The sequence below is a fragment of the Haplochromis burtoni genome, unplaced genomic scaffold (assembly GCF_018398535.1).
Source record: "Haplochromis burtoni strain Fernald_Lab_line unplaced genomic scaffold, NCSU_Asbu1 Contig_109, whole genome shotgun sequence".
Taxonomy (NCBI): domain Eukaryota; kingdom Metazoa; phylum Chordata; class Actinopteri; order Cichliformes; family Cichlidae; genus Haplochromis; species Haplochromis burtoni.
Window position 1 is genome coordinate 1,369,073 of NW_024582470.1, and position 123,673 is coordinate 1,492,745.

The 123,673-nt window shown below is 40.1% G+C and overlaps 6 protein-coding genes across 10 annotated transcripts in view; 3 read left to right on the plus strand and 3 right to left on the minus strand.

Annotated features, from left to right (window-relative positions):
• Positions 1–1,033, minus strand: part of LOC102299583 (nectin-4) — a 17,219-nt gene extending 16,186 nt beyond the window's left edge. The window contains exon 1 of one of the 2 annotated variants that reach the window (XM_042223364.1): positions 934–1,033. The gene's annotated coding sequence lies outside the window, so the exon portion shown is untranslated. Of the gene's footprint in view, positions 1–780; positions 896–933 lie in introns of those variants that run through there. The other variant, XM_042223365.1, reaches the window with a different exon arrangement.
• Positions 1,034–4,007: 2,974 nt separating this feature from the next.
• On the minus strand, positions 4,008–24,340 carry grm5a (glutamate receptor, metabotropic 5a). Its single transcript, XM_005928031.3, has 18 exons — positions 24,119–24,340; positions 23,519–23,830; positions 23,073–23,206; positions 22,116–22,377; positions 21,584–21,698; positions 19,000–19,249; positions 14,703–14,938; positions 14,488–14,609; positions 14,286–14,410; positions 14,026–14,194; positions 12,213–12,339; positions 11,621–11,738; positions 11,119–11,305; positions 8,913–9,071; positions 8,704–8,829; positions 8,366–8,548; positions 8,087–8,256; positions 4,008–6,550 (listed from the first exon to the last, which is right to left on the minus strand). Exons 2-18 carry the CDS (start codon positions 23,744–23,746, stop codon positions 5,629–5,631), a joined length of 3,633 nt encoding a protein of 1,210 aa, XP_005928093.1. The 5' UTR covers positions 23,747–23,830; positions 24,119–24,340; the 3' UTR covers positions 4,008–5,628.
• Positions 24,341–26,811: 2,471 nt separating this feature from the next.
• LOC102298965 (tyrosinase) lies at positions 26,812–31,407 on the plus strand. The gene is made up of 5 exons (XM_005928030.2): positions 26,812–27,726; positions 27,977–28,193; positions 29,263–29,410; positions 29,509–29,690; positions 29,870–31,407. The coding sequence occupies exons 1-5, from the start codon at positions 26,905–26,907 to the stop codon at positions 30,133–30,135; spliced, it is 1,635 nt and encodes a 544-aa protein (XP_005928092.1). The 5' UTR covers positions 26,812–26,904; the 3' UTR covers positions 30,136–31,407.
• Positions 31,408–33,161: 1,754 nt separating this feature from the next.
• On the minus strand, positions 33,162–40,913 carry chordc1b (cysteine and histidine-rich domain (CHORD) containing 1b). Of its 3 annotated transcripts, none has more exons than XM_005928026.3 (12): positions 40,737–40,913; positions 38,057–38,106; positions 37,917–37,973; positions 37,593–37,753; positions 36,991–37,091; positions 36,721–36,779; positions 35,254–35,324; positions 34,915–35,020; positions 34,647–34,766; positions 34,485–34,547; positions 34,111–34,312; positions 33,162–33,895 (listed from the first exon to the last, which is right to left on the minus strand). In XM_005928026.3, exons 1-11 carry the CDS (start codon positions 40,798–40,800, stop codon positions 34,133–34,135), a joined length of 1,032 nt encoding a protein of 343 aa, XP_005928088.1. In that variant the 5' UTR covers positions 40,801–40,913; the 3' UTR covers positions 33,162–33,895; positions 34,111–34,132. The 3 variants fall into 3 exon arrangements, with proteins under 3 accessions (XP_005928088.1, XP_042079300.1, XP_005928087.1); XM_042223366.1 differs by adding an exon at positions 38,862–38,964 and having other exon boundaries at positions 33,162–34,312; positions 40,737–40,830; XM_005928025.2 differs by having other exon boundaries at positions 33,162–34,312.
• A 14-nt stretch (positions 40,914–40,927) lies between these two features.
• LOC102298422 (protocadherin Fat 3) lies at positions 40,928–109,990 on the plus strand. 2 transcript variants are annotated; one of them, XM_005928028.3, is made up of 53 exons: positions 40,928–41,381; positions 42,235–45,230; positions 45,333–45,467; positions 46,390–46,591; positions 52,522–52,640; positions 54,689–54,887; positions 64,207–64,268; positions 65,278–65,592; positions 66,963–67,173; positions 67,841–67,912; positions 69,510–69,646; positions 70,183–70,458; positions 70,700–70,910; positions 71,045–71,259; positions 71,501–71,659; positions 72,207–72,328; positions 72,430–72,612; positions 72,708–72,822; positions 72,946–73,227; positions 73,563–73,913; positions 74,223–74,396; positions 74,499–75,029; positions 76,636–77,000; positions 77,324–77,477; positions 78,081–78,188; positions 78,275–78,458; positions 79,888–80,108; positions 80,721–81,173; positions 81,432–81,566; positions 81,682–82,075; positions 82,940–83,136; positions 84,881–85,034; positions 85,121–85,354; positions 85,517–85,695; positions 86,615–86,828; positions 86,928–87,142; positions 87,789–87,926; positions 88,131–88,274; positions 88,352–88,549; positions 88,726–89,003; positions 89,108–89,670; positions 89,981–90,112; positions 90,226–90,383; positions 90,971–91,502; positions 91,707–91,860; positions 93,228–93,384; positions 95,032–95,424; positions 96,461–96,716; positions 101,023–101,121; positions 102,181–102,240; positions 102,524–102,562; positions 103,878–103,943; positions 105,388–109,990. In XM_005928028.3, exons 2-53 carry the CDS (start codon positions 42,258–42,260, stop codon positions 106,143–106,145), a joined length of 14,376 nt encoding a protein of 4,791 aa, XP_005928090.1. In that variant the 5' UTR covers positions 40,928–41,381; positions 42,235–42,257; the 3' UTR covers positions 106,146–109,990. The 2 variants fall into 2 exon arrangements, with proteins under 2 accessions (XP_005928090.1, XP_005928091.1); XM_005928029.3 differs by lacking the exon at positions 103,878–103,943 and having other exon boundaries at positions 40,931–41,381.
• Positions 109,991–119,990: 10,000 nt separating this feature from the next.
• Positions 119,991–123,673, plus strand: part of mtnr1bb (melatonin receptor 1Bb) — a 52,759-nt gene continuing 49,076 nt past the window's right edge. The window contains exon 1 of the mRNA XM_005928024.3: positions 119,991–121,172. Within this exon, the coding sequence (XP_005928086.1) occupies positions 120,965–121,172 (208 nt within the window). The 5' untranslated portion in view covers positions 119,991–120,964. The remainder of the gene's footprint in view (positions 121,173–123,673) is intronic.

Sequence of the window (123,673 nt, forward strand, 5' to 3'; positions counted from 1 at the left end):
TTTATTTATTACCAGTAGGCCAGCTCTAATAGTAATTTGGTATGGCTTCGCGGGCCAAATATAATTAGGCTGCGGGCCAGAGTTAGACACCTATGCTCTAGTAATATTACTGACTTTCTCTTTCCACTGTCATGGTTAGTATGGCCATTTGAGGGGTTTGTCACTTGAGTGTAAAAATACAGCTATGATAAACATTATTTGTATACATCAGTGTATGCTTTTCAAAATAAATATATATAAATATGCTAAAAACAGAAAGACAAAGAGTTACCCAAAATCAAGGTTTAAAACAAATAAAATAAATAGTTTTCACAGAATCCACAGATCTCAAGCTCAAGGGAGAGAGTCATCTGGGGACTAATATTGTGAAAGCTCTGTCACCTTTAGCTCTCAGTATTGTATGAAGCACAGCCAGCAGGCCCTGGCCATATCAGCTCAGGGACATGCTGGGGATGTATTGATGAAAATGTTCACTGAGGTACGTTGGAGCTCGTTCATGCAGAGCTCCAAAAGTCAAGCTCTGGGTAGTTACCCAACAATGAGACTGTGGAGACTAGTGGCAGACGGGGCCGGCTATACGGTGGGGGAAAGGGGGCAATGCCCTCTTAAACAAACGTCCTGCCCCCTTAAGTCAACTTTTAGAAGTTGAGAAAGAAAATAATAGATTAATAATAGATTACCCACAAACTGAATATGGACAAGATTTACTACAGTAGCTGAAAAATCCGCTTGAAAAGGCACAAACGAGATGATAGGTTTCACGTGTCGTTCGTTCTTTACCTCCGTGCACTCTTTGTACGCAGGCTACCACAGCACTCCCCAACTAAACATCCTGCTAAACGCAGCTTGCCTCCGCCTTCAAGTTGAACTGAAGTTGATAAAGAGCCCATGTCAAAGTATTGTGGTTAAGTTAAATCCAATTTATTAACCTACCTCTGAGATGAAGTGCAGCTGCGAAGAACGTACTTTCTCCTGTTTGACTACGGCAGGCAATGAGGTGCGTTTATTGTCTGTCTGTCAATTTGAGTTTCCATGAAACCGCGATAAACAGGTTGTTTTTTTTTATTACTATGCCAACCCTTTTTAGTTTTGTAAGTACTGGCTATATTGAGAGGTCTTATTTTATTCTTACTTCATTTTGAAAATTTATTTGAATTAGGCCATCCAATTAAGATATATTTTATGTTGTTGGTTGTAAAGATCTGGATGGATATTTTATTTTAGTCTTCTATTTCTATTCTTTTTATTTTTCAAAACATTGTGAATTCTCTCTCTCTCTTTTAAGAACCTACCCTTTTTAGTTTTGTTAATATCGGCAAAAGTGTGAAGTGTTATTGTTGGTTTTGAATATATTCGATATAGGCTATCCAATTGAGGTAAATGTCTTTTTTTTTTTTAGTTGTTAGAATCTGATGAGCAATATTTTATTTTATTTTATTTTTGGGGTTTTTTTTTTGCTTTTCTGTTTTCCCCCTGACGGTTTGCCACCTTAACGTTGTCAGGGGGTTTGCATGCCATAGTGACCATAAAAGCTAGACTATCAGTAGCTTAGCCTTCAGGTGGGACACCCAAGTTGGTCAGGTCTTAGGGTAGAGGCCTGACAAAGTGCAATCCACTTACATGACAAAAACAGTTACCCAGAGTAGGACTGCCACGATATTCGACTAGTCATGATTACGTTGACTATCAAAATCGTCAACAACTAATTTAATAGTTTAAAGCTTTATAACATCCTGAAAGACGCAGGAATAAGTAGTAGGATTTAAGAGTGTAATAACGGACTGAAACAGAAGATAGCAGCAATGAATGTACAAAGATGCCAGCTGCCATTAAACGCCAAAGAAGAAGAAGAAGAAGAAGCAGTCTCTGGTATCGTAGAAGCTGTGTCCAAATTCAGGGTCTGCATCCTGGAGGCCGGATTTGAAGGCTGATTACGTTACAGCGAAGCGACGAAGGCTGTCCAGATTCAAAGGCTCCTCAATATGTGGCTGACAAATGTGTCCTCTTTTTCCCCAGATTTTAAGCATGGGTCTGGTGTATCCTTCGTGGCCCAACCTATCCCAGAATTCATATTGCGGCCCAGCCATTTCCAGTTTCCAGCAATGGCGACAGCTACTTAGTTTTAATATTACCCTTTCTGGGTCACAAAATAAACTTTTAAGATACTTTTAAGAATGTAGCTGTGTAAACTTCAAATATCTGCTCGATTTATCAAGATATCACATATTTGCAAAAGTGCTCCGACGTTTTCGGAGACGTCTGTTACCCACTAGCTTGATAGCTAGCTGGGGGTTCAAGGCTCACTAGAGCCGGCGAACTCAGGTTAAACATGATAACTTCAAAATGTTATTGTTTGTTTTTTTTTCATTCAGTGTTTTATTTGTTCTTGAATAAAACGGTTTGGCTGAGATTAAAGTTATAGTTTTCAATCAGCTGAATAAACATCAAACAGAAAACCGATTAAACAGAAGTGTGAGATGGTTGAGAATTTACTCCAGTGTCCTGTTATAAAAAGAACACACCAGCACAGCTCAGGTTTGCAAAATTACATCTGAACAATCATCTCTAGGAAAAATAACCTGTGGACAGGTTAGATCAATGTGGAGATGTTTGGCCATAATGGTACCACATATGAAAGAGAAGCAAAACGTGTATATCGACACAAACACCTGATAACAACTGTTAAGCACGGTGGTTAAGGACTGATGATTTATGCTCGTTTTGCAGCCACAGGACTTGGTAAACTCCTCTTTACATTCTACAGTCAAATGTGGGGCCACCTCTCCGACAGCTTTGCTGAAATTGGCTCATGCCAAGACAATGGTTCAAAGCACAGCAGCAAATCCACAACAAAATAACTGGGAAAAAAAAGAATCAAGATGTTGCACATTTCAAGTCTGGACCTCAATCCAATGAAAATGCTGTTAAACCTTAAGAAAGCTGTCCATAAACAAATGCATGCAAACCTTGTAAAGAACAGAAGAAGTGAGTCTTGGATACCTGAAAAATGTCTGGCACTCACATAATCACTGTGATTAGTGAATATGAATTACTGTCACTATTATTCCCAATTCTCTCATCATTTACAGTTAAATGAAAATAAAGAATAATCACTTATTTTTTCTTCCAGAAAGAAATTAACGCACAGTAACCTGCATTCCTACTAAAATTTAGGAATGTAGTGGAGACTGGCTGCAAGCCAGTTAGAGCCCTAAGAAAGCTGTTTATTTACTTACTTTACTTTAAGCTTATTATGCTCCAACTATGAATAAACCTTGCCCGCTATCTTTTGAACTCGTAATCTCACTATAAATTTTTGGACTACAGTGTATGGCATACAAAATTATATCACGTTATTTAATAAAGAACGTCCTAGAAATGCCTTTTCCCTTAGGTTTCTAAAGTATTGCAGCATGATTTGACAGAAAGGGTGCACACGATCCAGTTTTCAGTGTTAAAAAGAGATGCGACTCATTAAAACATTGGTTCTCCAAACTGTGGAGCAGCCACCTAATCCAGTAGGGAACAGAAACCTACCATAGGGATTTGGTCAGCCAGAGGAAAAATACACTGTGGAAAAAACTCAGTTGCCAAACCAAAACGACAATAAAAACATAAATTCCTATAAAATGATTGCCATTTGTTAGTACTAGTTGTGAGTTATACAGAGATATTACATTTTACTTCAACTTTCTAAATATTAAAATTTAATCACTATTGTCATATTCATTATGAAGCATTTCTCCATTCCTTCATTGTAAATAAGAGCTATTAACAATAATTTACAAAGCGCTAGTTTTGAATGGAAACCTTTAATGCAGTAGAAGACCAAGCTGTGAATTAAATCTGCAAATCGGATAAAAAACATAAGACAACCATTCTCTAAATCATGTCAGAAAATAGTGGCATATATTATAATGAACCTGCATGACTGGTACAAGCTGCATGCATGCATATGTGGCGACTATCCATGAACATTTTTTTTATATTAAAAAAACATACTGCACATTTCAAAAAAACATAAACGCATTCCTGTCTGTATGGAAATATCAGACAAAAAAAGAAGCTAGGGACTGAAGCCAGACTGGAAATAGTAAAAAGAAAAAGGTCTGATAACCAGACATATGTTAGCTACCATGTCAGTATCTTCAGTTACATCTTAGAAGCTGAAAAGCTGCAAACCTATGAATCCATATTATTCTTGACCTTAAACCTCAGAGAGGCAAAAGTGCAGACAAAAAAGAAGAACAAAAAAAAAAAAAGCATACCAAATGAATTAAAATATTCAGGCACAAGAAATTTGAATAGGCTTACAGTAAGATTTTCAGTAGCATATTTTACATAACCACAAAGTAATTCAATGCACTGGCACACGTATAAGTAAAAAGCAAGGCTTAAAAAAACTGTTTTTTAGTAGAAAGAAAAATCTGGCGCAATTTAAATTTGCTTCTCTCCTCCTTAAACTAACCTTAAAAGCACATCAATATCACTATTAGTATTGTTACTGTGCTACTGTATATATTCATAATAGTATTTTGACATTACGATATTAAAAAGTAAATCATTACAAACATACCTCAGAGAGTGTAAACAAATCCTGACATCATGCAAACTGGAGACATTTTGATCCGCCACATGACGACAGTCATTCAGCACGTTACAGCTGAACACATCCTGAGGTGGAAGATCAGTTTGGTCCACTACAGATCTTGAAACTTATACATTCAACTGAGTCACAACTAGATCAAAGAATTAAAGAAGACATCCAAGTAGTCCGAACGCTGTTTGTGGGTTAGACACCTGATGAACGCGTCCACTGGGAAAATGTCTGACTTCCTTGAGACATAAAAAGCTTCTGTCCTCTTGGGATAGGAGGTGTTTGATCCTCAGTACATGAAAAAGGTCACTGAGAAAGAGAAAAACCTGATGGCTGATTTGCAGCATTTGACCACTTTTCCCTGTTTAGCATCAGGATACAAAATGCGCTCTCATGTCTTTTGTGATTGGCAGTAAATTGTTTGATTTTCGCATAAATACCTTCTTGCTTCTTCCTACAATCTGGATCCAGCGGGGTCTCACAATATTACATGTTAGGGCAGTTTGTCAGTAGAAAAAGTGCATAAGGTCAACAACAAGCGATAAAAAAACACATTTACTCTCTATGTTAATGATAAAAGATAATGAAAAATATCCAAGTAAAACACAATCATATTTGATGTTGGGGTTTTGTAGTAATTTTTAATTTTTCTAAACACCTGGAGTCCCTAGACCAATAGCCGTATCAAAGTTGTCTTTGGAGTTTAAAACTGAGTTTGAAACATGTCAGAAAAGCAGTAAAAAGTCTTTAAAATGCCCTTATTTTGATTTCAGTCCAATTTTTTAAATCCTTCTATTGGTATTCCTCTCTAAGTCCTTCAGTACTCAATGAGGTCATGTGTGGGTGTGCCCAGTCGCAATCTGAAAATAAGCATCTGTTCATTGAAAAAAACCTTAAACATTCATAATATCCACACGAAGAAAGGCATCAAAGAGATTGGTCCAGTGGGAAGTTTTGTCTCTTGGAGTTTAAAATACTCCCTGGATAGAAGATTAAAAAAGGAAAATAAGTTGTGGGAGGGGGGTGCAGGTTTAAAGAGAGGACGAGCTCTGGCTGTAATGTCTCAGCAGCAGCTGGTCATATTCAGCCTCAGAGGCAGGGGACAGGGAAGGGGGAGAGCTGCCATTGGAGCTCAGAGATGAGTCTCTAAATGGAGAGGGAGGCGTCAGAGCCATGAGCTCCTCCATATCCTTGGCCCGTCTGCTACTCACGCAAGTCCCGGCCAGGTGCTCATAAATCTTACCCGCTGGTCGATTCTCGCAGAAACTGGAGACAGCTGTTACCTCCGCATATGTGGTGACGGTGGAGGGTGTCTGTCTGTTCCTGGGCGCGAGGTACTGAGGTGGACACGCCGTGGTGTCTGCAGTAGCAGCAGGCAGAGCAGTGGTGGAGGGTGGGCTGACGGTGGCTCCCCCTGGCAGCATCATGGTATTCAGCTCACTGATGTTGGCAGTGAAACGGTTAACCACACTACTGATCTGGTCCATGATTGTGGTACCCTGAGTTTGGCCGCCAATCATCCCTATGCCAATGTCACCCACTCCTATGATGCTAATGTCTCCATCATTCAATGCACCAACATCTTGGCTGTTGTCCCCGCCCCTTCTTCTCACCCCAGCGGGGTGCTCGGGTAAATAGGTGAGTAAAACTTCTGCATCCTCAGCATCCTCTCCTCCCTGATGACACACCGCCTTCGCTGCATGCTGACTGATGGTGGGCAAAGGTGACTGAGAGGGTGTGCAGGTGAAAGACTGAGAAAGCTGTGGCTCTTCGTACTGCTCCTTGACACCGTTGTCTGCTGGTGTATCCCCATCTTTAGAGAATGGCTTGATGATGGCTGTCTGATTTGCCTCGACTGGATCCTTTTTCTTCACGTGAAATGACATCCTCTTCCACAGGTTTGGTCTGTATCCACGCTCATTCTGTGTCCATGTAACTGATTTCCCATTGGAACTGAAAATCACATGAATGGCAGTAAGTAATCTCATACTTATGGTGTAATACTGCAAGTTGTCAGTAAATATGTAAGTATTTGGTGTAAATATCTGTAATTTATTTCAACATCACACCAGGGTTTTTTTTAAACTATTATAATCCATGATGAGGGTCATATTCCAATTCCTCTCACGAGTATTTCTACTCTCCTATGTTCTATCTTTTGCCTGCTGTGTAATATTAAGTCTCTTTGCATGTTCTTTTATCCTTCCTCGAAAGAGAAATCCTTAAAGGCAGTGGGGATCCTTTGGGAGTGCGTAACCCAAATGAGGTTACATACTCCCAGCTCTGGGAGCAGTTTTTCTTGGCTTCATATTCAGCCTGTTGCAACAACTTCTGCTCTACGTGTATAAAGCTTAAAGAAGAGATGTGGATGGCTGTGCTCTTAGCTGTACTATATCTAAGCAGATCTTCCATATCGTTTGATGGACTCATGAACAGAAACAACTAAAGAAGGTGACTGTATTTTCTTCTCCAATCAGCAGTTAGTTAAACCTCATATCCACCGTATCACCCCAGCTGTCTGTAGCTGTCCCATTTTAGCTTCAGCTCAATCATATTTTTATCTTGTTGTACACTATGGGGCGATCGTGGCTCAAGAGTTGGCAGTTCGTCTTGTAATCGGAAGGTTGCCGGTTCGAGCCCTGGCTCTGATAGTCTCGGTCGTTGTGTCCTTGGGCAAGACACTTCACCCGTTGCCTACTGGTGGTGGGCCTGGTGGTGCCAATGGCAGCCTCGCCTCTGTCAGTGCGCCCCAAGGCAGCTGTGGCTACAATGTAGCTTACCAGTGTGTGAACGGGTGGATGACTGAATGTAGTGTAAAGTGCTTTGGGGTTCATAGGGACTAAATAAAGTGCTATACAAATACAGGCCATTTACTATGGCATTGCAAATGTGGCGTGCAACTCCTATCAAACGTTATTTTTTTTAATCGAAAATATCATCGGAAACTGTGCCAATATGGTCTCATATTGCTTGTCATTATAAATTAGCAAGCACTAAATATAACTTTCATTTTAAAAACATAAATTGATTCAAAGATTTTATCTCACAATGTGTCATTATACAGTTGCTAATGGAAAAAATAAGCCACTACTTAAGGAGTTCACTCTAGTTTAAATGCTATGGAGAGTAGGAAACACTTTAAAAATTCAAAACAGAGGTAGTCCTACAGTACATGACCTCATTTCATCTCATGGCCAAACCACCCTGAGCATGCTCAGTCAGTACTTGGATGGGATATCACCTGAAAATACCAGATGCTGTAGACTTGGGGCATGTGGCTCAGGTGGTAGAGTGGGTTGTCTACCAGTTAGAAGGTTAAGCCAAGTTTATCATATTACAGTCATCAGAGTGTGTGTGTGAATGTTAGACACAGCCCTTGAACATAGACAAAATGTTAAAGCTATTGATTGATAGGCTCACAGCTATGTTAATAAAATCTTTGTTTGTTTATTTTTATCTCTATATATATACGTTAATGCCAGCTTGTACCTTATGTTGTCCTGCGTAGAGCCACGACGTCGAAACAAGTTGGCCATGCTGCTAGAAGATTTGCCAGATTTGGCAGCTTTCTTAGCATCGCCCACATGCATGCGCACAACTGTGGATGTGGTGAAAGCGCTGCGGACATTTTTCTCGGGCTTGGCGAGCATGATGTAGACCTGATAATGGAAATGAGCAAGAAGGAAGTGTAAAAAAATGTGTGAAAAGGAATAATGCCAAACCAAACAGAAAATCTTTAGATTTTTAGGGTTTTTTTTTCTTTCTTACCTTGGGGACAAACATGCAGCAGAGAGCCACTGTGGCACTGAGGCTGACACTAAAGCACATGGTTATGATCTTGTAGTTGGAGCCAAAGTAAATTGGAACAAAGGCCAACCAGATGATACAGGTGGTGTACATGGTGAAGGCAATGTACTTGGCCTCATTAAAATTAGCTGGTACATTACGAGTCTGTGTGGGAAAAGGGAGCATGTACATTTTAAAGCAGGGCGTGGTAAAGTAAAACGAACAGTACACAGGAAAGAAAAGTGAGTAACAAAAACATATAAAAGTAACTGAAAATCTTAGTAAGCCTTGCATTATTGACTAATGCTATGTTGAAGTACCTTGAAGGCGTAGAAGGTGCAGCTGAGGATAAGCAGGCCATTGTAGCCCAGCGGTGCTACCACCCCCAGAGTGGTCAGATTGCAGATCAAGTGCACCTCACGGATACTGGGGTAATCATAGATCACCTAAAGAAAGGAAGAAGCTTCTCTAGTTGTATAAATAAATGTATATGACCATTCCCCACATTACAAAGGAAACCCGCACATACCTGTGGTGGCTCTATGATGAGAAGTGCCACAATAATCCCCAGCTGCAAGAGTATGAGTAGGAAGGCGATGACCAATTGTGCGCAGGCGGACATAAAACGCGGTTTCTTGGTACAGATCTTCTTTTTGCTGCCTGCCAGGATCCGTGCTATGCGGTTGGTCTGGATCAAAAATAGATCAAATGGTTATGCAGGCTTCAATTACATCGACTGTGGAGAATACATCTTGCACTGATTCATGACAATAATCCCCTTCCCAGTTCTTCAGCAGCAACCTCAGCCCACACTCAGACCCTCAACTTCTACCATGCTTCTCTTACAATTGGCTATCATTCAGTCTCTGGAGGTGGCTCTCCCAAAATTACTCTAGAGTTGCCATTCTATTTATGCTTGAAAACATAAGACTACAACAGTAGATAAGCAGTTTGATAAAAAGTAGTTTATAAAGAGAAATTTAAATGAAATTAGAAAGCCCTTGCTCTGTCAAAATTATAAAGTCCTTTAAAGTCAGTCATTTGGGACTCATAGAAAAAACATCTTCTTTGAGTAATTTCGTCTTCCATCCCCTGAAGCTCTCTACGCACTGCTCTTGAGCTAAGGCCACATGAAGCTTGGAGGTTTGTAGCGACTGACTCTGCAGAAAGTTAGTAAACTTTGCTCACTGTGCCCCTCAGTGTCCACTAACTCCAATTTTACATGGCCTTACACGTCATAGCTGTGTTGTTGTCATTCTCAATTGCTACCACTTTCATATAATACCGCCTACAGTTAACTGTGGAATATTTAGTAGTGAGGAAATTTCGCAACTAGTCTTGTTGCACAGGTGGCATCTTGTCACGGTACAACGCTGGAATTCACTGAGAGCGACCCGTTCTTTCACAGAAGCAGTCTGCATGCCTAGCTACTTGATTTTATGCACTTGTGATGATGTAGAATCGAAAACCGGTTCTTGTTGACAACCGGTTCCCACTGTTTCAATTAATTTGAATTGTTTGTCATTTTTGCAAACAATTCCCCACGTTGCAGAGCGTCATGTACCTGGCAGGAAACATGGTGCCTAAGCGGCACAAATGTTTGGTTATACTTTACGAGAACGGATGACAACAGGACAACTTGCAATACTTGAAAAGTAGATATTTCATTTAAGGGAGGAAACACTACGAATATGCAAAAGCATTTGCTCACAAAACACACGATGACCTTAAATGAATGTCGTGTTTTTAATTCCGCTCTCCGGACTCGTGAATCTCAACCCAGCAGCAGCGGTAATGTTTGCACATCCTTTCCTGTTAATACGGCAGGTAAATAATCATCTAACAGTGCATATTATGTTAGCACGATCTGCCTTATTACAAAACCTGCCATTACTGTGCATTTAGGTGACCATGATGAGAGAGGCAGAGTCTGGTTGGCTCAGATGCTGGCAGTTCTTGCTGCAGTCTACCAGTAGCGTCTCCTTTTAGGCCAGGATTGACGGATGTCACCGAGCAGTGACTAAGTTTGTGGTCAAAGGCTTGCATCTATTTGCCACAGCAGATGGCCCCGATTTTGTGAATGTGAATGTGTTTAATTGTAGGCAGGGACATTACTGGATATTCTTGTGTAATTTCTACAGAATAATTTATGTTATACTTTGTTATTGCTACAGACAAATACTTATTTTATTATTTTACATTCACAATTTTTCTTCTTCTGGGGACTCCGTGACACCCCATCGAAGAGCCGTAGGCTGTGGATCTCTTAACATCTCACTGTTGGGTTACTCCTAAATTTCTTGTTCAAAGAGAAGATATAAAACAAAGTTCTAAGCTAATCGACCTGTGTCTTCTCCTTTTTTAAAAACAAGGATCGATAGGAGAATCGATAAAGAATCGAATTGTTAAACAGAATCGAAAATGGAATTGGAATCGTGAAAATCTTATCAATTCCCATCCCTAGGTATAGTAGTGATAGAGGGATGGTGATATAGGGAAAATGTGATCAGAAGTACACATATAAATTTGATTTTGAAATTTCTGATCTTAAAATTAAATACTGTAGAATACCTATTTTAGTGCTTAAAAGAATAAGCTGATTTCAAATGCAGCTGATACACAATGAGCACCTGTTTTAACCCACTTAGTTTCATAGGAAGTGAAAGAAGACGCTAACGTGCATATACTTTATGTGCTTGTTCCCCTACCTTCTGATAACTAAACAGAAAAAGTACCTTGGTGACGAGAGCAGAGTAGCTCATGGCAGGGGACAGTCCGATTCCCAGCCGCTGGAGGTAGCAATAGACAATGTGCGGCTTTGCGATAAGACTGAAAGTACACAGGTAGCCCAGACATATTCCTGCCAGAATAATGTAGCAGAGCTCCCGACTGGATGACTTGACCACAGGAGTGTCCCAAAACCTACAGATAAATGAAACATCTAGATTCACATAGCTGATAAAAGATACGCAGAGCACCGCAGTGACTGTTTTACTTTGTCTAATTAAATGTTAGTCATACAAAAGCATGAGACATTCAATACTGCAAAGGATGTATTGCATATCACTAACTACCAGTTGCAAACAGGGACATCAGACTTTAAAAACATCTACAGAGTTGCAGTAAAACACCAACAGTAGGTCAAAATAAACTGATGTTAGCCCTTGCTAGTCCTGAATATGTATGTAAACATCCTGAGCATTCATAGTTAAATGTATAGATACTGGCTCCAATTACTTGATGAAAACAGATGTAACAAAAAGTGTAGCCATGAGGCCCAGGCAGGCAAAGACTACAGCAGCAATGGGCTCTGGATCCCCCCAGCGGACATACTGCACTGGAATTGGCTCACAACCTGAGGGGTGCAGAGAGATCATGATTAGTGAGAGAAAAAACATGAAAAGTTTCATTCAAAAATGTGATGCATTTGTAAGCGAAATATTAAAACTAGTGTATTTATGTATTTTCATGAAACAGGCAACAGACTGTAGCTTACTGTAGCTTACTCCAGCAACAGATTTTCACTCATGTTGCAACACTGTGGGCATCAACAATGTAACTGTTGTGTGTAAAATTTAGGAAAAAATATTTTTTTCAAACTAGAGAGGAAATAAAATATGATAGGACAGTTTACAAAGAAATCTGGATCTAGGTCTCTTTATATGTGAATACTATCTCTGTGCAGTAGTGGGTCTTTGTACAGAATGCTAGGGCTGTTAACGGATGTGGTCCACCGTCACTGCGGTGGACCCAGATTTCGTGGCTCCTCTGACCGCTGCGGAAACCGTGTAAGTGTAAGTGAAAGTGCCACAGATGAAGTAGTGCATACCAGTGAGGTCATCTGTGGGCCAGGAGCCAAGCTCACAGGCTCGGCAAGTGTACTCATCAAACACGAACTCGTTCTCTTTGCAGGGAGTGCAGGTCCAACAGCAGCTCACCTCTCCTTTACGGATCACCTGGAGACACAGACGCACCAGTATGAAAGACTGGAAAGGTCTCAATGCTCCAATGACAATTTCCTGTAGGTAATCTTACCCTCTGACTGCTCCACATGCTAAGAAAATGAGAATTTGTTCACCAGGGGAGCAAATGAAGAAGAAAAAAACGTCCAGAAGGTAATTGAGTCTCATTATTAACAAAAAACTTTCCTCACCATAGCAACACGTATATGAAGAAGTGTAGCTGGAAAAGGAAAAGTGGAAGTGCGGAGGGTTAGTGGTTAGTGGTCTGGAGTTTTAATCAGAATTACTAAAATTTTTGTGCGGAGTTTCCCATTTCCTTTGGTTCTGCCGCATCCTCTAATAGTGCGAAGGTAGGTTGCCTTTGTGGGTGAACATGATTGGGAATCTGTCTGTGTAGGTTCCCAGTCATCCAGGTCATGACAGTCTAAGGAAAGAAAACGACTGGACTTTCTCAAATTTCTTGAAGACGTTTCACCTCTCATCCAGAAGAGCTTCTTCAGTTCTGAAACCAAATGGTGGAAAGTCCCAGGTATTTAAATCCTTGTGGCACCACTTTTAATCATGTGCCCCACCACATGAGCCAAGATGTGGAAAAAAAAGCATGGGTCACTACCACAAGATCCGAGCGGGGGTTGAGGCCTCTGGGTAGGAATCTCAAGACTGCACTGTAGGTGGTGACAGTTTCTCTATCCGTTAATGGTCGTTGACAGTGGACATACATGGCCTCATTTACTCCTTTTACTCCCGGTCCAAAATATGAACACTGGCATCCTCAAAAGAGTGACCTTTACCCTTTAGATGTACAGCTGAGTCTTGTCCACTCTAGGTGACTGTTTGTTTTTTCCAATATGGAGGTTATTAACAGTTATTAACGCAAGCATAAACTTAAGAGCAAATCTGAAATGCTTGTGAGAGGTGATCATATTCTCGTTCTATTTCTTTCACTACATGTATTTTTCAGCCACTACAGGAAAACTTACAAGCCTATAAAATGCCATATGTTGTCATAGCTCTACAACGATTTCCCCACAACAGTTGAGATAAATAAAGGTGGTATGGTATTCCAACAGGCTGCTTCTGTAGCGGTGCACTGCTGCACATAAACAACAGGGTGTCAGAAGTAAAGAGGGATTCATATTAGAACTTAGGGGAAAATACTGGAGAGGGACACTTCAGTGTTCTTCGTGATTTGAATTATCTGGAGGAAGCTTAAAAAGGTCCAGATGGGAGATGATAAAAGCTTGAACAAAGAGCTTTGCTGAATCCCTGGCAGAGTACTCGAGGATCTGACTGGACCAGTTTTAGAAATTGTGAACCCGTGGGATCAATTTAAGGCTGCTGTGTGGGTCGTGTTTTTTCGAAAGGTTTCTTCATTATAACTGTCCCGAGTTGTCTGGTCTGTGGTTAAATGTGGTCATATGGCATCATGAATTATGAGCAGCATCAGAAAGAGAAAATGTTCATAATCCACCCTTTAGTTTGATGCACACATTAAAATCAAGTCATTTGCATTGTCTTTTGGTTTGATATATGATCTTGTCACGATTGTGTGTACAACTATTGCTACAAACTGTAAAAAAAAAAAAAAAAAAAAAAGCAAATACATTATAGATTAAAATTTTGAGTATTAAACCTTAGAGGTGTAACTCTGGCCCTTGAGTGCGCTGAACGGGTTCATACCTTAATCTGTGCCTTCTGGCAGGGCTCAGAGCAGACTGACTGGATGATTTCACTGTTGTTGCTCCAGATTTCTTCATCATTCATCTTTAGGCCACCCTGATCCCAGCTTCCCACATGGATGTAAGCGTATTCATCTTCACCTGTCTGCTTGAAGTTCATGATTTCATACCTGAGGCAAGCATGCAATATACACACACATTAAACAGCAATTTATGCTTTTCCTGCCCCCTTTTTTCTGCCTTTGCCATCTCAGGCCTTACCTGCCGGGTGAGTCTCCATTCTGGTCAAAGAGGATGGCCTCCCCAGATACACCAGTAAAGTTGGTTTTCATCAGGAAATCTAGCAGCTTGCGACCATCAATGGGACGCATGCTCTCACACAAACCCTGTGGAAGAGAAAGTGATGTCACTGCTGTCACAACTGATGTGAAAGCACTTAAATGTTTTCTATCAGTCCTCATACCTTATATCCTGGACAAAGTGCTTGTTGCATGGCATGTAGGCCATAAGCCATCGAATAAATGGCATTTATGACAAAGCCCATCTTGGTGTCTTGAGCATATTGATGCCGCAGAGACTCTCTCCCTGTGGACAGAAAGGAGATAGACAATAGAAAACCCTTGTAATGATAGTATTTTACTGATTCGTTAAAAGTGTCTAAGTAGGTGTTTTACTAACAAGTGCAAGTGCGGTTGTAAGCAGTGCTCTCCTGTGGATGTCCCTTCAACCTGCACTGGAAGCGGTGCTGCCAGAACTCGGGGAACCAGGGGTTCCTCAGGTTAGCGTCAGGCTTTAGGTTCAGGTAGTAATCATCAAACCAGGTCACATACGCCGACTTTAACTTTATAGTGATTCCCCCGGCTGCTTCCTTCTGGTAGCCATTAGTCACATCATACCTGTCAGCCCAGCCATCGCTGGACAGGAGGAAGGGAAAATTAGAAAAAAGTGCAACAGCTAGTTTAGGTAAGTACTGTTACTATTAGGATGTTATTCTTCTTATTTTTTTAAATTATTTGCTTCATTATTTATTTTTATTATTTATTCTTTTTATTTCATTGTTTGGCTTATAAATGTGAGTATAAAGTATATAAAAACATAGCTAGTGGGACAGCTAGTTCCCAGAAAGCATTCAACGGGTGTAGTGCACACAGCAAGATTTGCTAAAAACTTGTTATTGCCTGTTATCTGTTAAGCACAGCTGGAAAACTTGACACTTTACACCAGAGAAACAAATTGAAAAGGGCTACACTGCAAACTGTAAAAGAGACATCTCTTTAAAGCACCATTCAGGACTATCAGATAAGAATTATTCCTTAAACACACAAGTACAGCAAACCTGGAAATCGAGTGTGAATGTCAGCGATATAGAACCCTGGTGCTTTTCTGCCAAGTAATGCTTTTCAACCCCTACCTACCTATAAATATATATGGATTTTTATATGGATTTTTCAAAAACTGCCCAAGGGCAAGTGGCATCTTATTTCACAGGTAACAAATATTTTCCAATTTTCAGCAAAACTGACAAATACAATCATCACACCAGGAATCAAGAAACTTATGAAATTGATTTTTAGATTTCTGAGACTGTCACAGCTGAAGGAAATTATCTGCGAAGCCCACAAACAAGAAGCATGATCATATTTTACTTCTGTTATTAATATATTTTCCTAAACTTGTTCTATAGATTCACACTCCTTCCGAGTTTGCCTCAAAAATAAATCTGGGTCAGTGTTGCAATAAGCATTCATATGTTTTCCTATGAGCGCTTGCATCTATGCTTTTAACATGATCAGATCGTGTTGCCATGGCAACTATGCAGTGTTGAACTGCTTCCCCCTCCTCACTGCTTGCAGATATCTTGTAGTGGATTTAGAAAGTAACATAACACTGAATTCACGATGGAAGGGATTTTTTTTTTTTTTTTTTTGCTGAAAAGCTGTTGTGTTGATAATAATTTATTGGCACACAATTGCTCAGACTGGAAGAGACCAGAGGTGTCTTCATAAATGAATGACTGAAATGAGAATAACATTTACAATGATGACTCAGATAAGCCAACACAAGACTTACAAAGTTCTAAAAAATAAAGCATTTGTTTTAAGCATTTTCTATTGTTTTTGTTTTTTTTATTTCCCTATTTTATTCTTTAATTAATTTCTCAGATTTTAACAACTTGCATCTCTGCACCAATCTGTTACTATTCCTTTAAATCTAACTGTCAAGGTTCATAGTATATTGGAACTCAAAATTATGACAGAAAATATTTATTTTTGTTTGGCGAAGGACCTTAAAGGTCCTTTTTCTTAAAAAAAAAAATCCACCGCCGAATAAACTCCAAACAAACATCAGCAGACTGCAGTGTCTGCACATCTGATGTGGTGTCTTTTGAAAAACACAGAGGTCTTGGAGTCAATAAGCTATATCTATCAGTGAACTGCTTGAAAAGATTTCTACTCCCATCTATTATTATCTCTCCCTCTGGATACTTGTCTACAGTCAGAAAAAAGGCAAAAAAAAGAAGGGTGATTACACATCCACGCATGTGCATACATGTAAAAATGCACACTTCACTGACACAAACAATTGCACTCTTCTAACTGAAAAAAAGAAGTCATTTTTGAAAACTTCGCTAACCGAGCTGGAGTTACACAACAGTAGTGTGGGTGGATTTTTTTTTTTTTTTTTTATGAGAGTGAGGTAGGAGATCATTTCATAACTCATCCTTAGAGAAGCAAGTACAGAAATGGTACACTGGCATGAAAAAGGCAGAAATGGATATGAAAAGCATGGAGGGCTTTGACTCTGGATAGTTTGAATCACACTTGAACGAGAGCTCTAAAACCCACACATCGACCTTGGAGGGCAATATGCTGTATGCAGCATGTTGCTACACCACCTACAGCCTGAAGACTCACATAAACGTGCAAGGATGTGCATCCACAGACACACATACACACACACAGATACGTGTGAACACACATCGTTTTCTTATTTCACTTTAAAATACATGTATGAGCAGATTTTTATGAGGAAATACTTTAGAACTCCTCACTTCTATAAAACAAACTTGAGGCCACAAACGTTCCCATATCTAAAATCTGAAAATTTAACAAAACACACATACAAAAAAAATAAATAAATAAAAAAAATCCAAACCAGCTGTCTGACCAAAAGAAGAAAAAAAACACTCGTCCCACAAGCAACCAGTCCAATGCATCACACCAATTTGCAGGTGAGAAGCCAGTCGGGGGTTGGGTTGCTATGCTAACACTAAAAACTCCAAGTGATTAGTTGGAGCGCTTTGTAAAGGAACTGATGGAGCGTGTGTGTCATGAGTGGGCAAAGAGGAATATGCAGACAAAACAAAATAAATGAAAAATAACCTTTTATTTGGTTCAAAGACTAAAAATGGCCCAAACTGGAAAATCCAAACGCAGGCATAAGCATGTGGCACACGAGGGACCAAACACAGAATCACAAACAGAGAGAAAGACTTGACAAAAAGATCCAAGAAATTAGAAGGGAGGGCAAAAGTAAACCAAACACAAAGAATCAAATATTAATAACACAAAATCTTTTTGCCTTTATATACAAATGTGATACATTTTCATTTATCCATAGATATCTATCTACATGAGCTCAGTTTTGGATGCTGATCAGATGCAGCTGTATAAAACAGGCTTAAGTACCTCAGTTTAAAAGCATCCAGTCTAGGCATGTACTGCAAGGTGACAGATCTTTCAAGCTAATGAAAATGATCGTTTGTGGAGGCAGCTAACAAGAAATGCAAGAAAAATGTTGAGTGATGTTAAATACACATCACTGAAGGACAGAACTCATAAAACGCGTGCTCATTAATGCTTGCATGAATGCATCAAAAACAACTGGAGACAAATCTGACACCTCCGCAGTACGTTTCGAATCTAATCACCCTCATAATGAGGGACATCTTAACAAATTAAGCACAAGTTTTAATAATGAGCACATTTCAACAGCACAGCTACCTGAAAGCTCTGTATGGATAACATAGATGGTAGAACACAGTGTTTTGCAATATGTAGTTCAAGGTTATTTTATGTTTCCTGCTGTCAGATTTGAGCGACAGCCTACATATGTGGCTCCTAATGAGGAAAGGCATTTATAGACCACCAGGGACAAGAGCGAGCCAGAGAGCTAAACCTTAAAATAAAACATGTTATTCTCGGAGAGAGTGAAACCTCCTGCTAAATCAACCACCTCTTTCTGCTTGTTTTCTCCCCTTGTGTATCTAATTGAATGCTTTCCTCCCTGCTCGGTTTTCACAATCTTTGACAGTTTCTTCATTTAACGTATCGTTAGAATGATCTATGCATTAAACATAGGCCACATCAAGAGCAGATTTGATGTGGTATGGTGCGAGATCTCTTATAATGATGACTATGTTTTAACATACTGGACATCAGGAAAACAATGCTGTATCTAATGATTAGACTACTCAGATTTTCTTATAAAAGGGAAACAGAGTAACTGGAATACGTTGGTCTGGCACTATTTACTGTTGTGACAGCTATAATAATAATAATAATAATAATAATAATAATAATAATAATAATAATAATAATGTATGGCTCTGTTACCTTTTTCTCTATATGGAGCTGCAGTAGCAGTAGTAATTAAAATTTAATAAATGTTAATATATTCACAACTGAACTAAAAATGTGCAAAAAAGATGTAAAAAAAAAATACCTTTGATTCCATGATGTTGATGGATGCAATGAAAACACTGATGATAACAAGGATAATGATGATGTTGGTGATGATGACAGGAAGACAACAAATCAACAATCTTCTCTTGATGGTGGATATCAGAAGAAAATCTGTATTGGCAAGTAGCACATGATACTAAGAGGATTTAACAGCTTCTGATAACAGCAAAAAGTCCAACAATTAAGAAATGCAGTCTAAAGAATCCTACATACCAGAAGTCGCCACTCACCTTCCGACGAGGACGAACTCTCCCACTAGGCGTTGTCGTCTCATGGCCATCAGTATCCCTCGGACTGTCATGCCCTCACAGAAGCAAGCCACAACCCTGGCTTTGGGTAGATGGCCTCTGAGTTTCTGCAAAAGCTTGTCAAAGCTTTGCTCCCCTGCATTGCTGTATATCTTGTCAGAGTGGGCAATGCAGATCCCTTCTTTTGCTGCCATGTCTTTAAATGCCTCCATACCGCTCTCACCATAATTACCTGTGGAGGTAACCACATGAATGCAATGGTGTTCATAAAAACATAAAAGCTGGGGGTCTGTTAAATAGTTGTTGCTAACTTCTTCTTCTTTTGACTGCTTCTTATCCCAAGCATCCTCCTCTGACACAACAACTCTTTGAACATCCTCCTGCAATACATGCGCAAGTCTTCATCGTCACATTACCCCAGTTCTTGAAAATTGCTACCAGTACACTTCTTCTCCATTCCTGAGGCATTCTACAGGATTGTGTTTAAAAATCTGGCCAAAAAGTCCACTGTCATCTCTCTTAGACATCTCCACACCTCCAAAATGGTGCCAGCATTTTTTCCATTCCTCATCCTCTTCATAACTGCAGTCACTTTTTTCTTACTAATCTTCTGCGCTTCCTGCTTCACTGACTATCTTCCATCTGTCCTCCTCCCTGTGACATTTTATTCATCAGCTTTAAAAGTACTCCCACCATCTTCTCAGCAAACTCTCTTCACATGTTAGTACATTTCCATCTCTGTCCTTAATCATCCGAACCTGCTGCACATCCTTTCCAGCTTGTGTATCATTCTCATCTAAATTTCAAATTTATCTCTGACTTTTCCAACAATTTTGTTCACATTACTGTACAAAAATTGCTTCAGCATCTTCATTGTGATGTTTCTAACACATTTACTGCTTAGCCCAATTGTTTTTAGTGTGCTGACACAGATACAGATGAATGAATGTATGAACACTTGCGTAATGCCAGCGCAGCACTTGGGAATCTGGTACATTTCCCCCCCAATTACAGGAATTGTCAGGGGTTAAACTTCCCTGTTTTTGCTAGAAATCAGGTCACCTACTTTCTCATGCTTCGCGAGGATGCTCTCCTTCTGACACTATTTGAAATATTTTTTTCTATCACTACACGTGAGTAACGTTGCTTGCGTTCTTGAGTGGCAGCAGCAACAGTTTTAAATTGATTTTCTGTGCTTTAGAAATGATTAAATTCTCTGCCATTCATACTAGTGATGCTGTATTTTATATACACTAAAATTGCTTTATACTCTTTAATGTTTCTCTGTGTTTGTTCTAACTTTCCAAGAAACTGGTTAACCTTCCATGGGTCTGAGAGTCTAACTTTTAAAAGACTAATAATCAAAGCTCACTCCATTTCACAGATATTTAAAAGTAAAGACAACCAAGGATGAATATTATTTATATATATATAACTTTCCAGAGTGGCGAATGCCTTCTTTAGCTGATGTAAGTGGTTCACAAAATTGTGGAAAACTGTTCAGGTAATATATATATATATATATATACATACATAGGAAAAAATCGAAGTGTACACATGTAATTACATTCATGAAATAAGAAATAGAAAGTCAGCTGGATAACCCCCATTGTGGACTACATGTTAAAAAATGCTAGAAGAATAGATGTAGTGTAAACATCAGACTACTTTGGAGAAGAAAATTCAGCATGCATAACACACTTACTTTAAATCCTCCCCTACAGTAGATTGGTAATTATACAAAAAGAAGAAGAAGAAGAAGAAGAAAAAAGGAACAATCCTGCCTAAATCTGGCACTTAAGAGCGATTTATTTCAGAATTGTATGTCCTGGAGCCACTGAGACATTATAAAAGAGGCAGTAAATATATGGAAACCCTTTTGAATAAAGATAAGAGTGATGCATTCGGAGTATATTTTCTTGTGATTAGTTAATGTTTGTTACACTGACGTTTGCTTTTTGGGGAGTGTTGTGCATTGCAGCCTGGTGTGTCATTGTCGCCAGAGGACAACAATAAATATGAACGTTTATTACTTTATTGCTGGAACATTAAGTAAAGTTATATACCTGCTGTAAGAATGTTAGGCAGAAACTTAAGCATTAATGAAATAAGGGGACAACGCAGCCTGATACACAAACAGTTCAAAGCTTGTGACAATGATCAATTTATATTTTTTTAATGATCAGTTGTACATTAACAGACAATGAATTTGCCTAAAAAATGCACATTGATACGTTTGTAGGCGTGGATGTAAAGACAAAAGCACATTTTAGAATTATTGCATCACAAGGCTTTTTGAATTTTTCGATATATTCAGCTAAGCTCCTTTTGCTGTGTGTTGTGCTTTTTTTTTTTACACCCCCTCACAGGTAAACTTAAAAATGCTTGAATCAGATGAATGAATGGAGAGTCACGTGCTTCCTGATGACTAAAACGCTTTAAAATAGATTCTTCAGATGCAACTGGAAAAGAGCTGTACCTATATGTATATATGTGGTCTTTGGCAGGAACAGAATAAAGCAGAATAACAGAAAAATCTCTAACACTCTGACATACACAGTCTTACCTTCAGTGTGTATTGCAGACACGTAGCTCCAGTTGTATCTCTTGACAATGTCCACCATTGCTCTGGCCTGTTGCATATCTGATGGTACTACTCTCATGAAATATTTATACAGGCTCTGTTGGAAGGAATTTACATGATCACCAGTCTGGCAGTTTAGCTGGCTTATCTGCATGCAACAGCTCGTCTACTAGTTTGCATATTCATTCCTTATAATCTTTACACCATACCCATCGCTGTGCGCTAGCTTCAAGCAGATTCTCAAAATTGAGATCACGTTTTATCAAACATGATGTAAACCAAGCTGAAGTTTTTAGATTGATTTGTGTTTTTGTATTTTACATGAAATTCCTTTTTATCAAAACAAAAACAAAAAAACTCAAAGCACTAACTGTTGTTTTGTTTTTTTTCCTTCCCTGCCACACTTGCCACACATGTCCTCACACTTTGATGAGGACATGCTTACTGCTTTGTTATTCAGTGTGGATTTAAAGTTTGCAGCTCTGTTGTTAGCGAGTTTGTTGACTAGCCTTACCTTGTCACTGAGATCCATGCTGGTGGCTGAGTAAGCTATCTGTGGGATGTTGAAGAGCTGGAGGAGATTTTGCACCTGGATGGCCACAGAGCTGGAACCTGGTCCAATAAGTCCCACAATAGGCTTCTTCCCCTGAAGAAGCATGCTCCCTCCTTCTGCCGTGCATCTGCCCTGGCTCTCCTCCTCGTCGCTGGACACTAGTGTGTCCCGAATAAACTCAATACTCTGTTCCAGTGCCACGGCAGAGTGCCAGCACGAATCCCTGGTGTAGAAAGACTGAGTTAGCAATCACACTGTTTTGGCAGGAATTATGGGAACATGAGGTGAGGATTGTACAGTCTGTGCTTCAGTGATTTTGAGGAAACCACTACACAAAGACAATTTCAAAATTCCTCAGAAGTCTGGAATTCAATGTTTAGGAAGTCTGCGCTAATCAGAGCAGATCAGTGTCTTTTAAGGTCTTTGTAGTACAAAATCCCCACTTTGTTTTCCATGAGCTGTGTCAGGAAACACAAGCAGGTCATCACAAGCAGGCTTGCTGATGACTTCAAAATGTTGCTTTTAAATACTGCATTTACTTCAAAAGAAACTACAGTCTACCCTTACCTGTCATGCTGCTTTTGTGGCTCAATTCCTCCAGCTACGGTTCACTTGCTTGCACTCAGCCATCTTCAGAGTCTATTTGAAAGTTTGCTTGGTTCTCCTCTGATGCCTATAAACATCTCCCCCCATGTACTTTGATACTGTCTATTCATTTAAAGCAACCAAAGTTTAGAAGCCTTCTTAAAATATCTTTCTGTGTTTAATATAATATTATAATTTATCTCATAATGAACCAGTCTGTAAGCCAAACCATCAGTTGAATAAAAATTCTTCATTGTGTAAATATTGTGTAAGGCTGACAACAATGTCCTGCTAAAACAAAAGGACAACACAGTGAGCTCTGTCAGTGCTGACCTGATCTCGCAGCCCAGGCTGATGTTGGGAAGGATGGTGGGGTCTGCATTAATTCGGTCCAGAGTGTGCATCATGGCTTCCACTCTCTGGATCCCGTACTGCTCACGGACCGCACCACACTTTCGCTCATGGACCTGATCAGCACAGATGGATCATTTACATTTGTGACACTAACCCCCTTAACGCCTAGTGTATGTGATTTCCCCCTTTTTTATCAATAAATTGCAAACAAAAAAATAACAAATGCACGATGGAGCAAATATGATACAAATTAAAATTCATATATGCAAATATTAATATTTTATTTGTTTTAATTGTCAGAAGGTTCAATAACCACTCCTGTTTTGCAAAATTTAAATTTTCTGGCGTTTATTTTATGACTCAGACTTTAAAGGGTTACGCTGAGATGTGTGCAAGCATATGCACATAAACACATCAAAATGTACCTTATCTGCAGGTGGTTGGTGGTGGACAGAGAACAGAGCTCCTATGATGATATCACCAGGGATATGTGCCAATACCCTTCTCTCGTTGTTCTGGGCATTGACCCCAACCTGGTCTTTCAAGCCCAGCCAGCTCACATCAGTTCCCAGCAGCACAGCCACCGCTAACAGCCGCACATTCAACTTCAGGATGTGTCCCATCCCCGTGGTCCTCGTTACACCTCCCGCCATCTTCTGACCACTTATAGCTGAGGTTCAGCTGAGGATTTTGCGTTTGGCTTTGTGCTTGTAGAGCCAAAGGCAAGGGTTGGATTCCTGAGCAAAAAGCATTATAGAATTATTTTAAAACATAAAAGTTCAGACAGCATTTTTAGGTACGATGAAAATGAAAAAATGTTTTCACTTTTTCTATGACATCCAGTTGCTGTCTGTGGTGCTGAAACGCCAATGCATCGTGTAACTTGGGTAAAACTGACATAGAGCCAGGTGTTTCAGTGGAGTACTACAACCTACTTAAAACTCGGAAATCTCCTCTGCTTTAATAATTCATCAACAGCCACAGAGTGCTTCGCATAAGCAAACTAAAAGATAGCTTCAGCCTACCTTATTTCTGCCCGTGCAGATGATATTCCTTCCGAGATCGTTTCCATCACCAAGGAGCAATTTTTAACAAATAAAAAGCGCGGCGCACTGCCTGGTTACAGCACACTGCAAATAGCAGCAGATAATGCCCGTTATTGGAACATGCTTGACTTACTGACGCACACGACAGCCCCCCCTCCTACTCCTTTTCCTCCTCCTCCTCCTCCTCCAAAACAGTGGAAAGCATGGAGCAACAACAGAAGGTATAACGATGGAATTCTTCTACAGGGGAGCTACTTAGACGCACTATTAAAAGACAAAAACAAAGGTGTGGGGGGGGGGGGGGGGGGGGTGAATGAAGGGAAAACAGAGGTGGGAGATCATTCGCGTGCCTTCCTGTTTTAATTGTTACCACCTTTTAATGAAATCTGCATAACTAGACGGCCCCCGCTCATTTGAATTTTTAACAGTTCATTTCCTCTGATTACATAAAAAGAAGTTTTAATAATTGTGTTTTGAGCCCATTCACAAATCACCATCTCAAAAATACTTTACTTATATTTGAAATTTAAATTCGTCATTCCAAAATCAGACCTGGCTGGAGTTTGGACTGCATGGAAAATGACAGTATCCACAAGAGAAGAGGAGATGAATTGATTGTTTCTTGGAATTCAACTGCAGCTTTTTCCCTCTCTTGCTTTAGGGCAGAATTTTAAATCACAGGTCTTATTTCTACAAAACTGACACCTCTCTCTGTTTCGCTGCATTTCTTTTAATGACATTCTGTTTTCGGAATAATAAAAAGGGAAGAAAGAAAGAAAAAATAAACCTGTGGCGTTACCATGCAAACCAGCCTGCAATCTCAATGTTGGAAGTAGAATCCAAGACATCCCACAACTTGTGTGTTGATCATTTTCACCTCAACAAAAAGGGCGTTTAATATGCTGTTTTTGATCATCTTCATCATCTGCATCTGAAAATAGGGGGAAACGTATAAGAACGGTGGGATTCCCTAACTTGCTTAGGGAATATAAATGTGAAAAAATAGTCACAGATTTGTTTGATTTAGTTACTTGAACGCAACACCAAGCTTTAAGAGACCACACTTTAGCTATTCACCTTAAAATAAAACACACACACACACACACAAGCCACGACGTCAGAAGCCAAAGGAATAGATTTTGATGAGAAGATATTTTGCAAAATTCCATCTGAGCTATCAAAATCCAGAAATCAACGCTCTCATGTGTGTACACAGGCAAATATAGAAGCTAACCTGTTCGCTGGTGTCCGATTTTGGTGTTTTCCTGTACATAAAGACAATTACATCATAAACTGTTAACCTAAACGTGCAAATTGGCGCATTAAAAATAACCAGATTGCAGGAAATTAAGTCTTTGATGCTCAAAATTATCCGGGGGAGGATTTCCCCGGATAATTCTGAAAGCCGTGTAAATTTGTCCACCCCCATTTAATGTCGCATCCAATGCACAAATGAAACCTATGCACACATATATCTAAGTAACTTACAAGTCACAATCACCTATTTACATCTTAGTAATTTCACCAAAATATGGGTGCATTTTCTACAATGTGTCAGTGAAGTCGAAAAGAGTATCTGCTCCTGAGCTGAGGCTTATTTATGGCTTATTTGCTGCCTTGGGAGACGGGCAAAAAGAAAAGGTAGGCCCAGTGAACGAGCAAGACGATATTTATGGCTACGTAACGCCCTCTGGTGGGGACTCGCTTGTCGACAAGGGTAATGTCCCAATCCCGTGAACATCACATGAAAATTTTTCCGCAAAGTGAAAAAGTTGAACTTTCCAGTGAAGTTGAGATAGCAGTGGAGATAACACAACAAACATTTACCGCTTCTACTGAAAGAGCACAATAAAGCTTTCTATAATATTACCACAATAAAGCTATTGCTTATGGCAGTTATCTTATCAGCTCGTCATATGAAGTCTCCTGTGTTGTGCACAATGGATCGTGACACCGGGTTCAGAATCATACGAATCAAAATTCCATAAGGGACTTTTTGGAGAATGCTTGGTTACACAACAGTCTACATATAAATAGCCTATACCACATACTAAAGTAGGAGGTCTGTTTGTTTTTTTTAAATCATATATGCAATGAAAATGTTCGTCTTTAGTGCATAATTTGAAGTTATTGGGTTATTTAGCAGTTATTACTCACTGATTTTCATTCATGTCACAAAAAGGAGAGAAAATACAACATGAAAGCAGATAAAAATATGAAAATGTGTTTTATGTTTGCTTGTCTTTGTTCATATTTCTCCTGTGGTTTGGGTACCGTCATGGTGAGTTTCATCCCGTAATGGCAGGAAAAACTGTTCATTTTAGTATGTGAGTGTGTAGATCATGAGTTTGTTTTGTTCTCACTATTAGGGCTGTGCACGCAGATATAATCTGAAACACATAACCTGTGAAAATAAAGAAGAAAGAACACTATTCTGATGTAAAAGTGGGCATACAGGTTTATCTTGCAGTATACTCATCAGATAACCAAACCCAAAAAAGCCCCACAGGCCATAATTATTTCAGTTTTACATCACTAAAGTCTGCAGGCTGTAGGCTAGATACTGTTAATCCCATTCAAAGTCTTATTTTTCATGGTAGAGCGCATAACCTCTCCCACCCCCATCCCCTGAAGTGAGGTGGAGCAGCATGTGACTGCCTCTACAAAAAAAAACTGGTGGGGGTAATGGGCGAGGATTTCAGCCAAGAATTCATAACATTTCTGGTTAATTTCTTGGTCTTGGTCTAACGTGAAAGATTGCTGTAATGTGGTCTCTGGAAATCATTTGTTTTCTTCTGTGTTTTGTACCCAGTTATCAACAGTTCCCCCGCTTGTGCGCAACTCAGGAAGCCCTGCGCACCAAGGAGTGCTGCCCGCCTTGGGAAGGAGACGGCTCGGCCTGCGGTGCCAGCTCGGGCCGGGGCACCTGCGAGGATGTGGTGGTCTCTGCGCACCCCGACGGGCCGCAGTACCCCTTCTCGGGATTGGACGACAGAGAGAAGTGGCCCTTGGTTTTCTACAACCGCACATGCCAGTGTACTGACAACTTTATGGGTTTTAACTGCGGGGACTGCATGTTTGGCTACTTTGGTGAGAACTGTAATGAGAGGAGAGAGTCTCTGAGGAGGAATATATTTCACCTGTCCAGGGCGGAAAGACTCAAACTCGTGTCCTACTTGAACCTGGCCAAGCAGACAATTAGCAGGGACTATGTTGTGGTGACGGGAACCTACAGGGAGATGCAAAACGGAACCAACCCGATGTTTGCCGAAGTGTCTGTGTATGACGTGTTTGTGTGGATGCATTACTACGTGTCCCGGAATGCGCTCTTAGGCGGGCCGGGGAATGTGTGGACCGATGTGGACTTTGCCCACTGGGCGCCCGCATTTCTCCCGTGGCACCGAGCATACTTGTTGCACTGGGAGCACGAGATCAGGAAGCTGACTGGAGACACGAGTTTCACCATCCCGTACTGGGACTGGAGGGATGCCCAGGGCTGTGACGTGTGCACAGACGAGCTGATGGGGGACCGGAGCACACAGGATCCCAGTCTTATCAGCCCCGGCTCGGTCTTCTCATCCTGGACGGTAAACGCGTTCACTTGCTCTCACTTAATTAAGGACGAGACAACCTTTCTTTACGCATACGGCAATTTTTTTAAACATAAAATATACAATAATCAACTATACAACAACTGCAATAATACAATACTGCTTTTGCAGTCAGCTTTTGGTCTCATACAGTTAACTCGGAGCAGGACTATTTTCAAAGTGTTCTAATTTCAAACACATTTTCTTTGCATGCTCTGTACTGTTTACTGTCTGTCTGCATCCACAGGTCCTGTGCTCCCAAGCCCAGGACTACAGTGCCAGAGGTGTGCTGTGCGATGCTACAGAAGAAGGGCCCCTGCGTCGTAACCCTGGGAACCACAATCGCAATTTAGTGGAACGACTACCAACTTCAGATGATGTGGAGTTCACGCTGAGTCTGACCAACTATGACACCGGACCAATGGACCGCAGTGCCAACATGAGCTTCAGAAACACTCTGGAAGGTCAGATAAGCCTGACCACATACACAAACCCAGACTGCAATTTACCTCTCTGCACTCCTATTTTTCACTATCACTCATACAGTCTTTGCTTTTACTGCGTTATTTTGATTCTCTGCCTGTCTCTGGGCACCTGAAATGTGTAGGCTGCCCTCGATTTCTTTGGTTATTTGCAGTTCATTTTGAGGCCTTTGAACTGATTTTTGCACATACAGTGAAAATGAAATTTGATTAAAATTAACCTCAAATTGGGGTCTCCAGTGTTAAAATTCACTCAGTAAAGTGCATCACAAACCCCCCCCAAAAAACTAGCCCTTCTTGGGTTTACTACCATATAATACCTGTGTAGGATTAAAGTACCTTCAGGATTACAGCAGTGTTTTGCACAAATTCAGCTGTCATAGAAAGAAAGGGACTAATCGATAAACATTTACAGAAATGTGACAAAATAAAGGACAAGTTTATCAGGTTGTTCGGACATGATGTTCCACCCAAACTGCATCAGTAACTTTGACTGTAAAAGCATCTTGAACCCTACTAGAAGGGATGGAAAGATATTCCCTTAATGAGCGTTTATGGTGATAACATAAAGCTCTGTCTAGCAGATTGGTCCAAAATCCTCAATAGCTGTGCAGTTGTGTTAAGATCTGTTCCCTGCAAGGGCCACACCATATGATTTACATCATTTTCATACGTGCCAAACTAGTCAGTGAGCCCACATAGATCATGGAGAGTGCATTGTCATCCTCTCTTTTAAAATGTTTCATGGAAAGTGATAACTCAGAACAGTTTATCACTGTTTTGCAGTGATCCTTCCTCTTAAGGAGACAAGTGGATAGACAAACAGATCCACTCTATCCCCTTACTAAAGGGCTTAAGGTTTAAAATTTATCTGTAAATTTCCTTTGACTGGAGCTGTATAGCTATATAGCTATAGCTACATTTTCAGACTTCTGCATTGAAGTGACATGACTTATGTAAATAAAAACAGAGTTTAATTTTGTGTAACATCAAAAACCCAACTACATGCTACTATGTTTGTCAAGCTGATGAGACACTTTTCATTTTATAGGATTTGGAGACCCTCGGACGGGGTTGGGAAACAGTTCTCGTTTGGGCATGCATGCTGCTCTACACGTGTACATGAACGGATCCATGTCTTCAGTGCAGGGCTCCGCGAACGATCCCATATTTCTGCTTCATCATGCGTTTGTTGACTGGTGAGAGACAGAAACACCTTAAAAACACAGAAAACCGTACATTTGCACTCAATGCTTGAACTTAACACTGGTACTGTATTTGTTTTTGTCCCTGTTAGCCTTTATGAGCAGTGGCTCAGGAGGCACAGACCATCTCCATCCCAGTATCCGGAGTCAAATGCTCCTATAGGGCACAACAGCGAATACCACATGGCACCAATCCTACCTCTGCACAGGAACAGAGACTTCTTCATTTCCAGCAAAGACCTGGGATATGAATACACCCACCTGCTAGATGCTAGTGAGTTACCCTATGATCGCCTATGCCAGTCCCTTCTTCTTCTTATTCTTCTCGTCTCCACTCATTGAATTTTGCCCTTAGGGGCTTAGGTCATTTACTTATCTTGGTTTATTGAAACCTAAAAATTAAACTCTACTGTTTTGCCTACTTTGACATAACCAGCTATGTCCTCTTTGCAGGTCAAAAGCTAGCAGAATCATTGCACCCTTCCCTCGACGAGTTGCGGGACGTGTGGCCGTGGCTGCTTCTTGCAGGGCTTTGTGGAGGAATTTTGACAATAGCCATAGCTGCTGCGGTCCTAACTACAAAACGATGGTACAAAGGATCATCCTGGTTGCGTGCTAGAAGCTGGAAACATGCATTTGCTCTCCCTGAAAGACAACCACTTATCCGGAGCAATGAAATAGAGGAAACCAACCAACATAACTACCAAACAACTATGTGAAGGCAAAGCCTGTCTAGCTTAGCCTTATCGATCTATGAATTTTAATATAAAAGCATTGTGAATTTTTACTTTGAACTATATGCTAACTAAAAACAACTTCTATGATATCTGATATTTCCAATATATTTAACTGTATTACAAGTGGGAATAAAAACCTGTGCATGCAGTAACATTCAAAAATGGATTATGGGCCATGTTAAGCTTTAAACATGTTCCTCCTACAACTGGTATCTTGTCAAACTCTACCAAGAAGATCTTTTCTGACATGGTCTTTACAACGTTTATGGATTTTTTTCAAGGGGCTGTTCCACAGTGACTCGTCACATTTATTCTCTAGATTTCATACAGTTTAGTTGATTACCTTGAAAATCAGGTCTGGAGTGTGTTGCGTCAGCCATATATACACAAACATTTATTATGGTTTATTAAAAGCATGTCATGTGCATATATACACAACTGCAATTCAGAGTAAAGAGAAAAGTGTTTCGTCAGAGCCTTTTTTTTTTCCTTGTTATGTTTATGTGGGAGTTGACTGAACCACATTTTGATTAATGTTTGAATTGATTCATGTTTGTAATGTGAAAAATGTTTTTTGGAAGAGAGAGAGAAAAAGTTTTATCTGCTTAAAAGTGAAGAACCGAGACTTCAACAGCAACGGGATTAGGTTCAGATTTCTAACCTATGACGAATGCAATAGATTAAAAAAAACACAGTGACATTTGTAAAAGTCCTTGCAATTCCAAAAGTCGATGCAGTTCAAAAGCTTCTTTTGAAAGGTCGCACCTACTTTTATCTAAAAAAAAAAAAAAAAGCATTCAGCTTCCCATACTCGTTCACTCATGAAAGAGTGTGAGATTAAAACAAAACCCTGTTCTGCATATGTTATACACCCATACGCCAATTTATTAGGTACACCTATTCAGTTTCTTGGCAACGCTAATATCTAATCAGCCAATCACATGGCAGCATATCAATGCATTTGCGGATGTAGAAATTGGTCAAGATGTCCCTTTTGAAGTTCACAGCGTGCATCAGAAATGGGTGGAAGGAAACATGAGTTTAAATCATCTGTGTGAAACAGAAATATGCTTTTGTTCTGTAGCTATGAGACTGAATGTACACTTGCTGACCACTTAAATAAGGTACATCTCTTTATTTATTTATTTTATGCATTTAGGCATTTAGACATAGCAAAGGTGACCTGCTGAAGTTCAAACCGAGCATCTGAATGGTGAAGAAAGGTGAAATAAGGATTAAATGACTTTGAATGTGTCACGGTTGATGGTGCCAGACATGCTGATGTGAGTGTTTCTGAAACTGCTGATCTACTGGGATTTTCCCTGCACAACCATCTCTAGGCTTTCCGATGCTTTCAGAGAATGGTTGGGAAAAAGAAAATGAGTTCCAGTGAGCTTTGCTAAAAAATGCCTTGTTGACATCAGAGGTCAAAGGAAAAGACTAGTTCAAGCTATTAGGAAGGTAACAGCAATTTAAATAACTATATTACAAAACAGGGTATGCAGAAGGGCACTGCTGAATGCACACGTTAAACCTTAAAGCAGATGGGCTACAGCAGAATAGAATAGAATAGAATAGCCTTTATTGTCATTGTACAGAGTACAACGAAATTGGAGTGCCACTCCCTTGATGCAAGTTTCAATAATAAATATAAATGTAAAATATAAAAAGTACAATAAAACAATCGCAAGTACTCAAACAATAATAAGTACGATATATACAGGATAGGAGCATTAATATAATGACAGTATGAATAGCAGCATAATACGGTATAGCTAAGCAGGTTCAATTGTTTTTGTGCTTATTTACTACGGTGATAGCTCTGGGAAAGAAGCTATCCCTGAATCTGTTTGTCCTGGTTTTATGTGACCTGTACCGTCGGCCTGACGGTAATAGTTCAAACAGTTGGTTGCTGGGGTGAGAGTGGTCCTTGATGATATTGCCAGCTCTGCTGAGGTACCGAGAGTTTGCAGTGACCTCCAGGCTGGGCAGAGAGCAGCCAGTGATCTTCTGGGCTGTGTTGATGACCCTCTGCAGTACTTTCCTGTCCGCAGCTGAGCACCCTGCATACCATGTTGTTATGCCGTACGTTAGGATGCTCTCTATGGTGGCTCTGTAAAATGTCACCAGCAGCCTCTCCTCCAGGTTGTTCCTCCTGAGCACTCTCAGAAAGTGGAGACGCTGCTGGGCCTTTTTAACCACCGCCGTAGTATTTGCAGTCCAGGAGAGGTCATCAGAGATCTGCACGCCCAGAAACCTCATGGAGTGTACCCTCTCCACACAGTTCCCGTGAATGTAAAGTGGGGCCGGGTCTGCTCTGCCCTTCCTGAAGTCCAAGATAAGTTCTTTAGTTTTCGTGGTGTTCAGTTGGAGGTTGTTAACTGAACACCACTCAGTCAGTCTGTTGACCTCATCTCTGTAGTCCGACTCATCCCCCCTTGAGATGAGTCCAACCACTGTGGTGTCATCCGCGAACTTTATGATGGTGTTTGAGAGATGGGTAGGGGAGCAGTCGGATGTGTAGAGCGTAAACAGGAGGGGACTCAAAACACATCCTTGTGGAGACCCGGTGCTGAGTGCCCTGTCTGAGCAGCAGACAGGGTCACTGCTGTGAGCCAAGAATGGCTAGTTTTATGTTGGCAAACTTTGAGTCTATTAGTACCAAGTGATAATTGTTCAAATACCACAGCCTACCTGAGCGTATCCACCCTCTGATGGACACTTCCAGCAGGATAACACATCTCATCACAAACCTCAAATTATCTCACACCGGTTTCTTGAAAATAGCAACGCGGCCTCAATTTAATAGAGTACCACTGGGATGTGGTGGAATGGAAAATTCACATTATGCTTGTACTGATGCAATCATGTCAATATGAACCAAAATATCAGGAGGGTTTCCAGGTCCTTGGTGAATTTATGCCATGAAGAATAAAGGCTGTTCTGAAGACAAGGTTTATTTAGCAAGGTGTATATGTTAGAATTCAAACCATAGACAACCACTCCAGTTTTAAAATTTAATCTCAGAAGTTTATTTATTTTTTGGTCAGACAAACTGGTTCCCTTTCCTAGAACTTTACTTTTCCATTGCTTCTCCTTTTGCCAAATAACACTTCATACAATCTAAGCCTAGACACATGCTTTCTAGCATAGCATTTTATGATACAATATTTTGCTTAAAATACTTTGTATTTAATTGGCATTACAGTACATCCTCATTAAAACCAGACTACTTTGTTTTGACAAGAAATAAGATAAATACAGTATCTGAAAGCAAAACTTGTACAAAATTTACATTGAGTGTAGTGAAGTAAAAAACATAATTTGGAGCAAATTTACAATTTTTACTGAGAAAAGTATGGATAGTTAGAGTGCATCTCCAAAGTATATCTCAAGATAATTCAGCTGTGATAGTTCTCGTCTCACAATTGATTCAGAATACATTTCATAAAACAAAAGTTTGGATAACATATTGATGTAAGCGGACAAATCAAGACAATCCGGGGCAGCTTTTTGGTCTGATGTATTAAATTTATGAAAAACAAAAATGATTTTATTCCTGAAAATATGAGATCTGGTCACAGCCACGGTCCATTAGTGTGACATGGGTCTGCATGGGTGTGAAAGTGAGCAGAATTAAAACGGACAACTTATTTTAAGGCATGATGTAATTTTCCAGGGACTTCAGTGCAATTTAGCTGGGACTTGACTGGAAGCCTGCTGAAACTCAGTTTTTAAATCACTGTGGAAAAAAAAATTATAATAACAAAAGATTCTGTTACTACAAGTTGACCCCCCCCCCGGAAAAAAAAACCCCCACAAGGGAGGGAGGGAGAAAAATCAAGTTCTTTAATTTGAAAAACAAAAACACTGATGTTGTCAAAGAAAGGCTAAAGTTAAAGAGGTAACGAATTAACTGTGAGGCATGTGACCTTGGGTTCAGTTAAACATACACACCGTGTCTTTATTTTCAATCTTATCAGTCATCTTCATCTTCATCCTCGTCCTCACTGTCAGATTTTTGCTTCTCGCTCTCCTTGGGTGGAGCAGGAGGAGGAGGAAGGTCCAGACGGGCCCAGGACATCGCCTCGGACTTCTTCATGGCTACCTCGATCTTGGCCGCCATCATGTTCACCAAACTTTTACTCACGTCTATCACCTGCAAGACAAAATACTCCGTTAACAAACAGGGTGCGAAAGAAAAAAAAAAAAAATTAAATTTGCTGTTTTTCCCTGTTGGTTTCAATTACATTACAATTAAAGAAAATAAATGAGTTCAAACTGAATGAAATGTAGTGCAGACTAATAACATAATAATAAATAAGACTTACTCCCCAAAGGCTGATTTTCTGCTCAAATTCCTTCTCTCCATCAAATATAATGTGTATGTCGAGCTGAAGGAGAAAAGCAAAAATCAGCATTAGATAATAAGAAGGAAAAAAATCCAAACCCAAGATGTTTTGATATGAAGAGGAACGATCGGATAGACTCACCGTAGTGCTGTTGGCATCCACATAGCTTAGCTCTGGGACTGCATTCTTGGCATAGATAGAAATGATGACCTGCGTCCCAGTCTGGTGCCAGTCAAACCGACACGGGACCACCTTCTTACCCTGTAAAGAATTTTCATACAAGACAAATGTTCAAATTCAGCTCTTCAGCCTCCGCCAGCAGACACCACTAGATGGAGTCACAGGTGAGTTTCCTTTATGCAGGCCTGCACACATAAATGATTACTTGCTGCCAAGCTGGCACACCTACCGCATCTTTTTTCCTCCATAGATGTGTTCCCTTTGTACAGCCCTCTTGAGAGAGGAAGGTATTAAAGTCTGAGGTTTTCCTTTTACAGCAGCTCCAGTATTTCATCCTGGAGATGCAGGAAAGATATAACACCTGCTGGATTTTTAGCAGTCAATAACTTGTCACTCAAGAGAAAAGGTAAACAAGACTAACAGGAGAATCATAATGGTGCCTTCATGTTTCTTTTACAGAGAGCAGATCTAATATTCCGCATTAATGTAAGAAACACATTTGGAAAGGAATCGGGTGAATTTAACACTCTCTACATAATAATTTGAAAACGCGATCAGTAATACTAACCCTTCGTGAAAGATGGGAAATCCAGCATGGTATAGGCACACATCCGAATCACTTGCAGGTCCTTCAAAACTCTGAGGATAAAAAGAACAGTTGAGCCCTCAACAAACACAAACACTTTTTTTGCTTTTTTGTCAGGCGAAAAAATGCAAATGAGGCAATTAGCTCTTTTTTAACCATTAAATGTCTTGAGTTCAAGTTTAAGAATTCCAACTTTGTTACTTCAACTCTTGTTGAGTCTGAAGGCGCCCAACAACAACTTCCTCAACTGTCCTGCTTATAAAAATCTGAAGCTCAGCGGGGGAAATAATTATTTGATGCCCCGCTGAATTTGGAAGTTTGCTCACTGAAAAGAAATAAACAGCCTCCAATTTTTATAGTAGTTTCAGATTTAATGGAGCGAGACAGAATATCAACCATAAATCCATGGAAACAAACAAACAAAAAAATCCCACATTACATAAAAGTTAGAAGTGATTAGAGTGTAATTCTAATTAGAATTAAGTATTTTATTCTGATACTGTCAAATGTTGGACGAGAACCTCCTTCAATCAGCCAGAACACTGAAGATGAATATTCCAGAATTACAAAGACCCAAAATATACTGCTAACACAACAAAGGAGTGGCTAGCTGGTCTTTATACCCCAGTCCTATAGAAAATCTATGGAGAGAGCTGAAGCTTGGAGTTGCTTATTAGGAGCATAGAAAACAAAAGGACTGAGTTTCTGTAATAAGGCGTGAGAAAAAAAAAAAAAAAAAATCACTTCTGAGATATGTGCAAACCTGGTGACCAAATACAGGAAACATCTTACTGCTGTGCTTGCCAACAAGGGTTTTTCCACAAAGTACTAATTCATGTGTTTTGGGGAGATTAAATACTTTTTTCACCCAATGACATTCAAAAACAATTTAGAACTTTTATGCATTTTTTTTCTGGAAATGACAGTCTCTTAATTACTTTGCAACTCAGCAAACGATCATTTCCACTGTAATAGTCTATGTACCAATGTTTTAGAAAAATAGTTCCTGCTAAAAGTCCAAAAAAGTACCAATCCAGGCTTCTACAAAGACCCAATCTTATGGATAAACTAAAAGCAAGAAACCCTTGAGAAAATGTGTTGTGGCTTTCAAGCAAACAAGTTAAAGTACAATTATGTAAATCACTACAATCCCACTCTAAGCTTCTACTACGCACGTCAATGACAATTTTACTCACAATTTCTGTTCTAATGTTAGAGTTTCTGCTCTGACAGACTCGATTAGCTTGAGCCCCCAAAAACTTAGCTTTATATCTATCTCAGAGAAAATGCAGAGACAGAGGAAAAAGATCCACTTCCCCTTTTTCAGAGAGCAGTTTTGCAATACTATTTATCACGAACAACTCGGAATTACACATATACTTACAAAGAAACAATACAACCTATGAAACAAATGTGACTTCATACATTAAAGCTGCTGTTAGTACTTACTTTAGTACAGCCTCCGTTTTTACAGGACGTTCCAATTTTGATCTCGTCACTTTCTTCCTCTATAAAGAGAAAATAATTGAGCCCATGAAGAAAATTATAAAACAGTACATTGACTCTTATGAAGCTTTAACTCAAATTCTATTATGTGAATGACACAGACGATGGCAGCTTCCCAGCAGAAGTCCTACTGACACCATCACCTTTCTGTCTAAAATGTAAGAGGTAATGAGAGAAACAGAAAAAAAAACAAAAAACAAATTCAGCTCTTACCTTTTGTCTCTTCAGCATTTTCAGTTAGTTTAAGTTTCTCCAGCGCCTGCTTCAGAGATGCAGAGACTTTATGCTGCAATCTCACCGCTGGCTCATCAGGACTATAACAACAAATATATATTAAAATACTATAAGGAAAACAAAACAAAAATGTGCTTCTGTGTGCAGTAATCATTTGGAAGGGTGATTTTTGGTGCAAACCCAATCTAGGATCTATACTCTGCTTGAGAAGGGCTTTAATATTTCAGTGTTAAGTGCTTGAGCCTGTCCACTTTTAACAGTGGGGGAAACCACCCAGGTTATAAAACAAAACCCCAAACCTTGGTAAGAACACTTCAGAGTATCCCGTTGATGCTTAGCTTAGCATTGAAGATTTAAGTCCTAAAAATACCCCGTAAACAGAGCTTATTTTTCATGACAATTTAGTTGCCTTGACTTTAGATTTAACCAAACAGTAATCCGTTCAGCCTTAGGTCCAAGTGCAACACAGAACACACACACACACACACACAAAAATGACAACACAGAAACATGATGCCTCCAGAAATGGCTATCGCTCACATGAAAGCATTAAAAAACATAAAAATATGGCTGATGCCAACCTTGGTCTGCATATCGCCTCCTGAGGTTTCGGTGCAGAGATGATGTACTCATTAAACTTTGGCTTTTGGTCCTCTAACTCCTTCTTTTCTCCTGAAGATGTCACATCTGGTTTCACCGGCTCAGGGGGCTTCTCTTTGTTGTGGGGACCTTTTGTACAGCCCTGTGAGGAGAAAGTCACCGTGTTGGACTCGCACAAAATAAAAGCTCAGGCTGTTTTGGCCATGGCAAAGGTGCCAGTCAATAACTATGAAACAACAGACAACAGAGGCATCACCATGGAGAATAGAGCAGAGAAAACGACTAAGGTTAAACAGAGAACTTACAACAATGCTGAGGAAGTCTGAGAAGTCAGTAGTTCTTCTCTTGCAGCAAGACCATCCCTGAAGGAAATAACAGAAACATTAGCTTTGATCAAATAACAGGAAGAGGACACAAGCTAGCTGTGCATTTTCGGGTGCTTTACCTTCAAGGCATCGTGGAATACTGGGACTCCTGGATGATAGGTGCAGCCATCTGTGAAAACAAAATGCATCTTTGATTAACTTTGGGGAGAAATCGTGTAGTTGTGGGAACAATGACTGTTTACAAGTCTGCTCTAAATAGCCGCTGTGGAAAAGTGTACGTTTGTTTTGAAAAATGCTGACTGTAGTTGTAGAAAAGTAGCCTGAACGCTTTAGGGAGCTTTATGTAATGATGGGTAGTTTGCAGTCAAGTTTGGCCACTCAGAGTATTTATTAAAAGGTACTCAGAATGATTTAAAGACATAATGCAAAAAATTTGAACTGACATTCTAATATGTGCATATGTAAACTGTAGGATTAAAACAACAACAACAACAACAACAACAACATATATACCAATAACTACAAGAAGTGTTTACCTGAAAGACAGAATGGCATGAACATCCTTAGTGTTCAAAAAACAAATTTTTATTACTTGAGAAATCTACAAAGCACAAAGTACAATATATACATACACATTTAACCAATATATTAAAATGAGTATGAATATTTGAAAATAACAGATTTGTGATGCACTTTAGTCACACTACCATCATCATTATTTGAGGTTTTACTGTAACTCGTATTCTATTTTCATCATCTACTCTTTAAAAATAAATCGCTGCAGAACGAATAAAGGAAATTGGCCGGTGGGTACCATAAATCAAGCATTTTCCCTGTAGTACAGCCGGAGCTGTGCCCAATCTGTGCTTCCTGACTTTGACACACCTCTTGCATACCTCTGAAGGTAAAGATAATATACTCTACCGTTATGAGAAAAGAAGCATCCCATTAAAATGGAAATCAGACTGGACTCCTACACAGGGGGTGTACACAATGTTAGATTACTTGAGGATAGAGGTGGACCATTCTAAAGAAAGGAAATAAGTCACGTTGAGGTTTCTGTCGTGGGAGCTGAAGACAAAATTGCGATCTTGAATTTTATTTATTTATTTTTCAATGTGGCTTCATATAAACACGAACAACACATCTGTTACAAGGAGAATGGTGTGGCTTATAATGACAGCGATCGTCTTCCTACTCCACAGTATTTGTGGGGTTTGTAAGGTGACTGAAAATGCACATTTTTTTAAAGAAGACAAAAAAGGGTAGAATTTAATTAGTTATCCTTTACATGCATGAAATATTAATAATCACAAATTCACCATATGTCAAATAAAAACTGGACTTTAACTGTATAACAGGCTGGAAACGCCAAATGATCTTTGGGCCTCCTTTAAATTTTTAAGGTCTATGTCGTAGATCTATATTTTGCTAAAATTTAAAAAAGGTGTTTACATGTACCTCTTCTGGGTACATGCAAACACATCATGTTTGCCTGTGTAAAATGTCCTGATTTCTAACTGGTTGCTCCACCTGCTCTCGCTTTCACATATCGATGTTTAGCTGCTGGCAGTGAACACTCTGGGCTCAAAACACAGTTTGGCTTCCCTCAAGGGTAAGCCTGGCAGTCAGAAAAAAAAAAAGATAATGATAAATACATTGCACTTCTTTTCATTCACTGTGTGTATCGCGGAGGAAGTAGTTTCCCCCTACTAATTTTACATCTTTGACTGTCAAGGGAAGACATGCGGGATATACAACTGCTTATTGAAACATGCTCCAAGTACAGAAAACACTATCAAATATAGAAACCATGTAGGCTAACCAGCAGATGGAGTATCATCCGAGTTATGAGAATGATTATTAGTTCAACTTCCAACATCAGGGTCAGACAGCCAACCTCAGTAACCCCAAAAGTCACAAGGGAGCTCATCGCTTTTAGTTGGTGCATGTCAGAGTGCTATCTGTGTTTGTAACTGATTTAATCACAAATACGTTTCATAATACAGAAGCACTTGTTACCTAAATGTGCATGTATTTACTTGTATTTTAAGGTTAGCCCCCCCCCTCCCTCCCCGTTGTTGTGCTGGTATTTTTTAAGGCTTTTCTTGTATATATTTTCTTGCACACTGTGGTGACTCTTTTAATAAATAGTTAACTGCCTACTGGTCCCACTCGTCTCTTCAGTTTTCTCTTTAAATTGTTTGCATTGATTATGGAAAGCAGTTAAAAGCGAGCTAGCATCTACTTTCTTCTAAAGCCAAGTGGAAAAGTTCAATGACTCACAATAATTAATAATTCAGTCACATAATTACCAGCCGGATGAACTATGATCACTATAAGGGATGCCGATTGTAAGCAAGTGATTAAAACTTCCAACGTTGAAATGAAAATGTGACTGCCGCATTCACACTACTTGTATGGCTACACATGTAACGTTGTATACGTGAATAACGATCTTTAGATACTTTATGTGGAAGGAACCGGCTTTCTGAAACTTTAAACCGCTTACAGCGTCCGCACAACCGTCCCGCAAAGTCTAACGTTGCCTTTTAATCGCAGGAGCTTAACATGCTAACTACAGCATGATAAAACTAACTCACAGAGGGCCCGTGTGTTATTTATCTGATATAAAACGAAGGAAACGAATGAATTAAGTTGAACAGCTAACTGACATAAGGTTAGCAACACGGGCCCATCGGGCCTGCTCACGGTAGAAATTTCCAGATGATGAGAGGTTAGCTTGCTAACACTCAGGGAACATACAATGGACATCGATAGTAAAGTAAGACCACTCACCGGCTGGGTTATTTTCTGGATCAAATCGTTGTCCACATCCCTTATTATAACACAAAACAGACATAGTGACTGATGGGAGAAGAACAACGAATGATCAGATTTCTAACTAACCACTACAGAGCTCGTGTGTCAGAGAGCTCGCCGCCGTTTGCTTTAAGGTGTTGAACATTACACTTCCGGATGTTGTCGGCTGCACTCGGCAAAGATCGGCGCTTGCCCGCCACCACCTCCAGCCTGTGAGCGCACTCCGGTCCCACACAGGCGACAGCTGATGCTGGCCGCTTCCAAACTTGCAATAAGCGACATCTTCTCTGGTTCACATCTCTCTCGGACTTTAACCTTATAGAAAACGAATGTAGAACTTATCTAATCTTAGTTTGGTTGTAACTATTGCAAATGCAAGCCGGGATAGCCCTCTGCACTCAGGCTTACAGTTATCAGGTGCATGGAACGGGGGCAATAGCTATATAGTTTTACGAGGATAGCTGCAGTGTACTAGATAACTGCCTATCGGGATATATCTAAAGGCTTTTTTTCGCGCATCCATAAGCGGCCATTTTGCCTTTCTTTCTTTTCTTTTTTGTAATTATTGAGTGAGAATGGGACAGGATTTAATTTCACTGATTGCATCGGTTTCATCTAAAGGTAGGTCACTTTGCAATGTGTAAGTGAAGTCTGTACAAATGTATGCAGTACCGGTACTTAAGCGACACACTGTAGCAACAAAGTGTAAGTTAATAAACTCGTGGATTTTGCAGAGACGCGTTTCACTGGATTACTGCAGGACACGATTGTGCAGATCTCCCGGCATAGCCTCTCAGCAGGGATGTTGATGTTAAATCGCTGGATTGTGATTGAAGATTTATTTATTTATTTATTGCTGGTACAGTCCTATCTATAGATCCGATATATTTCAGTGTTTCTCGAAGTTGAGTCATGATCATGTAGAGACCTATGGTTTAGGTGAATGGCACGGTATCTAAAGCAATAGTTAAAAAACAGCAATAAAAATTTGTAGGCAACAGAAGAAGAAAAGATTTTTAAACTTCTTTGTTTTTATTATTTTGCCCTTTTTGTTGTCTGACACTTGTTAAATTGGTTTTTTAGTTGGTTGTCTGTGCTTTCACAATGATGTGTTTGTTGTAATTATGTTCTACTTTCTGAAAATATCACAGCCCTGCTTGTCTCTGTTAAAGGAGTCTTTATTATTATGACCCCTGTTATTTTATTTAGATGACATGATGTGTTTCTGTGAGACTGTGCAAATGAGCTGTGGTTTGAAGTTGATTCGTTGCTTCACAGCCTTTCTCATTGTTTCAATGCAAAGTGTGAGCATCATCATATCAATGTAGTGATAATAACTCCCTCTAAAATGTTTTTGTGCCTGATCATCCAAAGTTTTTTTGTTTTGTTTTTTTATCAGCAGAACATACATTCCTACTGAATGACCAACTAAAATCAAGTCCTTTATTTTAATTGTGATTCTTTCCAAATACAGGGTGACTGGATGATGGGATAGTGATGAAGCCCAATCGGTGGGGAAATATGCACCCCCTGCCCAGCTTCTCTCTTCCTTTCCTTTTTATTTTCTTTTTCTTCTTCCTCTTCATATGTTTCCACTCAACCCATGCCCAGCTTCTGACAGATTCTAGAGCAGGGCAACGCTTGCTGCTCTTCACTCAGCCTGCATATAATGTGTCCATTTTTGAGAACTCTGCTGCAAGAACCTATACCAAAAGTGAAGCCAAAATGGGCATCATTCTCGGGCCACCTTGGTCTTTTGAGATAAAATACTCCATTGTGTTGGGAGACATTGAAGGCATCTTTCAGGCTGAAGATTTTGTAATGGGAGATTTTTGTTTTCTCCGCATATGCACTAATGGAGGTAGTGGTGCTATACTGAATCGGGAAGTACAGGATAATTACACTCTGACAGTTAAGGCCTCGGCCCCAGGAGGCCTAGAGGCTTTAACCACTGTTTATATCAAGGTCTTGGATACAAATGACCTTCGACCTCTATTTTCCCCAACTTCCTACGCATTTGTTGTTTCTGAGAGTGCCCCTCTGGGTGCCAGCATAGGACGTGTGACTGCCACAGATGCTGACGTAGGCTCGAATGGAGAGTTTTACTACTTTTTCAAGAATAAAATAGATCTTTTTGCTGTTCATCCGACGAGCGGGGTCATCACCCTGACTGGTCGACCAAGGATGGACAAACAGGACCGATTTGAGCTGGAGGTACAGGTGGTTGACAGAGGGATGAAACTCTATGGGAACAGTGGTATCAGCAGCACAGCAAGGCTTGTACTAACTGTGCAGCGAGTAAATGAATTTGCTCCCGTTCTTAGTGCAGTCGCTGTTGTTCCATCGTGGGAAGAAAAGAATCCCGTGTATGCAGTAATTAATGTGGAGGACAAAGATGAAGGAATATCCGGAGATATAGAGTGGGTGTCCATCATTGAGGGGGATCCCTTCGAGCAGTTTGTGGTTGATCGTTCGCCTGTTGGGAACGAGTACAGAGTTAAAACGTCGGAAGCTGTCAGCTGGGATACATTCCCCTATGGCTGCAACTTAACATTTCAGGCCAAGGACAGAGGTATGCCTCCCAAGTTTTCTAATACCCAAATTGTTCAGTTGTTGGTTACAAAACCGGACCCAGTGATGGCGAGTTTCGAAAAAGATGTTTATATAGTCACGCTGAGTGAAATCGCTCCCCCAGGCTCTGTTATAGCGATGGTGAAAATATCCCCGGCTCCTCTGAGAGTCAATTACAGCTTCAGCAACCCTTCAGATCCAGTGTACTTTGATATAAACCCTTTGACTGGAGTTATTATGACCACCAGGCAGCTTACAAGGATATCACAGGATTTCATGGTGATGGAGGTAGTTGATATGATAAGTGAGCAGCGAACAAGTGTCCAAATTCAAATCGAGGATGCTAATGACAACTCTCCAGTGTTCAACAAGCCATTCTACAATATTGTCGTCAACGAGAGCGTACCTGTAGGTACTGTTGTCCTTGTGGTCTCTGCTGTGGATGATGATAAAGGGGAGAATGGGTATGTAAGTCACACTATTAGTGGTGAACAGTCTCTTCCATTTAGCATAGACCAGAAAACAGGGGAGGTGAGAATTACTAGAGATCTGGACTTTGAATCATCAGATGATATCTACACTTTCGCAGTGCGTGCCTCTGACTGGGGTTCACCCTACAGAAGGGAGAGTGAGGTTAATATCACCATACGTGTAATAAATATCAACGACAATCAGCCTCTTTTTGAGAAGGTTTCTTGCAGAGGGATGATAAGCCGTGATTTCCCTGTCAACCAGACTGTTGTCACCTTGTCAGCAATTGACATGGATGAGCTAGGACTAGTTGAGTACAAGATACTCTCTGGGAATGAGTTAGATTATTTTAACTTAAATCCAGACTCTGGGGCTTTGTCACTGAAAAGATCGTTAGCAGTGGATAGTTTAAAAAGTGGTGTATTCAACTTCAAAGTTGTTGCAACAGATGGAGAGATGTTCTCTGATCCCACATTTGTGAATATATCAGTGGTGAGGGGTAGGATTCCCCCCAGAGGGTTCAACTGCAAGGACACAAGGGTAGCCCAGCTTTTGGCAGAAAAAATGCTCTCAAAGGCATCTGCTATGGCTAGACCGAGACCAGATGAGAGCTACACAGATATTTTCTCTACGAACAAACAGCCTCCACAGTTTGAAGCCTTGCCTACAAGCATTCTCGTGAGAGAAGACCTCATTCCCGGTGCCAGTGTATTTCAGGTGCGAGCGCGAGATGGTGACGCAGGCTTTAATGGCCGCGTTCTCTTTTCCATTTCTGATGGTAACAAAGAAAACTGCTTCAATATAAACATGGAGAGTGGGCTGATAACTATACTGCGGCCACTCGACCGTGAACGAGTGGATCGTTACTTCCTTAATATCACCATCTATGATCAGGGCATTCCTCAGATGTCCAGTTGGAGATTACTGACAGTGATCATTGAGGATACAAACGACAATGACCCTCAGTTTTATCAGGACAGCTACTCTGCCCTTGTTTCAGAAAACTCAGCCATTGGCATGGAGGTTATAACCATCACTGCATTTGACAGAGACATGGGTCAGAATGGACAGCTCTCCTATATAATGCTCACCAGTGTTCCTCAGTTTGGGATTGACAGTGAAACTGGAAGTGTATTTGTTGCTAGCCAGCTGGATAGAGAAACATTTCCAATATTCATATTGAAGATTGAAGTCAGAGACATGGCTGAAAGAGGCACTCGAAGGTCCTCAGTGACTACTCTAAGTGTAATCTTGGAGGATGTCAATGATTGCGCTCCAGCTTTCATCCCTACCAGCTATAGTGCTCGAGTACTAGAGGATCTCCCGCCCGGGACTGTGATTACCTGGGTGCAGGCTCAGGACCCAGACATTGGACCTGGAGGACAAGTTCGATATTCCTTAATCAATGACTTTAATGGCACTTTTGAGGTAGGTGATGACACAGTGTGAACAGAATCTTGCACACGTTAAGATTTTTTTTTTTACATTTATTGAAGTATAGATTGTTTATGATGTAATTATTTTTTATAGATCGGTCCTATAAGTGGAGTATTGAGAATTAGAAAGGAGTTGGACTTTGAGAAACAACAGTTTTTCAACCTGACGTTGCTTGCTGAAGACAGAGGAATCCCCAGCCTTAGGAGCCAGACGTTTGTGGAGGTAGAGGTGCGTAGCACACATGCTCAAATATTCTACATCTCAGGGATCACCATAGCAGATCATCTGCCTCTATCTCACCCTATCCCTAGCACCTGTCACATCAATCCGCTACATGTCCTCCTTTACTTCCTCCATAAATCTTATGTGTGATCCTAACTGGCAACTCCATATCTAACATCCTTTGTAAAATAATTTCATCATCCCTCCTCTCCACACATCTAAACAGTCTCAGTCTTGCCTCTCTGACTTTGCCTCCAAACCGCTTAACCGGACCCGTTCCTTTGACATACTTTTTTCTAATCTTGTCCATTCTGGATACTCCCAGTGATCTTCAGCTCTGCCACCTCCAGCCCTGCCTCCCAAATGCAAATAATCAATTTTGTCAGCTTACATTATTATCAATAATTTGGGGTGTTAAGGTTCCAGTCTTTTTGTTAGTGCCACCGTCTCCAAACCATACATCAAAACAGGTCTCGCTACCATTTTGTGAACCTTCCCTTTAACTCTTATTGTTATTCTTCATTGGCAAATCACCCCTGAGGCTTTTCTCCACCCACTGCACTCTTTTCTTTACCTCTCTTGTGTGCTGTCCAGAAAAAAAATCCAATGATCAATTTTGTCAATTTACATTATCATTGATGATTTGGTTGGTTATTTTCAAGGTTGCAGTTGTTGACAAGATGTCCAATTGTATTTTTTTTAGATCTTTCTTCCTTTAATTCTTCGCTCATTTTTATGACACCGGTTAGATAGATGATTAAATGCGTGACAGCATTTAGCTCACGGTACATTTAACTTCCAAGACAGGGAATAACGTGTACAAAAGTGAAATATACAGATGGTCTACTGATGCTACACAATTGCATACTACAGATAATATCACACAGTTTTTCTGTCATAATTAATGTGCACCATTACATTTCTTCAGGTGGTGGATGTCAATGAGAATTTGTATGCACCTTACTTCTCCGACTTTGCTGTGAGAGGCTCAGTGAAGGAGAACTCTCGTGCAGGAACAAGTGTCATGACTGTCAACGCTAAAGATGACGACAAGGGACGAGATGGCGTGCTGAAGTACTATATCCAAGGTGGCAGCGGCCTGGGCACTTTTACGATTGACGAAGACACAGGTGTGACACAAGATCAATTTCTAAGCCTATTTATGTAAAGTGAAAATCCAATAACCCATAGTGCCATGCTTAGAATATCAACATCTAAGTTTTTGCATAGGAAATATTTTCACATGCCTTTCAAGATGGCTTGCCTAGGTTTTTATTTGATTTGTTTAATTGTAATTTGTAGAGAAAGTATGGCCACTTGTCAGTTCTTGAGTCAATGTGAAAATGTTTGTTACAGAAAGAAATTCAAAGAGCGTGCGAGGTATAGCGACAGTCACTGTGTTAATGGGGCCTCACGTGGGAGCTGTGTACTGGGAGATCATTACTGTAATGAGGGCAGCATGGCAGCCACATTGGCTGGGCCTCAGGCCGCTCTGTACAACTCATCCAGTGCTGAGCGGCTAACATTGATCAAGGCTCTCCTGCACAACAGCCCCGTCCTTCCCAAGTACGAAGAAATCACTATGACTTATTTAAGGAGGCCTGACCCAAAATAAGCATGCACACTCCAACTTTCCTGCAGTGTGAAACTGCTGCTGAAGACATGTTGATCCAAACAAGAAGCCATGACTCACTCACCCAGGGATAAAATGAATCAAATAGCAAATGTGAAAATAGGACGCCTCATTTTAGTGCATATTGGGTCATGTACTATAGCTGTGCAACTTAAATTTTAGTCTTAACTGTGAGTATTGTCTGAATGTTAGGGGCTAACTACTGAAGATAGCACAGATACAAATGCACAAAACATCCACAGTGCCTCCCCCTTCCCCAAAAAGGTGCATGTCATTAAATGTAAAACTTGAAAATTAATAGCATGAGCACATCAATAAGATCTTATAATTTGCTTTTTTTTTTTTTTTTTTTTTTTTTTTGTTAAATCAGATAAACAGCTGTGTTGTGGGCACATGGATGTATGCTTAAACATTTATAGCTACTGTCATCAATACTTTTTCATGAAAACCTGAAAAAGTGTGACTAAGAACTCTTTCTTTTCCACCAGTCATGATTGCATCATTGCAGTCTCTGCTTTTGTCCATCATACCGAAGCTTTTAAACCTAACAGTTCAGTGTCTGTCCATGGTGCTGAAATGCTGAACCTTCATGCTGAAACCAGACCCTCATTTGCTCTTCCCTACATATAGTGAATGAGACTTAATATACTTGCAGGTAGTGAGCCTTCAGGTTCTCTTTCTTCTTCACATGGCAGTTTTTTTCTAATCCCATCTTAAAATAAATATACAGCTTTTGCAGTTATCGCTGTTGTTTATATTTTATTTGACACATCCATATTTTAATTTTGAATAGGAAACCTAGTTTCCCAGAGTTAGTATTGCCTGTCAAACCATTCACTGCATACATGAATAGTTTTAAATAAAAGCCACCAATCACTGTCTAAGCAGATGTGGCAAAAGTAAACAATACAACAAGGACAGGCGATGATCATGTTGTGATCATCATGCTATTAGAAAACTGTGCATTAAATAAAATGGTTAATTTTTGTAATTGCAAGCTTTAAACAGCTACATTTATATATTTGCATACTCTATGTATGCTGTGTACTCATCAGTAAAACAGTTTTACAGTGCATGTACTGATCCATACAAATGCCTGTAATAGTATTTGGGGTTTTTATTCCCTGGAGTATTAATACCTCAGTAAGGAGCATCAGAGCCAGTGAGAACGTTTACTGAGTGTAGATTTTCCAGGGGAAATCAGACTGCTTGTTAGAGCAGAAAGTGAAGGGAGAGGGAAGTGGAAGTGAAGCGAAGAGAGGAAGGAAAAGCATGCAGGGGAGTCAGGAGTACATAAAAAGTGTCAAAAGAAAATACAGCTTTCTTCCTCCCAGACCTATATATATATATTTTAATGTCTTCTGGAAAGTTTTTCTTTTTTTAACTTAGAGTTTTTTTCCCTAAGCATGTGAAATGCTAATGCCTTTTACTATCGAAGGACACGATACAGTAAGAACATGCCAAGTTTTCCCTTATCATCAAGTGCTTCATTTTATCGTGTAGAAGTCAACGTTGTCAGGCACGGACAGAGTAGCACTGCTTTGTACTCCCACCATGCATTTAGCTGCCATGTTGAGTGGCTTTGCTCTTGCTGCTTGTCAATCTGTGGCTCTTAGTGCCAGAACTAAATATGTGATGAGAGAGTGAGATGGACAGTGAGTGAGAGTGAAAGGGACAGAGAGAAAAATAGAAAGAATGAGAACTCTCTTTTGTTTAACCCGTCTCAGCTAATGCACCCCTTACTCCCACCCTCACTTGTAGTTTGTAAATCAGCTCTTTGATGCATCATGCATAGCCCATGACACCCCTATTGTCAGTCATAGCTGCTGTTAATGAGTGCCCTCTTTTCCCGCGTTTGATATTTAGATGTTTAAATGACTCAATCATACGTGGGTGGAAAACACATGGGCTAACAGAAAAGAAGACGGATCTTCTCTGGCTTTAAACCTTAGCTCCCCTGCACTTTGAACAAAAATTTGTATTCCTGTCATTGGTTTGGGTGGAAAGCAAGCCCTGCAATTTCTCATTGGACAGCTGTCAAACGCCACTGCTCCTCTATTAGTGGGTTTGCAAGCTCCAGGATTTGTCACAGTCAGGATAAGGCATTCTTTAAGTTACAAGCAAACACTTTTAAAAAGCACTCAGTCTTCATTTATTAAAATGAATAGGCCATATATTTTTCTGATGTCCTCTTTTATAGCACATTCAGAGCTATTCAGTTGTGTCTCAATAGAGAAATGCACACAATATTTTGTCATCAATCTTAGGATCAATTATTTGATATGGAGACATTAATTTAAAAATGGGATCACAAAACCTGTTTCTCAAGAATGGGGATGGTGAATAGACGCGGCAGATGGATGTAAACCCAACCAAACGCTGAAGTTCCAGATTAGAAAATGTGCTGTGACCCTTCAATTTTTTTTGTTCACTATTTGAAGTGTGTTATTTATGGTGAGAATGGATGCTGTCGAGTCAGATTTATATTGAATTCACTGAATAGTGCCTGTCGGTCTTAAAGTTCAAAGAGCTTTGGAAACAGCCAGCTCTGTTTTCCTTGTCTCTCTGTCAAGCTGTCTGACAGAGATGAGGTTTGAAAAGGACATGGTCAAGGACGACAGGGTAAGGGTGTATCTTAGCAAACACTTTTACTATGCATTGTGCGTGTCCTGGGCAGCGGCTTAGTCATAATCAGACATACTGCCACTTTCTGGCATAGTCTGATTTATTTGTGTGTACCTGGGGATGCAGATCTTGTGGATGAATTGAAGGCAAAGTTATGCAACAGATCTGCCGTATGACAAGCTTTCTTTCCTCCAACACCACAAACAATTATTAAATATGTCTGAAAAGATAAATCGCTGTCTTTTTCAGCATATTGAGAAAGAAGAACTGATGTCAAACTTGTTCTCAGGTTTCTTTGAGTACTTTGTTGTAGCATTGAGCATGATACTCCAGGGGTTGGAGTTCCTAGAGTTCCTCTTAGAGTTTTGACTAGAGGCGTTCATTTTTTCATTTGGTTAAGGGAAATGATACCCAGTTTAGCCTCATTTTTGCCCCAAAAGCCAAAATTTCTGCTATATATATATATATATATATACACATATATATACACACATGTATATATACACATATATATACACATGTGTATATACATATATATATACACACATGTGTATGTATGTATATATAAATAATGAGCTTATATTCAGATTATGTACGGATGATCTGATGCACTTAAAAGGGTTTAAAGAGGTTTTTCTGCTCTTTGGTCTGTGCAAGAAAAGAAAAGAAATTATCGTAAGTATAGCCATCTGAGAGAACCACTACTTGTGTTTCAGACCATATTTTCTAAGGGGCAGCAGGAAGCTGGGAAGCCAAAACACTTTGTCTCAGAAAGTACCGTAGATAAATTGAAGGGCTGCATCAAGGCACAGCATAAGATAAATAAGGAAATGTGAGTTAATGTACTGCTACTTTAGTAAAGTCTGAGATTAAAACATGGAGCTGGAAATGAGCACAGTAGATCACCTTTTCCTAGCACTTCTTTAGTTATTTATAAAGCAGCAGCTTTTCTTTTATGGTACCTACAGTACTGTGCAAAGTCTTTGGCCACCCCTCATGCCTTTATATTTTGCTTCCAAGGAGCCAGACCTATAGTTTTTAAAGTTGTCTTAATCAACAGTTATGCAGACTTTCCGAAGGTCTTTCAAATTTTTTCTTTGGACGTTGGCTGCTTTTTCACTCACTTTCAGCCCAGTCCCTGTGACCATTTTCAGAGCAATGTTTATTCTTGTCTGTTAAACTACTTAACACTGGGCTACGACTTAATAAGCCTTAAAAAGGCACTCAGCTCAAGCGATGAACTAGTGTTGGGTTTAAACATTAGACAACTTACTAAAGAACCAAGTTTAAATTGTATCTTTAGGAACTTTTTAAATAATGATGCAAAAATACATCATTTGTTCCAATTTCTTTAGTTTAATCTACATAAAAATGCCATCGATTACACATTTTCACAGCCATGAAATAGTGTTTTCTGCACCAACAATGTAATTACTAAATAGCTTTTAGCTGAAAACTTGGCATATTTCAGTATGGTGTTCAGTGTTTCCTTAAAAAATGGACAAGTGGAGGACAAAAGAAACATCTACAAGGCATCAACAGTATCTGAATGTTTTGTCCTTTAGAAATAGGAAAAAAATCTGGATTTTTGCAATGTACTGTAAATGGTTGTGGTTATAGAATTTTTTAATGATTAGGAATTTAGCATCACAATAGGCTAGACCATCCAACTGCCAATACTCCTGTGCAGCCATTCTGATATAATGAAGAAGATCTTAACCATGAAATAAAAACATTAAAAAAACCAATTAAATTTGAGCTTGCTCACCTGCCCAAGTTCAGCTTGTGTGACAGCTTGTTGGGTTTAAATGTATGTAAACCTAAGCACAAATGCTGTGCATGCTCATGCTGTGCAGGCTCTCTATGTCTCAAAGGAGCCTTTATTTAACAGGAGCTTGCAGATCTGGTGAGAGTTTGTGTTCCTGAGCTGAAACGTTTTTTCAGCCTGCGTGTTTCTGTCTGACTTGTCTTTATTTTTTACTGATAGAAATGATACTGCGAGTGTTAGTGTTCTTTTTTTTGGATTTCTGCAATGTATACAATGTCACACTAATGTAACACATGCCGTTGTGTTTCTACAATGTCATACTCTTGGGAGCGGATAGAAAAGAAACAAATGAACCCTAAAACTGTAGACCGTGTGTGCATGTGTCTTTTTTTAAATGGTTTTGTGAAAAGTCCTGGATGACGGATTTTCTTTTTTTTAAAGTTGTGTCCATGTGTCAACCATTGTAAATATTCTCTTTGTCCCCGAAGAGGTCACCAAAACTGTCAGCTACTCATTTTCCTTAAGGCCACTAAGCACACGCCAGTCAATATATGTGAATGTCTGGGTGTCTTTGTGTGTGCATATATATGTGTGTGTGTCTTTATTGGTGTAGGGCAGCTCAGGGTGCATTTAGCACTAAGCAAATAGCAGTGGGAGCAGTTTGGTCAGTTGTGATTAGCCGTAGAGAAGCTGAAACATTGAAGGTGACTACAGTGGCACCACTAATGCCTGTGAATGTCACTGAAGCCAGGACACAAAGTTTTAGTCTAAATTTGTGTGCTTGCCTCTGGAAACTTAGTATTCAAAGACATTCCTAAGAGATCTTTTAAGGATTGTAATGTATTTTACAGATAACAGCCAGTTTCTCTCTCTCTCTTTTTCTGGCACTCTCTCTCTCTCTCTCTCTCTCACACACACACACACACACACACACACACACACACACACACACACACACACACACACACACCCTTAATAGATAAGTATTCAAAGCCAGGTAAAAACTGCATTAATCTTTCTCTCTGCTTCAACAGGGGTGATTTACACTTCTGGTATCCTGGACTGTGAGACCAAAGACTCCTACTGGCTGACTGTCTGTGCCATGGACAGGGGGGTTCCACCTCTGTCAGCTTCTGTTGAAGTCTTCATCCAGGTATAGAATCCACTGCCTATTGAATCATTCTGTTAAATACATTTACCCACATAACAAGCAGATAATTTTCCCTTGTAATTTTAAGCCTTAAATGGATGTCCCCAAAGTGTGCTATTACTAAATACACCTGGTACATGCTGCTGGTAGCAGTTTGGATGTCTTTTTGTCGTCAGAACTGCCTTATTTCTTGGAGACAGAATCAACAATGCTCTATTGGACTGAGAGCTGGTGACTGTGCAGGGCATTTGAGTACAGTAAACTCATGTCATGTCCAAGAAACCAGTATGAGATGATTTGAGCTTTGTGACATGGCAGAAGATGTGATCACTGTGATCATAAAGGGATCATCATCAGTCATCATCAATACTCAGAAAGGCAGTGGTGGTTAAACTATGTGGTGATTAAACTATGCTCTGTTTGTGGCCCAAGATATACAAAGGAAATATCTCCAAACCGTGACACCAGCAGTCTAAGCTGTTAACACAAAGCAGGGGCGTATGCTTTCATGTTTTTTAAGCCAAATTCTGACCCTGGTGAGGCCATACGGACTGTAGCCTCAGTTTCTGTTTCTTACATGGCTGGAAGGGCCCCAGTGTGGTCTTCTGCTGCTGTAGTCCATCTGCTTCGGCGTTCAACCTGTTGTGCATTCAGAGATGTTCTTGTATCCTTCTTTGCTGTATGGAGTGGTTATTTGAGTTACTGTTGCCTTCCTGTCAGCATATCATTTTGACCTTGTCTACATGCCTTAATGCATTGAATTGCTGCCATGTTTATGCCATGGCTGATTGGATATTTTCATTAATGAGCAGCTGAATAGATGTACAAAGGGCCAGTGAGTGTAGATACAAAACAAAAAAAACAAAGTTCAAGTGATCTTTGTATGCCAAGTGCCATTAGATGACTGGTACAGTAGTCTTAGCCATCACTGAGCTTCTGTAGACAAGAAGTCTACAGGGTAAGATTGTTTTATATTCAAAATATGGTTTGCCAGTGTGTTACTCCCTTAATTTCACTTCCAGCATATCCAATCGCATTTTAATTGAAAATATACCAGTTTTAGGTCATTTCAAGTTTATCTGTGTATTTATTGTACATGGAAAAATCATATTTAGTTATACAGGGTACAGTTATGCACTTTTTATGCGTAACTTCTCGTTAACTACATTAAAATTATGTCAGGTTATAAACTTTTCAGCTTTTTTAACTGTAAAAGTAGCTTATTTTTCAATGGCAGTCACTGATAAAAGTTTACAGCCAGTCAACGTTACCCTCCAGGGTAATTTTGATGTTTATACTATAAAATTCTTGTAAAGCATTACATCCAAACAGTATGATGCCAAACGAGTGTGTTACTCTCTTGATTTCTGTACTCAGCACTCAGTCTGTAAGCAAGAGATACACTGTATGGGAATTCTCTGCTTCAAGTTTTTTCTAATTTATTTGCCCTTAAGTTTTTCCACCGTCTAAACACTCAAATACACACATAGTTGCTACATCACTGCTCCCCCTTTGGGGAAGAGTTCAGCTGTGTATAAAAGGGAAAAAAAAGACAAGCAGCCTTTTCTGGCTTCAGGATATCCACGTGTGGTTATGTGAGTGGGTGCTTTACTCCCGGCCTATTCATCACATGGAAAAATGGGGAGATTAATCAGGCACAGGTGCTTCTGTTCACCGGCTGAACTGTCTTGGCTCTCTGTGCCTTCCAGCAAATGCTCAATCAACCCACTGCTTGCCATAAATATTCTAGATCTATGCTGTTAGAAGGGAAATTAATTTGGAGTGTGACATCTTTGACATTTTCTGGCAAATATATTTCCATTTTGTGATTGATAACATATCAACCCAGACCCAGACTGATTAACAAAGATACTAAAATCACAACAGAACAATATTACAGTGCGTGCAAATTCAGAGGGCTACTATCCATGTATTTGTTGCCATTCCAAGATCCAACTCAAATGATGAATATTTATTGCCTTTTTCTCCTCTTTTTCTCCTCTTTTTGCTTTGTTGTTTCATGTCTTCTTTTCTTCTTTGTCTCTGCTCAGGTAGAAGATGTCAATGATAATGCTCCCCTCACCTCAGATCCTATCTACCACCCGACTATCATGGAAAACTCTCCAAAGGATGTGTCAGTCATTCGTATTCAGGCGCAAGACCCCGATCTCACTGCTATACCCAGTCGTCTGAGTTATCGTATTACTGCCGGCAACCCGCAGAATTTCTTCTCTATTAATCCAAAAACAGGTGAGGTAGTGTGTGATGTGGTACTAGTGGAGTGGAAAGGAATGATGAAAGAAAGAATGGCCTCTCATAAATGCGCTTCAGGCATTTCATTAACAAGCTGGGATTAAACAGAACAACAGATATTACACAGATACGAGCTGTATGACAGAGAACAAAGAAATGAACTGTATCTCGCGTAACAGCATGCAGCTTCTACCTGATACTCCTCTGAGCTATTCACATGTTCTATTCACAGCAGTTATATTTGATTGCTTTTGATGATATGTATTTAAATGTTAAGCTGAAAAGGTGTAGAGTTAAAAAAAACTGATGCTGGCTAAATGTTTGAGGAGTATTACTTTCAATTTGGAAATAGGATTTATTGAGATAATACCAACCCTGACAGAGGTTCACCATAAGCTCTCTATTAGATATTGGATCAGTGGAGGGTTTTAAACATACTGGGCTTATGAAATTATGCCCAGATAGCCTGTTGTTGTTTATTAACTTTGCTTAGAAATGCATGAGAAATTAAAGTCAGTGAATGTGTATAAAATATTTTGTGAAAGCATATTGTCTGCGATTAATTGAATAATTTTACTTCTATGCCAATATACTGTTATATTATAATATATCTGTTTGTGTGCGGGGATAAATTCTAATTGCATGTTAAAACATGCTGATTTATGTATCAGTCAGTAGATATTTCATTTTTATGCAGTTTAATTGGATTGGGATGAGTGCATTTTTAAGGTGCGCCACTAATTTGGCATTGAACTCTTATAAATAATGTCAGAGTTGTGATGGATGCTTTGAGAGAGAATCAAAATAGAAACAAAAAAAAAATCTTGTTTTGGTAATGGCGCTTATATAGCCTTGAGTCATAGACTGTTTATAGAAGACAGACGTACCCCCACCATGCTGTCAAACATTAGATTGTTGGCTGCTGTCTTGGACCCAAGAAGTATTGTGGCCATCGTTTTTTGTGGTTTTTTTTTTTTTTTGTGAAGGAAAGGTTGAGAATCAGCTAATGATACCCATGAATAGCAAGCTTAGTTAGCAAGATTAATCTACAGTTCTTTATGATGTGAAATTTCAATTTCAATTTCAATTTCAATTTTATTTCTATAGCACATTTAAGAGTCACAGGTACAACAAAGTGCTTCACAGACGAGCCATATTTGCAGATTTACAACAAAAGAAAACAGTCAACAACAAAGAAATACAGTTATAGGATGGTAATATTATAACAAGCACGAACCGGGAGGAAATTATACTAAATAGTTTGAAAGGCGAGCTTAAACAAATGGCTTTTTAACCGTGATTTGAAAGATTGAATAGTTTCCGACACACAGACATCAACTGGCAAGCTGTTCCAAAGTTTTGGTGCAGCAAAAGCAAAGGCACGATCCCCTTTCGTCTTTAGTCGAGACATTGGTTGCATTAGGAGCCCCTGATTAGAGGATCTGAGTGCCCTTGAGGGGATATATAAATTAAGAAGGTCAATCAGATAACTAGGTGCCAGGTTATTTAAAATTTTAAAAGTGTATAAAAGGATTTTAAAAACAATACGGTATTTGACAGGAAGCCAATGGAGGTTAGCTAGAATAGGAGTGATATGATCCTGTCTTCTAGTGCCGCTTAAAAGGCGTGCAGCGGCATTCTGGACTAATTGTAGGCGTTGGATGAGGGACAGTTGCAGGCCTAGGTAAAGAGAATTACAATAGTCCAGCCTAGAGGTTATAAAAGCATGAATGAGCCTTTCAAGGTCCTTGTGTTGTAAGTAAGGCATTGCCTTCGAAATTTGGCGTAGTTGAAAGAAGCTGGTTTTTACTACTGCAGCCACTTGCTTATCTAATTTGAGGGAACTGTCCAGCACTACTCCAAGATTTCTTACAGTAGACGATAGGTGACTGGCATAAGAACCTAAGGTCTCCGATAGCTGTTTCAACGGCATGTGGCTACCAAAGACGATCATTTCTGTTTTATTTTCGTTGAGGGTGAGCGAATTATGCAGTAGCCAATCTTTGACGTCACACAGACAGTTAAGCAATGGCAATAGCGGGGATTGGAGATCCAGGTTATTAGTTTTCGCTAGCAGGAAAAATAAGCATAGAACAAAAAATTTTGACTAGGGATGTGTGCAACTGGTTGACTCAAGGTTTAAATGTTGCTATCCTTGCCAGTCAGTGCCAGAAATACTAGTTAATTAAGTGTACAATTTTAATTCTACAATGGCAGTCAGCAGGGCTGATGGTTGAGCCTCCATCTCTTTAACTTACTTTGTGAAAGAAAGTTGTAAACAGATGACAGTTGTTTTAAATGTGCTGTTCTGCAATACTTTAATACAACAAGAAAAAAAAGTTGCTGTATGTTAGGCTTTGTCAGGATAAACTGGAGTATAATTACATTACAAAAGCTAGGTGTACCATATTCTGCGTCTGGATTTGGGTGCTAGCATTGAAAAAAAAAGCAAGGCTACTGCAGCTATCAATGCTATTAGCCAAACTCTATAAACTAATCAGACTTTGTGAGTGTGCACAATGGTATACACAATGCAAAGTTCATTTAATGCATGATTTGATCAACAAAGAATGTAATTAACATTTTCATATAGCTCCTAAAATGCACATGAAATATTTGTTAGGTCAATGTTTAATTTTGTCCTTCCAAAGAAAAGGACAAAATATTTTAGAGTTTAGACAAGACAGCGCTGCAGTTGTGACTAAAAGTGACCATTCTGGTGATTAAACATTTCTTTGTGCTTAAAGTAGTAATACGAATAAAGACAAAACCTGTTATTTGTAGCAAATCTTGACTTGAGGTTTTTATGAAAAATGGATGCATGACTTTTGGAACCAGCAACTGGCAAACCCCTGGAGACTCAAGTAAAATGAGAAGTGGGCCACAATGGTCTAGTAATCAAAGATTTGGTCATTTTCAGGCTTAGTCTGGAGTCCCAACTGTCACTGCCTTAAATTTATCAGGTGATTTATCAAATTTATCACAGCTCCCCTGAGGCCACAGAAGGCTGTATATATTTCTTCACATATCTGGTAGAAGATCTGTAAATAGACTAAGTTGCAATATGCGGGAACTTTAGTTTTCTGCATTTTTTCAGATTTGTATTGCAACCTTTTAACTTTTTTGTGCACTTCTTTTTACACACGTGTGTCTGTATGTGCAAAAGATCTTATTTAAACATTTACACATTTGAATTTCATATGCATTTTAAAGAATTTCTTAAAAGAAGCCTGACAACTGAATATCAGCTCACAGATCCTTGTCAAACTCTCCCTTTACTTTTCACAGAGCTTCTGTATAAAAATGCTCTATAGTAAATATTCAGACAATCTATTTTTAAATGAATGATCAATTTATACTAATATAATGGACACATTTGAAAATTAGAAGAATCACTCAAATGTCTCTGAAGAATACAAATATAATCAAAGCAAAATAAATACATAAATGGTAAGTTTGATGTATTTCAGTTTTGGCTGTCAAGTTTGTCCCCATGCATTCTTAGTACAAGCATTGCTTGATGCTTATATTAAAGAATTATTGAAGAGGTAAAATGTTTTATTCAAATCTAGTAGGAAAAAATGTGAAGTCTTTGCTATCTCTGCCCTAGATTAAGTAGTGAGTGTTCTAATAAACAACAAAAGGAAAATTTCAGCTGTTACAAGGACAACTTTTCAGATTCAAAGAAATGTCAGTAAAGTGTTCTAAAACCAGGAGCCTATTGGTAATGCAGCAGGATCTCAGTGATCAAGATTATAATAGAAAGATTTCACTAATAATATGCTGCTGCATGTTCACCTTGTTTGTAAATGTTAGGGGAATTTCCATGTGGCGTCCTCTAATCCTCTGAATATTCCTCTATGCATTATGGCTATAATATTGACATTATGTAGGGAAATGGAGGGGGCTGAAACAGGGTGAGGGGACTAATATTGATCCTATTAGCGAGACGCTGATCCTCAAAAACTCATTACTATGTAAACTGTATCCAACACAGGCATTCTCAAACATAGGTATGGTCGAATAGTCAAAAGAATTTCCCTCCTTTTCATAATCAATTTTCCTTTGATGTTGGTGGAAAATGTCACGTACACTAGACACATAAGACATGCCATATTGAATACAATGTTCAGAAGATCGATTACAAAATATGCATCTTACTTAACCTCTTTGCTAACCTCATTTGCATACAAAAGAAAACAAGCAGTGCAATATTATATATATATTATATTAATATATATATATATATATTATATATATATATTATATATATATATATATATATATATATATATATATATATATATATATATATATAATTTTAGTTTTTTAATTGTGTGTGTGTGTAATTATGTATGACTCTCTGTTTAGGATTTTTAGAACCAAAGTAGAATTCCATCATTTAGCTTAACCCCACCCCGAAACAACAGAAAACCTTAGACACACCTTGATCAATTATTATAGGTCACAAAAGCTCATAGAAATCTGTGTTTTTCATGCAAGAAGCATAAGAAGCAGCATTACATGCTACACACTATTACAGCAGTGCAATGTTCATAGTTCAGCTGCTGATGAAAATTCAAAACAGTTAATGGAAATGGAAAATGCATCTATAAATAACATTTAAATGATCTGCATCACTTTGTCAGTTTCATTGATCTTCTTCACGAACAGTCGGACGGGTATGTGATGTAATTATCTTCTTTCCTTTCATAAAGGATAGCCACGTGTATACTACACTAAAGGAGGTAATAAAGGAAGCACTGAGGCACCGTCCCTTAATATTTCAAGAATTCAACTGAGATACTTCTGCGTCAGTTCCCTCACTCGGGAAGCTTAACTGTTTGACTGCAAAATGTTGTGTACCTGTAACAGTGAGTCAGAGTGAGTCATTGTGAATGTTTTAAAGTACCACTGATGTTAATGCTGTCAGTGCAGGTTCAAAATTATACTCAGTTAATTTACTTTTCAGCAGATTACAATACACATGCAAGAGCTGTATCTACAAATAATGTGTGTATGTGTTAGAGAGAAAAGAGACTCTGTGTGGTCATCTAATCAATGGATTAATTGGTTACAGCTTTGTTGGGTCTGTTGCAGTGAGTCAATAGAGATGACGCCACAACCGCAACATACAGCTGTATAAAAATAATTTGCCTTTGTGTGTATGATTGTGCGTTTCTGTGTGTGTGTGTGTAAGCTGTATTTCTTTTGTGCCAGTGTGCATGTCACAGGGGAGAGTTTCTAGCCATCTGAGCCCAGTTTTCTGTCTCTGTCTAAAGACCCACAGTATTCTGTTATCTGTTACTCATTAATTTTATACATAGAAACTCACTGATGACAGTATTGTTTCCAGTGTGATAAATGAACTACAAAAGACACACTGGGTTCCACCAGCTTGCCAAAGCCCATTAAATAACACAAAAATTATGTTTTCTTTTGTGGATAAACTTGACTCTGCAGCTTTAGGAAAACAGTCACAAGGTTTGAATTTGAATGCATCATTACCATAATTTCTATTGTTTTGTGAGTGACAGTGCCACCGTGTTAGTTTGGTAATAAGACATGCATGAATGGGGAGATGCATTCAGTTTAAATCAATCCTCACTGTTTGCACGGTCAGAAACTTTCCATGTACCAGAGTGATTTCATTGGATAAACAAAATCTAGCTGATTGATTTGCTTTCAGGACGCAAGTGGCAGCAAAAACTATGAACCTGAACTGCTGAAAAACTTCTTGAAGTTTTAGATTGTTTTTCAAAACTAGGTTTGGGGTGCTTCAAAGTAATATATTTTTCAGGTTTACTCTGGAAGTGTCATTTTGATGGGTTTGAGGTAGCACAACAATTCCCAAAATGTATTGAAGCCAAACTTTGAATGAGTGCAAAGTGTGTAAATGTGCTGTGACAGCTTACAGTGCTGTCAGTTTGTCTCTGGCTGAGTGAGTGAAGCCTACCTCCTTTGGGGAGGAAAACAGAATAGATAAGTGTTGACACAGGGTGTTAGATGGAGTGCTTCTTGTAAAAACACGCATGTTTGCAGAGTGCCATGGTGGCTGTGTGACCTTTTTTTTTTAAACAACCTTCTGTTTGATTGAATTGGTTTTGTTATGCCAGACACTTGGGTACACACACACACACACACACACACACACACACACACACACACACACACACACACACACACACACACACACACATATATATATATATGTGTGTGTGTGTGTGTGTGTGTGTATATGTATATATATAGCCTGAAAATGACCATATGTATGTCTTGCCCTATGGTGTGAGAACGATCATGAGGAAGTTTGTGGATCAGCCTATATCTTATTAATGTTCTTTAAGTGGGAAATACACCCCTCATAACACTGTATGTAATTTTGGATTGCCCACAAGGTTCCACTGCTCATGAAGGCAGATACAGGCCCAACTCAGTTTGTCAGTGGACATTTAAATGATTCAGAGAAAGCTTGGTAGAAAGTGCTGTGGTCAGAAGAAACCAGAATCAACCTTTTTGACATCATGTGAAATGCTGAGTCTGACCCAAAAAACACAGACCCCCTCAGTCATTTATGGAGGTGGAAACATTATGCATTGGGACTGTTTTTCTGGTATGGAACAACTTCTCTGCATTGAGGGGCCAATTGACAGGGCCATGTAGCATAAAATCACGGATGAGAACCTTCCCTGAGCCAGCACACTGATGAACATGGGTTGTGGATGGGTCTTCCAACATGACACTGACTCAAAACAGGCCACCAAAGTAACAAAGGAGTAGCTAAACGGGAAGTACATTAAGGTCTTGCCTAGCAACTCTCCAGACCTCAATTCTATAGAAAATCTGTGGAGGGAACTGAAATCTTGGAGTTGCCAAGTGTCAGCTATAGGATTGTCTGTAGAAAGTGTCTGTAAAGAGGAATGAGCCAAAATCCCTCTTGAGCAACGCAGTATCATGGACAAATGTGTAATAGACATGCCAGTCCACCGTATCCTGTTCACAAATACATATTTCACTTAATGACATTCAAATCACTTTAGAATTTGAAAGTTTTTCTTCAGTATTTTTAGTTTTTTGTCTTTCTCTATCAAAATGAAACAAACCATAAAAGTTGTTCATTTCTTTGTGAGTGAACCAACTTAAAAAATTATCAGAGGACCAAATAATTATTTCCCCCACTGTAAATATGCTACTTATGAATTCTCCCCATTGAATTCTTCCTGATTAGCAGACACGTGACAAGAAGGTTGGCAACAAAATTTAAACAAATGATAGAAAATTTTAAATAAAAAGGGACGTGTAAAAAGCACGTTTTCCACATTATGTTCCAATATCAAACAATAGAGGGAACCAATGCCACTTAAATAATGTATTGCTGTTGTATCCATCACGTTAACCTTGTTGATTTTTATTTTATAACATAAAGCAAAACCTGTCACTTTTGTGTAATATGTAAAAACAAAAAGTCATAATTTGTCATTGGATCAAACTGTCTTTGGGAAAATTACAATCTTTCTAATGAATCGTTTGATTTTGAGTTCTACATCTTAAAGGGATTAAAAAAAAGGAAGATGTTCCAGTATGAATACTTCAAACTTGAAATTAAAAATTTGTTTTTTTAGTGTAGCTCGAATTAGAAAATAAATGAGGTGTTATGCGGGTAAGAAGAAAGCGGTGAACTGAAGTTTGTATAATGATTTAAGACAGACCACTGGACCATCACTTTTTGTGTGTGCATGTGAAAGTATGGGTGGTGAATTTTCAAATTATTGCTTCTTTGTCCAATTAAAACTGAGTGTAGTATGACTGCAGATGTGCTGCAAGCTGTAGATCATTGATTTTTATCAGAGTTGTTATTCGCGCCGTGTTCTGCTGAACAAGCCCCTCCTCCTCCTTCCAGTCTGTCTCCCAGAGCTCATGACCGCTGCTTTAGATTTACTCCTAATTTGCTTAATTGAAGTTAGCCTGCATAACAAGCTCAAGGTGACACTGTGATATGTGCAAGCTTGGGAATGTGTGAATGTGTGTGTGAGAGTGTGTGGTGTGTATGTGTGCGCACACCAGGATTTTAGTCTACCCATTGAGCGTTTACTGCACAGCATTTTAGGCACCCAGACTAATCCTACCCCTCTGCAACGCTTCATTACACCGAAACAAAAACACTCAAGCACCACCAGTCACCAGTCAAGCACACTTGCTCTAATAACTTCACATAAAAGTGCACGCAGAGGGATTTCTGTAATATATACTTTTTAGTTATTGTGTGTGTGCGCTGTGTGTATATGGATGTCATTAGTTGCACAGACATGCTGTTACTCTTTAATTATAAGCACCTGCTGTGAGTGAAAAAAAGGATACTGCAGTACAACAAAGAGAATTTTTTTTTTTTTTACTGAAACAAGAATCATCAGTGACTTTTTCCCTTTTGCATTTGTTTGTGCATCTTGGGGTAAAATAGCTCCAGGCTAAGACAAATGTTGACTTACGGTATCTTAATGTCCCGAATCTGCTTATAGATCAATGCTTATGTTTCTTCCTTAGTTTCCTTGTTTGTACGAGTAATGTCTGAGGAGCTTTTTGTTTTATTTCCAAAGATTTTACTGACTGAATCTGGCAGTTATTAAGAAAATTCAGTTACTTTGCTGGGGCTTACCTTCCTATTAGGGACAAAAAGCATGTGGCCTCATTGTAAATCATTTAGGCAGGCAGCGTTTTGAATAAGCAGTGGGAAAGGTTTCCAGGAATTGAAAGCTAATCAATATAGCATACTATGAAAAATCCTCAGCTACTATGAACTAATGAAAACATGGCTGTATGTGCATATATGTGTGTGTGTGTGTGTGGGGGGGGGCTTTTTAGTTGTATAATGAAAGAACGTTAATAGTTAAATCAAATATTAGGAAAAAAAAATAGCATCAAGAGAATATGAAGTTGTCATTGTGTCTGATTTCCAGTGAAGCCTGATACAGTTTGTCACACCATCCAACCATCATCTGAATGAAGCTGATCGATCAAAGCTATTATGTCCTGGTGGCTTGAAAGCCAACTAAATGACCCTCAGTTATCCAGTACCGTTTGTGCTGAATGTGAATGGCTCAGTTGGGGTTGTAGTATGTAGTTTTTTTGGTGATGCTTACATGCATGCGGGCTTACGCATGCATAAATAAAGTGACTCTAATGACAGATATTTTTTTTTTCTATAAAGCCAGTGCATATTGTCATGTACAGTAAATGTATAGTGCAAGCAATAAAAGCAGTTTTTATTTGTTATATACAACTTTGCTTTTATTTTTCTTTTTTTAAAAATGATTTTTAGGTCTGATCACAACAACAGCGAGGAAACTGGACAGAGAACAACAAGCTGAACACTTTTTAGAGGTACAGTAAAGCCTGAACCGTATTCATAGGTTCATATTGATATTATTTATCCAGGCCTGCCACTTGCCATAACCTACTATTAACAAAGACAGGGTGGAGGACAACCCTGGCAGACCCTCAAGGCTCCATAAACTGTGATGAATGGCTGTAGTTTTGGGCCCCAGGTTTGGGATTTTCTAAATGTAATCATTCATCATTGGTTATCTTCTCCACTCAGGACGGGAACAGGGAGGAGAGGAGTTGGTCTGCCCAGCATTTGATAAGTGCAGACACTAGGCATACAGATAGCTGGGTGATTACCATTTCTGTTGCTCCTGCAGCTCTGCATACAGATGAACCTGATAATCACAGATTCTTGACTTTGTGGACATGAACAAACTTCTATTCCCCCACACTTCGCTTACAACTTATTAAATGCCATTGAATTCACGAGCACTTTGCCTTTCTACAAAATGGAATGAAATAACCTGCAGTTGACCCACACGATTGCACCTGTGCGCTTTTGTTATGTGTTCTATTGTATGCCCGAATTGCCAATTGAGTTGTCCAGACTCATGCTGCCTTGTTTAGCTCCCATACTTAATAAATGTATGGCAGCACACTACAAAGTGAAAGAAACAGTAGAGAGAAAACTGCCAAGAAAATATATTATTGTGGCCAACTTGGAAAGAAACAAGTAAAGAAGTCTTTGTTAAAACATTGTTCTGAATATCACCCATGCATGCCACCCACTGCTCAGCCTGACTGCTTATGCTGTCTGTAATTAATAGCCTAGTGAAGAGTCAGGCTGGCAGCAATGGTGTTCACCCCTATCTGATCCAATTGATCCGTGATCAGCCCTCTGCCACCGCCTCCAGGGGATCAATAATACAAAGAGATTTCCCGTGAGCTCAGCTCCACGTGGCCCTGCCCTCACACAGCATGAGCAAGATTTACGATATCAATAAAATGTATGTGCTCCCTAGTAAAATCCCATGCATTTGTGTGCTTGTGTTCACGTTTTTCCCAGATTACAGTAATAGATGGCCCGGTGACCACACGCCAATCTACTGTGTGGGTCATAGTTCACGTCCAGGATGAGAACGACAACCCGCCCACCTTCCCAGAGGTCACCTACCGCATCAGCTTGCCCGAGCGAGACAGGAACAAACGCGGGGAACCCGTGTACCGTGTCTTCGCTTACGACCGTGATTATGGCGCCAATAGCAACATCACCTACAGCATCATTAGCGGTAATGAGGACGAAAAGTTCAGTATCGACCCCAGGACTGCTATGGTGTCGTCAAAGAAGATGGTGACAGCAGGCAGCTATGACATCCTCACTGTGAGTCTCGCATATCAAATATAAAAGCTATCCTCGTTTTTAAAAGGAAAGCCTGTATTTGAAATCTGTGGGGAGATATGGCAGACAAAAGCCAGCACTCAGTAACAACAGTCTAAATTGCTGAAACGGCCTTCCTTGAGATAAGACTTTAAGGCACAGCGCTGCTTTTTTTCCATGTCTTGAGTGCTGCGTTTTCAATTCCGTTTCTTACAAACTAATCACAGCCAGTGTGCGCTTGTTAGCTCCTAAGGCTCTGCTTTCAGGGAAAGTTGGCAGAAGCAAACGCAGTAACTTTGCCATGTTTCATCAGGCAAAAGCCCAGGTACTGGAGCACACACATTATTCTATTGCCAATAAATTCAGCAGCAGAGTGGAGGGGTTGTGGGGTGGAGTGGTGTCGATGGATACTAGGTGGCATGATAGATCTTAGTTGATCTAGCATGAAAGGGTACTTGTGGTCAGACTAATATTACAAACAAACACAAATTGCATTTTTTGCATCCATATTTATACACTGGCCAAACTAGTATTGTATTTGTGTTGGGTGTGAAAAAGGCAGACCAAGCTATTGAAAGCCAGGTAGTGAGGCTCATCTCATTAATCTGCATTTGTTGGGATCAAAGTTTTTGTATGGATGGGATGTTATTGCTAGGCTATAGATGTAGTTAATCCACTCTAGGGGCAGTCAGTCAGTGCAGTGGTGATCAGTATAGATTATGATTGTAGGTTTCGTGGTCTATGAAGTGGAGAGGAAAGAATTCTAATGTACTCAAAGTTTTTGGTTGGCCTGAATACATGCATACTAATAGCAAGTAGTGGTAAGTCCTCCATTTGCTTGTGTTGGTATGGTGGCCCTGAAAGGTCAAATGCATTGCAACTCAAAAAACAGAAAATAGAAAAACACTGTAAAATCAGACAAAACACAACAGAAATGGAAAGAAAATTAAGCAAACATCATGAAACGAAATAAAAGTGTTTCTAGAGGGAAACAATAATGTGGCGGAACTACTGCAAAGAGTAAACGGCTAATACCAAACGTGTATCTACAATATTATATGAATCATGTGATTTTAATGCACATATTGATATGCAGCTTTTTCTTCTTTACATTACCGATGAACCCTCTGCTTCGTTTGAGTGTGTCTCAGTGCAATCCTTCGCATGTTTTGGTTTCTGTCACTCTCACAGCTTGTTTTGTTTCATGATTTGTTATTTGTTTGTTTGTTTTTTATATTTCTGTTGTTTTTCATTCAGCACCCTGAGGCAACTGAAATTGTCATTTTTCTATTTGCTGGTGGTTTCATAAGTTGCAGTCCATTTGATCTCTCAGGGCTACCAAACTAATTTATCTATATTGTTCCTTCTCTTAGATAAAAGCGGAGGACGGTGGCGATCCGCCATTATGGTCTACTGTTAAACTTCATGTAGAGTGGATTCGTAAACCTGCCCCCTCACCAGTGCCCCTACTGTTCACCCAGCGGTACTACAATTTCTCCATTTCGGAGATAGCTACTGTTGCCCAGCCAGTGGGAGTCGTGGCTATCAGCCAGTCCAGCACACCTGTCTGGTTCACTATCATTGGTAAGAAAATTAATATAAGATACTGAACTAACAGAGAGCCAAAGGACAGTACATACTCTGAATTTTCTCATAAAAGTGTCCTGGTTACACTAATGAAAAGTTACAAAGTGTTTCTTGATAGTGAGTTAGTAATAAATTGCTCTAGTTTTCATCATTATTGTCTTGACTCTGGTAAAAAAAAACAGATCTCCTCCCTGGTTTTTAATAGAACAACTAAGGAATATTAACTTTTATTTGATAGTTAACATTAAATAAAAATGTAGAGCTGTTAAATCAAGAAAATATGTTTAATATTTAATTGTTCTTTTTTTAATAGACACAGAAAATGCAATGTGCAAATGTTTTTCCCAGTTCATTCTTAGTGTTAATGTTAGATGAGTAATCGTACAGAAACGGTTATCCATATTTCAGATAGTTTTAAACAATAAAAGCATTGGGGATATTTTATTTCAAACTTCCAGAAGTAAGCTCTTATCACCCACCCTTAGCTTAAGTATTCTAATGAAAAGTCAATTTGTATCACTTAGTGACACATATATATGTAAAAACGTCAAGAGGTCAACTTTGCAGTGCTGTATATAAATCATCCAAACCTTTGATCACAGGGATATCCAGACTTCATGAATATTTATATTCTCTTTTTTCTTTCCTCTCTCTCACCTTTAAGGCGGGCGCCCTGCCAGAGAAATGTTCTACATTCCTCAGAATGCATGTGGAAGAAACTGCTCGCTTGACACAGGTCGGGTCAAAGCTAATTTTGCCACACCTTTTCCCCCAAATGCTGCAGGTTTGAAGAAATTAAGGAAATCAAGGAAATGTAGCACGCAGTTCCATGACCTTGTTTAGCCAAAGGCAGAAGTGATCGATCTGAGTTTGGAATAGTAATCTCACACAGCTCCACTAATACTATGCGGTATCATTATCTCTGCCCACACAAGACAGGTTTGTGCTATTAGTTCAGCTACATTGTAGCTACTTTGGAAAGTTACTGCATTTCTGATAGAAGCAGCCTGTAATGATACTGCTCCCCCTTCCATAAGGCCTCCATACAGTATTTTTATAAAACAACAGGCTATTTTAATGTTTCCACTTAAGGCTGAATTCAAATGCACCTCACTGTTTTTTAGCAGTTATGGATAAACCTTACAGTGACTAAAACAAGTACTAAGAAATGTGAGAGGAATTGCTCTTACAGTATAAATGACCCTTCAGAGATTTAGCACCCACATTTTCAGATGCTCCTTAGATTTACAAAACTTCACAGAGCTCTAGCCCAGTGCTTTACTGTCAAGCCCGGCAGCATTAGTATTTCGGATCACTCTCACTGCTTTGTGCATCATTGGTCAGCCACTGCAAACAACTGTGGAGCTGAAACTGCACTGGAGCGTTTAGCAACTAAAGAGGCAGATTGTATTCCTCTGGTGGAGACCAAAGCCAGATCTGAAAATATGGGATACTTTGCTTACATTTGTTAGGGGCGATGTACAGTTTGAGAGTTTTGCATATAATTGCTTTTTTGTACTGCATTTCTTTTGAATCACACTAGAGAAATATTTGTTCTTAATCATTTTTATGGCACTGAATGTGATTTTGTGATATAGATAGAAGAGTTTGATTCTTATACGGCTTTCTTATCGGGCGTGCTCTTCCTGGATTAATAACAGAACTCTGAGGCATCATTCCACCCTGACAGGAAAAGAAACTAGTGATTACATGCTGTAATTTTCTTTTTTCTCAATGCTGTGAGACTGATCCCTCGTAGTGTTGAATTGACCCACTGCTCTGCCATGAAAAGTAGAACAAAAAATAAATAAACAATGTGAGATCCTGTATTTTGCTCCCACTCAACACGCATCAGTGGTTGTGTGAAAAATGCCCAATCAGTATTCATATGCTGAGGGGTGCTCAGGCTCCCAGATATCTCGGGAGAGAAGCTGGAATGAGAGGAAGGATGGTACCGAATACCTAACACATATCACTCTCCTCCCTCACTTTAATCAAACATTAAGCCTTTAAACTGTACACTCGCCGCCCGTGGAAAAGACCCTGCTGCAGGTTTTTGATCTCTGAGATGGGTTGTGTTTTGGAGTGATAAGACAGATGTTTGCGTGGCTGTTAACAGCTCTCAGGCTGCCAAGTGGGTTTGGTGCTACATCACATTGCATTTCAGTTCATTTTATTTCACAGTCCCTCCAGCTCCAGACGAAGGCACCTGGCCAAAACAATTACACAGTAATAACTTAGAGCACCTGAGTCTTATATGCAGTGCGAATACTAAAAGGCTGACACTAAGTGTGTGTACGGGGGATGGGTGTGTGTGTGTTCATTTATTCCAGGGAGCTTTGACATGCAGTTTGACCTCCAACTGGGGGTGGGGACTCTAGTCGTGGCCAAGCCCCTTGATGCGGAGGTGCAGTCTGTGTACAACATGACGGTACAGGTGACAGATGGGACCAACTTTGCCACAGCACAGGTACACAGAGTTTTGATTTGTTATGCACTGGCGCTGCCTCTCATACGCCCCAGACCCACATCAAATTAAATTATTGTTCCCTCTTTTCACGGGGAACTGTTTACGCTCAGCTTCGCTTCCTCTGCTTGCGCTCGGTTTTTCTGAAATTATCTCATACTGACTATGAAATGTGCTTTTGTTGCCCTGCTTTGACATTCCCTGTGCTCCTGCTGTTGGGGCTCCCCTACTGGGTATATCTTGTAAGGGAAATCCTTGATATCAGAGAATTAATGGGATTACTCTGGACAAATAAAGGTCAAGATACAAAAAGAACGTCATGCCTCTTGGAGAACGCTCGCTCTGGCTTACCAGTCTGCCATTAATAGGGCCTTGTCTTAATGCAAATAGTGTTCAGTTGTGTCTGAGCCTTGCATTTACTCTACAATTGGATTGAGGATTGTCAGTTACCGAAGCTAATTCGACTCCAAGTCTCCTATCGCTGTTTGCCACTACGCTGACTATGCAGATTTCCCCTTTCCTATCTCTTCATCATTCAGGTGTTCATTCGAATACAGGACAGCAACGACAACCCTCCAGTTTTTTCTCTACCAGCTTATGATGTCAGCGTATCTGAGGACATACCAGTTGACATGGAGCTGCTGCGGGTCAGAGCATCGGACATTGATGAGCGTGCCCGTTTGAGCTTCTCCATCTATGGCAGCGTAGACCCGGCCAGTATGAGGCTGTTTAGGGTCAATCCTGGCACAGGAGTCGTCTACACCGCAGACAGGCTCGACTATGAAGCCCGGACACAGCACATCCTCACTATTATGGTGGGAAAGAAAGCATGGATGACAATCTGTTCGTGTGTGTGTGTGTGTGTGTGTGTGTGTGTGTGTGTGTGTGTGTGTGTGTGAGCTTAGATGTTACTGTGAGTCTCTATGCGCCACTGTGCTATCCAATAAATTATGTCCGTTTTGGCAACTGTGTCTGCCTCACTTAATTTTTGCTGATTTTGTTCTTTTATCACCTCGTACAGCTCTATCCATATTCATCTCTCGTTTGCTGCTTTAGGTCAAGGATCAGGAGTTTCCATTTAACCGTGACCTAGCTCGTATCCTGGTGGCAGTGGAAGATTCCAATGATAACATTCCCTACTTCACCAGCACCGTATACGATGCTACGGCCTACGAGACTTTTTCTGTCGGCACGTCTGTAGTGCAGGTGACGGCCCTAGACAAAGACAATGGGATTAATGGGCAGCTCACCTATACTATAGAAGCAGGTACGGTCCAATGTGCAAGAAGATTATTCTCATTTTGATTTGTATCTGTGCTTGTGTTTTAAACAGTGTAGTGACCTGTGATTTCTTTTTGTATCCTCCTTTAATAGTGTCTGTAACCTTTCTGCTACTTTCAGGTAACACCGGTGGTGTGTTTGGCATTGATAATACCACAGGCCTTATCTTCATTGCCAAGGAAATGGACCTCACTTCTTTAGGCTTTTACACCCTCAGTGTGCGCGTCACAGACAGTGGATTTCCCCCATTAATGGCCACCGCTTCAGTTCGCATTTCCTTGATCCTCTCAGACTTCTCCAAACCGAAATTCTCTCAGAAGGAGTATCAGGCTGAGGTAAAAAAATAAATAAATAAAAAATAAAGTTAGAGATAAATTACTGTCTGAAGGGAGAAGGCTGGATAGGGTGGGAGAGATAGGAGGAATAAAGACAGCTGGGAGGCGGTATGTGTGTATAGAGGTTAAATGTCTAGACAGATATACAGGAGGTAAGAACGGTATTTTTCAGGAAATGGTCTATACAACTCACTCAAGTTCTGAAAATCTACCTGTATATTTCTGCTCTTTGGCTTTATAGATTATGGAGAACAGCAAAACTGGAACTTACGTGATCACTGTTAGCGCCCTCAGCCGCTCAGCACTCATTTATGACATCACCAGAGGCAACGAGGAGCGCTGCTTCTTTATTAACCACCATACCGGTGTAATCACTACACGCAAACCGCTGGACTTTGAGGTTTGTTAATGTTTTTTCTTTTTTGGTTATATATTCGATGTATAGATGCTTAGCAGTCAAACAGTGGGTACGAGGGGCTTCCATTCTGTCCCAAGTGCATTTTGTAGGTGTGCCTTTGACCCAAATATATAGTCAGTCATAAAGAATTATATTCAGCCAAAAAAAGCAACAGCAAACAAGCAGTCCTGGAACAGATGGTGTGGCCCTCAGAGCCGTAATCAGCATTACATCTAATCACTCACTGTGATTAGATGAGAAAAAAGTAACTGAGAGTGCATAAATATGCAGAGGTTCTCCAAGATGCTTCTAACAAGCTGTCATTTCAGTCACTTGTTTGAATATACCCTGAGGACAAGGTATTGTTGGAAAGGGAAAGGATGGTAACATGAAATATTTATGTGATTTAATTTCTATTTCCAAAGATTTATAGCATTATTTTTAAAGCCACTGTCACGTTCTTCTTTATGCAAAAAAAAGCTGGCTTTACATCGGATCTAAATTGAATTCGTTTTTTAAACAATTTCACTGGATTTCTTTGCTTTGCCAGCAAACAACATCTTACTTTCTGGTGGTGCGTGCCCTGAGCATGGCTGGAGTGGAAGCCAGCACCTCCGTCATCATACAAGTAGTAGATGTGAACGACAGCCCACCTGTATTCCAACAAATCAGGTATTAGTTGTTGTATCAGTTGTTGAGTGTTAAAAAGTGATTTTCTCGACCGACCTAAGAAATATTTGACTGACATCAGCGTTACCTTTTTCTCCTAACAGGTATGTCGGCGTAGTCAGCGAGGCTGCTCCAATCAACAGTGTGGTCCTGGCAGAGGACGGTAACCCTTTGGTCATCCAGGCAACTGATAAGGATCGCAACCACAATGCCCTGTTAGTGTTCGAGATCATAGGTGAGACTGCTCGGATGTTCTTCAGCGTGGACTCTGGGACTGGATCGATCCGGTAGGTGATAATGCTGTGCAGAAGTTGAATCACTATTGATCTGATTAATTTCCTTATAAGTTGATATATAATGGGTTTGTTTAAATGATTTTTAGAACGATTGCCAGTCTGGACTATGAAACCTTCTCTGAGTTCGTCTTTCGGGTTCATGTTAGAGATAGTGGCCAGCCTCCACGGGATGCTGACAGCCCAGCAGAGGTACTTATAAAGGTAAGCAAATAACATATGAATCAGCTTTCATTGTCTCATAAACAACTCTTGACTCACTTTGAGTTCTGCGTTATCGTAGTCATTTCTCAACATTATTTTCACTCCCTGTGTACCACGTCTTAGGTGATCAACATCAATGACTCGCCCCCTAAGTTTTCCCAGGACACTTACGAGACAATCCTCTTGTTGCCTACCTACATGGGTGTAGAGGTTCTTAAGGTTAAGGCTCTTGACCCCGATATGACCTCTGACCCCACACTTAACCCTGACAAGTCTATCACACCACAGCTGCTTTACTCTTTGGTGGATAGCAATGTGGAGTTCTTTTCTGTTGAGCCATACACTGGACTTGTGACCGTCATCAATCAGAGCCTCAATAAAGACCGTTATCGCTTCAATGTGAAGGTAGGTCTTTAGTGGACATGACATACCATTTGAAAGTCTTTTCATCATTCTGCTATCTGGACTAAGCTGGGCAAACATAATGATGATTTCCTCCAGAAGGTCAGATTCCTGGGTCAGTGCAGAGTTGTGCACATAGAGCCCAAAATTATGTGGTGACTTGTTACGGGATACATCATCTGCATGACTCAGGATTTTCTGACCCAGGATTACATCCAGAATTATTTTACTGTTTTTATTAAGAAAATAAGGGCAGTCAAATTGAGCTAAGAAAAAAACCTCCAGCATTACATTCTCTGCTATAGCTAATTCTGACTCATTTATCTTCTTTCTTTAAGGTTTGGGATGGACGTTTTTCCAGCATGACACTGGTCACGGTGCTTGTCCGAGAAGCTATAGACAGCGGAATTCTCTTCACCTTCCCAGTTTACTTTGCCTCCATCCCAGAGAACATACCCAATATCACCTTAGCGACTGTGGTGAGCACAGTTGGTCACCGCCTCAACGAGCCACTCAAGTACACTCTGCTGAACCCCGTTGGGCGCTTCAGCATTTGGCCCACTTGTGGAGCAGTGTTCACTACCGGTGTGCCTTTTGACAGAGAGGAGAAGGACAGTTATGAATTGGTGGTGGAGGTCAGCAGGGAAGATGAAATATTGAGGGTGGCTAGGGTGATCGTGCAAGTACAGGTAGGTATGGAAATCATCTGCCTGCAAGCATGCTTGTAGTTGTTGCTTCTTCTGTCCATCCTTCACACTTACAGTAATGCAGACTTGGGCGTATTGGTGCAGTCATGTGTTTTCAATTCTTTTGGTTTAGAATGCTTTAAATACGTTTTACATTGTTGCTTGAATGTGTTTTTGTTATAGACTAATTTGGTAGGACAGTGGTGCAGTGGTCAAGAGATTGCGGTGCAGATTTTGTGTTGCTGAACAACATTAACCCTCCTGAGCTTTAAAATGACCCCGTTATGTTTTTCTTAAAATCAAATCTTCTAGGTGGAGGATGTAAACGACAACTCTCCACAGTTTGTGAACCTTCCCTACTACGCTGTAGTGCAGGTAGAAGCACAGCCAGGATCAAGTGTTTTCAGGGTCTCAGCTACTGACAAAGACTACGGTCGGAATGGACAAGTGACGTACAGCCTTAAGGAGCAGCACAGAAACTTTCAAGTAAGTAAAACATCTTCCCTTATTTTATATGGGAGGTTGTAAAATGTTATAATTGTGCAAATTCACGAGTTGGACTGATTAATGTCTATAAATCCCATGCAGGTGCACCCTGTGACAGGAGAGCTGACCTTAAAGAGAGCCTTCGAGGCAGATTTATCTAACGCAGAGTACAAACTGATCCTCGTGGCGACTGACGGTGGCTTCCCTCCTCTGTCCAGTGAGGTGGAGCTGCCTGTTAGTGTAGCAAATAAAGCTATGCCAGTATTTGACAAGCCTTTTTATGGTGTCACTGTCAAAGAGGATTTGGATGTCTCCACCTCCGTCTTGTGTATCAATGCCAGTAGTCCCGAGGGCCAGAGCGTCATCTTCACCATCACAGATGGAGACCCATCCCTCCAGTTTGACATTGGCTTCGACACAGGAATCATCCGTGTGATTTACCCGTTAGACTATGAGACCACACAGTATTACCGTTTAACGGTGAAGGCTACCGATACACTGACCGGAGCTAAGTCGGAGGTCGATGTGGACATTGTCATGCTGGACGTGAACGATAACCCACCGCTGTTCCTGAACACCTCATACTCAGCTGTGCTCTCTGAGAACTCCATGATTGGAACGCCCGTCTTACAGGTGTGTGTGTGTGTGTGTGTGTGCGTGTGCGCACGCCTGTGTTTGCTGAGTTAGTCCAGTGTGTACTCTAACTGAATGAGTGTTTACACTTAAGAGTCACTTCAGCAGCATTGCGGATGGCTCATTTATTCATGGGAAGATGGTGTGATATTTGCCTAGAAATTTCCCAGTGGAAGTGCTTGACCTTTAATACAATAGTGCTCTTTTTTCATTCAGGAACATATTTCTGTTTACAAGATGAGAACATCATATGATTGAATTTGGATTTTTCTCACATCTTTTTAAGTCAGTCAGCAAAATACTGTAGGCCCGTGTCCCTTTTTACTAGCATTAAAGTGTAAAAGAAACAGATTTAAGAACAGAGGCTTATAATTACTGAGCCTTAAAATATGCTTTGCTCTTGCTCTGTGGTACTGCAGTGTTGTTTACCATGTGGGTCGTATTTAACCTGATCAAAAGCACATCTCTGCCTCAGCAGTCAAATAACAGATTTCTGGACATCCAAGAAGGGATGCCAAATGGTTTGGTATCAGTACATGAAACAGTCGCTAAGAGATGACCTAAGTTTCTGTTTATTAGCTCTGAATGGCTATAATGGGCAAAATATAAAGATAACTTTGATAAATTAAAAATCTTGGTGGTCCTCCTTGGTATGAAGGTCAGCTTTTTCAACTTTAGTGAAAATTGGGGAGAAATTTTTGGTCTATAAATGTACGGCATCAGTACGGCAACCACATCAGTTAAATTAACGCAAATTAAATTAACATAAGCCTGGTGAACTGAGTTTTCCCCAGGTCGTTGATGAACAAGTAGGAGATCTGACTGGCGCAGCCTGGTGAAACAGTGCGGCCTCTCATTGTTTTACAAGACAAAATAATTATTTGTTTAAGTCTAAGAAACCAAAATGCCAAAATATATTTTTGCTTATTTCAGTGACCTCTAGTGGTTATGTGCTGTGTTTTTTGTAGTTTCTCAATATCAAAATATCCGTTTCTCGATATCTATTTATTATAGGTACAGCTGGCCTTCATATATTTGAAAATCATGCATATGTTTTAAAAGTTAACTGCACAAACTCACTTCCAACTTTGACCCAATTGTGGCATTACATTGCTCAAGTCACAGATATAAAAAACAGGGGACCAAATTTCAAAACCTTTTATATTTGTTTAAAAGAGCTGCACAGACTCCGACAGAAGTAAAAACACTTGGAGCGCTATGGCCGACTAATCAGATTTTCTGTTTGGCTTCCATATGATTGTTCCACCTCCTTCTTTAACATTATATCACAACTTTTAATATTTTTATATTTTATTACTTTATTTCTGTAAATGTAGTTGTATCTCAGCAAAATGTTCACGCTGAATTTAACATTCAGCGTGAACATTTTGCTGAGATACAACTACAACTACAACTGTCAAATGCTTTGACAAGGTTTTACATGTCTTTCTATCCTATTCTCAGTAAAATCTGGAACGTTATTTACTTTTTCAATTGGCTGCAGTGGTGGTGTTGTACCCACAGAGTATGTGTGGGGTAAGCAAATCAGCCCTTATCTTGAATAATGCATGAGGCAGGACACAATTGAATGTAACTCTCCGTGTAGGTGTTTGCCCAAGACCAGGACACAGAAAAGAACGGCGTGGTGAGTTACCAGATCCTATCTGACATCTACAACAGCACCGACTACTTCAGCATCGACAGTAACAGCGGGCTGATATACACGGCACGTCTGCTCGACTATGAGCTCATCCAGCGCCACAACTTCATTGTCAGGGCGACGGACAGCGGAGACCCTGCCCTTAGCAGCGATGTTACTGTCTCTGTGACTGTAACTGACACCAATGACAACCCACCTAATTTCAGCCAAATGCTGTACGAGGCCTTTGTCAGCGAGCTGGCTCCCAGAGGACACTTTGTGACTTGTGTTCAGGCATCAGATGCTGACATCTGTGATGCCAGTAGGCTGAGGTAAGGAAAAAGACGCTTTGAGAACTTACCGATTCTGTGTTTTCTCTGTAGACTTGATTTACCTTTGAACCTAGATGCAAATCCTCTTTAAGAATTTTTCAGATTGTCACCTCTTGAAAAGCACAGTGCAGTGTTTTGGTTTACTAAAATCCCAGTAATCCTGGTTCAGTTTCACACGAGGCTTTATTTAGATTTTTCTCAAGCAGTTTTGGCTCAGCACCCCCTCAAGACAAGTAGACACTTGTAATTTGCAGCACCTCTTGAGCAAAATAACTTTATAGACCGTAAGCAACACAAGCTCTCTCTTCTTCCTCCGCCTTCAGGTACAGTATTCTCTCAGGAAATGAGAAAATGACTTTTATGATGGAGCCAGATACGGGGGTGCTTCGTCTGTCTAACAAGAGGAGACAAGGCATGAAACTCTCCTATCAACTCAATGTGTCCGTGTCGGATGGAGTCTTCACCAGCACTGCTCAGGTGAGACAACTTTTGGCAGTTACGTATTCGTTCTGTCAGCTGATTTGGTCTTTTTTTAAGTCTCAGTAGTCCTTATACACAGAAAATGGGCTGACCTTCTTCACCGGCCTGTCAAAATTATTACCAACCTTCACTGCTGCTCAGTGTAACTGCTGTTTCTCACAACTGCCAGCTCCACAGTGGGAGGTTAATGTCTCGCCATATCAGATTTACTTTGAGGATAAGCTGCCAGCTGGAAAAAATACTCACATCTGTCTCTTAGTGGTAATTACAAATGGGAGATTTGAGGGGGGGTTGGGTCATATATCACACATTTCTGTTGCAATAACACATCACCCCATTCTTAAAGTTCTTCTTCTGACATGCATGAAATATGTGTGCAGCAGTTCTTCACGGAGGTGTCAGTATCTGTGTGTAATCCGTGTGTAATTCAAATCAGTAACTAATTGTTCACAACCCTGGTGTTCTTACTACTGCTTTGCCTTTTTGATTTGATCGTGTTTGACAAATCAGCCGGTGATGTTTGTTGGGATGGCAACAGCAGCATGTCAGCAGACAGTGAGGATAATGATGATGGAGTGATGTTGCGATGGTGATTCACAGGTGATTGTACGTGTCCTGGGAGCTAACCTGTACAGCCCAGTATTTAGCCAGAGGTTCTACTTGGCTGAGGTCCAGGAAAATGCACCGGAAGGGTCAAAGGTCATTCAGGTAATTTCACTTTTTCAGTGCACTGAATTAATGAATACGAAATAACACAATGAGGAATATTGATGAATTTCTGTGTGGACATACAGGTCCGCGCAACAGATGAGGACTCTGGACTGTATGGACAGATCACCTACTCGTTCATCAACGACCTGGGGAAAACTCAGTTCACCATTGATGCAGATGGGGTCATTTCTACTGTTCAGAAATTAGACCGAGAAAACCCTTTCAACAAGGACATGGTGCTAACTGTGATGGCCCTGGATGGTGGAGGTAACTGTTTCCCTAAAAAGCCATCTTCAAATCAGCTAATATAAGTAGAGATTCTCCGATTGCAATTTTCTTGGCAAATTTCATTTTCCTGTTTTATTTCTCCGCATGACCAAATTTTCTTTCTAATAACAATAACTGAGAGCATATAAAAATAAAAACCAACTTTTCTTCAACACAAAATATTTTTAAGTTTAAAAAGTTTATCTAAGTTATTTAACTTTACAGTTTCACCCCAAACTGCTCTCGATGAAATAACTGAAAATAAAGAGCTCTGCTGCTGGAAAGAGTTATAAAAAATTGACTGAAATTGAGCTGCTGTACACCCACCTTTACTTGGCCTTCACCAAAAAAAAGCAGGTGCAATAGATTTATATAACAAAAGTTGGTTACATACATCGTCATTTCCCAGCATTTTTATCATTACAGGAATTATAAATAACAGGAAATCAACCCTTTCCTCTTTTTCTCTTGTCTTCACAACTTTCCTGGTAACTGCATTGATGCTTCTATTGCTCATACAATTTCCTTCATTAGCTTTTTCTTTGCGGGGCTGCCCCTGCAGTTTACTTTGGTAAACGAAATGCCATCATTCACTTTCGGGAACGTCCATACTAACCATGTGTTAGCATGTTGCGTTGAAGGTGCATAGACTTTTTTCCTGTTGTGCATCGATTCATTAATCCTAAATCGATTTTTAAATATATATGAACTATTCCAACAACCGCCAAACAGTTAAAACAACAAATGAGAGCAAGTAAACGGATACCGCAAAAAGATGTAAACAGAAACTACTGAAAGCCGACATCTCACAGGTTCCGAAGCTGCGGGTTTCCTCACTCTCCGAGCAAAATACATTGAACCAGTAGCAAAAGAAGATCACAACTACACTTCACATTTGATAAACATCGTCATGAATTCCCTCTTGCTTTGGCAGTTTTGATGAAATCACACTTCCTGCAGAGCTCTTTCACTCTCTCAGTGTACTTCAAGAACAGTTTCCCCATCTTAAATCTCCGTTTTCTGCATTATTTGCTTGCTTATTGCACACCAGTCTACCATTGTGTTCAGCGCTGTCGCACGCTGTTTTTTTGTTGTTGTTGTGTTTTGTTTTGTTTTTCAAAAATGACCTCCGACAAGAAAGCCTCATTTTTGCTGTTCAATATTGAAGAAATTAAATTTTTTTTTGCCAAATTGGAAAACACTTAAATGTCTCTAATAAAACCTCTGTAACTATAATGTTCGTTTTTGAAACTACTGCAGAATATTTTAATACTTCTGACTGTCTGAGTCAAAATTGAATCAAATCAAATCAAATTGAATTGGGACCTTGTGAATCAGAATTAAATCAGCTATAGAAATCAGTGATAATACCCAGCGCTAATCTGTATCATTTGTGCATATTAAATGTATGTGTGTTTTTATTTTCCAGGCCGTGCATCATTTTGCACGGTACGGGTGGTTCTTGCAGATGAGAATGACAACGCCCCCCGGTTCAGAGCAGTGGAGTATCGTATGAGCATTAAAGCAAATGTTGCCAAAGGTTCTCTTGTCACTCAGATCCAGGCCACTGACCCAGATGCTGGGTCTAATGGAAGGATCACATACTCACTTTACAGTGAGGCACGCCTATCTCTGGTCGATGTTCTGGAGGTCAGTGCATGTTGCTTTTCAACTTCTTTTTGACTGCCCTTTGTAAAAAGAAAATTAATATCTATGCAACACATAAAATCACATAAAAATGCAACCACATGCAATCTGCAACAAATTGATTTAAAACTCATTAAAGCACAAACTCTGTTAGCGGTAAACTTGATTTTCAATTAAGGAATGTTTTCACATGACCCTCCGTTCCCACTTCAGGGGATTAAAAACCATCTGTTTGCTGTAGATTATGTATTTTTAATCATCTAATCAAAATGATGTTGCATTAGGGTTGATGCTTTGGTCAATTTTGAAAATACAATTAAATTTAAATAAATGTGGGCTATAAATAAATCGAAACACCATGGGATTAAAGGAATATAGCTGCAACTTATAAACGCTGAATGTCGCGGTGAAGCTTGAAGGGCATTGCGGTTCAGTTTGTGTGCATAAAACCGTGACGTTCTCCTTGTATTTTATTAATGTTAATCAAAATGATATAAAAATAGCAACAACTTTTGTGGTTTGGAATTAAACACATAACTACAAATGTCAACAGTTTAAAAAAAAAAAACTCCCAAAAGCTGATTTAAATAGCCTTGTGATTTTGCTGGTGTTCAGGTGGAGCCAGACAGTGGCTGGATGATGACTAAAAGCACAGTGGACCACCTCCAGGGCACTGTGCTGTCCTTCTTTGTCAAAGCCACAGATGGTGGTTCTCCGGCTAAGCACTCCCTGGTGTCCGCCTTCATCCACGTAGTCCCTCCAGATGCATTCGTTCCCTCGTTCAGCCAGCCTCAGTACTCCTTCACCATCCCTGAGGACACAGCGGTAGGAACCGCCCTGGGGTCTGTGTACATGGGTGCTGGACAGACCGGGTTCTTTAGTGCAATCGCAGGGGAGACGCTTGACAGCAACCAGGAGGGGACCTTCCTGGTGGAGAAGGAGACTGGTCTCATCCGTCTGGTGAAACCGCTAGACTATGAAGAGGTCAGCATCTTCCGCTTTAAAGTTGCAGCAACAACAAGACGAGACCTGATTGAGTCAGTCTCCACTGTAGATCTGGAGGTTAAGGTTGGTACCACAATGCACTGCAGAAGGATACCATTTGCTTTCTGTTTTTCAGTTGAATAGGGAAATGTGCATATGCAATTATGGATTTTATGAAATAATTGCAGATTTATGTGATAAATTAATTAAAATAGTAAGACCCCCTTCTTACTATTTTAATTAATTTATCACATAAATCTGCAATTGCAATTGCAATTGCAATAATTGTGCTGTCTTTTCATTTAGACTTTGTTCAGCTGAAGCAGATTTATTGTTTTATAGATTCTGGACGTCAATGACAACAAGCCGCTGTTTGAGACCAGCACCTATGTAGCCACGGTGATGGAGGGGATGCCTGTGGGGACCAGAGTGGTCCAAGTGCGTGCTCTTGATCCAGACTGGGGCTCTAATGGGCAGGTGTGTGACAGTCAGGTTAAACTGTGAATCATATGTTTGTGATACTTTAAAACAAGCATTTTTCTAAATTCAGAGAGCTACAGGCGCTGCTATGCATCCTTTATTTGAATTGCAGGTAACCTACAGCCTCGGTCCTCTGCTCACCTACAATCTAGACTTGACAAGGGATGCCAGCTTCTTCTCCGGGCCTGTGTCTACCACTTCTGTCTTTGCCATTGACAGTAAAACAGGTTGGATCACCACAGTGAGTCAGATGGACCACGAGGCCTGCTCCAGCTACAGCTTTGAAGTAGTAGCATCTGATCTGGCCGAGTTACTGCCTCTCTCCTCCACCACAGTGGTGACCATCACTGTGTCAGACGTCAATGACAACCCGCCACTGTTTGAGAGGGAGCTGTACCGAGGTGCCGTAAAGGAGAGCGATCCCCTCGGTGAAGTGGTGGCCGTTCTGAAAACCAAAGATCGAGATGGCACGGATCAAAACCACCTCGTCAGCTTTTGCATCACTGGTGAGGACACTGAGACAACTAACAGAATGCTGTCCCGCGCACTCTGTGCTGCAGTAACTCTTCATCTTGCAATGAGATGAGACTGTGCTGCATCAAAATCATTTATTGGTCTAACATGGTTTCTGTTCCAAAGGTCAAGTTATAAATTAATTTGAACTGATATGCCAAAAACAGCTTTCCTTTAACTTGTATTTTTTTTTTTTCATTTTAATATTACAAAGTGCCCATTATACTATGAAACAAAAATGCTTTGTAGAAAACCTTAATCTACACTCATGTGAAGAAAAAAGAAGTTTTTGCACTATGACAGCTGGGACGGGCTCGTGGCTGATGGATAGAATTATCAGGCAGGTGCTTCTAATGAAATCCACTTGATGAATTGATCATTCTCTTTCACAGCCTTACCTATTACTTTATGCGTTCGCGCTTTAAAAAAAAATGAAAATAATAAAGAGCATTGCTTGGCCTCTCCAGAAAAACTCTGACCTTGATAATGAGTAACAGCACGTCCATTCACAACACACTGTGTGTTAATGATTGCGGATGATGTATTTTGTCCTTGTTTTCTGGCATTTAAAAAATACAGATCGGCCGAGTGAAAGTGTCATAAAAGGTCAAACTTTTAAACTTTGAAGGGCCACGGCCGCTGCCCTACCCGTCTGGTTTACAATATGAAGATGGTTATTGATTGCACCAAAGGGTGCCTGCATCATTTTTTTATGTGCGGTTGGAGAGAATCTTGTTCTCATTCATCTTGCGAATGAGTAATGACTCGCAGTTTGTTTACATTTAATACAATACATCTTCACTCCTTTCTTCACTTTTTAGTGTCAGCGCTTTAATTCTCATCTGTATGACCTCCAGGGGGAAATCCACGAGGAGTGTTTGGCCTGGCCCTTGTGCAGGGGGAGTGGAAGGTTTATGTGAGTGGTCTGCTGGATCGCGAGCAGCAGGACTGGTACCTGCTCAACATCACTGCCAGCGATGGCCTTTATGTCGCTCACACCGCAGTGGAGGTTACAGTCATGGATGCAAATGACAACAGACCCATCTGCAACCAGGTCAGGGATAAAGACAAATGGAAAGTGTGCAAAATGAAAATATGCAAAGTAAACAAACCGAGAGGAGCTTGTGGAATGTATAGAGCATTGCAGAGTAAATGGCTCTATCTGCTGTTTGTCTCCATATTCCAGTTAATTTTCTGTCTATAAACAGAGAGAATGCATTGCTTGTGACCATGCATGCAGTCATGTATGCTTGTTATTGAAAAGGTAAGTTAGGGCATTGTGTTTGTGGACTGAATGGGGAAAACAAAAGCTGTTTATCAAAGAAGGAATTTTTAATCATTTTATGTCTCATTTAAATTGTTTTCTTTTTCAATCCCAATGAGAGCGTCAAGAGTAGTGGAGATTCCCAGTTCCCCCAATGATGAACTTTCTTTTGGGTAATCTTAACGCTGGCTTAGCTCTGAAAATTCAGCTGCGTTGAATAATGTTCAAATCTGCATATTCATGACTTAGTAAAGAAAAGTCTGTGGCTTCACGAGTAAAACTGGATTTGCTCACTTCAAATATTGATACTTTGTTCTAAAGTGCATCGAAGTTCTAACTCGCTGCAAATGAATTCAGCCAAATTGTCTTTGTTTTATATTTCAGGCCAAGTGTTGTAATTTATGTATAAACTGACTTTTCCATAGTGCTTTTATGGGGTGCATAATGCAGTCTTAATCTAATAACGTACTAAACCGATGAATGGTTCTCTTTGAATTACACAAGTTTGAGAATTTACACAAATAAAAGACAGTAATCATGATAAAGCCAATTAAGTTGAGTCCCTTGTGCTATTTCCTACCTTCCAACGCCAACATTCACCCTACATTTAGAGTTAGCCTCAAAAAGACAATCTAGGAGAGGAAAATCTTTATGAAATGAGAGAATAATTGGACTGTGAAGTCTTCTGGGGACTCTCCTTTAATTTAGTAAAATTCTGCAGTTCTTCAGTTTCACATAATTAGTTGAGAAACTTTCTTTTTCCCTCAAAACTCTAAACTCCTTGAAATGCTCCCTGTTCTCCTCTGATAGTCTTTTTTTCCCTTCTCGCACGAGCCAACACTATAACTACAAAGTGATTAGTCTGACGTTACATGGCGTCAGCAGCAACTGGATCAAAATGACACTCGCATTGCCACAGAATGAACTCTAACTGCTGTTTGGGCATCTTTTCTAATGTTTTTTTTTCATAGGAAGATTAGTAGTAGTAGTAATAGTAATGGCGTTTTTCTAGTAGTAACGATTTCAAACTCTTAGCTGGTGCTTGCTCCTTTCTTGTTTTTTTTATTAAGTGATTAATCAGGCTATAAATATTAGAAAATCCCCAATTTAATGCTTTGAATTTTTATTTTGTTCAACAAACAAAAATGCAAAGATGATATAAAACAAATTCTTGGCATTTTTCAAACCTTTGACTGGTTACTAGGTGTTTCACCTTTATATATTTTAAATCTGAACCTTAGAAGATTCAGCAGAGCCAACAGAGCAGGGTGGGGTGTGCTAAATTGCCGTTGCTGCTGCTGCTCCGTGTTTGATGAAATTGTGAGGCCACTAAGCTCCATTTCTCCAGTCAGTCACTGGCAGAAATGGACACCGGGTGATAAAAGGGAACTTCTATTAGCTGGAATAATGGATCAAGTGCCCAGTAGTTGGATGTATTTTTAATGTATTAGACAGATGCATTTTTTAACTAGAATGGTTAGTGTTACTATTACTGTGCACTTTAATTTCTGCATATGCTTTTGTGTTATCACAGGCCGTGTATAGCACCTCTTTTCCTGAGGACATTCCCATTAACAAGGGCATTCTAAGAGTGGGTGCAACAGATGCTGACTCAGGCTCCAGTGCTGAGATCCAGTATTCATTGTTTGGCATTGGGGTTGAAGATTTCTACATGGATGCAAACACCGGTACATTTAAATATTTAATTTCAAGGGCTTGTAGCAAAAACAAACAAACAAAATCTCTTTTTATACCTCCCCATTTATGCCCTTAGGTGAGTTGCGTACAGCCATTGTGATGGACCGGGAATTGGCCCCCAGCTACAAACTCATCGCCCAGGCAACTGACGGGGGAGGCCTGTTCTGTCGCTCTGATATTTTTCTCAAAGTGTTAGATGTGAATGACAATGCCCCCCTCTTCTCATCCACTCATTACCTGGCGAGCGTGTACGAGAATGCTTCGCCTAAGGCTTTGCTCACCCGTCTACAAGCCAACGACCCAGATGAAGGTAAGCTGCTGTTAGATAAGTAATGTCAGGCAGCGATGATGAATTCAGAAAGTTTTAAGCTTTAAATTATTTAAAAATAATGTGCTGTTTGAGTGTCCAAGTAAGATTATGAGGCAAGATGTAATATATTGTGAACAGTTAGTATGAATGTGTTTTTTCCAGGTCTCAACCGTACAGTGCTGTATTCTCTGGTGGACTCAGTGAACGGGTTCTTCTCCATCGACCCGGTAACTGGAGTAGTAGTTCTGGAGAAGTCTTTGGACAGAGAGAGCCAGGACTCCTATCGTGTTCGTGTGGAGGCCACTGATCGAGCTGGACAACAGGGGGCGCTCTCCTCACAGGTTGGTGGGTAGTCCAAGTGACCCAGATTCAGTATTGATTGTGTCTACAATCAATGTTAAGTCTACCAAACATTACTGTAGGAAATATTTACGTCTGATGCTCCTGATACAAAAAAGCCACTTGTTCTGAAATGAATGAATAATTGAAAGACTAAATAAAATAATAAATAATAAAAATGCACTTTTGAACAAAACTGACATTTATAACAGTGTTTGCAGCATTTATGTTTTTTGGGTAACATAATCTTGTTTTTCTGAAAAAAATCAGGTGAATAACACATGATCCTTGAAGAGATTAGGTAAATCCCCAATTAGATTTTAATTAAGATAGCTCGTAGTCATGTGAACCGTGTGGAACAGAAAAAATGACGCAGTTACAGAGAGAAGCGGTGCAGAAAAGGTGGAAAACAGATATGTGGCAAATCTGAAACTGTGTTGTGTCTCACAGCGGCTATTTAAAAGTAAACTTTAATTTTGCTCATTCACTGACCATAAATGCTGGGAATGGCATTATTTTTAGGAGTAGGTGTCACTTTCATTACAAATATAGAGAGGAGTAGTTGTTGTTCTGTTACTTGTAGTAGTTGATTGTCATAGCCACAATGATATAAAAGCAAAACTACAGTAATAGGATTAGTGGTGTCCTGTATTAAGTAGGTGGAACTTGTGACTCTATATTCTATAGAGTCAAAATAGCATTCATCTAGTAGCCACCAAACTCTCTCACCCTATAGCAGGCACAGATTTTAGTTGGTTTTTGCCTCAGCTTCCTATTTTATTACTAAAGCATATTTTTCTGTACAACTTCTGTATGCGCTTGTGGTCCCTTCTGCCTTGTGGTGAAACGGCACTATCGGTGCTGGAAGCAGTGCAGTAAAGTGGTTAGGTGCTGTTTTACAGTCTTGTGTGTCTTCCTCAGGTTTATTTGACCATTTTAGTGCTGGATGTGAATGACAATGCTCCAGTCTTCCAGAGAAGAGACTATGCTGTAACTGTCCCCGAGGATGTAGCCGTGGGAACTGAGGTGGTGCGAGTCCTGGCAACAAGCGCTGACATCGGACCTAATGCTGAGATCACATACAACATCCGGTCGGGTAATGAGTTAGGAAAGTTCACCATAGACAGGAAATGGGGTGAGTAGATATCTCTGTGTGTGGCTTGTGCCATGTTATTATGAAATTTAAAGGCAGGGAATTAAAAAAAAAAGAATATCTACTGATATGTGTGTTAAGGTTCTATTTCAGTGGCTGATGATTTGGACTTTGAGGTGTGTAAGGACTATTATCTCACCATCGAGGCCTGGGACAATGGCAACCCTCCTCTTAGCACAGCTACAATGGTAACCATTGAACTTATGGATGTCAATGACAACGCTCCAGCTTTCAGTCAGGACATCTACAATTTGCTGGTCAGCGAGGATGCATCTGTTGGGCAGACAGTTACAAGGGTAAGATTTAAGGCCAGATTTACTAAATGGGGCAAAATAGCCTATCACTCCAATAGAGACTAGTTATATTTAAAACAGGCTTTAGTAATTGATAGGCTCTGATGTAGGACTGTAAATTGTGTGACAACATTTTGACATCACCTTCTATAGCATTCCTGTATTAAGACAACTTAAATAACTTCAAGGGGAAATCTGAAAATCAAATTTCTATGCTCTTCAACTGGTGCTGTTAACAGTACCACCGTATTTTAGATTTTGTGGATTAATCTTGTGTATCTGTGATCTATATCTCACGTATTGTCAAAGTGCACACTCCTGAGTTTCTGTATATCCGCCACTAAAAGCAGTTAAGTGTTAGGGCGTGGCAACCTCATGTGCTGTCCGTGGTCCTGAAACTAATTTGAGTGTAAAAAACCCTGAATTGGATGAGTGGAAGAGAATGGATAGATGGAAAACTTTATTCGACTTTATTTTGTTTTTTATTAATGCTAATACATTGATCATGTTGATGTCAATCTAATCCTGATTATTTTCAGGTTTAAAGTCAATGTTGTCATCCCTTCGTTCTCTTTGGTCTTTAGCCAGTTTGTATTTGACCCCAAGGAAATCAGGCCACTTTCTTTCCCTCCGGGTGTCTGTTTTTTAGGTAGTGGCTGAAGATCTGGATAGCCAAGTGAATGGGCGTATCACCTACTCTATCCTGAAAGGTGACCGAAACAACCACTTCTGGATTGACCCTGTAGCAGGACTTCTCAAAGTCAACAAGAAGCTTGACAGAGAACTTGTAAGGATGCATGTTTAAGTACAAAATCTCATAAACAATCAATTGTAATTTTCTGGTTCATGAGCACAGTCAGGACAGAAAATACCAGGTCCCATCAAGGTCAACGCTCAATGAAATATCACATTATGCGAGCATAAGAGTGCTTGCCACACTGCCTGATGTACATACAGATATGGCAATCACATTCTCTTCTTCACCGCCTAGGTGTCCAGATACTCTTTGTCGGTACAGGCGTTTGACAGTGGCTCTCCTGCGATGTCCTCCACAGTCACAATCAACATCGATATCTCTGACGTTAACGATAACTCCCCAGTTTTCAATCCTCCCAATTCCACGGTGGTCATACAGGTACGTTTGTGCGTGTTTGCTGTCTATATTTATATTATTAGTTCAATGTTGTCTCAACTTCACTTTCTTACTTCCAGCTAAACCAAGCTGCTGGCACCACCCTGCTCCAGTTATCAGTCAGCGACAAAGACTCCCCTAAGAATGGTCCACCCTTTGAGTTTCGGATCAAGTCAGGAAATGAGGGAAACTTCTTCTCCTTGGACCAGACTGGGACTTTGAGGTCTAACCGTGTGTTTGGCCCTGAAGCCCCCAGAGAATTCACTCTTGAAATCCAGGTTAGGAACTTTACGGTTTTAAAAAGTATCCTATTTAATATGAAGACTTTTCTTTTATGGAGAACTTTAACACCAGTGTAAATTCAACCCACTAAAGCAAGACCTTATTATTACTGTAGAACTTTCTTTGCTGTTAAGTGTCATTATAACTTTTTTTATAACTTTGTCTCTCTCAGGCAACTGATTCTGGCAAGCCTAGTCTCTCCTCCTCTTCCTGGGTATTTCTGAGGGTCATTGGGAACAGTCAGTACAAGCCGACTGTCTCCCCTCTGGAGATCTTCATCGTCATGGTCACGGATACCTTTCCAGGTGGCCCGATCGGTCGGATCTCTGCAACTGACCGTGACCTGAGTGACGTTTTGTCATTTACCCAGAAGCCTCAGCCCAAGAGCATGTTTAAGGTCAACAGACAGGATGGCAGCATTGTAGCGCTGCCAGGCCTGGAACCTGGCAGGTGAACGCTAGACCACACAAACACACAGGAAAACAAAACACTGATATGGAAAAAAGAAAACTTTTTGGTGTAACAATTCAGTATCTTTTCTTGCCTTTTCTCAGGTACCAGATGAACGCTACAGTGAGCGATGGACGTTTTGCTGTGATAGCTGACGTTTCCATCCAGGTCGAACAAGTGACAGATGTCATGCTGCGTAGCGCTCTCACCCTACGTTTCAACTTGCTGTCTCCAGAGGACTTACTTAGTCGCTACCTTAGCCAAATTAAGCTAACGTTACGGGGACTAGGTGGATGGAAATGGTCACCAGGGCAGCAGGATCCTCTTCACATACTCAGTGTACAGCCAGTGATGGGGACATCGGATGTGGACCTGCTTCTAGCCATGGAGAGGCCAGAGACGCCGGGCAGTGGACGCATGGCTGTGTTCTACTCCCAGCAAGAGCTGTCTGCAAAGCTGGAGGAGGTGGCAGCGCAGGGTCAGATTCGAGGTGTGCTAGCTGGGGCTGTGGTGGTGAGCAGCACTTGTTCTGGCGAGCTGGAGTGTGGGGATAGAGTGTGTGAAAACACACTTGTGATGGACGGGAGCTCGCCTGTCACCTACAGCACAGAGAGGGTCAGCTTGGTGTCGCCTACGTTCAGCCGCAAAGAGACCTGCACCTGTCCCGGTTTGTACTACACTCATTTTTGAACCTTCACAGAGTCAGTGTCACAAACACGTATCATCAGTTTATGAACGGCATTGGTTGATAGTTTTCATATAAAAATCAGTAAAATCCTGAAATATCTGAATGAAAACATGCAGAATTTTTGCTTATGTAGTATACATTTTGCATTCTATAAAAAAGAAAATACAAAAACTACAGAGGCATATATTATGCATGTAAATATAAATAAATTAATGAAAGAATAATGTAAATCTGAAGGCTTTTCACATGATGACAAATAATATTTATATTTCTACCCCTTTTCAAACAGGAGGGACATGCCCCACCCCTGTGGAGCTCTGTGAAGGTCAGTCCTGTCCAGCTGATATGCAGTGTGTGCGTTCTGGTCCTACTGCGCCATCTGTCTGCCAGTGTCAGCCCGAGAGACTAGATGACTGTGCAGGTGTGTTTTGGCATGCCTGCAGTTTGTATAACTTCTGTCTTTCTGATTTAGCTTGATGAGGTTTAGTGTAACCTGAAACTTTTCCTGCTTCTCTGTGTGTTACAAATGTGCAGGCCAGACCTCGCTGAGTTTCTCTGGAAACAGCTACATCAAGTACAGAGTGACAGCGAGTGGCCAGAGTGGAGAGATGAAGCTCGGCCTCAGGATCAGAACACTTCAGAGAAGAGGAGTCATTATGTTCACACGGGTTAACCCCTGCACCATGCTTAAGGTACAGGTTACAGGGCTATGCTTTTTTGGGGGTCATGCAAAACACTGGCTGCTCATTTCCTGTTAGAAGGAAACATGTTTCTCAGTATATGTTTTTTAAAAAACATCATCAGGTATTATTCAGAAGATATAACTTTTTGTTATATAATATCACACTTCACCGAGTTCTTTTGATTCCTCAGAGGCATCCGATGGAAGACAAAACACTGCTCAGTAGACCATTTAACACTTTATTATTTCTAGAAGGGAGATGCGTCCTGCATGACACGCTGCTGCCGATCTCAAATTGGTGTTGTGCCACTAACAGTTTTATTACAGAAGCTCTCTAACTCTAGTCTAAACAACAGTGTCTCAGTAACTTCCACTAGAGATGGTCGCCTCTTATCTACACTTTCTCAGGCAAGCGTGAGCGAGAGTCTACAGCTTTCTACTCCCCAAGGACACGTGGTCTCATGCCTTTATTTTTCAGGGCTGTGTCCACTTAATACTACACTATATAACTTTATAACAGTTATTATTAATAAGAAGCATAGCATTATTGAGGCACTACAAATTATTTAGTTCCAACACTTTTCTTTCCTTCTACAGATTGAAGGCGGTCGACTCTGGTTTCAGTTGGACTGTGACAACACCCTTGGCATTATGGGTATCTCTGGCAGACCGATAAATGATGGCCTGTGGCATGCAGTCACTTTGGAGCTGACTATGAACTACACTCTCCTGTCATTGGATGACAGCTATGTGGAACGTCGCCGGGCAGCCAGAGCCCCGGTTCGTCTTTGGCCTTTGGCACCAGATTCATCATTTTTCTTTGGGGCCCAAGTCAGGCCACTAAATGGGCAAGGTGAGAGGCCAGGCCCTGGGTCAGCAAGGAGCCAGGGAGGGCCAGGGCTTGCAGAGCGTGGCGTAAGGGGCCCTCCGAGAGCTCAGGACGGCTTCCAGGGGTGCCTGGGCTCGCTGATGCTGAACGGAAATGAGCTGCCGCTCCAGAATAAAAGGAGCCGTTATGCTGAGATAGCAGGGCTCAGCGAGGTCAAACTGGGCTGCGTGCTTTATCCAGATCCATGCGTCAGTCAGCCCTGCCTCAACGGAGCAATTTGCAGTAGCCTTCCCTCTGGAGGTGTGTGTATATATACAAAAAACATGATCATGTGTATGTGCCTTGCTGTGGGACACATTCATTACTTTGTTTTTACTCTGTTTTTTCAGTTTTTAATCATTTTATTTTGATAACTTGTTGTTATATCATTGATCATTATCATTTATTAGAATTATGCTATTGATATTAATTATACGTTTCAGACATAAAATATCTCTTCCACAGGTTTTATGTGCACTTGCAGTGTTGGATTCACTGGGGGGCGCTGTGAAATTGAACTGACATCCTGCATGCCAAACCCCTGCCAGAATGGTGGAGAGTGCAAGCCTGTAGGCAGCGCATTCCTCTGTGGCTGCCCTACTGGACTCGGGGGACTTATGTAAGATATAATAGCCTGGAATCGCTCACACTTTCTAGCCTTAATAACCGGCTGTAACAGCAGTGTTGACAAATGCTGTGTCCTGTTTAGAAAGTATGTAAACAATGAGAGCCGTACGGTGCTGATTATTAAGATACTCAACGTCTGTATCTCCCTCCCTCTCAGTGAAAACATGAAAGAGCATGTGCTGGACTCAAAATCCCATTCATTAGCCCACATTAGTTGTTATTGGGGGGGGGGGGGGGGTTAGTGGTTCTAATTTAATTCTGCATAATTTTAGTTGAAAAGCCCATAATCATTCTCTAGCTGTCTTCTTAATTACAGCTTAGTAATTGCCTTTGAAATAACCTCTCTGCTCATGCGGCTGTTCCACAGAGCCACCAGCAGAGGGCACTTTTCCCCCACAGAGGAATTTTTTTGTTTTGTTTTTGGCTTTTTTATGCTTTTGACTTGGATTTTAAAAATTCATTTGATTAATTTAAATTCAATTATCCTTACACTAATAAAACCATGGAAAATTTTTTTATTGTTTTTTCAGGCACCAGATTGTTTATATCATTAATAATTAATGTTAAACACAGATTGAAACCAAACAAATAGCTGTTGAATTCAGTTGACTGTGGAGTTGTTGTTGTTTTTTTTCTTCCAGCACTAAAATATATGCATTACAATAAAAAATACAATATAGAATTTTGTTATTGAAAAAGCCAGAAAACTTGACATTTTCTCATTATTACTCATCTATTTCATAGGTTAATAAAACTAATGTGAGACAACTTCATTAACTTTTGTAATTATGGGATAAAGTATTCATCGTTTAAAATAATAATGAGAGGATATCACTGGCCAGCACATCCAGGCCTTAATGAGTATAGTGTGTTTAATTAATGACTAAGCTGTGACCTGCACTTTTATCATTTAAAAGCAAAACTTTGGAAAGTTCTGCCATGAAGCTTTCTGCAAAATTCTTCCGTCAGATTTGCAAAATGTTTTGAAAATCCCATCAAAGAGAAAATAATTGAAAAGAGAATTGCATGTATCTTCCATCCGCTGCACAGCAGGACACCATGCTTGAAATGACAAGCTGAGATGAGCATGTATGTGTCTGCAGTAAAATTACTTTTATGATGTTCAGCCGGAATTTGCTTCTTCAGTGGGAGTGTGTGTTCATGTTTTTTGCATTCATGCATAATTCTTTAAATCAGAACCGTCTAAATGTAAATAATGGGGAAAATTCCCAGCATTTGGGAAAAGTTTTAAATGTTTTAGCTCACTCTCACCTTTGCATTCTTCCTTTTTCTTAACTTTGATAACATCATATTGCGGCCCCCCATAGCGGCTTTACTTACTCGTTTTTGCTGCCACAGATGTGACGACGACGTCAACGAGTGTGACCAGGAAGCGTGCGGAAATGGAGGAGAGTGCGTGAACACATTCGGGTCATTCTACTGTAACTGTTCAGAAGGGTATGAGGGTCAGCTGTGCGATGATCCGACGCCTGGTGATCCTGGGGATGACACACAGGTAGCGTATGAGCGACGCTTGGAATTAGATTTTTGTAGATGTTACAGAATAAATGAAAAAATAATCGAGAAAACTCCTCGAATTGTTTTTTTGTGCATTCAGCTCGCACCTAATTGGACTTGGCATACACAGTGAAATTGAGAATTTTGAGTTTACAGCAGCCCCCTGGAAGGCTTATTCACCAGCTTGGTATCTTTGTTCCCACAGCAGATAAATGAGAGTGTAGTAATGCCTAAATTGCTGTTTCTATTTGAAGTTGCTATGCTCTTGAATTTATTGTGCCATATACCTTATACTGAGACTGCAAACCCAATTAATGTGGCACATTATAAGAAGGAAGGTACCTTCATTAATCCCTGGAGGACTGCAGCAGAGTTGACAAAATCTACTAAGCTTCTTTTACAACTAATGTATGTTAACTTTGTTCTTTGTTTGTTTGTTTTTCTTTTTAATTGAGTGCTTGCATTAGAGATAATGTAGAATTTTATTGCCAAAACTTATTCATCACGCATTGCATTAAAACAAAAAAGCTGTGAGCTCAATCACTCCCTCCAAATTGGAAGACCATAAAATGTGCTCATAATCTTTTGGAGTAGTGAGAGCATAAGGGTTGTAAATATACCCAGCTTTAGATGATGAATTTCCCCGATACCAACATTTCATTTACTTCAATACTCAAAAGATGCTTTGTGTTTCAAAACTTTGCTAATTAGCGTCTCAGATGTAGCGATGAGATTCTTATTAATCTCATGTTTAGAGTAATAACAAACATTTAGAAATTGTTTGGGGGTTTAATATGAGCCCTCTTTGATGGTATTAAACATTTTGGGGGTAAACTAACTTCACTATTTTCCTCTCAGGTCCTGTGAATTTTTCCTATTTCTTAAGGACATGACTTTCAGATACTGTTGTAGATATTTATTCTTTTGTCATTCACTTGTCCAGCTTCCTCAAATATGCCAAGATATGCCTATTTTTTGGCTAATAGCTCTCTGGGAATCTGCTTTTTGGTGCAAAAACAGAATTTTATATCTGTCAAACTTTGTTACATTTTCTGTTGTTGGACTGAACGACTGGGAACAAACGATGTGTTTTGATAATAGGGTGCTAGTAAAAAATGCCTAAAATTTAATTGCAAATTGATTCTTTGCTAGGTTTTCTGTTATATGTGGGCACGGCACTAGTTCATCCTTTGATTAAGGTGTCTTTTTTATGCTTGAATGATTCACAGGTGAGTGTTAAGTGGCTTAAGAAAAAAAAACATTCCTCTGAAAATGGTCAGGGACAAGGACTTGATTTGAAAGGAGTGAAAGCTCGTATCTAAAGGAAAAGTTTCAAAGACCTACAGAACGCTCAAGAGAAGACAACTTTTTAACAATCTAAAGAACTGACTTTTGCACAGCACTGTATGTTTTGGCAAATCTTTAGGTGCTGGAAAAAGCACTTCATGTTCATGTTAATCATCTGACAACAAAGACCTTTTTTATGAAGTGAATTATTTCTAAGCTTGTTCTTCTTTCAACTTTTTATCTGTGTATTTACTGATGACCTTAGAGTTTTTCTGACACTTAACTGTTTGTTATTAAACTAGAAAAAATTATTATAATATTATAATGTTTTAATCATTTTACTTTTCTTGTTGTGCAGGCTGAGCCTCTGTCTTACGTTGGACCAGGAGAGATAATTGGCATTGGAGTCCTTGCGTTTGTCATCATTTTCCTCCTCATACTCTTCATCGTCTTTAGGAAAAAAATCAAATTCAGGAAAGACTCAGATCCAGGCCCCGGTGTTCAGACTGGGATGGGCATCTCGGCTATCTCCACAGAAACTAGCTACATGCTGCACAAGACTGGCATGGGAGCAGAAGGGATTGAGTTTAAAGCCGTTCGTGTATCAGGCTCACCAGCAACCACAAGCACCTATGGTGAGGTGGGAGGCAGCAGTGTGGGCCCTCCCCAGGTCATGGTGCGCCCAACTGCCCACTCCCCTCTACCAGGAGGACTCAGTGGTGACAGGACCACTTCCAGTGAAGGCAGTCAGGTGTGCATAGCTTGTTTTAATTATGATATTTATGTGTCTGCTTTATAGTAAATGCTGCGGAACAGACAAAATTGTGACAAAGTTAAATATCTGAATATGTTCATACTGCTAATATCTAAAAAAATAGTTGGTCAGACCATTTAGGAAAACACATGAATAATATGGTTGCTAAGCAGGAATTATATGCTTTAAAATAAGAGTATTTAAGTTTTAATATCAAACTATAACAATGAGCATCCAAAGTAATATCCACTTTATATGACAATTTCAATATTTGTGGAGCATCATATCTCCCAGCTCATCAGTCCCTTTTGACAATGCTGCACTTCCTTAATTTATCTGAATTTATATTATAATTTAAAAGAAAGAATATTATTTCTTATATTAGTCCTATTTTTTAAAAACAGCCACAGTGTGCTGGAGAAAGAATACATGGGCTCCACACACAGCTCAACTATAAAAACTGTGTTTTTATGGCAGGAACTAGGTTTTGATATCAAATATAACACAAGGACGATATAGGTAGATTAAAAAGTAGTAATGTTCCCAGCACATTCGCTCTATTATGTAGATAATCAGCTTACAGGATACAGAAAGTCTGCTCACATTTAATAATCATGTTCATGTCTTCTTTGTAGTCAATTCTGCATGTGATGAGCTAAAATAAGCTTCACAGCAGCGACTTCATCATGTGTGTGGCCCTTCAGATAGGGTGATGACCCAGTTCTTCTTTCATGGCAATAATTAAGAAAAACAATTAATGGTATCAGAAAATCAATTGGAATTGTTGGAAATATAAAACAGAAAGGTCGTACACCGGTGCAGAATATTGTATTGTTTTTACAAAAAGCAATCATTTGATAATTTATGTATGTTTCTGATTGTGCGTGTAATTGCACAAAGAATGAAATAATGATTTGTTTTCTAATAACGCATGAAATCCTGTATAAATTTGTTTGCATTTCGAGTTTCTGAATAGTAACTACCTGGCTTGCCCTTACCCGAACTTTCTGGGTATTTTCTTGTGTCTCTGCAGATTAGCAGCTTCCTCTCAGACATGTCTAATGTCCGAGGTATGGCCAATAGGCGGGGCGTCGCAGTGTGCAGTGTGGCACCCAATCTCCCTTCAGCATCTGCTTGCCGCTCAGAGCATAGCCCGGCCCACAAAGTGTCCTGGGAAGGCGAAGAAATGAGGGAGAAAGAGCTGGAGAGGGCTAGAGATGAGAGAGAGGAGGAGTGGGGGCAGAGAGCTTTTGAGCTGGAGAGAACACAGAGAGATAACAGTCCACAGGGTAAGACTGCAACAGTCTGCCTGCAAACACACACACACACACACACACACGCATGTGCGCACACAATTTCTAACCTGATCAAAAAGGCAAAGAGTACACAGGCCATGAACACATTGTGTTACACCAATACCACCATCTTCACTGAGAGAGCTCATTTCACAGTGCTCTATGCCTTTTGATCACACACATCAAAGAAAATGGCCCAGAGTAAGCAAGAGTGCTTAAAAAGTAATATTTTTATTTTGCTATCATTTCAGTTTTCTTATTTATTTCCTAGGAGCAATAATGGGTAATAGAACTTTCTGTTACACTGCTGAAATTGGCAATTATGTCCACTTGTATCAGGATAACTCTCTTGGATCTTGTGGGCACTTCTGTTTGAATGGTCAGGGTAATCAGCCAGAACTGATGTCCTATGTTCTTGTCCTACTTTTGCAAAAAAAATAAAAAATAAAAAAAGCAAGAAAGAAAAAATAAAAAATAAAGTTCAGTTAAAAATCAAAGTAGTTGGAACACTCCCACACAAAGTCACCCAACTTCTCTGTCAAGTTTCCCTCTTTTTATTTTTCCTTAAATTTGCTTCACACCTACCTTTGTCAGCTGTACGGGCACCAAACCGAAGGAGAGAAGAATGTCATTGTAATTCAGCATCCGTCTGATATTTTAGCTGCCAACACTCTTCCCAGTCTGTTCTCTGTCGATGAAATAACCACGTTGCATTTCAGTGCGCAGGTAGGCGTCAGATATTTCGATCCTTTGTCCAGCCTGTTGTGTGAATAATACAGCTTGCGGTGGGAACTTCCTGGCTGTTAATTATTGATTTTTTTCCTGTAGGAATGGGAAATAGGTTATTTTATTTATTTGGTCCCCCGCTGAGTGTCTGTAGAAAAAAGAAAAAAAAGAACCAGCACCACCTACTCACATTTACACCACCAGTTTATTAATTTAATGATGATAAAACTTATAGAAAACTGACCTCAAGATTACTTTGTTAATGACTGCAGTGTTAACTGCCAGGTTAACTAATCAATTGCAAATGAGTTTTGTAAGTTATTTACACCACGACAGCCACAAGCAAGTGCAATAATGTGTATTTCAATAACAAGGCCACAGGTCAAAACATGAAATAGTTACTAACCAGGGAACATCCCTGTTAGTAACTATGGTTATTTTCTGTTACTACCCGTTCGATCATAAATAAATAAAATGGGATGAATAATTAAATACTTGGAAAATACTCTTTGAACAAATCAGGCCTCATACTGAACTCTATAGTTTGGGTTTTTTTTGGTAACTGTTGGTAACTCTTCAGGATGTCTTCTTCATGGAGGAGTATTTTAAACACTAACTATGAACTGTTTCACTCACAGGAAGTCATTTCTGAAGACTGACATTGGAAAAAAAAAAGGTTTGAACTGTACAAACTCTGTTTTCCCCTTAAATACTCTTTTTCCATGTATGTTGGCACTTGTTACGGTAAACTTTTGCACCTATTTCTTAGGTTACTTGCAAAATACTAAAAAGTGAAGGCAGACTCAAGACTTTTAGCATGTTCACAGGAGGACAACATGCCACAGAGATTAAAACCTGGTTCTAAAAATGGTCATTTCTGCTCTAAAGCTGGGTGTTTCAGAGTGAACTGATCGAGGCGTGACCTCTGGAGGTGAATATTGAAGCCAGTGCAGATGTGCCACAAACTGCAGTTCCTCTAGCTGTCACAATAGGCTGGCTTCAAGAGAGAGCTATTCCCCATATGCTTAAAATGTCCAACTTTACAGCATGTTTACAGTCTGGCTTCTATGGAGTGTTTCAATTCTGAGAGTTTTTTTTAAACTCATCCATCTGGAGTTAGGAGCGCGGCCGCTTTGACTGACATTTATGTTTGATTTTGCTGAAAATGACTTTGAGTTGAAACTGTTGGATTGGCTCTGTTTTGCTTGGTAATTGTTAGTGTTTCAAACTGAAATGCTGAAAACTTGTCTGGAAAAAAACATAAAATAAGAAGGGAGCCAAATTGTAGACTGTATCACTTAAATCAGCGTAACATTATATTTTACTGAACTGGCTCGGCAAAGAAAGTAGTTTGGGTGGGTCTTAATTATAGGAACTTGTAAGAAAGAAAGAAAGAAAGAAAGAAAGGGTAAAACATTTTTGCTTTTTCCAAAACCTGATTATATTAAGTGTCCCCTTGCCTGCATCCTGAATTAGACCTGTGGCTGCTGCACTGTCTTTCTTGTTTAGTTTGATTGATGGTACTACCTTACTGATCACATTCCCACAGGAGCGTTTCGCTTCTTCCATATGCATTGAACCATGACTACGTAGCTTGAGCTCAGAAAGCTGAGGTTGATGTCCAGACATCCCGGCCCTCGCGGACACGGTTGCAGAGTACGGATTTGGTCACAAGATGGGCCGAGCCCTGAATGCTTGCTTACCAAACGTGAAGTGAAAAACAAGATTTTTGAAGATTTGAAATTCTGTCACACCTGTCAGACAAGGGTAAACTGTTGTGTAGAGGTGTGAGATTCAAAACGCTATCACAAAATCTCTGTTGTTATTATGAATTTACACCCACCCACCCACAGGAACAACTGTGTGCTGGGATGTATTAAGGTACAGCTGGAACTGCGGGAAGCAATTGCATGACATAAAATATTTGTATAGTCTTCTTGAAAAATGTATTTTTCTTGAGACGTTGCGTTAATGTGACACTGGCATCTTTGCTCCAAAATGAGCTGAATAAAAAGACTTTTGATTTACTTTTTTGACTTGATGCCATATAATTTGTTAGTGCATCTTTGTTTACTGTGACTCAATACAAGCATCTGGAGAAGAATTCCTCTGAAAAGATGCTCATGAGGAAATATTCAGAACCCAGACCATTTATTGCCAATCAATGATTCTCACATTAAGATCCATCGCTACATAGCAGCAAGGCAGTAAAATGGATTTAAATAGCTTTCTATTTTCTATTTCTCTCTTTTTTTCCTCTCTGTTTGTTCCATCTACTAAATAAAAGCCTATTTAGTTTTCCCAAAAGTTTGCTAAAAGTTACTTTTAATCACATCAGCAAAACTGGCTCTTTGCGTGCAGTTTTATTTTGCACAAACAATTGATCTCACAGCTCAGCCTTTCCACTCTGCTGGTCCTCTGTATTTCTTTCCCAATTTGAGCAAAAATGAAGAAAAAAAAAAAAAGACTTCATTGCTTCTACATAAGGGGCACCTGGTAGAGAAATTCACCTGCCTCTGGCTGTGTTGTAAACAGTCTTTACAGCTTATCTGAAGTCATAAGTACCTGCTACGGACCTCCGGGCAGTTGTTTGACAATCACTCAGAGGACACTTGGAGTGATTTGAAGGAAACAAACCTTCAAATAACAGCTCGGCAAAGGCACGAAAAAAGACCACACTGACTTGTAATCACCAGTTTATTTGAAATGATGCCTCTGCAGACGTAAAGGTTAAGGAAAACTGGAGATATTAGGCCTGGTAGATTTCTCCAAACAAAATTTAATTTGATTTGTGTGCGCAGACAAAATTGCAGGGTTGTAACATAAAAGAAGACCTTTGATTACCACAGTATGAAAAGCTTGACCCAAAACAGAAACCTACTTGCCACCCTACCCTGTAGCGCAGTGATGTTGTCATGCAATTTGCTCTATTTTGCTTTTTTTCTTTAAGCAGTTATTCAGCAGTTACATAACCACCAGTAACTCGGTGGTCTTCACCCCCTCCATGATAGTGCTGACAGCATTAAATGGACAGACCTGGATTTGCAGTAGGTGTACTGGGATTTGTGGAAAATGCTGTACATCAAAGCAGCGAGGAAGCCTTTATGGGAAAAAAAAATCATTCTGCAGGTCAAATATGTTTTTTAAATATGCTCTATCTGAGTCAAAAGTAGATGAATAGCAGATTTAGCCTCGCTCTTCTAACTGAACACAGCCAGCTAGAAAGAAAATGAATGGACAGGCGGAGTGACAGATCTGTGGACACATTTTTTCCCCATGAGTGCACTGAATGAACAAAGTAGAGAGTTTTCGGTCACTCTGATCCTTTCTTCTTTTCACCCTGATAGAAATCCAACTCAAAGCTGATGCGAGGTTATTTTAGCTCAGACTCTAGAAGCTTCTTATTAGCCGAAGTTAAGCTTTTAAATGTAAATACAGCACAAGCCTTACTGAGCTTTTCAGATCTGAACGATTCGGATATCTGAACACGTCTTTCAATTCTGAACCTACATTTAATTTACCATGAGTGAACGTTGCTGATGTGAATGAGTGTTGTTTTGTGTTTTTACATTAGACGTGTCGGAGTTGGCGGACGGGCTGGGGTGTCTCTCGGACTCCACCTCCGAGGAGCACTCACTTAGCTCCTACACTTCAGAGTCCTTCGATGACAACGGTAAGACTCTGATACTCAAATTAACTTAAGCGCATTTTAATTGCCAGAAGTTTGTAGGTAATGTTCCCCACACCAGTACCTTCTTTGTCCCACCATCATTTTAAACTCCTTCAACTAAAGCCTGGAACTTTCTGCAGAAAAAAGTCCTAAAAGTGGACAGATTTGTCAGACATTCTCACTGAAACATGTAATTGTTTCTCAGTTTACCAGTGTCTTCCATCTTCAGTCTGTCCGCTGCTTCATGTTCTGCATGCATATCCTTCTAACCTTGTTGTCTTGCTGCTGCTGTTGTCTTTGCTCGCTGTTTGTGCGTGCTGTTCTTGCTTTGCTCTTGGTTGCCTGATGCTGTTGTCCGTTAGATAGACTGCCAATTATGTGTTGCTTGCTGCCACGTGTTATTACGTCTTGTGACTGTATTCAAGCAGGGAGTGTTTTAAATGGTTTCTGAATGTGTGCCGCCGTCTTTTAAGCATCTGACATTTCTTTCTTAGTTCCCTTGAGAGGGTTCGCCTTTCGCAGGGCTGTCACTGTGAATAGGAATTAGTTCCTAATGAATTGCCTGGTTAAATGAAGGTTAGTGTAAAATCAAATGCTGGGCCTGTAGTAATTATTGAAAAGCAGGGTGATATTAGAGAAGTGGAAATGCTTTAATGCAACCAATATGCACAGGTTGCCTGTGCATCTTTTTTTCAAAGCTACAATTCCCAGATAACTCGATAGCATTGATTTTCCACTGGCTAACTATAAGAGGGTGGAAGTCAAGCACCGTAATGATGCTGATGTGTGTGTGTGTGGTTGTGTTCTTTACATAGGAAATCTATGTCAGTGCTTTATTTCCTGTCTAATTAGTGTAGCTGCAAAGAGTCCTCGCTTTCTTACAGGACACCCACACACACACGCGCACGCACAGACACCACATGTATATAGACACGTTTGCAACATGCTTCCTCCGTGTTCTCAGCACCTCTGAGTCACCTCCATTGTATAAAACCTTGCCCTGTTCATGAATGCACTGAGATTATTTCCATTTCTTCTTCTCTCTTTCTGTCTTCTGCCTAGCCTCCATAGTGACAGTGATACGTCTCGTCAATGATACTGTTGATAACATTGAAAGTGAAGGTATGAAGGAAAATCCTCTGTTAACTCCCCTGTCTTCTTTGTGTCTGTCATTCCGACGCCAACATATTTGTTCAGCGGCAGAGCAAAAAGATTTACTGAATGCAGCCGAGCCGCTGCCATTCAGCCCCCGTTCTTATTACGAATTAAACATCCTGCTTAGATTTCTAATATTTGTTGTCAGTTTCTGACACCGGATTTCTCTGTGTTTCAGTTTTTCCCCTTTGGTTTCTGGGTTGTTTGTCTCGCTCTGTCTCTGACTTTCCCTTTCTCTCTGCCTTTGTAGTGTCAAACATGGACAAAGAACAGCGGCGTAGCAGCCCTGGTGAGTGAGATGCAACGCAATGGAAAAACATCTTATTAATTTGCCATTTCTTTGACTTTATTTGTCAGGGGTGAGAACCCACAACCTGACCTTTTGCATCCTTTGCAGTATTGTCTCTGAATACTTTCATCAGAGCCCAATAGTACAGATTACTATGTCTATTTATGCCGACTCTATCCACTCTTTGAATGTCAATGCAGGCTTCCAGTTTCCGATTATGTTTTCTGACCTCGGAGGTCGGGAAAAACAACTGGAATGTGAGTCAGTTTCTGTTGCCCTGTGTGTAGCAAACAGTGTAGGGCTTTCAGGTACAACATTCAGGCAGCTCTTTGATGAAATAAAAATATTATGTCCAGAGATACTTTTAAAACGTATTCTGCTTCATAGTTAATTAAGAAATTTTGAATTCTGATGACTGCTAAATTGGGCGCAGCAGTCCTAGCTCCAAGCAAAGCAAAGCTTTCACCCCGGCCTTGCAGATGGTCTCAGAGGATTAGGGGCACTTTGAGCTAAGCCTCACATCCGCCCAGAACAGCAGAGGAGAAGGCAGCTTCAAACACTTTCTTTTTCAACATTTTTTTTGGGGGGGGAATCATCTACAGTCGGAACACTGACTTTCTGCTCTTAGCGAATGCATGACTTTCCTTAAACAAACACCGGGGCCGTCACAATCCAGTTGCACCTATCCTTTAAGATCCCTACTCCGCTGTCAGTTGCTTGTGCTACACTCTTGCAATCAATATTAATTGGCTCATAGTTACCAAGTCTGTTTGTTCTCGGTTGCATGTAATTTACTAGGTCTACAAAGCATTTCGTTTCCAACCCAGAGCAAGAGTGTGTTTATGCCTCAGTCACTGCCAGCCTGCTGAAGCACACGCAGCTTCATTTCAGACAAAGAGAATTAAATGATGTTTGTCCAGTGGGTTTTTTTTTTGAAGACATCCTTTGGATTCAGAATTTTCTGTTTTGCACAAAACATTTTTTTAATAAAGTTTTCAATCTCACAAGTTTATTTTCAAGCACAGCAAGAAGAAATGTGAAAAAAGCGAATCTGATATATCGTGGTATTTTTCCATTTTCTGTTTTTGTATACAGTTGCAGCATGATTGTGTGCATGTATTATCTATTATGAATTGTGTTTGTGGGTATAAGCGGCGTGCTAAATGGCTCTCTGCCAGCTTCCCTCTCTTGTTGTCGAAGCGTGCTTTCTTCTGTGTCATAATTCGCCGTCTCCTTTTTGCATTCACCGAGAATTTCATCATCAAAGGTTCGCCGTCCCATGAGATATTTGTTTTGTTTCCCATTTTACTGACAGCGAGTCATCACCTGCAGAGCAAAGATGAGATTTGCGTAGAGTTCATCAAAGAGTACATTGTGGATTGTAAGAGCATTCTTTTTCCCCCCCCCCTCCCTTAACCCTTTGTTAGAACATTTTTTAACCAGAGACAGATATTTGAGGCAAGCATGGCATGGCAGTAAGATCTCGTTGGCATGGCAGTCCGTTAGATATCTGTGTCCACACATGTGTCATGAATTATATAGTAGTGGCTGGCACAAGCACAGTAATTAAGTGTACTCTCTGTCCCACACACAGGGTGACCCCTCTGCCTCCTCTCACTTCATCAATATGATATTTTTTCCCCTCACAGCTCATTAACCTAACCATGAATTATGCAACCTGCATGCTGTAGTTTGTAGGAAGTTGTGGATTAGCGGGGAGTTCTGTGTCAGTCCATTTAGCAGCATGAACTGAAATCTAAAATAAATAAATAAATAAAATGTCGACTAATTTTATTTGCACATTAATAAAAAAGTAAATGAGAACTGGAGTGATTACACGAAGCAAACACGCTGGAGAAATCCCACGGAACAAACAGAAAGCCCCACTTTCTGGCACTTTGTGGGTCTCCTGCTACACCTCTCAAACATGCAGCGCACACATGCACACATGCACACACTATCATGCGTGCTTCATTTCTTGTGCAAAAATAAACCCAATCAAAGGTAGAGATAATAAGCATGGGGACAATTTAAGGGGAGAAGCAAAATAAACACGACAAGCCAGATAATATGCAAGCTATTCGGAAATGGGTTCAAAATTGATAATAAAATTGGCAACTTTTTTCCAGATGTTGGTGGTTTTACACCTTGAGAAAGCTTTTTTCATTCATTTTATTTATTTATTTTATTTGTCTTTTGTTGTTTTTTTTTGTTTTTACAAGGGCAGCAATAGAACCGTAAGTGAAAATGAAATGTGTGTGCAGCTGTAAGAATCACAACAGTCCTCCTATAACAGATGCACAGAAGTGTAGTTACTGGTGTCACCACTCTCTACCTGCTGGAGATAAGATTGCAGCGATACTGCTGTTTTAGACGAGGAGTTTATTTACCGATGGACACCTTTCGCCGGCTGATCCTATTAGACTGATTAGATCTGAGTCTTCATCACACTGTGCTGTAACACTGTGGTTCTTTAACTTGTATGCAACAGCTGAAAAAAGTTCATGCTCCAGATTTTTTATCAGTTAATAGCAACAATAAATGATACAAGCTGAATGAGGCCAGCGTGATAGCATCGCTGTGCTTTTCCTACATAAATCATATTTTACTGAGTAGATCTGTGTCCCACCGGTGGGACCACCACTGTAGTGCACCCTAATGCACACTACAGTAAAACTATATGCTTCCAGTGATTTAGGAGCAAAGATTTTTCCATGGAAAAAGACATATGTTGCTATTACACCATGTTAAGTTCCATTCCTTTCTTAGATTGTGCTTAAATCCATGCTGTTTATTACTGAAACTATGCCAAACTGTATTTTCAGCATACCGCTGGGAGTCTTCCTGTCAGACTTCAAGCTGGGTGTCGCCATCACGACTGCGTCCACCTGAGTTAGGATCCCATTATGAGCTTAATGACACCCAGCAGAACATCAGACGCGGAGGCAGCACGCACTCTCTGCAGCTGGACTACAGGGTGATGGGCTACAACGCGGACAAAAGCCGTGAGAGGACACAGGAAACTGGGAGGAGGACCTTTCAGTGGGAGAGGAATCAGTCTGGAGAGTGGGAGAGAAAACACACCCCGGACAGAAAAGAAAAGAGAAGGTACAAGGAGGAAGGAAGGAATATGAACATTAGGACCAAGGACATGGAGGGACACCAGGACCACGGAGATCAGCAGCTGCAGGACCAAGACAGCTGTGACGACAGCTCCTCGCCCGTGTATGAAGAGTACCAAGAGTCCAGACATGATCCGGAACAAAATGAAGACACGGAGAGCCTTTATGATATTCTACCCCCAACTCGGCGAGCCTATGAAGGATATCCGTCCAGTCCCCCAGGGCTAAACCTGCACCCAGCTCAACTTATGCCCCCCCTCAGGGCCTGGGACTTACAGACAGAGGAATGGAGGGGATCACGGGAAGACCATGGAGGGCTTGGCTCTAATAGTCTGGCAGGTTCTGGGGATGAGTTAGAAAGACTACTGAACCTGGTGTCACTGAGAGCCAGGAGAGCCACACGAATAAACAGAGCCTCTACCAGATCTGAACCTGCAGCAGGCTGGGATGGGCTGAAATGAGCTCACGCTCAAAACAAAAAGATTTTCTGTTCCTTTGCAAATCACAGAGTGGCGGTGATCCTCTCTGGTTACGGTTCACATTTATAATCTACTCGAACACTGGTCCACCACCTAAAAAAAAATAATTGGACAAGAATGTTAACATACACACTTTTATTATCCGACATTATTATCCTTGTGTAAACAAGCACTAATCCACCACCAATCCCCTGGCTCATTTATAAGCGGGAGGAATAAGAGGAAATATATGTGTCTCGTCACAGCTACACCTGGGCTGCCATTGGCTCTGAATCAGTGCTTTTACATGTATTATTTAGAGTCACTGAAGAAGAACATTTGGAGCTTGTTTTAGATCGCGTACCCCTGTATGTGCAAATTTTCAAATCATGTATTTCGTTCATCGCTGTGTCGGATCGCACATGTACTGGCAGACAATTATTTTGTTAACTCAGCCGTGCAATACTTAATGCATTTATTATTTTTTACTGACGCGCGCTCAGGTTTGTTTTGCAGGGAGCTTTTCGCTCGCATCCCACACAGACACAGACAGTATTAAGATTACCTGAGGTTGATTTTACACAATCATTTAATTTTCCTATGTGGATTTATTTATTTATTCATATTTGTAGCTTTGCTTATGAGTCTCTTCATGAGCACATGTGTTATAGTTACCTGGCCTGTGTAGATATGATTAAATACAGGACTAAGGATATATTTTTTTATTTACTCAATCGGCTATTCTAAGTGAGTAGAAGGACACAGAGCTACTTATTAAAACACATTAATTTAATCAATATGTACATAATGTAATTTGAATATATTGAAGCTTTAGCAGTGCTTCAGGCAGACTGAAGCCCGCTTTACACCTGGTGTTAATATGTGAAATGAATTTCGGGGCATTATGTGCAGAACGGCTTAGAGAATTGTGTGGACATGCAACCGTGAAGTACAGAATCACTCACCCAGGACATGTGCTCATGGTTGGCTCGCTGATAACGCAGTGTAAATGCTGCTGCATTCCCAGTTCACACACAACAAAGGGAATGCAAATGAAAATAAACTCCACGTAACGAAGCTTCGAAACAGCGCTGTTCTCTGAGAATATTCCTAGTTGACTCCTAGTTGGCTAGGAGTAATTAAAGATAAACATATTCATGGTAGCTGTTCGGGTCATTTGTGGATTTTTTTAAAAAAGACACACCGTGTGCACAAAAATACACACACCTCTTCCCATGCACAAACTGGTATTTGTAAAGGAAGAATGTGTGGACCGTGTTCGTACTCCAGACCGTGACAGACCATCGTGAGGCAAGCCCGACAGAATGGAGAGAAGATGAAAAATGAACCGAGACAGAAGTGAAGAAAAACAGCCAGTTTGGCTGAGCTTGCATTCCCTGTTATCAATATATATATTTCCAGCTCATAAACGCATCATCAATAACTTAGCCTCTGCACACCACCACAGTGGATTTTAAATCAACCAGTCAACCTGTGATTGAAGTGCAGACTTTAAGCTTTAGTTCAAGGGATTTAACAAAAGTGTCCCATTAATATTGTTTAGGAATTACTGCCATTTTAATAGACAATCGCCTATATAGTTGGGTGGTTGACTGACAAGCAGCTTTATGACCAGATGAGACCTGTTTCCTGTTCATTTTATTATAAATTCAGGAGGTAAAAAAAAGAAACACGAGCAGCTTTCAGTTCTAGATCTTTTATCTCCCTGAAGATGTTCTGTCAGATCTTCAAAGAGTCACTGTGATGGTGTACAGAAGCAAACAGTGAAACAATGTCCAAATACTTATGAACCTACAGTAACTGTATATGTACCATTTACAAATTTCAACTTGATCAGACCTTTCCATGTTCTGCTTGTTCTTTCTCTTCTTCTTCATCATCTTCCTCTTATTATTGTTATTGTTTTCGGTGTAATAATTGTGGGTGCTAGCTGTATATGATGGCCTGCTTTCCTCCTGTGATCTGATGTACTTGTTGCCTCTTGTTTGCAGTCTCCGTTTTTTTTTTCTGTCTTATTTTGTTTTTACTTCTGCCAGGATCCTCTGCCCTGAACTTCCAGAGGTGAAAGCTTTTTTTCTCCCATCACTAGTTTCTCTTATGTTCGTGATTCCAAAACTGAGATCGCCAAATACACATTTTAATTAGTCCATGACTCATATTAGTGTCTCAGTCTCAGATTTGGGGAAATTGCACTTCTTCTTTGCTGTGTTTTTTTTAATCATTGTCATGTCTAATCACTGCTTGATTTATATGCAAATGAGGAATAAGGGAGGATTTACATCCATTCATTATGAAAGCTCTAAGTGGAAATCATGCACATGTGTAAAGTTTCGCTTTGATTGAGATTTATAAAAGAGCACCATGCGTAGGCACGGGTTTACAAATATGAGTAGAGGAATACAGATTCACTCGTAAATCTGCATAAACTTTTATGCATCTGGCTCATGTCAGAACTAAAAGCCACCTTCATGTCACAGTTACTACGCTCATCATCTCATCTGGTAAACATGCCTTTGAGAAAATGCTCAGCAAACAATATATGTACATCAAATTGAAGGACAGAGTAGATGCTACAAAGTAAATGCAAGCCGTCTATGTCTCTAAGTATGTAGTGAGAATCCAAGGCCGCACTTTTGTGTTAAATTAGCGCATTTGTTGTTGCAAAAGTGGTTTTCATTGACAGAGTTGAAAGATACTGTGCCGATGGACTCTTTGGAAATACCGTAACATCCAGCAGTAACAGACACATATCAGTTGCCATGTCTTATTGTGATCAGGTTTAGTTTCACCTAATGTATTTTGTGTCTTATAATAGCATCGTCCATCTATTCATCCTCTCTATCCAATTCCTATTCAGATGTACTCTGTATTTGGGGGGCTGAAGCGTGCCACAGCTTGCACAAAGAAACATACCGGACAGGTCAGACTACAACATGGATAAACACATTCACACCTGTGGGCACTTTACAGTTTCCAGTTCACCGGGCCTGCATGTCTGTAGACTGTGGAAGAAAGCTGAGGCACCTAAAGGAAACCCACAGGAATACCGTGAGAGCATTCAAACTCAATACAACAGCTTCCACAGGCAGAGGTTTGCAACCCAGAACCTCAGTGCTGTGAATCAACGCTGCCAGCAACTGAGACATCTTTGCTGTCATCTTTTTATTCTTTATTGCCATCCACTGCAGTTGAATCATCTCGCAAACTACCATTCATTCCTACAGGATCATAAGTTATTTCAGGTCACTCACATGCTGAAGCGCAGCGCTGCATGGGTGTTTGAGTGGCTGCGCATTAACAAGACTTGAAGAATGTTCCCCAATCAAGGAGATTCACGTTTTATCGAGAATGAGAGAACGAGAACGGCATTTGTCCTCGGGGCGAATGTGTAATGGGTGTGTTATAGCAGGTTAGCTAGATCTCAACCTAGACTATGTGAGATAAATAATCCCCATAAAATATTTAATCCTATCAAGTCAGTCTTGTCATGCCTCTTATGTTTTTCTTTCCCTCCCCACCGGAATCTGGCAGATTCATTTAGCGGAGCTTAAAGTTGTCAATGTCCTGGGAAGACATGAAGGCATAATAATGTCCCCTGAAAATGTAAAGTGCACAACGTGTTTGATCAGTTAAACAATAAATTTCATTCTGAAATCATCAGAGGTGATTTGAAAAGGCTGTTAGGATCTTGGCTTAGATTCCCTTGCCTCTATACGCTGTCAACAGTTGAGCAGATTTCAGCATAATCTTCGCATTATGCCTTTTTGTTTACCTCAGGAACTGAATTATTTGCTGACTTGAATAAATGGATCCAGCTTATTGTGTGGTACTCTTTGTTCCTGGGAGTTTATTTCCATTCTGACCCATTGCGATGATGAAATTATGCAGACGGTGCATCTCTAAAAGGCATGTATCTGTGATTAGATAATCCTTTGGCTGTCTGCATGGAGATTTTTTAAGTCCTGTTCCTCGGGCATTGAAAAATGCGCCCAGAAAATATTAGGCACAATTTTCAGGCTTCTGTGCAGTTCCTTGTGCACTAATGCAGGTGGTATTACATGAAAAGTGGCACTGCACAAGAGCCAGGGAATTGTTGCAAGGGTATATTTTAAAATTTTACTGTGCACTTAAAAATAGTAATATTACAGTTACCATCTGCAAATGAAGTATGTTTTTTTATGAAAACCTTTATCAAATATGAACATCTGGCATTTGCAATCGGGGAAACACCTAAAAGAAGACCTATTACCCTTTCCCCTAGTTTTGATACTGTTACAGAGTTGCCACAGAAAAACAAAGTTTTGGATAATGAAGTGTGGTTATGTGTAAGTAAACCATAATCTCAGGTCTCAGACTGCTCAAATGCTCATTTAGAGTTTTCAACCCTTTTGTTTTTAGGGGCACTCAGCTGGAGGAAAGGGAGCTAAAGTGCAGGTTGTTTCAGGTTGAGAATGAACTGAGGGCTCTACCAAGCCCCAGTGCAAGGTAAACAAGGTTTGGACACGTGGAAACATCAAGAGCCTCGGGTATTTGGGCATGCACATCTGCACAAGATCCAAATTAGTGCGACTTTAATGTCACAAGGTCTCCTACTGTTGAGTAGAGTGGCATTTCTTAGTAGCTTTAATTGCATCACTAAAAGGTAATAAATTAATTCTTGATTGTTGACAAAAAGGTTGAAGGCAGCCAGTCTGTGGCCCTAACTAACAAGGACACACACAAAGGAATCTTTGCGGTTTTTGATTATCCTCCCGACCCCCCGCGGAGTTGATACACAGACTTTCTCCTTGTTGCCATCCAAGCCTCCTCGTATAAACATCACCAAGCTGACTACCTGCCAGAAAGCATTCCCATGGCAACCAGGCATTCCCCCGATTGTGTTTTATTTTCTCTGGCACATACAACACATTTTGGCCAATTAAGGGTTGTGGATATGTGTCTATGTGCATTTTTTTTGTAGTATTAATGCATGTTTTTCCCCTGCATGTCGCTCAACACAATATACATGACCTCAAAAAAATAGCATGTTTTTATTTTTAGATGCAGTGCCACGCAGGAGAGAGTTGTTTAGTAAAAGATTATCCACTCACCCACTCATGTGTGACAGATATATATGTAGGTGCTATGTATGCATGCACTGAGATAATGTGAAGTTACAAAGGGAGCATCACAGACTGTATATAAAAGATGGATGCCACCCACAGGTTAGTGAAGTCCTATTTACAAGTCTCAAGCTAAAAAATTATGGCTGTCACCATCTTGGTATTTGCAAATTAGACACGATGAGTGGAGGTCGATCTGACTGAGAAACTGAGGGACACTGCAGTTGTTAATCATAAGGGAGGATTGCCTAAAACCTGCCCTGCTTTATCATCCTGTGTGACTATCATGGAGACCAGAATTTCTAAAGTTAAATTAATGTTAATATGTGAAAATAGTAGGAACATTACAAGTGCCAAAATGGTAACTGAGGCGGAAAAAGCAAATCAAGCACTCTGTGAACATGTTTAACATATAAACAACAGCTGAATCAGCAACACTTAAACTTAAAAATTAAATATACCATACCAATTATTTATTAAGATCTTTAAAATTTGGTGTCTTTGATGTTTACCAATCAGTCAATTTTGGAATAATTTGGGATTTTCTCCAATCTTTACAGGGTCAAAACTAATTATACAGGCTCAGATGTATGCATACATGATAACTAAAACTTGTTTAAATATCCCTTAGAAAGTTATATCGCCACCAGATGCTTTTGGCAACCATCAATAGGCTTCTGGCATAATTCTGGCTGGATATTTAAATAAGTCAGTTTCCTGGCACCCACACAGCTTTTAACCCTGGAATGAAAAAGGATTGAGGTCGGAGCTTGAGGAAGGCCATTCCAGAAGCTTAGTGTTAACCTACTTTATCCAATCCTAGAGCAGATTTTGTTTGAGATCATTGTCTTGTTGGGACACTCAGTTGTGTCCAAGTTTCAACTGTCCAGTGGTTGATTCAATTTAATTCAGTTGTATTTATATAGTGCCAAATTACAACAGTCGCATCAAAGCGCTTTATACTGTAAGGTTTACAATAATACATAGAAAACCCCAACAATCAAAACCCCAACCCCCCAACACCCCCATAAGCAACCACTTGACAACAGTAGGACAGCCCGTTCTCACTCCCGGGGCGTAGTATACTGACGTTTTGTCACGTCCAGCAGCGTTCCCGAGGAACTTAGGGAGTGAGAACGTGTTCAGTAGGAAGGAAAAACTTCCTTTTAACAGGAAGAAACCTTCAGCAGAACCAGGTTCAAGGAGGGGCAGCCATTTGCCGTGACTGGTTGGGGATAAGGAGAGGAGAAGTGTAGAGACTAGAGTAGTGGTTAGACAACACGCCTTTGGAGCAGAGGATTGCAAGTAAGGGTCCTAAGGGTAGGCTAGGGTAGGGCTAGAGTAGGCTAGACCCATGCTAAGTGATCAACAAGGTTCGTGTCAGGTGTTGAGGAGGCATCAGGCACCCTGATGAGAAGAGAAGTACAAGATTAGGAGAGGACAAAAGACACACCGTGGAAGAGGGCCGGAGATTATTAATAACTCATGCTTGAATGCAAATTGTTGTATAAAGATATGGTGAATGAGGTTTGAGGTGAAGCTGAAGAATTCAGAGAATTTGACCACTGGTTCAGTCTGCTATTCTTTTTGGATTCACTTCAGTGAGTTGTTTTGATTTTCCAATTGTTCTGAATATTGGTCAATGAAATGAGTGCAAATTAGTGATGTGCGATACCACTGATTTGCTTTACGATCCGATACCAAGTATAATTCAGGGTGGCATCGGCGATACTGATCTGATACCGATACTTTGTACAAAACCTTTTTTTTTTACTGTATCTTTTATTGTACCTCAAATTATAGCTTCATAATGATTACAGGACGTCAGATTACTTGTTCTTATCACTTAATAATGCAGAATTATCATACAGAAAACTGAAGTTGTGCGCCATTTGAGCATGTTGCCTGCCTGCAGCACTAAAGGACTCCTCGAGAGTCGTCTGTCTCGCCCTAGCAGCACCTGTCCCCCTCCTCGTCTTTAGTTCGCCTCAACATACGCTTGTCATATTCTGTGATATGATTTACTCTGAGGTGTTTGACGAGGTAAATGGTGTTGCCACAACACCTCACTTTCTTGCCACATGTATCACAAACCGCATCTTGGCTGTTTGTGGAGGTAAAATACATCCGCACATGACTCCATTTACGCCCAGCCATTGTTGTGAGTGCGCACGCCAAGGGGCTGCGACACATTTATACAGCCGTATTTCGCACATGACTATTAAAGGCGGAAGATGAAGTAGTTCCTTCCAATGTAGACAGTCCAAATGATATAGTTTCTTTCCACTCTGTTCCTGTTAATGATAAACTACAAATTTACTACATTACTAAAATATCGATATTTTAATGTGAGAATCGATTCTAGAACATAAATGACTGGTATCGGAGGAATCGATATTTCAGTATCGATCCGCACATCAGTAGTGCAAATGCTTTTTACAGTCACTAAAGATGTATGCTGTAGACATATTCCACCCTGGAAAAAGAACAGTTCAAATTAATCATTAAAAGTTAAACATTTTTCATAATATTCATGTCCATCATCAGTGTATTTAACCTTCTGACCACAAATGCATGGTCTGATTGCTCTGAAGGAAACTCTCAGATATCATGTAGACTCTCCTAGACTGGATTTCATTTGTTTAACCAAGTGATACACTGCATTTTATCATGTCAAGCTCAGCACCAGCAGAGGTCCAATTTCAGCACTCCCATCATCCAAGACACCAATATGTGCTTAGCATAGGTATCAACCATAGCTAATCTAGCTAATGTTAACATCTGTTTGTTTAACTCCTATACTGTGTGCTCAATTACACAGTTTCCTGTTCTGCTTGTCATTAGACTGTGCAGGCATGAAAGAGTGACACAAACGGCATCCACAAATGTCTTTACTTTTATATCAGTCAGTTTCTCATTTCTGCTAAAGTTCTGATTTTACAACATTTAAGTTGTCAGACAAAATTAACGTTCACACCACTTTAAGTCTTGGCTGATGTGTGAATTTTGCAAGATTCACATGTTAAATGCCCACTCAGGGATAAAGGTGAAAGGACATCCTTGCAGCAATGCAGAGGGGGAAAAACAGTGTGTTTTGTACATTAAATAATGCAAACATATGTAGTATTTCCCCCCAGATAAATATAAGCCCATTAAAGGCAGTTTTACCAGATGGCAGATGTTCCTGGTGAAATAACTCTAACATTTAATCAAATTGTACAGCTGTTTTATTTATTGTTAATTTAAGTTTTACTTTATAATCCATGTATCACATACAATTTCCACTGATGGTCAACTGCTCACTGTGTTTTATCATGCAGAATTTATGCAGTTATGTTTATTGCTGTGCATGCTCATCTACCGAAGGCCCATTGTGAGCTAGGAAAAGACGTTCAGTTTTTACAACCAGCCCTGTGTTGGCTAACAGAAAGAATGCAGGCTTATGGCACTTCCGCACTGGCTTCACTTTTCAGACCCAAAAGCTACATTCATCTTTTATGCACAATATCTGGGAAGACTGCATGTCTGCGTGCTTTAGGTTTGGAAGAATAAGAAAGAGTATCTTAAAATTGTTTTCTTTGAAAGAGTATTTGCAACGTGTGCATTTTACTATATAGAGCTATAGCAGTGTTAAGGCAGTCATTTTGCCAGTGTTTTTTTTTTTTAACTGAGAATATCATTTTTGAGTGAAACGATTCATATATCTTTTAGTGAATGCCAGTTTGTGTCAGTGCAATAGATGGAAATAGCTCATAGTTAAATGCTGCCTGGCTTGTTCCAGCTCTGTTTTCTCTCCCTGCAGGAACCATGAACCACAAAAGACTCAAACAGGTACAAGGCAGAACTCAAGGGAGACAAATCTCTATTTTCCTCAGCCCAGGAAAAATTTATGCGCTACAGTGTGTTCATAAAACTTGATGAAACTTGTCACTGTGGGAGACATTCTAAAACTTCTATTACCAACTTTACAGCCTAAAAATAATCAGCCTGTTTTGCTCCCTAATGTGATCACAACACCTGAATTTATGTTTCCTCTATTACCCCTGCCTGTCGTAACAAGGCAAAACAGAAAATAAGATTTTGTCAATTAGCATAATATGCTAAACATTTCTCAGGTGAGAAAGCCAGGTGTCTCTAAAAAGGGGCAGTGGTACGTCAGCTTTTTCTGAATTATTTCCTGTTTTCAATTTAGGTCTTTACTGGAAGAAAAAAAAATTTAGGGGTGATTACCCACAGGACATTACCCTGATGTGCATAACCTTGCACAACATTACTACTGCCTCTCGCTCAGTATGAGGTACTGAGAATAAACAACAGGAATATAAACACACACCACAAATGTCCCTGCGCTGTGGTAAAAGAGAGGCGAAACAGTGCAAGCAGTTTATTCGTCCAGATTTAGAGCTCATTAAATTATGGTGACAAAGGATTGTGCAACATGTTCCAATAACTTACACTGTCTCTCTGACAAACTTGTTTGATAACCATCCCACTTGTTTAGCGTATTCCAAGCACGCTGGTGACAGGCACGGGGTCAAACTAAAGGCAAACATGAGGGGGTGTGAGGGAAACAAGACATAGAAAAATAAACAAAAAGTGACTGTTGTGTTTATTCATCGCGCATCAGGGGACACTGATGAGGACCTGCCAGTCCCTTTAGCTCTGCTGGCTTTTCATTGGACCAGCTGGCATTTATACCACAAAGTCAGCTAAGCCACTTAAAACCGCTTTCTACTCCCACATTTCCTATTTTTCTTCCCTTTCCTTTCTGCTCCTTTTCTTTTAACAATGAATTTCTTCATGATCTTTCTGGACACAGCAGGGAAGAGAAGAAATGGACAGAAGGATTAAATGATGTTACATAAAGGAGAAAGGGATTGAAAGATAGACCGTGTAAGAAAGGCAAGAGATGAGTAGAGGAGTGGGAAAAATACGAGAGATTACCATTCCCCAGTTCTTGCTTATTGAGGGGTAGCTGTGTGGGTGATTGTAAATCCACGCTGTTTCTCAGTAACACCGGGATTACACACCCGGCCAGACCTAATCTATGTGCCTAACATCTGCCTCTGATGAGACACAAACACACTTGCGCATGCACCAACACACACACACGTGTGCACACCAGCATGCAGACACATACCTGCACGCAAACCCACCCGTGACCACAGTGATTACAAACGCAGTCAGTGTCTGGAGCAATTTCATCTCATGTATTTTATATACTTTAATAATATGAGTATGATCTGACAGAACATGCCTGCATGCTTAAAACAAGGCAACAAGGGGAAGAGGGGAAATGGAGTGGGACTAGGTGACGTCTATGCACATGTGCGGGGATACGAACTCACATCAGAAAGCCGCTCTCGGCCGTGTAGGAAGCTGTTTACCAGCTCTATCCCATCACTACCCTCCCCCTGCTGTTTTAAGAGATTATTACTAAGGCAATCCGCTGGCATATGCCTGCAAAACTGCTATGTGTGAGACAGGGATGTTAACCATGCGCTTCATGTCCTTTATTGGATTTCCTTATGTGATGAAAGTGTATAAAGACCATCGGATTATGTCACATTTACACAACATTAAAATACAGTAATTGCCTCAAACTTTGGGACATTTCTTTGGCGGGGAAGATTTCCCTCTCTTGGCCACTTACTGCAAACTACACAAAGACCACAGAAAAAGCTGAATCCCATTTTCCGGGATATATTTTTTTTACCCTTCATTCATCTTTGCTCGAGCCCTAATATGCTGATATGCAGGGGCCTTCAGTGTTAAGCTGTTGGACTGCATTACAACACTTCTCAGTTTGTTCTGATCTTGTAAAAAACTGCTGCCTTAAAGAGAGGTGAGACAGAATGATGGATCAACAGCTGCTGAGAAATATGGCTGCATCATGGGCTTCAGAGCTCAGCTTGTTATCTTCTCTGGCTCTAAGGAATTGGTACGCTGTCACCTTTAAGATTGCTGAGATCTGATTTAGCTAAGAAAAAGGGCTGGCTTGTGTTGTTCTTTGATCATCAGGGTTTTTATTTATGCCAGCAGAATAAGCATCAAGATTTGCTGATTTTGCTGCAACTTTAAGACTTTTATTAGGCCCTTGTTAAACTATGAAAGCGTGAAATGCCTTTGCTAGGAACCTTTACAGTCCATCTGACAATTCAAATGTAAGAACAATAAAAACACAATAAGATAAACACAGAAACATGTGTAGAAGACAAAAGGCGAGCTAACACCTTATTAATAATGATGAAGTAAAAACGTCAACCTCTTCCAGTTTAACCTTTGCCTCAGTTCCAGTTTTCAAGCTGTGGTTTAAAATGATAATCTAACAGCATCAATTCCAAATCCAGATTGTACCAAAATCTCTTTACGTGTTATTTGGCTCAGGAGCCGTTTCCACTAAATTTCATACAGGATTTTTAAGCTTATGAGCCCATAGCTCTTTTTTTAAAAGGTCTTTGGAGGGATCTTTCCTATGAATTATGGTTGAAAAATACAAATAATAATAATAATCAGCCACACCTGTGAATATTTGTCTTTTTTAATGACCATTACTGCCTGTACCAAATTCAGTGATAGGTGAAAACTTTAAATTGAATTTGTGCATTTAATAATTGTCAAAAATGAGTGAAAATTCCAATCGAATTTTTTTTGCAAAATTGATGAAATTCATCCTCTGGGACCACATGTGTGAGTCCAAAATTTTAGATCTCCAAATCTGTTCTCAAAAACACTGAAGACTAGTTTGGCTATTTTTATGTTCCCACATCTTTAAATGTTTTGGAAACAACAAAAAGCTTTCAGTCCCATCCTAATATAATGATGACATGTTTGTATGCTCAGTATCTGTATGTACCCGAACTGTTTGAGCCAATGAAACTTTGCAAGAACTTTGTCACACATACAGCAATTCACTATGCGTTTGCGTTTTTTTTTAAAGATTTATTATTGAGATTTATTATATATCTCTCTTCTCTTGATTTTCATGTATATTACGTTCATTTCATCATAACCCTGCAAATGAAAATGTGATGTTCCATTTTTCTTTTGCATTTGTTCACGTTCACACACAACCATATATATATATTGGTGTATAGTATATATTTTTGGTTTTCTGTTGTTAAATGAATGTAGCAGTGCTTCCTGCAAACCTGTTGTCAGTTGTGTTACTCAAAGATTAGATTGTTTATACTCATGAATACAATCCAATTATGGTTACGCTTGTTATATTTATTTAAATAACTCTCAAAACAACATAAAGTATAGACTCTATGCCTTTTCTTTTCTTTACACCTGGTACCTCCGACACTTGTTTTCATGGCACCATCTGGTAATTTCCAGAAAACTCTCTGCGGAACAGTGGCTTGTGTTAGCAAAGACTGCGTTATCAATATTAATAAGCCATGTTGTCATGTAGAGTACAGCACAAAGAACACAGCCATATGGAGACGCTACTGTATGTTACTGGCTCTTCTAGAGGGCTATGCTAAAACCCACTTTCTTTGGTGAGATTCTCAGTACATTATTCATCTACATCCTCATTTCTGCGCTTATTCCCATAACATTAGGCTACACTGCTATAAGTAAGTGCTAAAAATCTTTTTTTTCTAAAGAGTATATATCAAAATAGGACCATTTATGGATTCAGATTGGGTTATAAATTGTAGGGTACTTGCATCTTTTTTCTTTCTTTCTTGCTTCTTTAATAATCCTGGATTTATTATTTTTATTTTTACCTTAAAAGCCTTTCTTAGTGTTTTTTTTACTCAAAGGCTTATATGACAAAACTCAGAGGTTTAAGGTTACACATCACCGTGCTGTGCTGATAAAGGAGATTTCCTTGCAATTAAGAATGCCTTGAAGTTTTTTTTTTATTATTATTTTTTAAGTGCTTAAGATTATCAAAAGTTCCTTCAAAGCAGACGAGCACTGTAATACATTAGCTTGAGATTCCGAAGTCTGTGAAGCACAGTCAGCGCAGTCTTATCGGGGATTTGCAGTTTCAATTAGCAGATTTAGATGTTTTGTGGTCTGTACCATCAAGACTATAGATTTTCTTTTCCTGGTGTGAGTAATATTATAAATTCATTCAGTCACTGTCCCTTCTATCGAGTTTATTCACATACTTAAAGCGTATGATTGTGTGCCCTGACCTCACTTGCCAGAGCTGTCTGTCTCCTGGTCATCACATCAGGCTCATGTGGAACTCATCATACTGCTTTGAGGATGACACTGGGCTGCTCTAATCTGTTCCTGCTGCTGTGCTTGAGGGCATCAGGGTCATCCATTCGCCCAGCAGTGAAGAGTTAAACAAGTGGAATGGCACTGTCCTCAATGTGTCACCACAAGTATTGATGACATATGAATCCACCAGATCTGATGGAGAGACTGACTGCACTGTTACCCGTGTTAAGGATGAATGGGTTTAGCCTGCAACCTCCATTTACTGTTACTGCACTGTGCACAAAGTGAATTATAGCTTAGTCCATAAGTGGCACTCAGTAGAGACACTAATAAAGGACATTGGTTCAATCAATAGTGCACCGTATTTGCAAATGAAAGGCTTCAATTATATAGCCTGGCTCCAGCTGCATGGAAATGCTAATTGTAATACCTTAAAAGCCAACAGCATATTTGTACTTGCACACGAATAACTTCGGACAAAGAAAAAACAATCATTACATTTTCAAATTTGTCGTTTGCCTACGACGCATGCCTCACACAAGTCTGTGTGTGCTGACTGGACTTCCCATGCCGACCCACCGCTGTGTGTACACTTAGAGCACAACCAAGCTTTGTGCTGAGATCAAAGACAGATTCTGGGATGTCACGCTGGGGATAGGCAGAGGGGAAAATGAGGGAAAATCTTTGTTTGCACGCATGCCTCGGCAAAGTAGGTTAGGAGATGAAGAGTGAAAGTCAAAGACGGCAAGAGGTGTGAGAAATGGAGATGCGCATAAAGCCCAGTGGAAGGCACAAACGTTGTTTGTGAAGCCGTGAAGCCGTGTCTTCCTCGTGCTCAGTCTGTGGATTTGATGTTTTGCCACAGTGCCGCCTCGCCACGGACAGCGCCGTTTGCGTCGTAGTTCAGAGCATGGCAAGGACAACACAAACGGTCAGGGAAGGCAATTTGTTCACGCGTGTGTTCCCAGAACAGCAAATTAAATGAGGTTTCCGCCGGCGGTGCGATGATTTGGCATTTTTTAAAATATATATATATATATATATATCTGAAGAAATAGCCTTCTTCTTTCCCGCGTGGGCACATGCAGGAGGAGACTTGGAGATGCCAGCCAGCAACCCGGGGACACTTGACGAGGATGGAGATTTAAAATATGAATGGACTGGACCTTATCTGGAGGACTATTTTCTGAACGACAAATAATTTGCATTCATTGCCAGAGAGAAGGTGTGGCACCGCCGCGTGTCCGAGCTGCCCGTGGCACGTGGATGGATGACTTTTGTGCGAACATAAGAAAGAGCCGAGAGTACGTGTAACTTTATATGCCACACGTGATTCCCGCACAATAGCCCGGCAATTCATTCCCATCGCCTTTAAGTGGCAGACTCTCGTTGGGCTCTTGTGGAACTCGAAAGGGTGCGCTTAATGTTTCGTTTAGGACACGCCGGTACCGACGGTACCTGCGGGACATAAATTTACAGCGGCGATTCAAAAGCAGCTCGGGCTGTGGGCCAGTGATGCCGGACACATTAACACTTGTAAAGAACCGGACAGAGCCACGGCTGGGGCAGCTAGATCGCACCCTGGCCACAGAGGGGACCGCTCGCCCCGCCTGGGTCATTGCAATCCTGGCCAGTGTTTTGATCTTCACCACGGTGGTTGACGTGCTGGGGAACCTGCTGGTGATCATCTCGGTGTTCAGGAACCGCAAGCTGAGGAACGCGGGTAGGAGTTTTTCCCCCAATTCCGATAGTCTGAAAGGACGCAAAGGTCGCACAAAGTCAAACCACATGATCAGTGATCACAGAACTAACAATACTTCGCCATTTACCCAGATGGAAAAGATACAACTTACTGTAGTCTAGCGAGAGTTTGTATAATGATGTAGGTTACGTAGGCAATGCTGAGTGTGACATCTGCTCGGGGGTGAACACTGGTTATATAAAATCTTGTTTTTGTTTCACCCCGCACGTTTCTTAATCTCGGGCTGCTTCTGCGCATTTCTTTAACCTATTGACCTCAGAGCGCACTTAGCCTTTCCGTGCCACTGTCATCAGAGCAACAACAAAAGAAATTACTTTAGTAAACTGTGCATTTTATGTGCCTTACCTTGAGAAAAAATATAAAAAATCAGTGACTAAACTGAACTCACATTAGGTACTGTCCAATTTAACCTGATTCTTTTGGATTTTTAACTTGATTTCAAATTAAACATCTTGGTAAAGCTTAATACATTGATGCTGATTAAAAGCTGCCAGGCACATGGACAGGATGCTTACAGTAGGTGCAGATGGGCACAGAAATGATACAGGCACAGATTTCACCTGTGCTTCAAGTTAGGGAATAGTGTGTTCAAGTAAATGTCATGTAAGATGAATTAAGCTGCCACTGGAGCTCTTATTGATAGCTTGCACTGTTAAAGCTACTCTGACAGTCTGGCATCCCACTTTTCCCACACTTACACGCTCTACTAGTAAAGTTCACCGGCACTCTGAGTCACACTTACTATGAAAGGGCTGGTTAATAAGCAGAGGAGTCCCTCTGAAAAGCTTGCTGTAATGGTGTTGATGAACTTATTTTGTTGTGAATGTAGGCGCCTCTGCATGCAGGACAAAAGTACTCTTGGACCTCTAATTCATCCAATTATAAATGAAATGAATAACTACTAATTTTTAGTGACTCATTCAAACTTTTAATGTGACTGGGTTTCTCCCTAATTCTCCATATTTATTACAAGCTTGAGATGCTTCTTTTGTGAACTGAAAACTAATATTTTATTCTAATGGAAATTTTAAAAAATGCTTAAGAATGAGACTGAGATAAAAAACTTGCCAAGATGGATATTTTATGCAGTGAAGTCTGCCACACAGTGCTGACTGGCTATTTTGTGCTTTATCAGGCAACAATTAGGGCAGGAAGTATGCATTTATTTGCATAATCTGTAAATCAGCAACTATTTTTCAGCCAGTAGGAAGCAACCGGGACTCATTTCCCCCTTATTAGTCAATAGGAAAAAAACCCTTAGGATTTATCAAAGCAACTACAAACTTTCATTGAAGCACGTAATGAAGTTGCCCTCATATCCACGAGTGGATATGAGGGCTTCTCATGGAGACGTTTTTTATTCCATTTGGGTGTATCCTCTTTCACTCAGATATACACAGTGATCACTGGAGCATTTGAATGCAACTTTGTCTTCAGGTTCAATTTTTTTAAATAGAGGTTTAGGTTAGGTTCATTGGATTCATAGCGTTAAATCTAATCAAGGTTATTTATTTATTGAAGCTATCAAGAAGCAGAATTCAGAAAATTAAGAAGTAACAAGTCGGGTGCCAGCATGAATCATTTCTTTTAGCAAGACATGACCTATAGATATCCTCATAATCATTATGTTATTAAACTTTACACACAGTGACAGCAGCATTCAGAGGATTTAAATAATCAAAAAGAAGGCTTCCCACTTGTTGAGAGAATAAAACAGAGATTATAGCCTATTAAAGAAAAGGTTGGCTGCTGCTGTAACCACAGAAAACGTTGGATATCTTCATCTCTGCTGTTTTCCCACAGTGACTCAGGCATTACTTTGATGGAACCTTTTTGAATATAAAGCATGATCAGTCTTTGGTGTACACTTAGGAGAAAATCTGCAGTGAGTGCATGCAGTCAAGTGCCCCCAGTGAGAATAAAACATTAACTGTCATTTGTCCAGTGGAAATCTCTCATATAGGCTTTCAAATGGCTTGGATCTTCTGGAAAAGGGGGATTAGGAGGCATGATCCCACCAAATGGATCAATTTTTAATTGTATAAAATGCGCATCTACAATTCCAACAACAACAACTGCTTGTACAAGGACAATCAGCACATCTTGTGATTAATCACATGCCAGCAATTTCCCCATATACACCCATTAGCATAAGACAATATATCAAACGCTTGATTAAAAATTGCTTAATTTCTATTAGAGATGGACCGATCCGATGTTACGTATCGGTATCGGTCCGATACTGGCGTAAATTACTGGATCGGATATCAGAGAAAAATAAAAAAATGTAATCGATCCATTAAATATCAAAAAAAGCACCTCACAAAACTTGTGACATGGCGTAACTCGGCTCATAACCGTAGCACATCGCAGTACGGGTCACGTGATAGAGTGGCTGTGTGTATTTGTAGCCTCGCTAGCAATCCGGCATTTCATCTCCAAGGAAGTGATCCCAGAGAGAA

Excerpts from the sequence above, each read along its gene's own strand:
- chordc1b (XM_005928026.3), bottom strand. The coding sequence starts at position 40,800 with ATGTCTGTTTTGTGTTATAATAAGGGATGTGGACAACGATTTGATCCA. Across the intron at positions 35,325-36,720 it reads AAAACGGAGGCTGTACTAAA|AGTTTTGAAGGACCTGCAAG; the intron begins GTAAGTACTAAC and ends TTTTATCCTCAG. Across the intron at positions 34,313-34,484 it reads AGAAAATCAGCCTTTGGGGA|GTGATAGACGTGAGTAAAAG; the intron begins GTAAGTCTTATT and ends TTTGTCTTGCAG.
- LOC102298965 (XM_005928030.2), top strand. The coding sequence starts at position 26,905 with ATGTGGTCTCTGGAAATCATTTGTTTTCTTCTGTGTTTTGTACCCAGT. Across the intron at positions 29,411-29,508 it reads CATCATGCGTTTGTTGACTG|CCTTTATGAGCAGTGGCTCA; the intron begins GTGAGAGACAGA and ends TGTCCCTGTTAG. Across the intron at positions 29,691-29,869 it reads CACCCACCTGCTAGATGCTA|GTCAAAAGCTAGCAGAATCA; the intron begins GTGAGTTACCCT and ends TCCTCTTTGCAG.
- LOC102298422 (XM_005928028.3), top strand. The coding sequence starts at position 42,258 with ATGAAGCCCAATCGGTGGGGAAATATGCACCCCCTGCCCAGCTTCTCT. Across the intron at positions 71,260-71,500 it reads AGAAGGAGTATCAGGCTGAG|ATTATGGAGAACAGCAAAAC; the intron begins GTAAAAAAATAA and ends TTGGCTTTATAG. Across the intron at positions 81,174-81,431 it reads CTGTAGATCTGGAGGTTAAG|ATTCTGGACGTCAATGACAA; the intron begins GTTGGTACCACA and ends ATTGTTTTATAG.
- grm5a (XM_005928031.3), bottom strand. The coding sequence starts at position 23,746 with ATGGCGGGAGGTGTAACGAGGACCACGGGGATGGGACACATCCTGAAG. Across the intron at positions 8,549-8,703 it reads GCACCTTCTACGCCTTCAAG|ACTCGTAATGTACCAGCTAA; the intron begins GTACTTCAACAT and ends TTTCCCACACAG. Across the intron at positions 6,551-8,086 it reads TCTACGCAGGACAACATAAG|TTCCAATGGGAAATCAGTTA; the intron begins GTACAAGCTGGC and ends TGTGATTTTCAG.